At 48.8% G+C, this 142,417-nt stretch overlaps 3 protein-coding genes across 10 annotated transcripts in view; 2 read left to right on the forward strand and 1 right to left on the reverse strand.

Moving 5' to 3' along the window:
- The first annotated feature begins 2,107 nt into the window (after positions 1-2,107).
- LOC141784837 (BAR/IMD domain-containing adapter protein 2-like) lies at positions 2,108-70,825 on the forward strand. 4 transcript variants are annotated; one of them, XM_074662746.1, is made up of 15 exons: positions 2,108-2,395; positions 19,843-19,918; positions 25,356-25,442; positions 41,986-41,997; positions 42,505-42,566; positions 43,502-43,573; positions 44,606-44,743; positions 54,633-54,785; positions 58,944-59,180; positions 59,998-60,202; positions 61,098-61,299; positions 61,563-61,643; positions 61,791-61,959; positions 63,514-63,551; positions 69,025-70,825. In XM_074662746.1, exons 1-15 carry the CDS (start codon positions 2,318-2,320, stop codon positions 69,179-69,181), a joined length of 1,767 nt encoding a protein of 588 aa, XP_074518847.1. In that variant the 5' UTR covers positions 2,108-2,317; the 3' UTR covers positions 69,182-70,825. The 4 variants fall into 4 exon arrangements, with proteins under 4 accessions (XP_074518847.1, XP_074518848.1, XP_074518849.1 ...); XM_074662747.1 differs by lacking the exon at positions 41,986-41,997; XM_074662748.1 differs by lacking the exons at positions 25,356-25,442; positions 41,986-41,997.
- Positions 70,826-74,792: 3,967 nt separating this feature from the next.
- On the reverse strand, positions 74,793-120,926 carry aatkb (apoptosis-associated tyrosine kinase b). 5 transcript variants are annotated; one of them, XM_074662804.1, is made up of 15 exons: positions 120,142-120,926; positions 100,327-100,460; positions 91,457-91,598; positions 85,592-85,671; positions 84,263-84,381; positions 84,091-84,178; positions 82,937-83,070; positions 82,567-82,651; positions 82,015-82,136; positions 81,783-81,932; positions 78,477-81,501; positions 77,913-78,431; positions 77,362-77,491; positions 76,116-76,322; positions 74,793-75,421 (listed from the first exon to the last, which is right to left on the reverse strand). In XM_074662804.1, the coding sequence occupies exons 1-15, from the start codon at positions 120,221-120,223 to the stop codon at positions 75,393-75,395; spliced, it is 5,046 nt and encodes a 1,681-aa protein (XP_074518905.1). In that variant the 5' UTR covers positions 120,224-120,926; the 3' UTR covers positions 74,793-75,392. The 5 variants fall into 5 exon arrangements, with proteins under 5 accessions (XP_074518905.1, XP_074518904.1, XP_074518903.1 ...); XM_074662803.1 differs by having other exon boundaries at positions 78,462-81,501; XM_074662802.1 differs by having other exon boundaries at positions 77,913-81,501.
- Positions 120,927-133,888: 12,962 nt separating this feature from the next.
- The window catches only part of LOC141784875 (leucine zipper putative tumor suppressor 2 homolog), a 23,711-nt gene continuing 15,182 nt past the window's right edge, over positions 133,889-142,417 (forward strand). The window contains exon 1 of the mRNA XM_074662808.1: positions 133,889-134,148. The gene's annotated coding sequence lies outside the window, so the exon portion shown is untranslated. The remainder of the gene's footprint in view (positions 134,149-142,417) is intronic.

A 142,417-nucleotide genomic window follows, 5' to 3' on the forward strand; every position in this document is an offset into this window, starting at 1 on the left:
ATTGAATTCCCTCAGAGGAGCTAATCGATGGCTGCGCTGACAGGGGGAAAGCTGCTGTTTGTTCAGACCTGATTGATTTTCATTAACTGTCTGCAGGTCCCTCTCCTCAGGATCTGTTTAATCAGACGTGACACTGAGAGCTGGAGAGATGGTCCCAGCTCCAACCCTCATCCTCAGCTGGTCCCAGCTCCAAACCCTAATCCTTAGCTGGTCCCAGCTCCAACCCTCATCCTCAGCTGGTCCCAGCTCCAAACCTCATCCTCAGCTGGTCCCAGCTCCAAACCTCATCCTCAGCCTGGTTTCCCTGACATGAAGCGTCTCCAGGAGGCCTCGGATGGTCGTGACGTGCTGAGATGTGTGGGAGCGCCCTGCCCACTGCTGTCTTATTAAAATCCAATAAAGAGTAGCTCCATCCCACTCATGCTCACTGAGCCCACTCGGACAAACGAGTGGAGCCTCACAAATATAGAGCAGAGTAAACAAACACATGAACCGCTCTGTAACCCATCCACTGGCTTCATCATCTTCATCATCTTCATCATCTGGGATTAAAGAAGGCTCAGGGTCAGGATCCAACGTTTGTGTGAACAAAATGTTCCTCAGAAATAAAAACAGAAACCAGCTGAAACAGCCTCTGAACAGAGGTCTGTAGGAAGACAGATGAACTGATTATATGTCAGCCTAAAGATAACCTTGGTGAGTGAATGAATGAATGAATGAATGAATGAATGAATGAATGAATGAATGAGTGGATGAATGAATGAATGAATGAATGAGTGGATGAATGAATGAATGAATGAATGAGTGGATGAATGAATGAATGAATGAATGAATGAATGAATGAATGAGTGGATGAATGAATGAATGAATGAATGAATGAGTGGATGAATGAGTGGATGGAGGCTGATCCAGTCTGAGAGCTGCTTGCTCAGGTCTTCTGAATGGTTGTAGCAGAGGAAGCGGCGTGGGCAGCGTGTGACACACAGGAGGGGGCGTGGCTCCTTCAAATGCCGTGCTGCCTTCAGGGACTCTACAAAAACAGGAAAACTCGGCATCCTCCTGTTTTTCCACAACAATAATAATAATAATAACATAAATAAATAAATAAAAATAATAATAATAATACAAATAATGATAAAATTAATAATAATAATAATAATGATAATAATAAAATAATAATAATAATAATAATAATAATAATAATAATAATGATAATAATAATAATAATAATAATAATAATAATAATAATAATAATGATAATAATAATAATAATAATAATAATAATAATAATAATAATAATAATAATAACAATAATAATAATGATAATAATGGTAATAATATTTAACTAAGCTTTAGCTGCTAGATCCAATGTGCCAAAACACATCCAAAGGTATGAAAAACAGAAGTTCATGTTTTCTGCTGAAATAAATCTACCTCAAAATTGTAGACCTAACATTTGTAGTGTTTGTAGTCTACTTTTCTAGTTTTTTATGACCTCTTCAGTGAGTCTGAGGCTGATCTGACCCTCAGCAGTAAATCATTTTACATCATTCTTGCCTCTTGGTGTTTCTCACAATGTTTTTGAAAACTCAGAGCCACGATCCACTTCTGATAAAGATAAATTCTTGCATTGGAAACATTACATAATCAGGCCAATCTCTGTGTTAACGGGTTTATGGAGCTGGCTATTCCTAGATAGTGACAAACTCATTTGGGATTATTTTATGGAGATCCAGAAAACCAAACTCTGGTCAGTGTGGTCGGGTCAACCAGCATGTACAGAGTTTAAAAACTCTGAGGAGTATAAGCTGTGATATCTGAGGAAAAATAAACCTCATCATTTTAGCAGAAAAGCTGATGTATGGAAGCATGTCCTCTGAAGGCTTCCGTACTTTTTATCCCCACTTCCTTACTCATCTGTTAAAAGTATACCTTGTTATTGTACTTTAATCTAAATTATCAGTATGTTTATTTTCTTCACTGTATTGTGTAAAAAAAGGTATTTCGTGAGGACCCTAAAGGTAAATTCAGGCTCCATGTTTCCAGATTTCCCAGCCTCCCTGAACGCAGCACCGCCCCTCCTGAAGAGAGTCCGCCTCTGCGCTCCAACGAGACGCGCCGAGCCACTGAGAGGCTGCGTGGGGAGCCGGTGTGGGTGCAGCGGAGGACTTTCCTATAAAAGCAGGGATCCCACGGCCAGACGAGCTCGTCTCTCTCAGTCACCGACACCAGAGCCTCGAGTCCCGGCCAACAGCGGAGCTGCTCCCCCTCCACAGCCCGGAGAAGCCTTTCACCTGACCCAAGGAAGTCCCGGTCTATGGTACTTATGACTGAAGCTCCTACAAGGATGTCCCGGACCGACGAGGTGCACCGTATCACGGAGAATGTCTACAAGGTAAGAGACGGAGGGTGGGGGGTTCAGGACGAGGGGGGACACCTGCTGCTCCGGGGACGGCTGGTCTGAGGACGGGGTCTGAGGACGGCTGGTCTAAGGACGGCTGGTCTGAGGACGGGGTCTGAGGACGGGGTCTGAGGACGGCTGGTCTAAGGACGGCTGGTCTGAGGACGGCTGGTCTGAGGACGGCTGGTCTAAGGACGGGGTCTGAGGACGGCTGGTCTAAGGAGAGCTGGTCTGAGGACGGCTGGTCTAAGGAGAGCTGGTCTGAGGACGGCTGGTCTGAGGACGGCTGGTCTAAGGACGGGGTCTGAGGACGGCTGGTCTAAGGAGAGCTGGTCTGAGGAGAGCTGCTCTTAGGAGAGCTGGTCTGAGGACGGCTGGTCTAAAGAGAGCTGGTCTGAGGACGGGGTCTGAGGACGGCTGGTCTAAGGAGAGCTGGTCTGAGGACGGCTGGTCTGAGGACAGCTGGTCTGAGGAGAGCTGGTCTAAGGAGAGCTGGTCTAAGAAGAGCTGGTCTAAGGAGAGCTGGTCTAAGGACGGCTGGTCTAAAGAGAGCTGGTCCGAGGACCTGGACCACCGAGGACTCTGGGTTGACCTTAAAGGTTCTCCAGGAGAACCCTGTGTTTTTAAGACGGTTTCTAAAAGAATAAATCTGGGGTCAAACAGGAACAGATTTCTTCCTGTTTTCCTGTAAATGATGCGGATTGACTCAGATCATCTGAATTAGAAATCAATGATTAACTATTGATTTTCTTTTTAACTGATTGATGATTAAAGCGATAAATTATCAGCTGTGATTCCACAGTTTGTCAGAAGATCACCTCTCACATGTTTCCAGAAAAGTCAAACAGGAATAATAAATAACACACAGAGAGGTGACAGGGTCAGTCAGTCAGGGCTGTTTTTAGTGATTAATTAGTCTTTGACTAATGAACCTGATCAATCTGTGGAGCCAGGTGTTCCTGATCACTTCCTCAGAGCTCAGGCAGATCACTTCAGGTGTCCTCGCTCAGAGAGGAGTCTGTAAATGAGCAGATTGAAGCTGGTTATTGGTATTTAAAGGAGCATGTTCAGCTATACCTCAGTTATTCCTCCAGATGTGTGTAAATGTTAATATAAATGTTGATGTTGGTGGTGTGGCTCCTCTGACGGCTCTGCTGTGACGCTTTTCATCCAACGTTTGAAGAAAATAAACTGAGATTTGTTGCTCAGAAAGCTCGAAGCACCCTGCTCTGATGAAACCTGAGAGGTGAAGGTGACGAGCGCTCAGGTCTGTCTTTGTTGTTTCTACCACAAAGCTCCTCTTCAGCAGCTGGGTGGAGGAGGTGGTGGAGGAGGTGGTGGAGGAGGTGGTGACTCTTTAGTTTCTGTACTCTGAGCAGCTCTCGAGGCGAGGGCGAGGAGAGCAAAGGACGAAGGTTTTCTTTCCGAGAGGAAACTGCTGGGCGTCCTCTGCAGAGCCGTGCTGGGCTCACTCAGTGAGGGGTTTTAGAGGAGGGGTCAGGAGGAGGTGATGGCTCCTGTAGGAGCGGTACGCTGTGTGAGCTGTGTGAGCTGATGGGACTTCAGGCTGAGTGAGGAGGCTGTGGCAGACCGTGGAGACACTCAGGAACGCCGGCTCCTGGTGAGGGAGCAGTGAGGAGCAGGTGACCTGTGGAGGTTTTCTGTAGGCTGTTAAAAGCTGGAGCTGGAGAGAACAATAGGGAGAAGAGAGTGAGGAGGAGGAGGAGGAGGAGGAGGAGGAGGAGGAGGAGAATCTGCATTATTGTGAATGGGAGCTGGAGCTGTGTTGTGTAACAGGGCAAAGCTGTAATTGCAGATGCTAGCTCTGCTTTCAGAGGATTTTAGAGGAGCCTGCTCTCTATTTTCAGACGACTAATAAACTAAACGATCACCTTTAACGACAGAAACAGATCAGCCAATGAGACGAGGAGGAGGGTAATTACACCTGAGAGGAGCACAGAGCTCCCTGCTGGAGGGTCGAGGAGGAAAACGCCACCGCGCAGAGCTGCAGCAGCAGGTTTCTTCCTGTCATCAGCACGCAGCATCATCACAGAGTCAGCAGGAGGAGGAGAGGAGGAGAGCAGGAGCAGAGCAGGAGTAGAGCAGAGCAGGAGGAGGAGAGGAGCAGAGCAGGAGGAGAGGAAGAGGAGGAGGAGAGTGCCACTGCCAGTTTGACCCTCTGCTGGCTGCTGGCGTGGCCATCACTGCTGCAGTGGTTTTAGAGTCGAGGAGAGTGTGTGTGTGTGTGTGTGTGTGTGTGTGTGTGTGTGTGTGTGTGTGTGTGTGTGTGTGTGTGTGTGTGTGTGTGTGTGTGTGTGTGTGTGTGTGTGTGTGTGTGTGTGTGTGTGTGTGTGTGTGTTTAAAGGAAGTAACAGGTCTTTATTAATTCATTAAAGGATTGGAGGATGAAGAGACCCAGAGGTGCCAGCTGCCGTTATGTAACACTCAGATCTGTTCCTCCTGTGAGGAGCAGAGGAGGTGGAGGAGGTGGAGGAGGCGGAGGAGGTGGAGGAGGTGGAGGAGGTAAATGTCAGTGATCAGAGGATGAGAAGTGAGGATCAGGAGCAGGAGCATGAATCACTGCGTCACAGTGAAATGTCAAACACAGTCTGAGTGAACAGCTGGATCCTGATCCTCCATGAAGTCCACGTCTGATCAGGACCTGCTCCTCAGACCACACAGAGGTGGACTCAGTATTTGGATCTGGTCTGAAGTCTGGCCACAGTCTGCAGAGATCCAGGGTCTGAAGGAGTCCCAGGTCCAGGGCGCTCTGAGGGCAGCAGCTGTGAGGTGTTTACAGGCCGCAGAAGAAGGGTCCTCTGTAATGATCCCAGTTTTTGGTCTCCACATGAACCCTGAACGACCTCCCTGTGGTCCAGTTTCCCAGCAGCCCTCCTGCTGTGTCTGTCTTTGTTTCTGAGCTGCCACAGCACACTGAGTGCCGTCAGCAGCAGAGGACGGAGCTGCAACCCGCTGCTCTGCGCCTCACAGGAGCTGCATCATGTGGTTGGTGGATGACTCACAGCGGCTGATACGTGTGTGTGAGTGTGTGTGAGTGTGTGTGTGAGTGTGTGTGTGAGTGTGTGTGCGAGTGTACGTGAGTGTGGGCAGTGTCTCACGACCATGCTCTGTGCACGCCTCGCCTGTTTGTCAGCGCCGTGCTGTACAGCCCAGGCTCCCACTGTATCTGGGCGTGGAGTAAACCCCCTCTGGACTCGTTGAAGTTTCAGACGCCGGCTGTGATGTGTTCGCTGCCTGCTGACAGTGTGGGTAAACTGTGTTTCCTCAGGTTGTTGTGGTTGCTGAATAAGCACCATCTGTATGTTTGTTCAGGAGTGTTTTCAGCCGAGCGCCGTGATCCCAGCAGAGCCGCAGGCGGCGTCTGTTGAGTGAGCTGTTGGTCGGGGCGAGGCTGCTCCGTGTTTGATGAGATGAAGGAGTGGATTAAAGAAGAAACGGACGATCCAATGATTTCCTGCTTCTTTGAGCTTTAATGTGAAACTTTATCTTCAGAAACGTGCACTCAGGGAGGAGCGTGCTCATTAAACCCCCGGAGAAGATCAGGAAGTATTTGGTTAATTCAGAGGATAAATACAACCCTGTACTCTCCAAACAAAACAAGACGAATCAGAGTTTTATAAAAACACATCCTGTTTGTCCTCCTGACTCGTCCTGACTCGTCCTCGTTAGTCTGTGACACTAACAGCAAATCACACGTCAGACATTCATCAATCAGAGCTTTCTCTGTTCTAGGTTGAGGATCTGATGCCTCAGCTTAAAGACACAGTGAGGAGTTTTTAAGTGTTTCTATGGCAACACCACGCCAGCTGATGAAGTTTCGATTTCTTTATGATTTCTGTGATTAATTTTTTAGTGATGGTGGACACTGGAGCCTAACGGTCAGACAGAAAAAGGACAGAAGAGCAGAAGAAAGAGAAACAGGAGAGAGATAGAGCACAAGCTAAAGGCTAACACAGGAGCTAAAGGCTAACACAGGAGCTAAAGGCTAACACAGGTTAAAAAGAGTTAGCTTGGATCTGGGAAAAAGTTGACTTGAACAAAGAAAAGTTAAAAGAAAGATCTGATCTGCATTTGTTTCCAAAACAGTCACGTCTTCACCACAGTGTGTGTGAGACTCCAGGCCAACAGGTGGCGCTGCAGTCTGATTAAAACAGATCCTCCTCACTGTCTCTTTAACAAATGTTACATTTCGAACAGGTAACTGGGCCGGATCAGGGATATGAGGATGAAAAAGTGCAGTTAGTGAAATAAAGCGTCTTCAGCTGCAGCTCTGGACCATGAAATGAAAACACTGATGTGACCGTGTTAGAGGAACGCCGTCCTGGTCTCATGACGTGTCTTACCAAATGATTCAGCCTCTGGATGTGAGAAGCAGAAAACCTGCATCAGTTGTGCACAGGTTGCACGGTGATGAACATGACTCTGGCTACGTCTTCTGGACATTTCACCAGAGGCAGAAGTTAGGATATAAAACTCAGCTCACCCTGAGGATTATGGGTAATGTGTAGAGTAGTAAAGTGCAGCAGGAAATCTCCTTCATTTATAAGAGTCATCTTTTCAGGACATCATCAGCCAGGTGTGTGTTTGCTCCTCTGTGAGGAGGCTGGCTGTGAATCTCTGCACACCTGAATCCTTTTATCCTCATATTATCAAACTCATTTGCATGAAGTGGATTTAGCGCCTCAGCAGCATAATGAAAGGTGTTCAGTGTCAGTCTCAGCAAAACCACAGAGAGATGCTTTATTTATTTGTACTGCTGTCATCAGGGAGCGTCCTCCAGAGATTGGAGCCATGAAACGCCGTAAATATTGTGGTTTGTGGAGTCCAACCTGACACCAGGCTGAGGCAGCGCTCAGGGAGCCAAGCTACTCGTCCTCAAGAGAGGGGTTGTTGTTCACAGTGTGTGTGTGAGTGTGTGTGTGTGTGTGAGGGGTGTGAGTAATGCTGCTGAACACTTTATCCCCACAGTCCTGAGCACAATCTGTTCAGATATTTCCTCCATCTCCTCCATTTCTTCACCCTGCTGAAGAAAACACCAAACATCAGCCACAGAATCGAGCGGTTTCTGCTGATTTCATGACCGTGTCAGCTGATCACTGTGTCAGCTGATCGCCGTGTCAGCTGATCGCCACGTGCTGCGTCCTCGGAGATGTGCTGTTGGTTGTTCTCCTGAAAACACTCAGCTGTTGTTGGGGCAGAGCTCTGCAGGTGAGAGAGTCTGTGGGGAGGATCAGGCTCTGCTGCAGGGGACGGACTCAGGATGGAGGTGAACACGTTCCCCTTTCCTCCTTCCTCCTCCTTCCTCCCTTCCTCCTCCTTCCTCCTCCTTCCTCCTTCCTCCTCCTTCCTCCCTCCTCACCATGAAAGGACGGTGTCACGAGCAAACCCCGGCTCTGTCAGGGCAGATTGAGCCGCTCTGATCCTTTTGTCTTTGCTCGTCCTGGAGGTCATTTGAGGGGAAACCAAGCATCCAGCCTCTGAGCCGGAGCGGGGGAAGCGTGACAAATCCAAATGCTCTCGTCAGGCAGGATTGCTCCTCTGTGATTGTTTCAAACCAGTGATTTCTCCTCTCTGATTAGTCACACTGCTTTCACCTCCTTTGTCTCTGTCACAGCTACATCCCCAGCTTTGTGCTCCGGTCCCTGAGGAGCACTGCTCCTCCTCAGGCTGCTCCTGTTGGAGTTTCATGCCGTGTCACTGATGTTGGGGTAGCAGTGGGGTTGGTGCACGTCACTGTGACGCTGAGCGTTGGTGTCGTGGGGTGCATGAATGTGTTACGTAAGAAGAGGAGAGTGCAGCGTGTTTCTGCCCCGAGCGTCTGCTCAGTTCACAGAGATCACTGTTGTGGATCGCTGGTTGGAACATCACGTTACAACACGTCAGAGGCCGAGTTTCAGACCCCAGGTGGTCTCAGCTCTCTGTGCACCCTGTGTCTCTCGATGTGTGAGTCGAGCACACCTGGTTCCTAAAAAATTAAGATGCAAAAAGCATCGTCTGTGTGTAGCTGCAGGCGGACGCTGCTTTTCACCAACAGCTCTGTTACTCCTCGGCCTTCACGGCTGTCACGCTGCTGGCATCTTCGGCAGAGTGTTTGCAGAGCGTCAGCAGCCTCCAGCACATCTGTAAGTTATCTAACCGGAGCTGGGGGCAGCCTGGGAGGAGCTGTGGAGGAGCGATGGAGGAGCGGTGGAGGAGCAGGAGGCTGGCAGAGGATGAAAGGAAAGTTACTGGGACGGATCTCCACAGAGCAGCAGAGAGAACGATGCAGAATAAATAAAAGTGGAGCGAGGAGATCAGAGCGTGCATCCTCTGTGATTCCTCCTGACTGTAAATCCACTGCAGTGTGTGTGTGTGTGTGTGTGTGTGTGTGTGTGTGTGTGTGTGTGTGAGTGTGTGTGTGTGTGTGTGTGTGTGTGTGTGTGTGTGTGTCCTGGCTCTGCATGAAGTGACATTTAATCCTGAGTGTACGGTCAGGGAGGAGAGCAGAGGGATGGTGAGGTGTGTCTGGAGGATTTCACACCTCGTTGCTCGTTACCTGAGAGTTGAGCAACATGCTTTGAACACGCTATGCTAACACGCCTGCAAGCGTGTGCTCACCAACATATGTGTTTGTGAGAACATATGGTCTCTGACGTCGGTGCATGTAAACACAGCAGGGTTGTGTGTTGGGAATAAGATGCGTCACTCTGAGGTGATGATGATGATGATGATGGAGACTCCCCTCCTCCTCCTCCTCCTCTTCCTCCTCCTCCTCCTCCCCATCAGCTCCTGAGCTGGACGTGAGCTGAATGGAGATGGGGTGCCGTGTCACAGGGTGTGTGTGTGTGTGTGTGTGTGTGTGTGTGAGGTGGGGGTGATTCCAGCACGCCCATATATGGAGGCGGAAGTGCCCCCTCCCTCCTCTGAAGCTGACTCTGCCTCTGCTCGCTGATAAGAGCTCATCTGAAAGGGAAATTGGCTGAGTTCACACACACACACACACACACACACACACACACACACACACACACACGCACACAGATAGAGGGTGTTTTTCCTGCAGGCGTTGAGGCAGCGCGGCTGTAGCGTGGTGATGGTCACACTGACTGAGCAGGAGCAAATAACGTCCGTTCTCTGGTGAGCAGAGTAATGAGGGAGAGACGCTGAACGCTAACGGACGTGATGCAAACATCAGCTGATCACACACACATGCAGAGCGCCCTGCTCACCTTTCAAACCAGCGCTGATGTTTGGATGAAACGTCTCTGAGCGTCTGTTTGCTGCTGGCTGCAGAGTCTGTCAGAGTATTAATGAAGGAAAGATCCAGAAATCAGTGGGATCCACAGGTAGAGACGACCTGAGCTCTGAGGTCACAGAGTCCAGCTCGACCTGGTCGTAGAGCAGTCGATCAGCTGACAGCTCAGCTGATCACACCCCAACAGGAAACAGATGATAGGAGCTCATGGCCTCTTCTTCCTGTTTCCACTGGCGTCCAGGTCTGACGGACTGATAACTCAGATTTTTGTTTCTCTCCCATTTCTCTTTTTGCATTTTGAGACTCTTCGTCCAACTTTTTTAAGACCCATCAGAGCAAAACATAAAGTCAGACCATGTTTAGCTGGTCTTATTCTAATCAGGATGTATGGTCTTGGTTCTGCACCTCGGGGCTCTTTGCTGCTGCTCTCCCTGCCTGTCCCACTGAATGTAACTTCTTTCTTTGCAGTCCTGACTGTTCTGGTGTTTTTGCACAGCTTGCATTAAAGCAAATTATAAATTAACAAACTAATAGCCTAAATCTTTTTTATGAGAAACTGTACTTAACTGTGTTTTTTCAACATGCCAACTTAAAGAATGTATAAATTCCCATTTTACCACCTTAAAAATGCTGATTTATCCATTTTTTTCTCAAGGGAAGCTCGATAACTGATCAGTAACTGAGCCATCTACTGATCCGTGTCTCACAGGCTTAAACCATGTGTTTAATTTGTCGCTCAGATCAGTTTCAGTCCAGAGTCAGAGCAGCAGCTCAGACGCTGGCATCAAAGTGTGTAAACACGGTGAATCTGACGATCTTAAGACGTCGCTCTGGAGATAAAAGAACTAATCAGACCCTCAGGGTTTCATCCAGACGACTGTTCAAAGCGTCTGCGTTACGTGAAGAGAAACAGGAAGCTGAATGTGTTGAAGCTAAAACTACAGACGCTGAGTTTACAGGCAGAAAATGTTCAGAGCACACTGAGCATGTTAATGGAGGAGATGTGTGTGTGTGTGTGTGTGTGTGTGTGCTGAGCTGTGTGCAGGTCGCTGTGAATCAGATGTAAAAAATTACTGAACATTTAAACCTTTGATTTCTCAGGTTTCGTTGGTGCAGTCTCTCCTCCTGTCAGGGTTCATGTCAGAGAAACACAGACAGGACTAAACAGACGTGACTTACACACACACACACACACACACACACACACACACACACACACACACACACACACACACACACACATACACACACACACACATACACACACGCACACACACACACACACACACACAGGTGAGGCTCAGAATAAGGTGGACTGTTGGTTGAAGCTGAGCTGTGACTGAAAACATCTTGTGGTGACGATAAATTGCTCCTCGTGTGAGAGTGATGAGTGTTTACACACCAGCTGACACCGCTACACGCTGAGAAATGACACACACACACACACACACACACACACACACACACACACACACACACACACACACACACACACACACAGTTAAACTTGATGACGAGGAGTCACCTTGACTTGTGAGTTGTTGCCAAACACACCTGAGCGCTGCATGGGCCCTGCCTGTTTCCAAGGCTACCACCTCCAGCAGGTGACCTTTGGTGTGTGTGTGTGTGTGTGTGTGTGTGTGTTTAAGTGTGTATCCTTCACACACACTCATGTATAAACAGCAGAGGGCTGAGCTGAACTTATGGTCATAGACTCTGACTCTGATGTGTTTGAGGGAGGAGCTCATCCTTCCTCCTCCTCTTCTTCTTCTTCTTCTTCTTCTTCTTCTTCTTCTGTTTTTTAGTGGTAGCTTCCTGTGAGACTCTGTGTGACTGATCGTCACGCTGTGTCTCTTCACGTGTTGAATTCTTGCTGTGAAGCAGAGGAAGTGACCTGATTTATCGTCATGTGACTGAGCTTAGGCGTGTGGCAGCATAAATGCTCACTTTCGTTTTTTAAGGAGGTTTTAGTTTGCATTACTTTTGGCGCCCCCTGTGGACAGAGTGGTACCTCCTCTCTTTGCAGATCCTTGTTTTCTGTGCAGGGTTTGCCATGTTTGATTATAAATGTGAGGAAGAATCTGATTGGCCGCCCAAGCTGCTTCCTGAGACTCCTGGAGAGAGGTGTGAGTTTTCAGGGACCAGCTCTCAGAGGAATCTGTCTGCTCTGTTCCTCCAGGACGATCTCTCTCTGTTATTTTTATTTCTGGGTCTCTGTCCGTCCCTGCGCCTCCTGCTGTGTGCCGGGGCTGCCAGGCCCCTTCATGCCGGTTAATCTGCTTGGCAGCGAGCAGCGCAGCACGGCGCAGCGGGCTCTAATGGTGCCACATGGCTGGCTCGGCTTTACAGTAATTTACGCCCCAACATGATACGAAGCTGCTGCTGTTTGTGTAGGCGCTGACTCACCCCACACACACACACACACACACACACTCTCAGTCTCATAGGTCTGCTCAGACAGCCCTCTCCACAGCGTCTTGGCAGATCCAGCGAGGTCAGGTTGTTCTTCACGCTGCTGTTTTCTCCTCTTTGTTCGGCGCTCGCTCTGGGTGAACTCACCTGAGTAGGAGGCAGATCTGCTCCAGTGAGCCCACGTCAGCGCTGCTGCAGCTCTGGCTTAAACATTTCTGGACAGTTTCTGATGCTAATTCAACTTTTTAAGTGTCTGGAGATTTAACTCTACAAACATTTCTCTGTTTTTACTTCGTAGCTCTGAAATCTCCCAAACCAGAGATAAAAACAAGTCTGTAAACTCCAGTTTGAGGTGGTAACACCATCTTCACCTTTTTTACCAAACTCTTGGTAAGCCTTACTGAACTCTGTGCTGTCAGGTTGTTTTTCCCACCTGTGTTAGACTCTGTGGAGGATCTGGACTCAGTTTTTCAGTGTGTGTATTAGAGCTGCACGATTATCGCAATGGCAATGGCAATGTCAGCACATGCAATTCAGATTTTTCTCCATGGTAACCAAGCAAGTCTGTAGACTCATCATGACACAACTTTTTTTATTAAATCGCAAGCACAATCGCAATATTGTCCACCTAATCACAAATTGCACCTTTTCCCCAAATCGTGCAGCACTAGTGTTTATTTATCAGCATCAAACCTCAGCTCGTCATCCATGGCTTTAATAACCTCTGGCTCCGTCTCCCATCACTCATGGGTCACAGGAAGTGATGACGTCACTCTGATGGAGCTGTTAACCCAGTTGTTAACCCAGGTGTTGACCCAGGTGTTGACCCAGGTGTTAACCCAGTTGTTAACCCAGGTGTTAACCCAGGTGTTGACCCAGGTGCGTAGGGCAGCTGCTGCTTCGTTCAGTCTGTCCTCTAACAATCCTTGAGGTCACTGACAGTGAAATGCTTCGATCTTTTATGAAAAAGATCTTCCTCCGCTCTTCTTCTCCTCTTCCTCTGCTCTTCTTCTCCTCTTCCTCTGCTCTTCCTCTGCTCTTCCTCTGCTCTTCCTCTGCTCTTCCTCTGCTCTTCTTCTGCTCTTCCTCTGCTCTTCCTCTGCTCTTCCTCTGCTCTTCCTCTGCTCTTCTTCTCCTCTTCCTCTGCTCTTCCTCTGCTCTTCCTCTGCTCTTCTTCTCCTCTTCTTCTGCTCTTCCTCTGCTCTTCCTCTGCTCTTCCTCTGCTCTTCCTCTGCTCTTCTTCTGCTCGTCCTCTGCTCTTCCTCTGCTCTTCCTCTGCTCTTCCTCTGCTCTTCCTCTGCTCTTCTTCTCCTCTTCCTCTGCTCTTCCTCTGCTCTTCCTCTGCTCTTCTTCTCCTCTTCTTCTCCTCTTCCTCTGCTCTTCTTCTCCTCTTCTTCTCCTCTTCCTCTGCTCTTCCTCTGCTCTTCTTCTGCTCTTCCTCTGCTCTTCCTCTGCTCTTCTTCTGCTCTTCTTCTCCTCTTCTTCACGCCAAAGTTTCCCAGACACACACACACACAACTTCTCACACTCCTCAGAAACGATCTCAGGCTGAAACCTTCGTCCTGGAGCAGCTGACATGGCAGCCAGTCCTCGCCGAGTGTTCACTGACACAGACAGGGTTTTATTTCCCACGCTGAACACCTGCCTCACCAACCTGCTGGAAACTCCTCCAGCCACAAGACGAGTCTTTTCTGCTCCTGGAGATGAATATTTCAGGCGCCTGCCTGCTCGGGACATGTCGGTCTGAGCTGGAGCACGGTGCACTGTGTGTGGGTGTGTGTGTGTGTGTGTGTGTGACTTCTCGTGGTGCATCCTGCAGAGATATTTCTGAAACTTTGAGCTTGTCCCTGTGTCTCCTCTCCGTGGTTCCTCTGACACGTCACTGTCAGAAACATGTTTGTAAATCTGTGAAAACGAGTCGACCCGTGGCAGCTCCTCAGGCGTCCTGTCAGTACGTCATGCTACCAGTCTTTACTCCTAGCTGACTGAAGAGCTAGGCTATACAAAAAGAGGCTAACACACACAGGCTAACGAAACGATCAAACCAGGAAGCGTCTTTTTCAGCCAACAGGTTAAAATCCTGGACTGATTCAGACTAATAACTTCTTGTTGATCTGATCAACTTTAAAAGTCAAATCAGAGAAAACGCTCGTAAAAACATTTGAGTTTTTGTTTCTCTCCTCAGCGAACAGCCTGAAACGTGATGATGAAACCTGGAGAAACAGCCAATCCTCAGATTTCATCCGCCTGCAGATTATCTGTCCTGATTTCATCCTGATGAATGATTTATCTGTTATTTGTCTTCTGATAAATGAATCAATCCCCTCACTGAGTCACCGTGTCAGCGCTGTATAATCAGACACGTTATGTAAATATGAGAATATCCACCTGCTGGTTACAGCGGCGTGTTTCACACCTCCTGATTCGACGACATCAGATCCTTCATCGTGAACTTAAAGTCTCACCCTCAGGTCTCACTTCATCACATTATGTGTGTAATGTTCCTGCCCTCGCCGCGGCCTCAGACACGCCGCGGCCTCAGACACGCCGCGGCCTCAGACACGCCGCGGCCTCAGACACGCCGCACGCTTCATTAGAAAGTGTAAAGTAATTATGGTGGCATTTCAGCGGCTGCTGTCAGGGAGTCACGGCGCTCAGAAAACGCCGCCTCAGTGACACCAGAGCTGCAAAAGAGCGTGGAATAAACAGCCTATCATCATCATCATCATCAGTGTGAGGATCAGTAAACAGGAAGCTGCTTCATCTCTGTTTGGATCTGGATGACTGGTCAAACAGAGCTGAACACAAACTTCTTTATCTCTGCGTCTCTGTGTCTCGTTGTTTCCCTCCTCAGCTGTTTCCTCCAGAGATGAAGCTCAACGCGCAGATCATCCCCAAAAACCTGCAACGTGACGGCACAATCCGGCCATTGTGGTGAAGTTTGGAGCTTTTATTTTGGAGGTGATTAGTGAGTGATTTACAGCACATGACCAGGGCGCGCAGGCCGAGTGAGACAAAGCGGCGTTTGCTCGGTAATCCCGCTCATTTCCACAAACGCCCTGAAATACGGTCTTTCATTCAGAGGAATGCTAATCAGCCTCAGCCCCTGTTGCTCAAGGAGCCAGCTCAGCTGATTGAGCGTGGATTAAAGCAGAGTTTATAATCTCATTAAATCATCCCTAAACCGCAGGAGCGCGCTGCGGCGAGGGCCGGGCTCAGGGATTGGCTCAGCGTGTCCGTGTGCGGCGTGGCGCTGATGGTGATGGACGGGGGCAGTGGCATTTCAGGGTCGATTAGACGAGGCTTTTCATGGCTGTAACGTGATCTGTGAGTGTGAAGAACAGGGGCTGACACTTTAAGAGCAGACTCATGATGAGGAAGAGGAAGAGGAAGAGGAAGAGGAAGAGGAAGAGGAAGAGGAAGAGGAAGAGGAACTTCTGCTCCGTCTGTGTCAGAGGGAAACTAAACAGGCCAAAGTTTTATCAACAAAAACTCATGACTCTCCCTCCCTGATTGGAAAAAATAAATCTTATAATTTTATTTTAAACTCTGACGTTTTTTCTGATCCTTGACCAAAGTTTAACCAGCAGCTTCAAACTATTCACGTGTTTTAACCTGAGGAAATAAACGTTTCCTCCAACATCCATCAACCTGAGTCCGAGCTCATCAGGCTGACGGCACAGGGGGAGAAACTTCTGGTCCTGATGGACGCAGCCTCTGACCAATGAGGAGAGTCTCAAACAGACCATGTGAGGGGTGGGAGGAGTCAGTCAGTCTGACCTGCAGGGCTCAGGGTCCCTGAGGCGTCCAGGTCTCAGAGAGAGGGTGGGTCAAAGCGCTGCAGGGTACCACACTGACAGAGGAGGAGAGGATGGACTCTGTGAGGTGTAGAAGTCCACCATCATGATCTTTAGAAAGTACATCAATCAATCAATCAATCAATCAATCAATCAATCAATCAATCAATCAATCAGTATTTATTGATAAAGCACCAAATTATAAGAAACATTATCTCAGGAAACATGAAGGTTAAAAACATGTTATGAGCAGAAACCCTGAATCAAGACGAGGTAAGAAGTCTGATCTGATCTCAACCCGAGAGGAGAGGAACAGCTTCCCTTTAACAGGCAGAAACCTCGGACAGGACCAGACCCGGGTCAGACAGAGACCTGAGGAGGTGATGATCAGCTCCTTGTGGACCCCTACAGTCCACAGGAAGTGACGGACTCCACTGTGACCACAGATTCAGTGACGGTCCAGTCTGGTGGGACGCTGTGTTTTCCTAAAATCCACCTCCTCCACTGTCTTCAGAGCTCGAGGTTGTTTTCAGATCGTCAGGCTCCACCTGTGGACAGACTCACCCCCACCCTGTGAGGGTGGACTTTGGACTGGACCAGGGCCCCTGTTTCAGTCTTTACTGAGCCCAAACTGAGCTGATCTGCTCCATGTCAGTGCCCTGTGTTCTCCTCATTTCAACTCTCTAGAAGAAGTAAACTTATCAGTGAACAACATTTTGCTACATGTGTAAAGTGAGGAGAAACTCTGAGTTGACAGAGTCCGGATGTTTCCAAACGTGAAGTTCGTCTGATCCAGGTCAAAAGTTTACTGTGGAGCAGAAATCGAAGCAGAGCCTCTCGTCTCCTCTGAAGTGACACCGCTCTCTTGTTTCTGTCGTCTGAACTATTTCAACAACCACTTCTCAACAACCACTTCTGTGTGAGCCAGGGAATGAGAAGCATGTGGATGAGCCCGTATCGCAGCGGTTACGTAACGCCTCTCATGGCTGAATAAGTCATGAAACACATGAACGTGCACATTCCCAGCTCTCCATGCTCTCTGTTTGTTCCTCTCGTTGTCTTTCTCTCTTCGTGCCGAGCTCAGTCCCAGCCCCGATCACCGTGGAGCTCTTCTCCTGAGTTTGTTGAGCAGCCGACGCCTTATGTAACAGCAGACGTACCCAGAGACGCAGCGCCAGGCGAGGGGAGTAAAAATAGGTTTGTTTGTCCCCAGAACGGAGCAGAGAAACTCCACCAACCTCTCTGTTTCATCAGAGTTTGTGAGCAGAAAGTTTCCCAGCAGGGTGCTTTAGATCAGGAACACGTCTCCATCCTGAAACCAGAGGATCAGGATCCTTCTGATGTATTTAACATGAGCTCCTCCTCCTCCTCCTCCTCCTCCTCCTCCTCAAACCAAGCTGTGTTTCTCACCTGGTCTGAACACCCTGAAGCTGCCGTGTTTATTTCCTCTGCCGGGCTCTCGGCCTATTTGTCTTGCCCCCTGCGTTGTCCTGCCCTACTTCTCCTCCTTTTTCTGAAGTGATGATGAAGTTTGGGCGCCAAGGTGACTGTTGTGCGTCAGCCGGCGGACATTAGCAGGCGCCTGTGGTAGCGAGCGGCCTCAGAAAGATGTGTGTGTCAGCCTGAAGTGTACCCTGGACTCTGCCTTCTGCTCCGTCTGTTGTCCTCCCTCTGACGTTCCTCCTCGGGGAAATAATAAAGTGTTTCACCCAAACATCCCTCTTCCTCGGAGCGGCTCGTCAGAGGAGGGAGCAGAAAGTGAAAGCTCGGCTAATGAGCTCCAACAGCTGCCTCCATCTTGGCTCTGTGCTCCTCGCAGACGCACGCCGTCAGACATCTTCGTCTTTGGAAATCTGTCTGCAGCTCTGCCAGCTGATCACTGATGCTACAGGAGAATAAACCTTCCTTTGTCCTCCTCCATCTCTCTCCTCTGTCTCTGCTCCTCCTTCACCTTCCCCTGCTCCTCCGTCCTTGGCTGCGTGTCGGGGAGTCATGCCTTTTCAGAGTTGTTCGGGGAGTCAAAGGGAGAGCGTGTGTTTAAAGCCGAGGTGCAGGAGGAGGGAAAGGGCAGCCTGATGGAGGGGGAGGCTGACTCACTGCAGACACAGACAGTAAAAGTCATTACACGCTTTCTCTTGACTTTTCCTCCACTTCTTAACGAGGCCTGAGCTCGTTACCGCCAGCTGCTGTGGACACACGCTGCTCAGAGACTCCTCATCATCAGCTGCTAAAGACGAAGAATTAGACACAGATAAAGCTTCAGAAACATGTGGGTCTGTTCCTTAGCAACTCCTTCACCAGTCACTGAAACAGTGGATCTATCATCTGGATGGACTGTGGTCCAGACGGTTCAGATGATCAGATGAAGCTAAACACTGAAACAGTTCATCACCCACTTCAGGCAGAGACGTCCTGATGAAGTTATTTTATACTGATACTGATCCTTTTCTCTGATTAACCCGTACTCTGTGGGTGATTCCCGTGTGAATGATGAATCGTGTTTGTTGTAACAAAGTGAGTTTTGTTGGCGCCTCCTGGAGGACATGTTTGCAACGTGGTTTGATTTACAGCAGCCGTAAAGCGTGACGGTGCTGAAAACATGAGACAAATGGATCATACCCGATTGCGTAACGAAATCTGATGCTTTCCGATCCTTCAAGAACAGATATATCTGATTTCAGTCTGCAGGAGTTTGGGTAACTTGTCAGTAAACACAACACTCAAACTGGGCTCCTCCTCTTAGGCTCAGTGCCAGCGGCAGCCCACACCCACAGCCTCTGACCGTTACTACGTGAACACACTCACTATCCAAAAAAACACCTGTAGCATCACGCTTCATCGTGGTAGAGACTCAAGAGCTGTGCACCAGACTTAGCATGTTAGCACAAGCTAATCACAGGTATTTGACACATACCTGGTTAGCAGAAAGCTAACTCATGCTGCTCTTCGTCCCGTGTTGCTCTCCAAATTCCTGAAAGCGAGTGAAAGTCCAGCCAAGCTTCGATCTTCGTTAATAGGAAAAAGCTAATGTTTGTTTCCCTGTGGTTGTGTTTTTCCTCCTCTATGCTACGTTTGCTGTGATAGCGATTAGCTTCTTCCACTCATTAATCAACTGGGCACGCTATGATTGGCTGAGGTAACCACACCAAGAAACATTCAGAAACAACCAAAACTCCAACATCCAGGCAGAGGAGGGGGTTGAGGCAGACACAGACACTGACACACATGTAAAAAGGCCCAGTAACCCTAACCCTAACCCTAACCCTGACGATTGAGCAGAATTATTCCTCTAAAAGTTGATATTTTATTTTTTAGGAAAGTCCATTAAAGGTGTCTGTCATAGATTATTTTTTACATTCATCTTCCTGTCGTCACTAAACTTGTTACAGTAACAGTCACATTTCTCCTCCTGTATCAGAAGCTTGACTCCATAAATCCTTACTAACATGCAGACAGGAAGTCCCTGAGAGGTTATTAAAGTGCATCCTGTGGTTTTAGCTCTCACTGTTAGCTTCTTTCTTCTCTTTGTTCCTGAGGTTTGATGACACAGTGGCTCTAAAGGTGAATTTGCACAGACTGACCCTTTAAAAAAGCAATTAGCAGGAGCAGCGTGTCAGAGTTTGCTGAGTGTTTGGAGGGACAGGTCTGCTGCTGGGTTCATGGAGCGAGCCGCTGAGAGGAGGTTTGGTTTTAAAGGAGGGAGTGAGGGAGGTGAGAGGGAGCACACACACACCCCTGGGTGACTAGTCCTCCCTCTTTTTTCTGTCTCCTCTCCTCCTCTCCTCCTCTCCTCTGGTCTGAGCTGTGAGCTTGAGATGAATGCTCTGGTCCTCCTCCTGTCCTCCTCCTGTCCTCCTCCTGGTTGGCTCAGCTGACTCTGCCGTGATGCCCCAGTAAAAAGTGGCACTCGGTCAGCGCGGCTCTGGAGTGTTTGCATCGTTCCTGCCTCTCTGAACACTGATCTCTCTCTCTTTCAGTCCATCATGGAGCAGTTCAACCCGTGTCTGAGGAACTTCATCGCCATGGGGAAGAGCTACGAGAAGGCGCTGACCAGTGAGTACAGCCCCGTCCTCCTCCTCCTCCTCCTCCTCTCTCTGTCCTCGTCCCCTGTCATCCCTCTCGTCCCTCTCGTCCCTCTCGTCCCTCTCGTCCGTCCAGTCGTCCAGGCAGAGGGCACACTGACCCGACACTTGGCTCTGACTCGTCTCATCTCAGGACAGATTATCAGCTGTTGTTTGTGTCGGCATCGAGCCAAAGTCCTGTCCAGGATCTTTTTGTCTCCTGTAAACTCTGTGCTGTTTGGGATCAGACCCAGAGGAGCTGTTGTGAAAGTGACAGCAGGACAGGAAGTGAAAAGCTGGTCCCAGTCGTGTTCCCTGAAGGACTTTGCTCATCAGAGGCGACACTCGGGGTTAACTCCTCTGACTGTTCCTCTGAGATGCCGTCCATGTCCTCGTCTCTGTCCCTCCGCCTCCAGCTCATTGATCCTCAGTGTCTGCCTCAGCTCTTCTTCCTCATTGCTTTGTGTGGCTTTGTTCGGTCCTCAGTGTGTGTGTGTGTGTGTGTGTGTGTGTGAGAGTGAAAGACGTTTTGAGGAGTGTGTGCTGCTCCGGCTCAAGGTTAAAGACGAAAGCTCTGAAAGGTGTTTGGGGAGCTAAGTGGAGCATTAGCCAATGGGAAGTGGAGCAGGAGGCGTCGTGGGGATGATGGCGGCTCCCAGCGGGCGAGGAAACCAGAACAAATCAAGACGGTATCCAGGACAAGATGAGTGAAATATTAAGAAACGCTCAAAGACTCAGATGAGGTTTGACACAAACAGACGTGGAAAGAAACCTGCAGCTGATCAGCGCTGCAGGAAAATCAGAACAGGAACATGCTCCCAAACTTCAGAGCGTGTTGAGCTCGTGTTGATAAGAAAGCCTCTCCACGGCTCAGCTCTTACTGACGTTATCAGATCGTTCTCATGCTGCAGCCGTGCCTCGTTGGTATGCAGCGTGCACGCCGTGGAGCACGCCGTGCAGCACGCTGTGCAGCAGGGCTCTCCTTTCTGTGCTCGGAGGGGAAATGCAGGGAAGACTCAGCAGCTCACAAGACGAGCGAAGGAGGCCTCACCCCGCGCTGAGAGATACGCTAAAAATAGCTCTGCAGCTCCCTGAGAGGGGATTACACTTCATCAACGCCAGGCAGCACACACGCAGCAGCAGCACACACGCAGCAGCAGCACACACGCAGCAGCACAGAGAGAGCAGCACACACGCAGCACAGAGAGAGCAGCACACACGCGGCACAGAGAGAGCAGCACACACGCAGCACAGAGAGAGCAGCACACACGCAGCAGCAGCACACACGCAGCACAGAGAGAGCAGCACACAGGGAGCAGCACACACGCAGCAGCAGCACAGAGAGAGCAGCACACAGACAGCAGCACACAGACAGCAGCACACAGACAGCAGCACACAGACAGCAGCACACACGCAGCAGCAGCACAGAGAGAGCAGCACACACGCAGCAGCAGCACACACGCAGCACAGAGAGAGCAGCACACGCAGCAGCAGCACACACGCAGCAGTAGCAGCACACACGCAGCAGCGCAGAGAGAGCGGCACACACGCAGCAGCACACAGGCAGCAGCACACGCAGCAGCACACACACAGCACAGAGAGAGTAGCAGCACACACAGCTGCACACACAGCAGCACAGAGAGAGCAGAACACTGGCAGCAGCACACAGGCAGCAGCACACACGCAGCACAGAGAAAACAGCATACAGACAGCGGCATACACACAGCAGCACACACGCAGCAGCACACAGGCATCAGCACACGCAGCAGCACACATGCAGCAGCACACAGACAGCAGCACACAGACAGCAGCACACAGACAGCAGCACACACGCAGCAGCACACAGACAGCAGCACACAGACAGCAGCACACAGACAGCAGCACACAGACAGCAGCACACAGACAGCAGCACACAGACAGCAGCACACAGGCAGGGTCAGACCGAGGGCTTTAGAGTCTTATTGTGGTGTCAGGTTTTTTATTTATCTGTGTGAAAACCTGAAGAGGTGGAGGAGAGGAGGACCTTCAGGAGCTTTGGGTGTGAGTGGAGTGGATGTGGGTAACGTGGTTTGGGAGGTGCTGCTCAGGAGGAACTGGGACTTTATTAAAACCAGGCTGGTGCAGAGTGGAGCTGAGGAGGGAGGGAGAGGAGCAGCTGACCTGAGAGAGGAGGAGAGTCCAGAGAGAGATGGTTTATAGTTTGAAGGTCAGGAGGACAAACATGGAGGCGTTCAGCCTGGAGGGGTGAGACGATGAGGTGTGACAAACTGGAAATGAGGAGATCAAAATGAGGAGGTCAAAATGAGGAGGTCAAAATGAGGAGGTCAAAATGAGGAGGTCAAAATGAAGAGGTCAAAATGAGGACAAACTGAGGTGTAGTCCAGGTTAACCTGTTCATACAGGAAGGGAGGTGTTCAGGTGGTGGTCTGAGCTGGTCTGGACTCCTCTCCTGTTTGTTTCCTTCACACTGACTGACGCTCACACTCTCAGCTTTGTATCACTGTCCTCTGCAGGCAGACCCTTCCTCTTCTTCCTCTTCCTCTTCCTCCTCCTCCTCCTCTTCCTCCTCCTCTTCCTCTTCTTCTCCTCACTGTCAGGTTTTGCTAACAGACAGCAGAGCTGATCCAGCCTGTACCTCCTCCTCCTCCTCCTCCTCTTCCTCCTCTTCCTCTCTCTGTTTATATCCACCTGGCTCAGCTGGATCCTGTCTCAGGGAAACCTTGGAGAGCTGCGTCTGTAGAGGTTCACTCCCCGGTTTATGATGAAAATAAAAAAGCAGAGACAGAATTGAAATCAGTGTTTACAGGACATTGGGGCAGAGAGCTCCTCTCAGGGTCTCTGTGGACCCAGATCACCAACACAACAAGGACTGGAGCTGAACTCAGACCCAGAATAGATCCACACCCCTCTCAGTGTAGGGACGTAAAGGTTTTGTTAGTCTTTCAGTCTCTGGGGGTCTGTCCCAGCCCCCGTCATCCTGACAGACGTTATAAGCTCGTCCATGTGTCCCCGCTCTGGACGTGTGTCCTCTGTCAGTCCCCGTGTGGATAACCCCACGCTCTCTTTAAGTCTCTGTCCCAGTTTGTGAATCCTGAGTCATCGCTGCGTCAGCGAGCGTCCCCGGCTCCTGTGATAACACGCCGCAGAGAAACGTAGCTCTGACGCTGGGATGTGGAAGCTTCCTTTGTGTGTGTGAAACTTTAGAGTCAGGAGTTTTTAAGATGATCTGTTTGAAGCTGAAACCAGCTCTCTGTGCTCCGTCAACTGAAGCTCTGCAGGAAACCTGGCTTTGATCGGTGAGGGCTGGTCTGAGACGTCTGAGTTTACTGACGGTCTTTACTGATGGTGTGTGGTTCCAACTTTCATCAGGAGGAACAAAAAGACACTTTGTAATCTGCTCAAAGGTTCCTGACAGGGCCAGGTATCCGTTAAAGATAACAACACCGATACCTTCACCTCTCCAATGATACTTTCTATAATACCGGTAAAATAATATCAGCTCTAATAGAAATAAAATAAAAAAATCTTGAGTTTTATTTTTCAGCTTTAGTATTGAAAATGATAATGAACAAATAATTTCCAGTGTAAAAGAACAGCTGCAAACAAACGATAGGTCAGTGTTCACTCAGTACACCTTATGTTTGTCATAACTGAACGTGAACTTTCTTCTGTCAATTCTTAAAGTCAAAATAACGATCTTCCTCCTCTACCCGGGTGGGGACGGGCAATAACGACCAAGGAGACGAGCTCGATTCATTTACATGCAGTCGTCTTCAGCTGAGAGGGGCTGCTGTGAGCGAGGAGGGCCTGTCTGAGTGTTTTTGATTGGAGAGGAGAGGGAGCTGGAAACAATACGTGCTTTCATGTCAGTCTTAAAATGCCTGAAAAGATATTTGTCACTTTTTTGAAAAAAAGTTGTGAGAGGGGTTTGAAAGGTCACTTAATGTCAGGGCTGAGTGTTGGTGAGAATCTAACGACAGGAGACGCATCACGATACCTGGGTCAGGATATAATAATATCACATTGAAAACAACGTTTCTTTTTCATTGTGTTTGAAATAATAAAAGTCAGACACAGTTTTTCATAAATACACTTCGAATCATAAAGTTCATCAAGTTTGTCTCTGAAACTTCTCTGATGTTAAACTGATGCTGTAAAGAAATGATTGGGTGGAAGACGTGGTCAGTTGGTGAAACTGATAAAAGTCACCTGGTGATCTGATATTACACAAAAAATGACTGATTATCATTTTATCAGTCGACCACACTGTAAAAAATAAACTTGATTTAAACTGACTGACCCAGGAGCAGAGAGAAAACATTGATGTTTACAGCATCGAAAGTCACATCATCAAGTTAAGAAATAAAATATTTTGACCTTTGAGATTTGTTTATGATACAGTTTATGGACAACATACAGTGGAGCTGCTCTTTGGCGCCATCTACTGCAGTGGAGGTGCTGAAGACGTACTGTTCTTCCACCTCACCTGAAATATAAATATTCATCTGAACAAAAATATAGTTATTAAGAGTTTAATATCATTATTTTATCACAGTTCAAAGTGTTGTGATGTTTAGCTGTATCAATATTTTTCCACACCTCTACTTAATGAAACAACAGAGTCTCTAAGTTAGCAACGCTACTCTGCATCCTGCAACCACGTGTGACGTAACAGCCAATCACCGGTGACTTTATCAGGTCATGATCACGTGATTAACCTTTGAGCACCAAACACTGAGAGAGACGTGACATATTTTGGAAGCAGTTTTGGATAAACTGATGGATACGACTCTGAAACAGACGCAGAACAATCGGGAGATATCAGAGCAGAGCTATGAGCAGGAAAACTCAGCTGACCGTTTTTGTGTCTGGTGTCTGAACACGGCGCATCTTTCCCTGTCAGAAACCAGTCTCCACACCTCACAGTTTATGATCTAAACCTTGAACCAGATCCAGATCCAGATCCAGATCCAGATCCAGGAGCAGCTGAAGTGTCAGAGGCAGCTTGGAGCCTGCAGCTGTTAGCAAGGCGCCGTAAAGTTGAGCTTCAGTGAGATCAGTTTGTAAAGGTGTTTCTTTGAAGCGTGGTGAGGACAGGTGAGATAATCCCTTAAGGTGTGGTGAGGACAGGTGAGGACAGGTGAGGACAGGTGAGGACAGGTGAGGACAGGTGAGGACAGGTGAGATCAGGGCTTCCTTCTCCCCGCTCGCTGTGCTTGAGGCTGGTCTCCACAGCTTTATCTGTCTCCTGTAGCTGCCTCCATAGAGCTTTTCTTCTCCTGCCTGGTCTCCATTTCCGCCTGTCGCTCTTTATCTCCCACGCCCGACCCCACCTCTCCTGGGGGAGGGCCGTGGAGGCTGCAGAGCTGAAGAAGACTTGGTTTCCACTGGCAGCCCTGATCTGACGCCCACTGCTTCCATGTTTCCAGGTGTCACACACGCTGCAAAGGGCTACTTCGACGCTCTGGTGCGGATGGGCGAGATGGCCAGCGAGAGTCAAGGCTCTAAGGATCTTGGTGAGTCCTCGTAGTGGCTGTAGCGCCCCTGGTGGGGTGGAGGGGGGTGTAAACAGGAGATGGGCTCATGGTGTGAAGGACACACACGTCCCGTCAGGAAGCAGAGCATCAGCTTTGTCTGCAGCAGTTTTTAGCTCTTTGATTAATCTGAAACACTCTCATTTAGCAGGAAGTAATCCCAGGTTTGTCGCAGGAAGCCATTTGGCTAATCTCTTGTTGTCCTCACATTCAGGGAAGATGAAAGCTCTCCAGTTGTTTTCATTCTGCATCTCTCTGAGTAAATAAGTTCACTGATTCGTCTGGTATATCAAAGCAGGACACGTTCACGCTCGGGACTTAAAAAACACTCAGAGTTTTAACTGTAAGAAAATCTCTCAGCCGTCGGCCCGTAGGGCACGCTGCATCCAGCGCATCCACGCTGCATCCACCGCATCCACGCTGCATCCACCGCATCCACGCTGCTTCTCCTCATCTCAGACCCTGGAGCAGTTTTTGCACAGGTGAGACTTTAAATCTCACTCATCTCTGCAAAAAGATGTTTATGAGCATCCAAACCATCAGGACAGGCCTGAACGTCACGTGTGGCGGAGTGTGACGGGTCTGCTTTAGTCCTGATCACTGCGTCCTCCTCGCTCCTGTAACCTGACGTGATTTAAGCCAGCAGGCGTGGAAACGGCGAGAGGAGGGGAAGAGGAGCGGGGAGCAGGGGCAGGATAGGAATGCCACATTCATTATTCATAGGAGGAGCTTTCAGGGTGCTCCTCTTCACTCCTCCTGGAGCTCCATCACTTCATTTCTCCTCCTGCATCTCTCAGAGCAAACTCTCAGCTCAGCGTGTGAGGAGCTCGTTACCGTCCTGCGATCGTCTTCAGACCGCTCTAAGATGATTGGACGTTGTACAGCTCAGAGCTTCACTCACTGTTTGTTGTAATCCTGCAGCTTTTACTGAACATACAAGTCTGTGACGCAGTCTTCAATTATTAAAATCCACCTGAGAGGAGTGAAAACACACACACAGACAGACAGCTGTTTTTGTGAAGAAGTGAAAACCTCTTTGAGTCCTGCAGAAGTCCAAACATGAGTCATGAGTTTTCTGGGAAGAGTTGAAGCGTCTTTATTTTCTGGAGCTCATGAATCATTCAAAGAGAAAGAAATGATGTATCACAGCTCTTGGTTTGAAAAAGTTTGGTGAAGATGATGACGTTGAAACAGTATTTGTGACACTCGGTGTGAAACTTGTCCCATCATGCATCTCATCCTCATCCTCATCCCACGGGCTCAGTGGCTTTGCTTCTCTGCCTCTCGTGCTCTCTGTCCAGCGTGCTCTCTGCCTCTCGTGGTCTCTGCCTCTCGTGCTCTCTGCCTCTCGTGCTCTCTGCCTCTCGTGCTCTCTGCCTCTCGTGCTCTCTGCCTCTCGTGCTCTCTGCCTCTCGTGCTCTCTGCCTCTCGTGCTCTCTGCCTCTCGTGCTCTCTGCCTCTCGTGCTCTCTGCCTCTCGTGCTCTCTGCCTCTCGTGCTCTCTGCCTCTCGTGCTCTCTGTCCAGCGTGCTCTCTGTCCAGCGCGCTCTCTGTCCAGCGCGCTCTCTGTCCAGCGCGCTCTCTGTCCAGCGCGCTCTCTGTCCAGCGTGCTCTCTGTCCAGCGTGCTCTCTGCCTCTCGTGCTCTCTGTCCAGCGTGCTCTCTGTCCAGCGTGCTCTCTGTCCAGCGTGCTCTCTGTCCAGCGTGCTCTCTGTCCAGCGTGCTCTCTGTCCAGCGTGCTCTCTGTCCAGCGTGCTCTCTGTCCAGCGTGCTCTCTGTCCAGCGTGCTCTCTGTCCAGCGTGCTCTCTGTCCAGCGTGCTCTCTGTCCAGCGTGCTCGTGCCTCTGTGCTCTGTTGTCTCTGTGCATGTGGAAGTTGCCTGTTTGCTGTTGCTTTGACTCCTTTTCTCGGCAGCGTGGCTGTGACTCAGCAGGCCTGTAGCTGGGCAGAGCCTCGCTGCCTGCGGTGAAATGACAGAGTAGGCTGAGCAGAACGGCCTGATGGCGTCTCCACGTGTCAGCCGCTCAGAGCAGCTGTTTCCTGCGCGGGCTGCGCTGGGCTCACACCGCTGTTACTGCTCTGAGGATGCTTTAGCGTTTCCCATCACTGCCTCAAAGCCTCGCGGCCTCAGATCATCAGCTGAGGAAACTCAGAGAGGGAGGATCTGACTCTTAAAGTGTAACTGCAGGATTGATCAGTGATGTCACTTCCTGCTTCCCCCCAAATGATCAGTGTTTGATTTCTGCACGTCAGGGTTAGTTTTCCTCCCAGAGGTCAGAGGGCGTGATGAGCGTGTTTTAGTTTACAGCTTATTAATTAACAGATAACGAGGAGCATGCAACTGGTGGCGTGTGTGTGTGTGTGTGTGTGTGTGTGTGTGTGTGTGTGTGTGTGTGTGTGTGTGTGTGTGTGTGTGTGTGTGTGTGTGTGTGACTTCTGAGACCGCTCTGACTCTCGGCGGTGGTTGTGGCTGTTCATTCTGAATCGCTGTGACTCTTCTCCCTGAAACATCCTCATTAATCAGAGGATCAGGATGAGCTGACGGCGTCAGAGCGCAGGAAGTGGAGCTGCAGGAAGTGGAGCTGCAGGAAGTGGAGCTGCAGGAAGTGGCGCTGCAGGAAGTGGCGCTGCAGGAAGTGGAGCTGCAGGAAGTGGAGCTGCAGGAAGTGGAGCAGCAGGAAGTGGAGCTGCAGGAAGTGGAGCTGCAGGAAGTGAAGCTGCAGGAAGTGGAGCTGCAGGAAGTGGAGCTGCAGGAAGTGGAGCTGCAGGAAGTGGAGCTGCAGGTGGAGCTGCAGGTGATGGCGTGGGGTGAGGACTGAGTGAGGAACACCTGGGAGCAGGGGACTGATGATGAATGAACTTCATTAGCGTCAGAATAATCATCAGGCTGAATTAATAAATCTCCTGTTCTCATTCACAGACAGTCACTGCTAAACACTGAGAGCTTATCGAGTATTTTTCTCTGATTTTCAGTAGAAAACGTCTGTTTAGACTCAGTATGAGCCACACTCCCCTGAGCAGTCCAGACAAATGTCTGATTCCAAGTTATTTAGAGACAAAAAGTGCTCTGAATAGTTTGTAATGAGTGAAAAAACTTTTCTCTTCTTCCATTGGCAGATTTTTTAAAACTTGTTACAGCGGTTCAGACTCATTTAGTCTTTAAATAACTTGAAATCAGAAATTTTTCAGGACTGCTCAGGAGAATGTGGCTCATACTGAGTCTAAAAAGACATTTTCTACTGAAAATCAGACAAAAACACTTGATAAAATTTCAGTTTTTGCAGTGGGTGATTGAAAAGTGACTCTGCTGCTGTATTCCTCTCTGACGTTGTCACTTGACTTACGATATCTGATATTGAGGTGGAGTCAGCTGAGCCTGAAGGTCTGAGTGTTTGATGATCTGTGGCAGATCCTCTTTCACTCAGGACTTTGTCACTGTGAGAATTTCCTCCTGCAGCAAAGAAACGTAACTCTGCAGCTATGAAAGGCATCTGCTCCAGACTGAAACTAACAAACAGGAAAATCCACCTGCTGCAGCCTGCAGCTCCTCCTGCTGCAGCCTGCAGCTCCTCCTGCTGCAGCCTGCAGCTCCTCCTGCTGCAGCCTGCAGCTCCTCCTGCTGCAGCTCTCTGACAGAGGATCCATGATGCAGAGAGCTTCTTTACTCATTTTTCTTCTGGGATCCTGCTTTACGTCGCTCTCTCTGCATCCTGCTGCAGGATCAGAACCAGAGATGTCAGATTTTATCTCCCTGCTCAGTTTTCTGCACGTGACATGAAACTACAGGGAGAGAAGTTGGAGCCTTAACACCAAACCAACATTTCAGACTCAGAGCTGCAAGCTCAGAGTTATTTTATTTAATCTTCTTCAGTTTCAGTTTGTTTTATTCACTCTCACACTGTTATAATTCAGCGTTCCTCTCTGAGAAGCTGCTGCAGGGATGAGGAACAGATAGTATCTCATCAGTGCCCACAGTGGGTTCACGCCCTGAGACGCCGGAGCAGGCGTTGTTCACCCTGAGTGATTATCAGACAAAGAGAACATGAAATTATCACCCAGAATAAACCAGCTCCTCCTCCCTGGGACTCCTCTTTGTGGAGAGGAGTGTTGTTCATCACTGACAGCGCTGACAGCCCCACACAGGACAAAGGAAAAGCTTCCCCTCTCAGTGTTTCCTTCAGTGTTTCCTTCAGTGTTTCCTTCAGTGTTTCCTCAGCCATGCTGTCAGAGCTTCAGCCTCGTCTCGCTCCTCGGCTTCCCCGAGCAGAGACGAGCTGCTCGCTGGCTGCAGCACGGAGAGTCATCCTACTCATGCTCTCTTTCACTACGGCTCTGTGTGTGTCTGCAAACACCCACGCGTTGATGTGGGAGCTCAGGCAGCCCTGGGAGAGCTGGCCGACTCTGCACACGTTTTCTAAAAATAGATGAAAAGAAAGGCCTGGAGTGGAGCCGCTTTGAAGGAGGAGGAGGAGGAGGAGGAGGAGGAGGAGAGCCGGAGTACGCTGCTTGTTCCGCTGCCCAAACATGGCTGGTGGGTGATGTCAGTGCCGCTGCAAACGTCTCTCTTCCGTAGACTAAATATGGACAGCGTCGTAGGGAAAAACACGACGCTCCTGCAGTTCCGGTTTGCTCTCTGACCATATCAGAGCGTTCAGATGCTAATCAGGCAGAGGTGGTTTTCATTCAGCTCTGAGGTCTGACACACAGACCGAGGGAGGCAGAGCATCCATTTAGGCTTCACTTTATATAATCTGAGGATGTTAGCGAGTCTCTTCACGGAGCTTATACAACAACATGCAGCAAAGCTCCGACTGCTGCAGCCTCTGCTCTCTGAGAGGAGGGGAGAGCTGCAGGAAATCAGGCGTTATGTCCTCCAGCAGAGGAGCAGTCAGGGAAATGTGAAGGTTTAAGGTAGAGAAATGTAGATTCATGCATCAGACGATGAAGCTGAGGGAGAAACTCACCTGACGCCTGAGTCACACCCTGAGATCATCAAACAAACGACACTTCTGACTTTTTCATTTCACGTCTGAGTCATGATGGAAGGAAGAAAGTGTTTGCAGCTCTTCAGCAGATGTTTTCAGTTTTCACTCACACACACACACACACACACACACACACACACACACACCTGTCTGACTCAGTGTTGTTGCTGGATGCTGGGATCATCCATCAGTCTCTGCTCGTGTGTTGCTGCTCAGTGTGTCTCAGGTGTTTGCAGATCGTTGTCTGAGTTTTCGGCTCCTGAAAAACTCGCCTCTCAAAGGACAAAGCGTCAGAAATGAAAAGTGACGCTGGATCATTGAGGTGCTTTGACAGCGGTCTGACAGGAAGTAGAGACGGCGCCCAGATTACCATAGAAATGACCGTGTCACTCTGAATGTTTCTGCTGTCTGTCCTGTTTTAGAAAGAATAATCACCTTAAATCTGCAGTTTGGAGAGATTTACATTTTTAGATCAGTGAACGATCACCTGAATGTGAATATCCCACGCTGCCTTTCAGCATCATGTTCCTACGGGAAGACAGAGAGGACAAACTAGTCACATACACCGGAAGAAGAGAGATGTCGTCACGTGCAGGAGTTTTATAAATCACAGGAGCTTTTTGTCCTTAAAGGCCACCGTAACTTTACCATCAGGAGTAGAGCTGAAGGGTTTTAGAAAATAATCTGATCATGATTTTATTTTATTACCACTGCGAGGAGGGAGGGGGTTATCTTCTGCATTAACACAAGCATTAAATCATTGGACAGTACGACCAACGTTATGATTATCTTTAACTGTTACAATCACAGCAGAATATTAACTGACTGATTTAACTTCAAACCTTGTAGACGTGTCGTATTTTAAAACAGCTGATTGATTTTTGATGGTTTTAAGAAAGGAGGAGTACACGTAACCAGATTCCCTCAGGTCTGTGTCCGTGAAACGTTTTATTTATTTTGTACGGTGGCTGGTAGGGATGGGTACCTTTCACATTTGAAACGATATGGTACCAATGCCCGGTACCTGGAAATGGATATCGGTACACTCACTGTGTTTATTTGGTAAAAAATAACATTTTTTAAATAATATATAAATTTTTTCAATTTAACGTTTGTATTTCTCAATGTATAACCTCGTAATGCTGCGTTCATGTCCAGCATGGAAAATCTCCTACTCTTCCACCCCCTCACAGTCACAAGGAGGTACCCAAACATGGTACCTTTGATTTTATGTGAATCAGTACCTGGTACTTTGACAGAATTTGGTCGGTACCTATGAAAGTACCTAATTCAGTACCCACCCCTAGTGGTCGGTGGGGGTCAGACGATTCACAAAAGCTACAACACAACAGGAGTGAAAAGAGTTCAGTTATCTAAACAGACAGAGAGAAGTTGTAAAAGTAAATGATTAACCTCATCTGTGATGAAAAAAGCTTCATGTCTTTATTTACGTTGGCGTTAGAGCTGAAGTTATCAGAGCTGAAGTTATAAAACAATCATTGACTTACTTTCATAACTCTCTGAGCCGACAGGAAAACCTCTTTACTTCTGTTGTGGTGTTTGCTTTCTTGTTGTTGTGTTTGTAAATCAGCTGACACCTTTCAGCTGCTGTAATTTTTAAACTTTTATTTATTTATTTTAATTTCAGCCTTTGTGATTGAAAAAAACTGCAGTCTGTAACGTTGGGATGTTGGTTTGAATTCGATGAATTGTTCAGGCTGAACCATGAGGGGTAAGAAAGGAGGGTTTCTGCCGCCATCACTACACTGCACCTTTCTCCTCCAGTTTGGCTCTGATTAGACTCCCCTCCATCCTCTCATCCGACTCTCATCACTCTCTCATTTATTCTCATCGCTGAGGGCCGAACACGCCTCTCACAGCATCCATCTCATTAAACCAGGTGAACTCACCTGTCCAAATGTGCCGTCAGTGAAACGTTAGCCTGTGGGTAGTTAGCTAACAGGAACCTGTGTTAGAGGAGCGTTTGACTTCCTGTTTTAAAGGGGGCAGGCCCAGTGATGTCAGAGCGCCAGCTTTTAAAATGTCCTCTGCAGATTTATTAACTCTTTCCTCGTTTATCCGGATGAGACGATCGTCCTCCTCGGGGAGCGGCGCTGCTCCTGCTGAGCGAGGTGGGAGCAGCAGAAACTGGAGGATCCTGAAGCAGAGGCAGAGAAAACAAACTCTCATAAACGAGGACACAGAGACACAGAGCCAGCGTCCTCGGCACTCTGAGCGAAGCATGGCTTCATTGCTGAGTCATCCAGCACGTCTCTGGAAATTCTCCGACTACATTCCCTGTTTTCCCTGCGACTGAGCCTGGCCTCAAACCTCACGTTGCTCAGTTTGACAGAAAACCTCTGACTCCTCCGTGACCCTCGTTTTCTGCGCCGACACAGGCAGAGTTTCCCCAGAGCGCCAGCCCTGATCTGAATTCAGCCGGCGTGGGCTCTGTGTGGGGGAAACTGCAGGAGGAGCGCTCTTTCAAAGAGTTTCACCTCCTCCTGTCATCTCCTGCTATATTTAACAAAGCTTTGCTCTCCCACTCCTGAGCGTGTCGGGGGGGTTTCTGCCCGCGCTCAGCCTCAGAGAGATTGATGGTGGCATTTAAATCATCAGCTGATGACAAGTCTGTGAACAAAGTCCGACCTGAGGGATTGTTCTGGAGTTTAGATAAATGGCGTTACGTAACGGAGGGGCCGGTGATGTGCTGTCAGAGCGCAGAATGAAAACACGGCCTATTTTTACCTCCTGCCTCGTATGGAGACGGGAACCTGGGCGCTATGTGAGGTTTGACGGTTCTTGTTGAGGTGTATGCAAATCCAGAGATGAGTCCAGAGAGGTGGGACAGGATCGAGAAAGTTTGCTGCAGGAGCTTCAGAGAAATGTTTACAACACGATGGAAAACAACGCAGCAGAGACCATCGCTACGACGACAGGTTTAAGATTAACGATCATCCAGAAACCGTGGATGATAATCCTGATGAGTCACTTTTTAAACTTCAGATAAAGTCAGAGACATGAGTTCAGCTGTTTGCATTCACACACGCAGCATGCGCGCAGGATTTCAGGACATTATCTGAAGCTTTGTGCGTGAGTGAATTCAGACTACAGCTCCAGCTAGTGGCTGGAGGCTGCATTACAGCTCTGTTTCTTTTTGGAGCTCGAGTGTTGTCAGACAATTTAAGCAACGAGGAGAGTTTATAAATATGGAGTATGGTTTATGAAATGGAAAATAGAAAATACTATTGACATAAAAATTTACACAAAAGTGGCAGCAGTGAGTTAAATTACAGGGAAAAATAGATTTTAAATACCGGGGTGCTCTGTTTAAATAATAAATCGAATAAATAAAAAATTCTGTTTTTACGACAGAACTATCTCACAAAAAGTGTTTTTTTTTAATTGTTTTTTTTATAATTTTATTTTTTTTCCTGTTTTTATGAGATATCTTGAAAAACTAGAATCTGAAAAGTTAAGGAATTCCTGAAAATCTTTAATCATCATCTCAATTAAAAAAACTGTTAATGAAAACACTTTGAAAAGCCTACCTTACCTGTATCGACCTCCCACCTCTGATCCACAGCAAATACATGCAGTAACTAGTCACGCAGCGGAGCATCATGGGAAATAGGGTTTTTAGGAGACAGTGTCTGATAAAAACAGGAAAATCTAAAATAGATAAATTCAAGTGAAGGAAGTTCACCACCATAGGTTTGAAACACGTAAAGTGTTCAGTGTTGAACCCCGAGCTGCAGCTCAGCGAGCACAGGCAACTTCATGGACTCCAGGTTTAAGACAGCTGGGACTGGATCATGTTGGGACAGGATCATGTTGGGACAGGATCATGTTGGGACAGGATCATGTTGGGACAGGATCATGCTGGGACTGGATCATGTTGGGACAGGATCATGCTGGGACAGGATCATGTTGGGACAGGATCATGCTGGGACAGGATCATGTTGGGACAGGATCATGTTGGGACAGGATCATGTTGGGACAGGATCATGTTGGGACTGGATCATGCTGGGACAGAATCATGCTGGGACAGGATCATGTTGGGACAGGATCATGTTGGGACAGGATCATGTTGGGACAGGATCATGCTGGGACAGGATCATGCTGGGACAGGATCATGAGCACAGAGTGGCTGTAGCGGTTTTCGGACCAGGGGGGCTGGGTTTTGTCTCTCTAAGGGGCTCTTACGCCCTTAGAGCCAGTTAAATTAACTGTTGGCTGTTGGGCCATGAGTTGCTCGTGGGCACTCAGGCTGGGCTGAGAACCGTCATGTCTGCCTGAGGGGCTCTTTGGCCTGTGGAGGATGATGTGTGGTGTCTCTGACACATGGGGGCGCTCAGGAGGGTCAGTGGGCTGTTTCAGACTGCAGTGATCCAGCTGGATCAGAGTCAGACCAGGGAGCAGGCACATCCTGGATCAGCCCTGAGACCCACATCCTTAGACGGGGAATTTAGCCTTTACAAAGTCCTGGTCCTCACACCGCCACAGGAAGTGAGGTGACCACAGGAAGTGAGGTGACCACAGGAAGTGAGGTGACCACAGGAAGTGAGGTGACCACAGAGACCATGAAAGACACAGGATGAAGAGAGAAATGAGGGGGGTGTTCCCGCCTCATTAGTTGCCTTCAGGCTCCTTCAGGCTCCTTCAGGCGGTCTCTGGTCCAATCAAAACCGGGCTGCCAGCAGAGCGCACAGGCCTGAGTCCCAGCACTTTGATCCCCCTAACCTCCATCCATCACGGCGTCCCCACCACCTTCTTCCTTCTTCCTGCGTTTCATGTCCCCGTCTTCACTGGCACATTCATCAGCGCCTTCAAACGCCTTCGCCAACACAAAGCCTCGCGTCTGTTTGAGCCTCAGCTCATCGACACGGAAAGATCACGGGGAGGTTACACGCTGTTTGATCCAGGAAGTGGCGGCTAATGTGGCTTTTAATAACACGTTAGAGTCTCTAAAATGCCTTTGACGTGTGGCGTTGTCCGTGATGTGAGGTTCAGCCAAACGGCGACCTAATGATGCTGATGATGGTGAGAGGAGCCCTCCCTGATCTGAGGAGCTGCAGAATCAAACACGACGCCTCCATCCAGCTCCAGGTCCTCCTCCTCCTCCTCCTGTCTGTGGGAGAAACACAGAGAGGAGAAGATGTTTCCAACGCTCCTTCCTCCTCCTCCTCCTCTGGATGTCAAACAGTATCCTCTGACACGCCGTCCTTCCTGAAGCCTCTGTCAGACCAGCCTGGTGTTTTCTGTCTAACTTTAAGAAAAGAGTTCACAGAAATCTTTACTCAGACCCAGACACACGTCAGCTCAGGTCCTCGTGTGTTTGTCAGGTTTCCCGTCTGCTGCTTCCTGCCGTCCATCATGCACCTGCTGTCACTGGTTTCCTGCAGGAACAGGATTCATTTCCTTTAAGGATCTCTAATTCAGCCTGTTTCATCATGGCGTGATCCAGGGTTTTATCCCACTTTGCTCTTTAACTCGTCATCCTCAGTTTGTCAGGAAGTTGCAGGATTTCCTGTCATGCTGCTCTGCACACACACACACACACACACACACACACACACACACACACACACACACACACACACACACACACACACACACACAGAAAGTGATGAATTATTGTTCTCCAGAAATCATTTCCTAATGAAGTAGTGAGATTGTTGAAAATGTAAGTGTTGGTAATGAATCCTATTGGCTGTAGAGTGTGTGTGTGTGTGTGTGTGTGTGTGTGTGTGTGTGTGTGTGTGTGTGTGTGTGTGTGTGTGTGTGTGTGTGTGTGTGTGTGTGTGTGTGTGTGTGTGAAGCAGCTGATGTTTAGAGAAATTAAACACCCAGAGGAGCTCAACAATGAGGGCGGCAGGCACGCAGCACCTTGTTCTCCCTCTGCTGCAGCTCTCTGCAGATTACAGCTGCCTGTGTTTGCTCTCAGGCTGATATAACGCCGTACGCCCCCTGCAGAGATCTCCTTCCTCCTCCTCACGGCCGTCAGCTCCTCTTCCTCTCTGATCCCAGAGTCACGAGGAGGAGACCCGGATGTGCCCTCTGTTTTCACATCCACAGACTGAGTTTCTGAGTTTTTGCTGGTTTTCCCGGAGCGACCTTTCCTCCACTGCGCTTTCATCAGCGCTGATTCATAAGCTTAATTCTCTGATTTGATTGGCTGTTTCTAAAGCTGTTTTTGGGTGCTGACCTCCTTCCTCTCCATGTGTGCAGTAAACCTCTGAATCCTCGGTTTAACAATGGTCTTGTGAGTCTTAGAGAAACAATAACATGTTTTCTTTTTTGCTTAATTGGACTCAGAGTTTTGGAAGTGTGCCTGATGGTCATGAACTCATTTTAAACCCTGTGTTTGACTGTGTGCACGCTGTGAGGGGAAAAACAGACTGAGGGTCAGAGTCAGAGGAGAGAGACTTTGTGTCCGTTCTGCTGTTGGAAAGACGCTTCAGGATCGATCAGCGGGGATCGTTCAGCCTGTCCGTGCACTTCGATCCAGACTCACGCAGGCTGCACGGACAACAATGTGCTTTTCTCCTCCTTAAGCCTCAGAAGTTGTGATCTGTTCTGATTATCCCTAAGCAGCTTTTCCTCGCCGGGTTGAATTCCAGCGTTTCACAAGGAGAGGTGTTGAGGTTTGGGGATTAGACGGGTGCAGAGAAACAAACACATCCAGCAGTTTGGGGAGCGTACCAACACTTACCTCCACCTGACACCTGTTGGGTGTTTACAGCAGTTTGGGGAGTGTACCAACACTTACTTCCACCTGACACCTGTTGGGTGTTTACAGCAGTTTGGGGAGCGTACCAACACTTACCTCCACCTGACACCTGTTGGGTGTTTACAGCAGTTTGGGGAGCGTACCAACACTTACCTCCACCCGACACCTGTTGGGTGTTTACGGCAGTTTGGGGAGCGTACCAACACTTACTTCCACCTGACACCTGTTGGGTGTTTACAGCAGTTTGGGGAGCGTACCAACACTTACCTCCACCTGACACCTGTTGGGTGTTAACAGCAGTTTGGGGAGCGTACCAACACTTACCTCCACCCGACACCTGTTGGGTGTTTACAGCAGTTTGGGGAGCGTACCAACACTTACCTCCACCTGACACCTGTTGGGTGTTTACAGCAGTTTGGGGAGCGTACCAACACTTACCTCCACCTGACACCTGTTGGGTGTTTACAGCAGTTTGGGGAGCGTACCAACACTTACCTCCACCTGACACCTGTTGGGTGTTTACGACAGGTTGGCTCTGCTCTCTGAGTCCATCGTTCCTCTGACAGCGTGCTGCAGCGCGGCGCCTGAAGTCTGGGAACAGGTCGGACGGACAGAGAAACACAGACAGGTCGACTCTGGAGGAAAAGTCCGATCAAACTGTTTCTGCACGGCTTGTTTTCCTGGTTTATAAACCTGCAGATCAGACTGAAAGATGTTTGACCTGTTAATGCCAGAAAACTGTGATTGCAGCCTCCTCAGAGTCAAAATGAAGCTCCCAAATGTCTCATTTTCTCTAAAACATGGAGATATTTGATTCACCGATCAAAAACTGCCATCTGTGGGGTTTTAACTTCTCTAATTTGGATGTTGTTGAGACAAAATTGATGAAAAATCTGTCTCCAGTGGACGTGACCTGCTGTGATTTAGTGCACGCTGTCCCCACTTCCTCTACTCTTCAAACAAGTTGGTAAAATATCCAACGGTTGGTCTGAAAGCTGACGTCTCATCGATGGATCGACCTTACTTTATGTTTTCAGCTGTAGCACCATCACACTGATAGTGAAACCACCTGAAACAGACCCAAACACACTCCTCTGTCCTCGCTGGTCGTCTCTGCAGCAGCAGTTGGCTGCACGGCGACCTCGGGTCGACCATCTGCTCACCTCGCCGAGGCCGTCCTTTAACCGCCGCCTGATCCCTCCAGAGAGGAAGAGGAAGAGGACGGTGGGGGAAGAAGGGCTTTAATCATCCTGAGGATGAAGACGTCTGTTATGAAAGCCAGAGATAATGATGAAGGCTGTACTTTGTTCAGGAGAGGAGTCAGTACTTCTTTCAGAGAGGAGCAGGAGGAGCAGGAGGAGCAGGAGGAGCAGGGAGTGATCTGAGGAGGAGGACAGGAGTCAGACTGTGTTTTAGTGAAAAGCTGAAGCTTTGTTTCAGACGCTAACAGACGCAGTGAGGTCACGTTAAAGTGTCAGAGTGAGATTTCACCTCCTGTTGCTGAGCTCAGCTCCTCTCTGGATTAGGAGGAAGGAGGACTTTGGCCGGTTTATACTTCAGCAAAGAATCCACGCTTTGGTGTTACCCAGCATGCAACTTCTCAGAAAAGTGACTTTACATGGAAACCGTGCAGACTGGAAGCCCTCGGTGGCATTTACAACAGCTTTCAGTTTCATTCCCCTTTGATTCATCCGTCTCCTACAGGAGAGGATTGGGGCTGCTGGAAAAAAATAAACTTTTTTTTTCAGAGAAAGTCTGACTTCTGAGATTAAATTCACAACTCTGACTTTAATCTCAAAATCAAGACTTTAATCAAAGTTCTGAGACTTTTTTCTCATAATTCTAAAATAGTAGGAATTCTGATTTTAATATCAGAAAAAACTGTGATAAAAAATGTATATATATATATATATATATATATATATATATATATATATATATATATATATATATATATATATATATATATATATATATATATATATTTTCCCCGTGGCCCTGATCCTCTTCTGTAATCTCCTGTTAACCAACAAACAGAGATTATAAAGGAACCCAGAGGAACCCTCAGTCTGTGTCAGAAGTTTCAGGTGGTGTATTTTAAAATGTGACACACCATTCAACCTTAAACTTTGTGAAGCAGCTGGGTGTAGTAACCTCTCCACCCTGAGAATCCAGTGAATGAATAAACTACCATTGTGTGTAGAGGTGTCCCAGTCTGATATTGATATCAGATATCAGTCCAATATCAGAAAAAAAACAAGTATTGGTATCGTATCAGAATGCATCTAAAATCTGTGATATCAGCAGTTTCTGTTTCCCGTTGGTTCATAATAAATGGGTCAGTTTTTCCTCAGACCTACTGTTGCTGACGACTGTTCTTTGTTTGAATAATATCACTTAAACAAGCCTTTTCTAACATGACAGACAAACTACAGAATAAGTAATAAAGTATGTTTAATGCTGATATGGTATCAGATTAATATCAGTATCAATACTCGATGCTGCAGTATCAGTATCATATTGGAAGTGAAAATGTGATATTGGGACATCCCTAACTGTGTGTTTTCCTCCAACCTTTGAAGCTTCATGAAGCTCAGTTCGTGTAGCCCTCCATCTCTGATCACCAGCTCTGTACCGTGTGTGTGTGTGTGTGTGTGTGCGTGTGTGTGTGTGTGTGTGTGTGTGTGTGTGTGTGTGTGTGTGTGTGTGTGTGTGTGTTTCTGGTAAAAGCTTCTGAAGGAGTTTATTTCCGTCTATTTTTGCTCCTGAAACCTTGAGTGAAGCAGCAGCTCTCCAAAGTGAAACCCAGGACTTAGAGACTCCTCTCCTCCCCACCTCCTCCCCACCTCCTCCCCACCTCCTGCTCTGACCTTTCCAAATCCCTCTCCTCCACCTGAGTCTCTGCTGCATGACCACAGCACTTCCATTAAGCCCATTAATCCTGTTCAGCCAGCCCACTCCCACAGCGTCACACACACACACACACACACACACACACACACACACACACACACACACACACACACACACACACACACTCACACACACACACACACACACACACACACACGCACACACACACACACACACACACACACACACACACACACACACACACACACACACACACACACACACACACACACACACACCCTGCTCCACAGCGTGGTGTGTTACCTGCTGTCAGCAGACCTGATGCAGAGCCAGGTGAGCTGTTGATGAACATCAGGGCTGATCTGGCTCCAGGTGCTCGGTGCTGCCCCTGCAGGTGTGGAGGGTTTAACGTCTGGATGAAGCAGACTCTTTACCTGTTTAGCATTTCTACCTGAGCACCTGTGGAGTCTGACGCACCTGCAGCAGACGAATATCTGCAGATTCAGGTTAGAGGTGGAGGAAGGTGGAGGAAGGTGGAGGAAGGTGGAGGAAGGTGGAGGAAGGTGGATGCCTCCTTCTTGTAGAAAAGGTGTTTGATGAGCAGAGTTTACAAAGATGGAGCTCTTTGACTTTTTACTCTCAGCTGTCAGGGTTTCATCTGTGTACAGCTGTTAAATGTAGAAATCATCAAATATGTATTTTAAGTTTAATTGAAAACGTTGATGTTGTATCAGAGTTTAGAGTGTAGAGATATAGCTGCTGTATGGACATATTTACACACCTCTGCAGTAAAAACAAACGTGGCTGAACGAATCAAACAGTGACCGATCTCTGGAGTTAGTGAAGTCAAACTCCAGGTGAGCTCAGGGAGGAGTCCAGGTGAGCTAAGAGAGGAGTCCAGGTGAGGTCAGGGAGGAGTCCAGGTGAGCTAAGAGAGGAGTCCAGGTGAGGTCAGGGAGGAGTCTAGGTGAGCTAAGAGAGGAGTCCAGGTGAGGTCAGGGAGGAGTCCAGGTGAGCTAAGAGAGGAGTCCAGGTGAGGTCAGGGAGGAGTCCAGGTGAGGTCAGGGAGGAGTCCAGGTGAGCTAAGAGAGGAGTCCAGGTGAGGTCAGGGAGGAGTCCAGGTGAGGTCAGGGAGGAGTCCAGGTGAGGTCAGGGAGGAGTCCAGGTGAGGTCAGGGAGGAGTCCAGGTGAGCTCAGGGAGGAGTCCAGGTGAGGTCAGGGAGGAGTCCAGGTGAGGTCAGGGAGGAGTCCAGGTGAGCTCAGGGAGGAGTCCAGGTGAGGTCAGGGAGGAGTCCAGGTGAGCTCAGGGAGGAGTCCAGGTGAGGTCAGGGAGGAGTCCAGGTGAGCTAAGAGAGGAGTCCAGGTGAGGTCAGGGAGGAGTCCAGGTGAGGTCAGGGAGGAGTCCAGGTGAGCTAAGAGAGGAGTCCAGGTGAGGTCAGGGAGGAGTCCAGGTGAGGTCAGGGAGGAGTCCAGGTGAGGTCAGGGAGGAGTCCAGGTGAGGTCAGGGAGGAGTCCAGGTGAGCTCAGGGAGGAGTCCAGGTGAGGTCAGGGAGGAGTCCAGGTGAGGTCAGGGAGGAGTCCAGGTGAGCTCAGGGAGGAGTCCAGGTGAGGTCAGGGAGGAGTCCAGGTGAGCTCAGGGAGGAGTCCAGGTGAGCTCAGAGAGGAGTCCAGGTGAGCTCAGGGAGGAGTCCAGGTGAGGTCAGGGAGGAGTCCAGGTGAGGTCAGGGAGGAGTCCAGGTGTGGAGCGGCTGAGTGGAGGGTCTGACTAACTTCCTGTCTGAGTGGTGTGTGTCTGTGCCTGGTTTCCTCGGGGTGGTTGGTCTGTGTCTCAGGTCTGTGCCTGGTTTCTCGGGGTGGTTGGTCTGTGTCTCAGGTCTCTGCTCCTCTGTCTTTGCTCAAACAGTTTTTTTGTTCCTTTTTTTATTGCTCATTCAGAGGAGGCAGCATGTAGGTATCTGAACAACACGCTCCTGCGTGGCTGCATGCTCCATCCTTTTCTTTCTGCTCTTTTTGTCTCTCTTTCTTTAACTTTGACTTTTCTTTTTGGTGTTTTCTTTTTGTTGCTCAGGTAAAACATGACCCAGGTTTTGTTTTCATCCTGCTCCTCTGTGTTGATCCAGTTTTTCAAACCTTCAGTAGATTTCTTCTCAGAGCTTCAGTTTCATCTTTTCTGTCCCTGCTGCATCCTGTCCTTTGGTTTGACGCCGTTGGTTTGAGGCTGTTGTGAGTTTTGCTCTGTCAGCATCACGACGGCTGCTTCATCTTGTCCATCGTCTCCTCCTCCTCCTCCTCCTCCTCTCTCTGACTCCATGCACCTGTCTCTCATCGTTCTGTGTGGCTGCATGGTCTTTCTGCACGATGTCAGTCGCCGTCTCAGACTGTAAAATCAGATTCCCTGTGCTCTCTCCTCTTCCTCTGTTGGTTTATTGTCTCTGTTCTTTGTCGTCTCTGCAGGGGAGGTGCTCTTTCAGATGGCTGAAGTGCACAGACAGATCCAGATCCAGCTTGAAGAGATGGTGAGCATGTGGCGGTGGTGGTGGTGTTGCTAAAAGCGGCTCCTCTGAAGCCTGGAGCTGAGGACGGGAACAGATTGTGGGCCTGTTGGTCTGGAGTCCCTGACGTCAGCGTAAATTCACTCTTTACTGTACTCCAGCGTCTCTGAGGGTGTTTCCAATCCTCTGAAAGCAGCAGCTCCACTTAAAAGCAGTTTGTTTACTGGTGATCAGAAAATTAAAGCCATTACACGCCCAAAAACATCCAGAGAGTCACCTCCGAGGAGCTGCAGCGCTCTGATGAGGAAATTGGCCAATTTGTTCAGCGTTAGGAGAAGATGTGAGGAGCTGCACAGATTTTATCTCCATGCTAAGTATTTCAGAAAAAGGTTTTTAAAACGGTGAGTGGACTCCTGGTGCAGGTGAGGGACGACCAGGAACAGGACGAGGATAATCTGATTCATTCAGCAGCAGCTTCACAAAAACCTCTGAAATATCCACAGCAAGGTTTTACATTTACAGGACGTGTTATTCATTGAGTCATCCTGCCACACACACACACACACACACACACACACACACACATAGGCTAATGTCTTTCATTTACATACCAGACGTCCTCTGCTCTCCTTCAGGGTGTGACGTTTCCGGCGACGGCACAAACACATTAAATCATCGCTCAAAAACAACAACCTTTCATTGTTGTAACGACTCTCTGTGGGTAAATCTGTCTGTGGGTGAATCTGTCTGTGGGTGAATCTGTCTGTGGGTGAATCTGTCTGTGGGTAAATCTGTCTGTGGGTGAATCTGTCTGTGGGTGAATCTGTCTGTGGGTGAATCTGTCTGTGGGTAAATCTGTCTGTGGGTGAATCTGTCTGTGGGTGAATCTGTCTGTGGGTGACTTCTCTCTGTGTTTGCTGCATTGTTTCTGAAATCCTTGTTTCCTGTGCCTCTTACAGCTGAAGTCTTTCCACAACGAGCTGCTCACAGAGCTGGAGAAGAAGGTGGAGCTGGACGCTCGCTACCTGAACGTAAGACCTTTCTCCTTCACAGAGTCACAGATTATTTCACCCTGCTGCTCCTTTTCCAGAAACTTCTGAAGGAGGATGTCACATTAACACAGTTCAGTTTCCTCGCTTGGTTTCATAACAGCTCCAGCTTCAACTGTGCTGAAGTTTTTAACTCTTAACCCGAGAAAAATCCTCCAACTCCAACTTCTTTCATAAACTGATTGACCTCCATCCACAGCGCCGTCGTTTCCTCCTGGAGGGTCCGTTATGAAACAGCCTACTTGATCCAGCGCTCACTCGAGCGCAGCTCCAGTTTTAGCCGCGCTCCTCGCCTGTTTGGCCTCTTCAGGAGTGGCGTTACGAGCGGCGCAGCGACGACCCTGCTCTCATAAAACAAAACGCACACTCTCCATAATTTCCCAGCGGCTTTCATCCAAACCACTGCAGCTCGTTACATAAAAGGCTTCCCACTCCAGCCGGTGTGTCATGAGTCAGTCTGAGAAAAAATGCAGAAGACAGAAAAATTCAACACGTATTCGTTTATGTTGATCAGTTGTTTGGACGAGGTCCTGAAACATTTCATAATCCAGACGGAGGATGGAGCAGCATGTTTGGAGCTCAGTCAATGTTTTTCTCAACATTTCTGCCAAAATGTTGTTTTTCAGGTTTGAATCTAAGATGTTGAATTTTGAGTTTTTATGTTTTTCATGTTTCTTTTCATTGAGCCTCAAACCTGATTCTCTACATACACGGGAAAAGTTTAGACTCCACAAAATTCTGTTAAACTTCTTCATCCTGCAGAACTGAACGTCTAAGCAGTCTGTGATACTGTTTAACTTTTTATCAAACTCTGTTTGCATGAACTCTGGATGCTGATACATCCTCAGCTGAAGTTTAAAACTGAAAACAAATTCATGCATGGACCCAAACCCACCATCTGCCTCCACTTCCCCAGCCCCACGCCGCAGCAGGCAGGAATGAATGTGCATGAGTGTTTGTGTGGAGGCTGACCTATCAGAGCTGTCCCTGCTGACTGTGTGCTGCCCCCCTCAGGCCGCGCTGAAGAAGTACCAGATGGAGCACAAGAGCAAAGGGGAGAGTTTGGAGAAGTGCCAGGCGGAGCTGAAGAAGCTGCGCAGGAAGAGCCAGGGCAGCAAGCACCCGTCCAAGTATGGAGACAAAGAGATGCAGGTCAGTGTGTGTGTGTGTGTGTGTGTGTGTGTGTGTGTGTGTGTGTGTGTTTGCTACAGTCTGGTTGTCGTTCAGAGTAAAGCAGATGTCTCAGCTCTGCGGCTCGTCGATGATCTCTGAGTGAGAATCAGTGACGGCACAAACATGATCCTGCTCTCAGTTTTTCATCGTCAACACGTTTCCTAACCCGCAGAGTCAGACTTTAACGAGCTGGTGGTGACTCCTCGTTGAACCGCTCGTCTCAGAGTGGCTCTCAGATGTTTCCCCTCCTCCTGATGGGATTTGAGCGTCGGTGCGTCTGATAATCCCAGGCTGCTGCTGGGGCTGATGGGATAGGGAGCGCTGAGCTGAATGGACCTCCAGCAGGGCGCTCTCAGGATGGATGCTGGGCTACGATGCTGCTCACGCTGAGAGACGGAGAAAGAAAAGTTTACGGCTCCGGCTCTGACACTGGAGGGGGTCTTTCCTCCCAAACAGAAACAAATCATGATGGGTTCGACTTTGAATCCCAGTTAAAAAGAGAAACATAAGAAAAAAAAAGGTGGTTTATAATCTCAGAGCGGCTCACCGGTGGTCGTCAAAATAAAACAGTGTGCTGATGGAGGGATTATCATTTTAGACCAAAATCATGTTTTCACTCAGGCTGTAAAGGTGTGTTTGTGCTGTAAACATCGGCTCTTTGAATGGAGGTCAATGTGGTGCCTGGTCCCTTTGGAGCCTGCCTCCAGTGGTCGCTTGAGGAACTGCAGTTTGTATCACTCCAGCCTTAGCGCCAGTTTTTAATACCTGTGTTTGGTGCTTGGTTTTGAAGAGACTGTGAGGAGGATCTGACTAAAGTAGACTGCAGTGCCACCTGTTGGCCTAGAGTCTCACACACACTGTGGTGAAGACGTCACTCTGATCGAGGCGTGTGTTTGTTTGGAAATTTTCTTTTTAACTCAACTTTTCTTTGTTCAAGTCAACTTTTCCCCAGATCCAGCTCCACGAGGTAAGGTATTCATCAACAGTTAGAGCTACACTTTGAAACGTGACAACAAGCTAACTTTGTCAGTTTGTAGCGTAGTTTAGCAGCTGCTATATTTCTCTCTCCTCACAGCCCGGTGCTCTGAGACGTGTCTGTAACGTGTAACGTTAGTGAATCCTGGTTCTGTCCTACCAGAGCTCATCTACCAACTCCAACCTCACCAAGCAGAGCTAACGTAACCTGGCTCTTCATTTTATTGATAGACTCTCAAGTTTTAGCCTTTAGCTCCTGTGTTAGCCTTTAGCTTGTGCTCTATCTCTCTCCTGTTTCTCTTTCTTCTGCTCTTCTGTCCTTTTTCTGTCTGACAGTTAGGCTCCAGTGTCCACCATCACTACAAAATTAATCACAGAAATCATAAAGAAATCGAAACTTCATCAGCTGGCGTGGTGTTGTCATGGAAACTTAGACGTTAGGGCTGAGGAGGTTAGGAAGTAGCATTTAGGAATAACCTGTATTCACACTCATAATCTGAAGTGTTAATTAGGATCAGGATCAGATAATCTAGAAGAGAAACTTTTTTCAGGACCACTCAGAAACTCCTCACAGGAACTTTAAAGTGTTGTATCGTAATACTTTGTGGTTTTATCTGGGACAAGTAAACAAATCAGTGTTTGATGTAAACAAAGGAACAAAGTGTTTACTCCAACTTTAAAGATGTTTCCTCTGAAACTGGTCCAGCGTGCCCCATAACTGAGTCTATTTCTGTGGTGTGATCAGCGTCCTCTCTTTGTGTTATCTAATGTTTGTTTGTCAGATCTGGGACAGCTGAGCGGGTTGAGTGAAGCTCCTCTCATGTCGAGTTATCTGCTCGAGCGGAGGAGTGAGGAGACAGCGCGAGTCTCCATCTGACAGGGCCCCCGTCTGTAGGTGTTGTGGTGACACAGAGTGGGCGTGGCCTCTTACACAACCTGCAGAGATGCTGCGGTTACGTCCAATCAGAGAGAGGGAGGTCTTTGTGCAGAGTGTGAGTGTTTTAACGTGCAGAGAGGATGAACTTTTATCCACTTCCTCCAAACAAATAACTGAAACTTCTCATCACACTCAGCTGACGTTTCTATATGAGGCTGCAACAAACTGAGAGAGCTGATTCTGTGACTCATGAGTTTGTGTTTTCTCTGTTTGTGCTCTGTCAGCTGGACTCTGATGTAATGCTAATGATTAAACTCACAATAGAGCTGGAGAATGGGGCTTTATCCCCTCATGGCCGTCTGCACACAGACACAACGCATCGACCTGCAGCCGGTCAATCTACAGGATAGAAAAAGTAGCATCCATGAAAAATGCAGCTTTACAGAGTCTGGATCTGAGTCTGGATCTGAGTCTGGATCTGAGTCTGGATCTGAGTCTGGATCAGAGTCTGGATCTGAGTCTGGATCTGAGTCTGGATCAGAGTCTGGATCTGAGTTACTCTGAGCTGCAGGATGGTCAGACAGGCAGAGGCAGAAATGGAGCAGTGAAGTTGGACAGTGGTTTCTAACAGCAGCTCACAGGAAACACGGGGACAGAGGTCAGGGGGATGATTGTGCAGCTCCTCCAGGAGCAGCAGGGAGGTCATCACGGTGTAAGTGTTAGTGTCTCTGCAAAGACGGCTGGCTGAGCCTGAGAGGAGCACCTGGGCTGGTCGTTATAAAATTGATTTGGAGAAGCGATGAGGAAGAGTCGGAGAGACTCAGACTCAGAGTCCTGATCCTCTGAGCCTTCAGGGTCCTCTGTGAGCAGATCTTCAGCTCTGAAACTTTACACCTTACTGATTTTAATCTGAAACACAAGGAGCTGAGTGTGTGTGTGCAATGAGTGTGTTAATGTATGCCTGAGTGGGTGTTTATTACCTCCAGCTGAAAGGTTATTATTTTATATCTGTCTGTCTGACGGATGCTGCAGTGAGTCACAGTTTTCCTCCGAGTTTCTCTGTGAAACTTTGGTTGATCTAAAGCCAGAAAATTCCAGTTCAGACTGCAGATGAAGTTTCTCTCTTTGACCTTTTCGTCTTCTTCAGCCTCATTTGGTTTCTGCAGTTGATCCCTCAGCCTTTACTGCCTCAGAAGGATTAGAAATGAGAGGTTTTTTTCTGCACATCAGGCAAAAGACGAGGATGGAGGAACAGCTTCTGTGTTCCTGCACGGGAAATAAAACTAAACTCAACAAATTCACAGAGAGAAATGAGCGTTTGCACTTCTGTAGCTTCCCCAAAGATCTGTCCTCTATTTTTTTACTGCGTCCTCATAAACTCCCTGTTCAGATCAGTTTGTTGTTCATGCTCTGAGGGCGACCGCCTGTGTCTGCAGGGAGCCAGACTCCTGCTGTGCATCGTATGGAAACTCCTGAAGCCAGGTCTTGGTAGGAGGAGGAGGAGGAGGAGGAGGAGGAGGAGGCACCAGCAGCCTGTGACAGGTTTTCCTCCACAAACAGTATGGTGCATGTGAAGGTTTCAGGGAACATTCAGGGACACCGTACTTTCTCCATCGGACCAGCTTTGAATGAAACGATGCAGCAGCAGAAATAAAAACCACACCGTAGATTTCAAACGCTCAGCATTCGCTCCTCTGGCTCATTGATGCTCATTGATTGATGTTAATATTAAAACCACGGGCGAGGGGAAAGTCACATTTTTACTACGGTGTCCCTCAGGGGCCATAAAGTCCGGACTGCTGTGTGAGCACAATCCACAGTCGCTGCGTTCGTCCTCTCATGATCCTTGGAGAAGTTAACGCTGTGAGAGGAGGCTAACGTTGGAGCCTCCTCCGACCTGCAGGATGTGTTATTTCCTGTTTGAGACAGAAAAAGATGGAGCATGTGAGCAGGTGGTGTTACATCATCACACAGGTCAGTGAGAGGACGTGTGTTGGTAGCTCAGGTGTTTATCAGATGTTTTATTTCTGCAGCTTCTCGTACAAACGAGGATCTGCTGCTTTTAACGACTTCCTGCGCTGAATATATTTTTGTCCTTTGTTTGAGGAAATCTGCAGCTTGAGCAGCTCAGACAAAACTTGCATCGTCTGACTTTTTGCTGGCACAATAATTGTTTAATAATCTTGTGCATTGTGCAGATTTATCATCTCTGAATCCAGCAGTGGCTGCAGCGACTGTGATTCATGTCTGCTGCTCTCCAGCTGAAAGTCAGGTGAAGTGGTTTTCTGAGACGTTACACCATGAGTCAGGGTTGGAGTGGGAGAGAAAGTCTTTCTGCTCAGGTTAAAGAAAGTGAGCTTCCTCTCCAGCGTACTGCTCATAACCTGATGTTTCAGGAGGAGTTTCTCCGCTCGCAGCCCGCTCCTCGTCAGCCTCACTCGATGCATTTATCCTAAACGCAGTAAAGCTCTGGTGAAAGTGTGTCTGCAGAATCAGGTTTGATGTAACGTCCTGTCCTCAGAGATGACTCAGAGAGGTGTTGACTGTACGGAGGAGCTGAAGTAGCTTCAGGCCACAAACACAGAAATCAATCCCACCCTGAGATCATTTCCTCCGAGCTGTCAGAGCCTCAGAGCCCGTTAACACATCGTCTCTTATTACTCTCAGCAGTCGGCGTGTGTCCTCTCCTCAGCCGGTCAGACTGAAGGTGTCCGTCAGTCTCTGATGTTTCGCTGCAGAAAATCAGGAAAGTCTGAATTCATTTCAGCGCTCTTTGTTTGTGCTGCAGACTCATGATGACTTTACAAACCATCACAGTGTTTCTCACGTTAGCTTAATCTGTTGATTCATCTGTTTCAGCCTGAAGCCCTGCAGCTGCAGCGTTTGTGGATCTGAGCATCTTTAATGTGATACTAGCTCCATAAACACTTCACACACACACACACACACACACACACACACACACACAGTGAGCTGGTAGTGCTCCTCGTCAGCAGAAAGCAGCTTTAAACTCAGGGTAAAGAGGAAAGCTTTGGGCTCGGAGCTGATGATTGGCAGCGACAGGAAAAGCTAATTAATGCTCGTATCAGAGAGCGATCACAACATGCAGCGGCTGACGTCTTCTCTCAGAGCAGATAATGAAAGCAGCTCAGCCGTCCTGTTTGAACACAGCTTAGCGTCAGTCAGAGGAGACCTGTTTACTTTGGAGCGGCGCTACCAACACTGACGACGCTTGTTTTTCAGGAGAAGGAACAAAAACTAACCAGAGAGTCAGGGTTTGAAACTTCCTGGGACACTAGTGGATGAGATGGTTGAAATACACCAGTTTTCATACAGACACTTTAAACCAGGGGTGGCCAACCAGTCAGAGACCAAGAGCCACAAAAATGACCGTGGTACTACGGAGAGCCACATCAATCAATCAACCAATCAATCACATTTATTTATACAGCACATTTAAAAACAACCAAGGTTGACCAAAGTGCTGCACAGTCTTAGAACACAGTCAAATAAAAGCAAGTTTTAAAAAATAAAATAAAATAAAATAAAAAATAGAAATAGAAATAAAAAATGTGTTCAAAGAGAATAAAAAACAGTAAAAACAACAAAAGACAATAAATAGCAAAAGAGGACCCTATAATAAATAGAAAAAAGGTAAAATCATAGATGTCTTGCTCAACTCGTATTAAAACACATCAACAAAATAACATAAAATGAAATTCAATGCATTTCCACTTTTCAAAGCCAGATTTACTGTGTCTGTGTGTTTCAATTCGTACTAGAGAAGAGAAACTGAAACTTAAGTATCAATCCCTCGCGAGCCACAGGTTGGTTTAAACCCCTGCTTTAAACCCAGCAGCAGTCACGCACCAAGAGGTTTTTATCCAAACACGCTCACAGCTTCCAAAATGTAGAGGAAAGAAGAACTTAAGGTTGTTTAACAATGATGCTATGAAACGAGCTAGCTAGTGATAGCTCAGAGGTGTTAGCTGTGGCTAATCGTGACTAAAAATAGAGTCCAGCTCTGGGATTTCTCTTATTTCTCCAGGAGTTTGAGGCCAAAGTTTTTGCGGACAAGACCTCAAAAACAACTTAACTCCAAATATTCAGCAGCATCAAACTTCAGTCACATCAGCAGCAGAAACCAGGAGTTCCAAAACAACTGCACAGGAGGATTATTACATCATTCCCAAGCTTACTTCCTCTGAAAACTTCTCCTTTACATTTTCCTCTGCAAACGCTCAAACAGACCCAGAATCAGGTTGTTCAGACACTCATTGATCGCACACCAAACCTCAGATATTTGATCTGTTAAACTTTTACTGTGAGGCTGATCCAGGCTGCAGCTGTCAGATCTGATGAGGTAAAATCATTTACTCATTTAACTCAAATCTGTCCTGATTTCTGTCTTTTTTCAGTCTGTTTATGTCGACACGTGAACTTTGGACCAAAAGCTGTGATATATGAAGCAGCTGACGTGGATCCAGGAAACTGTTGAATTCATCATCAGAGATTAGTCGATTTAATGCTGAGGAAATTCATGAGTTGCAGGAATAGAAGTGAACTTAATCTGACTTTATCACTGCTGTTAAAAAGGAAAATATAACTGTGTTTTATTTCTTTGGATTCCTGTGGGAGGAGGAAATTATTTTTCTGCAGAGATTTTTCGTTTCCTTTCTTGATCTTTCTCAAAGTATAATTATCTTTTTTTATTAAACCACGTGTTCCAGTCAGGAGCTGCTTCATCACACTGAAAATAACAATCAGGATTAATTTTTTACATTATTCAGATCAGAATTATTCAACAGGTTAATCCATAATCCCAGTTTAAGCTGTGATGAACGTGTGGCGTGCACATGGGTCAGGCTGAGGTGTGTTGACGCAGACAGACGGTGGTCTTTGCTGCGCTGCCTGCTGTAATCTTGCTGAGGTGAGGGTGTAAGTGCTGCACTCGTCCTCTGCTCCAGGTGTATCTGCTCCAGGAGATGGAGACCTCACGCTCAGGGTGAACGCTCAGGGTGAACGCCGTCTCCTCAGCGTCTGTTGTCACCTGTTTGGCCTGATCGTCTCAGAGCTTCCTTAAAGGTCACGCTCTGCGCTGTAATCATGAGCGATGCAGCCACAGGTGAGGAAAGCAGAGCGGAGCACCTGAACTCTGGGGTAAAGCACCTGATAATTTCCTCTGATGGCGGCTGAGTGATTTTGGGCTCAGCTTACAGAAATAATGCACTCCTAACCACACATAATGTGCTGCGTCCCCCGCCTCCGCCCCTCAGCCTGATGCTAACGCTGCTCTGACTGACGGCTCGCCTGCAGCCCACCTGACCTCAGCCAGCGGCCCTGTTGACCGCCCTCAGACCTGCGTGCTGTGTGTTTATGGTGGGCGACCTGAAAGCCTCTGCAGCCCTGTGTGAATCATCGTGGCCTTCGTCTTCCTCTGCCGCCGCCGCCGTGGCCCGTCGTTACTTAACGTCCTCTGTGGGTGATCGCTGATGTTCAGCCATTGTTCGCCCACATTCACAGCCTCGTTTGGCTCTTTGAAGCTGGGCTCTCTGGGAAATTATCAATGAACTGGAGCAGACGATTTCCTTGACCTCTTCTTCTGGGTCAGTTTGTATTTAATCCATCCGACCAATCAGAGCGCTCAGCACGGTCTCTGGGTATCAGCTGTGTTTCCTCCGAGTGAAACACCTTCAGCATCAACCACAAGAGGACTGCAGTCTGACCATCACCAGGGATGGGTTTAATTTGATCCTAGGAGAGAATAGAATAGAATAGAATAGAATAGAATAGAATAGAATAGAATACACTTTGTTAATCAGTTGTTCAGAAATTCAGGAGTCACAGCAGGAAACAAAGTGTAAAGTTAAAAAATGACGACAGCTTGGCCATTGTTCTCTCGTCAGCCTGGACACAACAAAAACTGAAATCTGATCAGGTGTTTTTGTCTTAAATTTTAGTAAAAACTGTCTTTTTATAGTTGATATGAGCCACATTCACTTAAACAGTTCAGAAAAATGTCTTATTTCAAGACTTAAGAGACAAAAATGAGGTCTGAATGTCTTGTAGCAGGTGAAAATGTCTGTTAGTGGGGTTAGAAAAATACGCTCGACGAGTGTCTGGAAATCAGAATAACGTTTTAATAAAAGAAACTTTCCTCGTTCCCCACTGGCAGATTGTTTTACTTGATAAAGAAATGTATTTGTTTTATAATTTGTCTCAAAATAACTTGAAATCAGACGTTTTTCAGGACTGGTCGGGTGCGTGTGGCTCAGATTACGTCTGAAAAGATATTTTTTACCAAACAAAAGAAAAACACTTGATCAGATTTCAGTTTTTTGCAGTGTATTCTGTCTGTTTACAGAAGATTAAATCTTTCCAACGTGGAGTTCATGTCCGGTGTTAGCCCTATCAGACTGTGACTAGCATGATGCTACTCTGCCCTCTGGTTTTCCCTCTGGCGCTGGGTTAGCACAGCTAGCTCCTCCATCTCATTGCATTCCCCACAACGATGGACGGAGGACAGATACCAACACGTCATCTTCACCTCCTCCTCCTCAGCTCATGGGGAACATGGGGTCTAGCACCATTTAGCATCATCATGCTACAGGCTGCTAACAGCTGATCTTAAACAGGGCGTGGTTTCATGTGGATCTCTGGAAACACACAGGAACAAAAAAGTGAAAAGAGCCTGAAAATTGAACCAGTTTGGTTGAATAAGAAGTGATGACAGGCCACAGATAGTTACAGCAGATAGATAAAAAAATGAAGAGAGAGCAACCAGCTGCCACCGCAGCGTCTGATCTACCAAATTAAAACATCAATAAGGATCAACCTTTTCATGTTGGAGCTCTCTCTTACCTTATTAAACGCTCATTATCGACGCCTCAGAGAGGTATTTTCTTACAGCGAGAGCAACCAGCTCAACAACCATTACACCGAGTGAATAACAGAGGAAGGCCACTTCAGAAAGCTCGGTGTGAGCAGAGAGGAGAGCTGTAACACAGCTCGGTTTGCACGGGAAGCTCCCTCTGAATCATGAAACCAGTCGCCTGAGACGGCTTGTGTTAAAGTTTAGCTTTAAAAATGAACAATTAATGATTTCTGAGCTCAAACTCTGCTACCTACACACACCAGAGGCCTCTGGCTCCTGTTTGACACTTTTTATGATCTCTGTGATTTTCTCTGTTTGTGAATTTGTGCTTAACTCTGTAGGTTTGGTTAAAACTGTGTGTGAGGCAGAAAAGGCTCTGATAGATGCTTGAGATAAACTTTAATCTCTCCATTTTCACACCTGTGTCTGCTGAACGCCTGCTGCTGCTTAAACCTCCTGATTAGAAACTGTTTCCTCCTCGTTTAGAGTCATTAAGTCACCATCAGCGGTTTGTTTATCTGCAGATTGAGCAGAGATAGTGTTTGCTCAGCCAGCCATGCATGACGCCGCGTGGGCCGATGACGAGCTCAGAAACAACCCAGGCGAGGTCGTTCACACCTCGCTCTGGATCCCAGCGCGTCTGACACCTCAGAGCGCCGTCCTACATCACCCAGACCGCGAGGATCTGTAAATACTCTGAGTTACATAAAGGAACCTGAGGACAGAGCCGGGCTCACCTGGACGATCGCTTCCTCCTGTTTCTGAGGAGAGATGAGTCACTGGAGGAGGAGACGGTCAGGGGGTTTGAAGGAGCGAGGAGCAGCAGAGGAGGGAGGAGGGGATTAGAAGGAGGTGTTTGAGGAAACAGAGATCAGACTTTTGTTTTAATCTGCCGTCTGCAGGTCTGAGCTGAGACGTTTTTCAAGCTTTTTATGAAAGCACAGTTTGTCTTTAAACGTGTCAGGACTGCGACGTGTGAGGCCTTGTTTAGAGAAGTCCTGAATCCATCAGACGCTGCAGACGTCAGTCAGAGCGTTGATTCACCTGTTTTCACAGAGATATTATTAGGGAGGGGCTCATTCAGAGAGGGGTCAAGTTTGGTCTTAACCAATGAGATTGTCTCCTGTGTCTGCCCTCTGCAGTACGTGGAGGCCATCAGCAACAAGCAGAGCGAGCTGGACAACTACATCGCTGAGGGCTACAAGAACGCCCTGTCCGAGGAGAGGAGGAGGTACTGCTTCCTGGTGGACCGTCAGTGCGCCGTGGCCAAGAACAGCAGCACCTACCACGGCAAGGTGAGACACACACACACCTTCACCTGAGCAGAATGAACAAACCACAGGTATCAAACCTCCTCACCAGCAGGTTCATCTCTTCTTTCTCCTTCTCTGTCTGAAAACTTCTCTGATGGTGTCAGGACTTCTGAGGCTGAGACCTCCTTTCAGGAGTTTCATAACACCAAGAAATGAATAAAGAGGTCTGATCCCGCCCACTCCCCCTCCCTCCCTCACTCCCTCCCTCCCTCCCTCGCTCACGCTGGGGAAATGTGAAAGTGGTGAAGAGGAGTGGGAGAGGAGGAGGAGGAGGAGGAGGAGAGAATGACCTACTTCTGTGAGAAACACTCTGTGTTCAGACTCAGAGCGTGGGAGTGAAAGTGTCTGAATGAGTGATTGATAGACGGAGGGAGGAAGCACAGAGCACAAACTGATAGATGATGGAGAAACAGCCGGAAAGGATTGAATCAGACAGAAGAAGTGATGGCGGTGTATGGTTAGGGATGGATGCTTTCTGTTATTTATGATATTTATGAGCTGCAACGACCAAACTCTGCCTCACACACGTCAAGTCTTCACGTTCGTCCCCATAGACTCCAGAGATTCAGACTTTAAATATTTATTTATTTTATTTAAAGATTACGCCCAGACTCTGTTTCTTTATTCATGCACTCCTGTTTGCTTTAACGTGTGTCGATACAAAACTGGACATTTTGAGTGAAGAGATATTTTATTTCAGTAACAATCTCCAGTGTGCAGTCAGTTTATAAAAGAAATGTAAAAACATGTCTGAACAAACATTTCCTCATAAAGAAAGTTGAACAAACTGTCAGTGAAACGGGAGCAGGCTGAAGCAGTGGCTCGTTTCTGTCTTTCTGGTACAATCCATGAAATAACCCAGAATAAAATAGACAGGTTTTATTTTAAATGATCTCATTAATCATTTCAGTCATCCCATAGTTTAACTCTTAAAACTAAAACACACCTGTTTTTAATATCAGTTCTCACACTATCTGTTTCAAAGACACCGAACCTTTAGTTTAATACTTTCTCTAAACTTTAAAAAACTTTTAACTCAGGTGGGAGCCTGTTCTTCTTTGCTCCAAATATTATTTTTAATTTTTTTAATTTTATAATATCTAAGAGTTTAAGGTGTGAGACTTTATAATAATTAATCAGAGGTTTTGTTTTCAGAAGCTGTATTTATTTATTATTTTGAAAACTCTTTTCTGGAGTTTAATTAAAGGGTCTACATGTGTTAGTGTGTATTTCCCCAAACGTCAACACAATATGACATTATTATTATTATTATTATTATTATTATTATTATTATTATTATTATTATTATTATTATTATTATTATTATTATTATTATTATTTTATTTTTTTGTTTTTTTTTATTACTATTTGCTCTCAGGGATCAATGAAGTATTCTGGATATAAGGGAGAAATAAACAGACATTTCTCATTCAAAAGTCACAACAGACTTAGATAGTGTCTATTTTATGTATTCTATATGTAGCTTTAACTTAATTCATGATCTAAAATTAATCCAGAGAATTTATTTTCTTAACCCCTTAAACTTTAGTTCAGTTAGACCTAACACCACCAAACACCATCAATTTTATTTTATTGTTATTTCATGATAACTTATTGACACTGATTGACCACACTTTAACGACGGCTGCAGAAACACGTTTATGTGTAACTTTAGGATCATATCTCAGCTTTAAACCCAGCTTCACTTAAACCAAAAATAACAAATGAGTATTTTTTAATCTCAGTTCATTTAAGATAAAACACTTTTTCCTTCCACTTCAGTAAAACTTCATTAAAGTATCTGAACTTTAACTGGAGATGAATATTTTAGTCCAACCCTCTGTGAAGCTGTTTTCAGGTTAAACTAAGACGTTAGGATCCTCAGAGACTTAAAGTCAAACCTGTTTGAATGACTCATCCTCTCCTCAAACAGAGGAATCAGTTTCTGCTCTGGATTTAATCTGATTTTAGAGACGATAGTTTTAATTTCTCTGCCAAACAAACTCAGAGTGAAACTGGAGGAGATGATGATGTGTTACATTTCAGCGCTTTGTTTACAAAGTGCAGAGAAATCAACAATCAGTAAAGTTGATTCCTGTTGGGTTGAGTCGTCCGGCGCCGTGTTTGGCAGTAGAAGAAGAAGAACGCCGCCGTCTGTTTGTTGATTATATCATCAGCGCGGTAAACACACTGACCCACCTACGCTGTACCCGGCCGTTTGGATGGTTAACCGAGGTCGCAGTGACTCATCACTTCTCCCAGCAGCAGGCCTCACACTCAAAGACTCTACTGCCCGCGCTCAGAAACACGCGCTGGATAAATCATTCATCCCTCGCCATTGATCCAGCCTCCTGTGAAAGATGAACGACCACGAGCGAAGCCGTTATTCTGAAGTCAGCGTGATAAAAACTCTCAGTCCCAGCATAAATCCCCGGAAACAAGATGCTCTCCCACTTAGGCTGAGTTTGCTCTACTTTCATTTTGTGCATGTGTTAATTTATTTCCCCGCCCACGCCGCGCTGCCCACCAACGCTCAGCGAGGCCAGACCACCTCAGAGCCGCTGCGTTTCTCCTGCTCACAGTTAAAGTGTTGGAGCAGCAGATTCTCCTCCAGTTTTCACAGCTCTGATTTATCCTCTGAGGGTGAATGAGAGGAGAGTCTCCTCTGTTTGTCCCTTCTTTCTTTCTCTGAGACGTCCTGCTCCCGTCTCTGAATGTGGCGCAGAGTGACGCCGTCTCCATCACCTGAGGGAAAGCCTGACCAGCTTCAAGTAACGCTGTAAAAACACTTTGATCGCCAACAACTGGATTTCTACAGATCAGGATAAGAGCCACAAAAATCTGACATTTCAAGGGCTGACATCTTCTCTACAGCTCACTCTGAGCTCAGGAAATCATAAACTTCTTAGTCAAATACAGAATTTGGATATTAAAGTAGAAAAACGAAGAATTTTAATCAGAATTGTGATGTTTTTGTTTGTAAGAATAATAAACGAACGGTCTCTTTATTTCCAGAGAATTCAACGTCTGAACTCTTTGAAGAGGAAAACAGATCAAATGTCGTAAACTTTGTTTTTAATCAAAACTTTCTTTTCAGAAATCTGATTAGTCTCAGAAATGTTTTGAAAGAGTCAGAAATCAGAGAAAACAAAGTCAGAGTTTTGACTTTTTTCCTAAGATGATGATTTGTCGAAGCCTGGTCAGACTTCTTGCTCATATCTCGGTTTCCGTTTAAAAAAATGAAATCTTAGAGAATTAATCCATTTCAGATGTTTTTAATGTTTAGGAAAGAAATCAAACTCAAACAGAGTGCAGACGGCCCAGTGCTCCAGGTCGAGCTCGATGAGGTTCGCCCTCGTGTGGTCGACCCGGGTTTGGGATCAGCCTCTTTCCAACCCGTCACTCCCACAGACTGTAAAAAAACTGGACGTCAAAGTGAGGTCTCCGCAAAAACTGCTCCCCCTGGTGGCTGGCTGCAGAATAGGTTAAAAAATCCATCTCCCCAGTCATTCCAGATGGGCTGTGGTCAAACTTTAAAACATAAAATCACCTGGTAGAAAAGTTTCTCACGTCTGATTGTTGAGGTGATTTGAAGATATCATTTGGCTGCTATATATCCAAGTCCTCTTTTTTCTGAAAACGTTCTTTTCCGTTAGTTATTCTAGGTCAAAAACAGTTTTTAGGACAAGTTTAACGGTGATTTACAGCTGACGTTCATGTGTATTTTTTTATGAATCATAAAAACGTCTGAAGGGAGAGCCAAGAGGAGATGAGAATTCAAAAAGTAAACTTTAATTTGTCACTCAGCTCCGCTCAGATTCTCCTCTGCTCAGACTCTGGTTGCCATGGCGACGCCTGTGACGGTGTGTGTTGGCTTCACAGCTGTACGATGGTAAAGGTGGAGCCACGCTGTCCACTCTGTGTACAGTCTACAGTCACTCCCTCTTTCTCCCTGTTTCCTGCTCTGTCCTCTTTGATCCCATTAAAGGAATAAAAGCCCAGAATGATCTTTGATTCCTCTCAGATCAATAATAAACAGAAGAAAATGTAAAAAGAGACTCTGCGTCAGGTTTATGTGTTTTCAGGAGGTAAACACAGCTAAAGCTAACATTTATCTTCCTCTTTCTCTCCGTCCTCCAGGGGAAGGAGCTCTTATCCCAGAAGATCCCCGTGTGGCAGCAGGCCAGCGCCGAGCCCAACAAACTGCCGGATCGGGCCATGTTCCTGGCCCAGCAGATGAGCGGCACAGGGGGCGCCATTCCTCCAGGGGCCCACCACCCAGGCATGCCCATCTCTGAGCCCATCCCCGGGGCCAAGCCTCTGCCTGTGCCCCCAGAGCTGGCAGCCCTCAGGGCCAGCGGGGGTCTGGGCCAGCAGGTTGGTTCCTCCACAGTCCTTAGACCCCATACTTAGTCCACCTGGGACCAGGACCCCCCCCACACACACACACTTAGTCCACCTGGGACCAGGACCCCCCCCTGTGCTCCTCCCAGAGAGCCTAGCTGTTATCAAATAAACCAGAGCTTTATATGACAACAGCTTTACCCAGGCCACGTGTGTGTGTGTGTGTGTGTGTGTGTGTGTGTGTGTGTGTGTGTGTGTGTGTGTGTGTGTGTGTGTGTGTGTGTGTGTGTGTGTGTGTGTGTGTGTGTGTGTGTGTGTGTGTGTGTGTGTGTGTGTGTGTGAGATCGCTCAGTGTTATCGATGACGCTCGTCGAGGTGACTCCAGCTCAGAAACATCCTTTGAATGCAAATGACGTGGTTAGCTAACTATGCTAATTAGCTTGTTGCCCCCCCCCCCCCCCCCCCCCCCCCCCCCCCCCCCCCCTCAGGCCCAGTTAGTGGGAGATAAACCTTCAGTATTTGATGAAGCTTCAGTTTGGCTCTAATTACGCGCTGCGATGAAACTCAGCGGCGCTCTGCTCCAGATTAAACACACTTTGAACGTCTCCACCGTCTCCACCGTCTCCACCGTCTCCACCGTCTCCAGCGTCTCCAGCGTCTCCACCGTCCCTCCGTGTGTTTATCTCCAAACCAACATATAGCCCAGCGCAGGCTTTCATCAATCAGCACTTCCTGTCCCAGATCTCTCTCCTCCTCATCACTGATGTGGATGTTATGTAACAGCTTCTGCTGTGTGTGTGTGTTAATGCCTGTGTGTTAATGCCTGTGTGTAAACGTCCTCGTCCTGCAGAGGCTCATGGGAGGTCTGGAGGGAGGGATGCCCCTGATGAACGGCACAGCCGGGATGCACGGCGGAGAGGACTACCAGCAGTGGGTGGAGGCGAAGGTGGCGCAGGGGAAGGCTTCAGCCCAGACGCAGAGGCACGGGGCGGAGGTCTTCTCCAACACCCTGCCGGTGCGCAAGGTGGCGCCTGCCAAGAGCAAGACGGCTCTGAGTAAGAACACACACCGTCACCACGATTTAACGTTTCACACAACCCGAGGAAATGCACGGTTTGATACATCACAACCAAAAACACAGAGACCCAGTGAAAGCTGAGTGAAGAGCTCACTCTGCTTTTTATCTCACGTCCTCAGTGAGAGATTTCTCCGCTTTTCTAAAAGTAATACTGCCAGATAAAACACACAAAGGAAATTGAAATTTGTCTGAAAGCCACAGGAAACCTGAGCAGGTTTAATAAGAAACAGGCCGGAGCACGTGGGAATACAGAGAGACTGATATTAAAAAGGAGGGCGAGAAATGACGAGTAAAAATAGACCCAGGACAGCTCCAGAGGAAAGGAGTCACAGTTTCAGAGAGAGACGCTTCACACCACTCGCTGATAACAGCTGAAACACACCAGGTGTGTCTGCAGTCCGTCTCCGCTCCGTCACAGCGATCAGATCAGTTTCTATTCACGTTAGTCTGTAAACTCACACTGGATCTGTCAGGTTTCAGTCCGTCATGTCGCAGGAACACGCAGCCAACCTGTTTTCTCTGGACGCGGAGCAGGACACTAAATAACTTGACTTTGAAAAGATTTCAGTTTTTTACAGACTAAATGAGGTCTGAATTGTTTGTAATGAGTAAAAAAATTCTGCTAATGGAAGAAGAAACTCTTCCCTTGTTTCAGTGGCAGATTTTTATTTGTTAGAAGAAATTCAGACCTCACTCAGTCTTTAAATAACTTGAGGTGTTTCTGGCCTGATCAGGTGAATGAGGCTCAGGTTGAGTCTAAAAAGACGTTTTCTGCTGAAGATAAGAGGAAAACTCTTGATGAGGTTCCAGTTTTTGCAGTAAATGATGGACACGCTGACTGACAGATGTCTGTCTCCTGGTTTCTCCCTCAGTGGAGACCCGCACGCTGCCCCGATCCAGCTCCATGGCTGCAGGACTGGAGAGGAACGGGAGGACTCGGGTCCAGGCCATCTTCTCACACGCAGCCGGAGACAACAGCACCCTGCTGAGCTTCGCCGAGGGCGACGTGATCACCCTGCTGGTCCCCGAGGCCAGGGACGGCTGGCACTACGGGGAGAACGAGAAGAACAGGATGTGAGTCTGCAGCTCGTGCAGCTCGAGCAGCTCGTGCAGCTCGAGCAGCTCGTGCAGCTCGTGCAGCTCGCGCAGCTCGTGCAGCTCGAGCAGCTCGTGCAGCTCGTGCAGCTCGTGCAGCTCGTGCAGCTCGCGCAGCTCGTGCAGCTCGTGCAGCTCGTGCAGCTCGCACAGCTCGCGCAGCTCGCGCAGCTGAAGCTGGTTCTGAAGGGTTTGTTTTCATCTCTAACATCTGGTGTCCCCTCCTCTCCTCATCCCTGCAGGCGCGGCTGGTTTCCCTTTTCCTACACCAGAGTGATCCCTGAGAACGATGCCAGCTCCATGAGGCAGCTCCGAGTAAACAAGTATGTTTAGGAGTGTTTGTGCACACAGCTGTCTGTGTCTGTGTGGTTTGTGGGTTAGAAACCTCCTGAGCTGATCCTCCGCGTAAACATCTACGAGCTAACATTTGGAGGAGCACGCTCAGCATCTTCTCCGTTCTCTGTTCGCAGCCTCCAGCACGGGAAGAGCAGCAGCACGGGGAACCTTCTAGAGAGAGAAGACATGGCCATGTCTGTGGCTGACTACGGCCTCCACTCCCGCATGGCGGCACAGAGCGCCGCCGCGCTGCACGGCAGACAGCAACGCCCCTACAGCGTGGCGGTGCCAGGCTTCTCACAGGTGGGGGGGCTTTAAAAACAAGCACACAAACACACACATGCAGACCCACACACGCCACACGTGAGCCGAGCGTGGCACCAATCCTGGCAGAGCGCTGAGCTTGGAGGTGGCGTCTGGCGGCGTGCTGCTGACCTGAGATAGGAGCAGGAGCAGCTTCGCTCTGACAGGCTGTCTCTGCCCGCGGCGGCACATGAGCTTACATAAACGCAGGAACAAGTCGTCCTCGCTGCACTCGACTTGTTTACGGAGAGTCAGACGGGCGCAGCTGGACAGCAGCAGTCTCCCTCTGCTGGCGGCGGTCTGAGACCAGCCCGTGGCAGAGCGCGCCCGGCTGGCTGAGTAAAAACAGGCAGGGGGGTTAATATTTCAGAGGCAGAAGTAGACTTATGCAACAGTAGCCCCTCCCCCCGCAGCGCTCCCTCCTACGCCTCACCTGGAACATGTGGGCGATGCCTAATTGCTCAGCAGTCATGTAACGACTTAAACTGCTCTTTCCGCCTCACAGCGGCAGGGACGGAAACGTTTCCTGCTGACATTTACGGAGGACTGGGTTATGTCACCAGGATTGTGAAAATATTCAAACGCTTCGGTCACCAAATGTAGGTCAGAGGAAATCTAACTGAGACGAATGAGACGCTGAGAGACGATGAGCTGTCTGATGTCATATCCACACACAGCTTCCTGTGTCTCTATGAGAGCAGCACACACCTTTGATTGGACCTTCACATTAAAAACCTACTGTTCGTTTGTCAGATCAGATAATTAAAGGAAGACTTTTGTTATAAAACAACATGCAGAGCATAAAACCCTCTAACTCAGAGTCAAACACAGGTCTGAGTCATCCCGCTCCTGGTGTTTGGTTATTCCTCAGAGTGATGCAGTTTGACGATTGCAGTGTTTCTCTGCTGCCACCTGCTGGCTGCTGCAGTCATAGCAGCTTTTCAGACTTTTCAGATTTTTCTTTTTCCTCTCATTTGTTGGAAAAAGACGTCAGAGAAGATGATCCTGTTCCACGAGCAGACTCTGGAGTTCATATATCAGTTATTTATAACCCACACCTTTAATGTTATCACTGACTCTTATTTTTTGATCATTTTGCTCTGTTTTTTTTTTTATTGTATTTTTTTTCAGCACAGTTACGTGAAAAAACGTGAAATAAAAACTAACGTTATACATGCCACTAACGCCTCCTTACTTTACGTGTCTTATCTCTTTTCTACAACTTCTTCAGTTTTTCAGATTTTAGTTTTAAAGCAGAATTCAGTCGTTCCATAACATCGATTTCATGAAATTTGCACTAATTTATCTTTTTCCCATAACATTGCTGCATACATAAGCAACAAAACCTCAGATTAGATTTTTTGTTTATTCCTGCACATTTATGTAGATTTCTTGTACGATTTTTTGTTGTTGTAGTCACATTTACTGGATGTCTTGAATCTCAGGCTGAATAAATTATCTCTCCATCATCAGTTAATCTAACTTTTATAATCATGTGTGCAGAAAAGTATCTTGAATGAGGCTCTGATGTACCAATTGTTCTTGTCTCCACAGCAAAGTGTTGAAGAATATGAGCCACGCTTTCCCACAAGGTAAGACCACTAAGAGTTTTTATTTCTTATCATGTATTGAAGTAAAATCAGGCTGGAGTTCAGAGAGATGAAGCAGGTTATTGTCTGAGGGAAGCTGGTGTACGGTTGGATCTGTGTGGGGGGGAAACCAGAGTGAGGGTTTGAAGAGTGGAGCTGTGCTTTCCTCAAGTCCAGACCCACAAACACACGACCCGCAGGAAACGTCTGTTATTCTGGTTTATATTGTTTTTAAAAACCTTTATGTTTCTTTCTTTTCTGTTTTCCCTTTTTAAGTCACACTACGTGATAATTCCCCCATGAAGAAAAACAAAAACTGACTTTATCTCCAGGCTTATGTTATCCTTTGATTTAGTTTCTGCTTTAAGTTGCTTTGAGTTCGCTTTCTGTTAGTGCCAGCTTTAAACTCCCAGCTCCTCCCCATGCACCCTGCAGCTCCTCCCCATGCACCCTGCAGCTCCTCCCCATGCACCCTGCAGCTCCTCCTCAGGCACCATGCAGCTCCTCCCCTTGCACCATGCAGCTCCTCCCCATGCACCCTGCAGCTCCTCCCCATGCACCGTGCAGCTCCTCCCCACGCACCATGCAGCTCCTGCAGCTCCTGCAGCTCCTGCAGCTTCCTCCTGCTAACTGCACTCATCCACACACCCTGATCAGCTCCTCCTCATGCACCATGCAGCTCCTGCAGCTCCCTCTAGCTAACTTCACTCGTCCTTACACCCTGATCAGCTCCTCCTGCTCCAAACCCTCTCATTCAGCTCCCTCCAGAGGAGAACTGTAACAACGGGCGTGTTCTGCTGATGTTCAAAGACTCAGAGACTCAGAGGTTTCTCTGCCTTCAGTCTTAGTGGGCTGTTGTTCCTGTTTGACTTCAGTGGTGGAAACACTTGATCCAGATCCAGACCAGGTTTATGTAACACTCAGTAACAGACCCAGAGGATCAGAGATAGAGTTTAAAACACGGACGTAGTGACGCCCACTGCTCTGTGAGGAGGTGTTGGGCGCTGACCATATCTGAAACGCTGAGTCAGAGAAACGCCTCGTTTCCACTGCTGTGTGTGTGGAGGCAGGTCAACAGGAAGTACATTTACTCCTCTGTGATCTGTGATCTGAGCTCCCAAACTCCTCCTCTGTCTAATATTCAGCCCAGGAGGTGTTTTTCATTCAGAGCGACACTAAAACTGTCGGTTTCTGAAAACAAGCAGAAAGAGTTCAGGTTTCTGTGTGAAGGTCCGACCGTGGAGGTGTAGAGCTCAGGGTTTGTGTCCGGGGTTGGAGGGAGGTGCTCTCCTTCTCTCTGGTTGTGTGTGCTCCTCCTGGAAGCCTCTCCTTCTCTCTGGTTGTGTGTGCTCCTCCTGGAAGCCTCTCCTTCTCTCTGGTTGTGTGTGCTCCTCCTGGAAGCGTCTCCTTCTCTCTGGTTGTGTGTGCTCCTCCTGGACGCCTCTCCTTCTCTCTGTCCACAGCTCCACAGAGGGGAAACTGATTTCCACAGTGTGAGGACAGACACACAGACTCAGCCAGACGATGCTGTAGGACAGGCACGCCGCTGACTTTCCTTCGTCCTTGCCCCCTTCTCCTCCTGCTCCTCCTCCTCCTCCTGCTCCTCCTGCTAACCTCCTGCTTACGGCAATAAACTCTCCCTGAGCCGATCAGTGAGACAGAGACTTGATCTGAACCTGTTCCTCTCTGCGACCTCCTCCTCCTCCTCCTTCCTCCTCCTCCTCCTCCTCCTCCTTAAATCCCGTCTCTCTGGTTTCCACGTTGGACCCCTGCTGAGGAGTCGGTGGAGTCCCTCTGATCCGGACCCAGCAGGACGGACTGTGCCCTCAGCGAGCTTATAACGGATGTGATGGACCTTCTCCCTGAGGACATTTGCTCGTCTTTCATGCATGTACTTTTCTTTTCTATAACTCTGGGGATTGTAGTTCTCCACCAAACGGAGCAGATTTTCACAGACGTGCTCTCCATCCGAACGACACGTGAAGGAAACGTAAACCAGGGTGTGAAATTAAAGGTTTGATCCTAAAGAGGATTTTCATAATGTAAAAATGACATGAATCAATATTTTACTGGCTCTTTCAGTATTTAACACTCAGTTTACCTTTTCATGCTGTGAGGTTTTGTATCCTCTGAGAGAAGAGGCCATGTATCACGAGTAGTGAACAGTTAATGTAAATGTTTGAGCCTGTCGAGTGAAGACAGCGTCAGGAAAGTTTACTGTACATAACCGCACTGAGGTGTTCGTCCTGCAGTATCTACCACGGTTTATCAACACGCACCTTATCAATACACTTTATATATCTGACTCTCTGTGAACAAACTGACTGTAACACTGACTGTACTGTACTATAACACAAGCTCCACACTCTCCTCTGGAGTCCAGCTGGGCTCAGACCCAAACCCGGGGCTCGGGTTCCTCTGGTTCCTCTGGTTGTTGTGGTTTCTGGGGGTCACACTGAGGCTGAATGAGGTGGACTGTGGCTCCGCCCTGACTGACGTTAAAGGCTCAGAGCTGGCTCCAAAGCTGTTACTCAGCATTCGCTAAAAAACTCATTTCTGCTGCTTCCAGTTTCTCATGATGTGAGAATTTAAAGTTTTTCCCATCCTGCAAAATAATCAACAAATCTGAAGCTGGGAACAACTTCAGGACAGTTTCAGAGTTTCCATTAAGAACTTAACAGCAGTTTTATCGCTCAGTTTCACATTTTGTGCAGCGTTTTGTGATGCGTTCAGTCTGAGCTGCACCTGCATGCTTAGCTCATGCTTAGCTCATGCTTAGCTCATGCTTAGCTCATGCTTAGCTCATGCTTAGCTCACAGGCAGCAGCTCAAACAGGAAGTGAAATGTGCCACTGAAACATGCAGTGGTGTCATTATTTTCTATCATAGCTGCAGCAGGAGGGAGGCTGATGCTGCGGCACCTCCTCTATGGTGTGCCAAGAGAGACTAATAGAAATAATTTTAAACTTTGATCCCATCAGGATTAACTCTTACATTCTGCAGACTGGATTCTCATCACTAAAATCATCTGATGATTTAATGTTTAGGTTCATTTCTAAATGCGTCAGCAGGCTAAGCTGCTGCTGATGCAAGGAGAAGACGAGTGCTGCGTCGCTCGCTGCAAGAGAAAGCATCTTTCTTTTGCAGATGCTCCAGTCTTTCCTCCATCCAGACGTGAACCAGCGCCTCCTGGTGTCAGTTAATGTTTTAACTGCTGATGACTCTGGCTCAGTGAGGGTCAGATGAGGCATCGTTCATGAAACAGGGTCAGTGTGTGTGTGTGTGTGTGTGTGTGTGTGTGTGTGTGTGTGTGTGTGTGTGTGTGTGTGTGTGTGTGTGTGTGTGTGTGTGTGTCAGGATTATCAGGGTTCAGGTCAGAGCCACAGCACAGAGCCTCTGCAGCCTCCACGAGTGGGGGGGTTGGTTTCATATTGACGCCTCATTCAGCCTCATTCAGCCTCATTCAGCCTCATTCAGTCTAATTCAGCCTCATTCAGCCTCATTCAGTCTAATTCAGCCTCATTTAGCCTCATTCAGCCTCATTTAGCCTCATTCAGCCTCATTCAGTCTCATTCAGCCTCATTCGACCTCATTCAGTCTCATTCAGCCTCATTCAGTCTAATTCAGCCTCATTCGGCCTCATTTAGCCTCATTCAGCCTCATTCGACCTCGTTTAGCCTCATTCAGTCTAATTCAGCCTCATTCAGCCTCATTTAGCCTCATTCAGCCTCATTTAGCCTCATTTAGCCTCATTCAGCCTCATTCAGCCTCATTCAGCCTCATTTAGCCTCATTTAGCCTCATTCAGCCTCATTCAGCCTCATTCGACCTCATTCAGCCTCATTTAGCCTCATTCAGCCTCTTGTATGTCGTCTTTCCAATTAAAGGCTTGATTTTAATCCAACCATCCTCCATCCACTGACTCTGATAGAAATGTTGTTTCTCAGATTTTTAGCGTCTTGATCTCACGTCACTGAAGAAAATCTGATGATTCAGTTTAATCAACGTTAAAGTGTCTTTATGGAAAAGTCCTGTCTCAGTGTCCTCCCTGCTGTCTCTGTCTCCTCCCTGCTGTCTCAGTGTCCTCCCTGCTGTCTCAGTGTCCTCCCTGCTGTCTCAGTGTCCTCCCTGCTGTCTCAGTGTCCTCCCTGCTGTCTCAGTGTCCTCCCTGCTGTCTCAGTGTCCTCCCTGCTGTCTCTGTCTCCTCCCTGCTGTCTCTGTCTCCTCCCTCCTCTCCTCCTCCTTCCTGTCTCTTCCATCCTTACTTCAGAGACATGAATCCATCCACTGAAGCTCTCTGTGTTTCCTCTTTACATCTGTCATCTCTGCACTCAGCACACCAACCACCTGTGGTCAAATCTCCTCCTGCATCAGCTGATGGGCTTTTATTTTGAAGGGTTTATTTTACTTTGAAGGGTTTGTTGTTAAAGAATTGAAGCGTCTTCATGTTGTACAGAGGATTTATGAACCTGCATGCTCTGAGGACACCGACAGGTGTAACTCTGACGGCCTCAGGTGTGTGGTGAGTTTCTACTTTGACGAGTACGAAATAAATTTATTCAGAAGGAAACTTTGATTTGTTTCTGTTGTTTCTTTATCAGAGGGATTTTAATCTGGCTTCATCTGAGTTAATCTGTTTCTACATCAGTGTTTTTTTATTTTGCCACTGGAGGAAATGTTTGCACCTCCTCCAGCTCCTGAGAGAAGATCAATCTGTCACTGAACGTCCTCCTCTGATTCAGCTCCTCCTGCAAATCTGACGCCACAAACCAGAGCTGAGTCTGTTTCCTCCATCAGCCCCTCGCTGCGTCGCATGAGCAGCGTGTTTGTTCTAGTAGTTACCCTGCATCCCACCCTGACCCTGACCCAGATCCTGACCCTGACCCTGACCCTGACCCTGACCCTAACCCTGACCCTGACCCTGACCCTAACCCTGACCCGCCAATGCCCAGCTCCTCCTGCTCCTGCTGCTGCTGCTCCTGCTGCTCCTGCTGCTCCTCCTGCTGCTAGCACAGGTACCTGTAACCTCTCTGAGTGTGGTGGTGGTGGTGGTGGTGGTGGTGGAGCTGTGATTTGTGTCAGTCTGATGTGGATTTTTGAGGAGCTGCTGAGCTGACACACGGGGATGTCTCTGCTTTTCAGCGCGGGGCCTGATTACGCCCGTTTCTGAGCGACCGCCGCACATCGTAAGTGACCCGGTGCTGGTCTTCCTGCAGGTTTTACGTCTTCTCTGTGGTTAAACGCTGCTTGGTCTGGGTGTGGTGGTGTTTCTCTTGGTGGCTTCATCCTGAGTTTTATTTGTTGCATGCATCACGCTCCTCTTTGTCGTCTCTCTTTGCATGACTCATCAGACTTTATCCCATCATCCTTTTCGTCTCCTAACAGACGATGTTTCATCCTGTGCCGTCTGTGACATGTTGGACAGTTTCATACATGAATGATTCGACCTGTAAAACAAACTCTGTGTTTTCCTCGCAGCAACAACCCGCCCAACATGCCTGCTGTGGAGGCCCCGCCCAAACCGCCCCTTTCTGATGATGACGAGGAGGTGCAGGAGGTGAAGGACGCCCTGCTGGATGAGGCTCAGTACGACTCCCTGGAGAAGGCTCTGAGCTGCCCTGGGAGAGTCTACTGAGCTCTCAGGTCTGGAGGTGGACCCGGGTCCCCTCAGTCCGGCTCTGAAGCTGGTCCAACCTGAACCTTTCAGTACCTGCAGCTCTGAGCTTCACATCTACACCAATCTGAGTTAGTGGAGAGGATCTGATGTAAATAAAGGTAGAAATGATTTTAACCTGATTTTCAAACACGGTGACCACATTCAGAGCCCGGGGTGCTCGGGGTGCTCGGGGTGCTCGGGGTGCTCGGGGTGCTCGGGGTGCTCGGGGTGCTCGGGGTGCTTGGGGTCACGGCGACGGCGGCGCTGACGTTTTCCCTCCTCATGTGAAAACCTCACAGAAACATGTGCAGTAAACACATCTTTACTCACCATGACTCAGCGTTTCAGCCTCAGATGAGCACTAACGACACATTTAAAACATAAAAATGTTAAAAAAAAAAAAAAGATCAGTGTGATCAGACTGAGCTGACGTCTGGTCTAACACACATCCAGAGATCAGTCTGCTCTCTAACCATGTTTTAGGTCTGAGGGTCGATCAGAGGAGGGAGAGATAAATCAGCCGTAAGTCATAAAATCAATGCTCGTACGTCTCAAACTGCGTCAGCTACGTTAACGCGTAATCAGCGAATGTTGAGTCAGCAGCTCTGCAGGTAAAACCTGCTGTAACAGACTTCAGTGATTTCATGTCTGATTAAAGTTTTTAGGGTTTTACGTTTTCACAGAATAACTGAATCAATGAGAAGTTTGTGACAGGAGCTGTCGTCTGTCGTCTGTCGTCTGTCGTCTGTGGTGGTCACAGACGGAGACTGAGGATGAGACTGAAAGAGGTTTGACGAGTTAAATCAGCTGATGCTGGACTTAAGTTAAAAACATGTTCAAGTTAGAAAAAAGTTACTCTTTTGTTTTTGTTTGCTTCTTTTTTTACACTCACATGTTCCCTCAATTTCTGCCTCCACCCTGAGACAAACTGCGACCAGGGATGAGTGCCACGGTAAAGAAAACACAAAAAGTAAAGTTACAGGAATAAATCAGTACAATAAGGAGCAAAGTGTGTAAAGTGGTTTTCATCATTTCCTCCTGGATGAAGTCTTTAAAACTTCTGTATCAGAGTTTTCAGTGTTGTTGATTAAAGACGTTTCATTTAAAGAGGACAGAGGATGAAGTAAACGTTAAAGTCTAACTCCACAGGACGCTCCTCCTTCCTCATTTCTCACAGGATGAAAGCTTTAGACTAAAATAACTTTATTCTCGTCATTAATGAGATTTATCTGTAAATTTACTTTTCTTTGTCTTTAACGTGGCTCTGATCCTCTGCCGAACAAAGAGGATAGGTGAAGTCAGGTTTTAAATCTTTAAAAATCACAACAAACAGGAATCATTCAGTCCTCTGTTGTCGTCCTCTAATCTCAAACTTTAATCTGTCTCCTGATGATTTTTTAACCTTTCCTCTCAGACTGGAGTTTCCAGCTCTGGTGTTTGTGTTGAATAAGTACAGACGGCTTTGAGCAAATGTTGGAGAATGAAGCTGGAGTTAAAAGCTGGATCTGTTTCTGAGTGATGGAGGCGATGAAATGTGATGACTGAGAGTCAAAGCTGTAACGTTGTGTGATTTGATGAAGAAAAGTGTTTTTCAATTTTAATTTTGAGAATAAAGAATCAAGTATTAACCCATGTTTGGCTCTGTCTGTTCCTGTTTTTAATCCTGTCTCACAGGAGACACTGAAGTGTGTGTTTCCTCTTTGCTCTGAAGCGTCTCTGCACTTCCTGTGATCGGTGACTGGTCCCTCCGTGTCCCCTTTTTAAAAATACTGCTACAAAATAAAAGGAAACCAGAGGAGATAGTTTGCTTTTTGCAGAGCTGAGCAGATGATATTACAAAACCTGTGCTGTGCAGGGGATTGTGGGTAAGGAAGGCCACAGAAGCACGCAGGTTAGCACAGGTTAGCGCGGGTTAGCACAGGTTAGCACAGGGTGACATCCTGCTAAATTTGACGTGCACACAGCGAGGCATGCCAAATCTTTTTCTTGCACATTGAACAGACATAAAGTTGTGATGTTTGAGCGTGGGTTGTTTTCAGTCTCAGGCTGAGCTCTGAGGTCAGAGAGGAGCAGGTAAACATGTTTGTTGTGATGTAATCTGCAGCTAAAAACAGAGGAGCTACTTTTCCTCCCAGAGCGAACTCCTGTGTTTGAACAGAGTCACACGTCAAAGCGTGATAAGATGTGTAAAACCAACTTTATTCATATTTGATAGAAGATACAGAAAGTAATGAAGTGACCAGGTCAGTGTGGGGCACGCGGCACCGACAGGATCCAAACCAGCCTCAGCAGCAGGTGGCGCTGCTCCTCCATCCTCCTCCTCACGCTGGGGTGAAAACATCCACCTGTCGCCCCGGCTGGACCACAACACAACATCTCTTTGGCAACAATAAACACCAGAGACACGTTTAAGCTTCCCCTCCTCACAGGAACATCAACACTCTGGTTTCTGTCTAGATACAAAAATATGACGGACAGCTGCTCGGGTGCTTCTACGCTAAACTGTTACAGAATATTAAAGCCGCAGACGGCAACAAACACTGAGAAGACACTACACGTCCAGGTGTGTCCACAGGTGTGACCCTCAACCCATCCACACACACCTTCAGTTTGTCACGCACAGAAAGCAAATCATCAGAAGGTCACATGACCATGACTGCAGCCCTCTACCAGCGTTCAGACAGCTGATCAGACAGAAAACAGGAATGTCACATGTACCACCAAAAAAAGTAACGTCTCATCAAATATCGTCCAAGAATCTGCTTCACAGCCCAGAGTCTCTGAACCACTGAAACCAAGATGATCAAAAACCAGAGAGGGTCAAAGACCGGGCTCCAAACGCAAGGATGGGCGAAGAAAGGGCGCCACGGGGAAGCTAATGTACAGCACGTGACAGGAACAGGTCTGTGACAGGAACAGGTCTGTGACAGGAACAGGTCTGTGACAGGAACAGGTCTGTGACAGGAACAGGTCTGTGAGAGGAACAGGTCTGTGACAGGAACAGGTCTGTGAGAGGAACAGGTCAGTGACAGGAACAGGTCTGTGACAGGAACAGGTCTGTGACAGGAACAGGTCTGTGACAGGAACAGGTCTGTGAGAGGAACAGGTCTGTGACAGGAACAGGTCTGTGACAGGAACAGGTCTGTGACAGGAACAGGTCTGTGAGAGGAACAGGTCTGTGACAGGAACAGGTCTTTAGGTCTTCAGGTCAGTGACAGGAACAGGTCTGTGACAGGAACAGGTCTGTGAGAGGAACAGGTCTGTGACAGGAACAGGTCTGTGAGAGGAACAGGTCTGTGACAGGAACAGGTCTGTGACAGGAACAGGTCTTTAGGTCTTCAGGTCAGTGACAGGAACAGGTCTGTGACAGGAACAGGTCTGTGAGAGGAACAGGTCTGTGACAGGAACAGGTCTGTGAGAGGAACAGGTCTGTGACAGGAACAGGTCTGTGACAGGAACAGGTCTGTGAGAGGAACAGGTCTGGGACAGGAACAGGTCTTTAGGTCTTCAGGTCAGTGACAGGAACAGGTCTGTGACAGGAACAGGTCTGTGCAGGTCTTCAGGTCTGTGAGAGGAACAGGTCTGTGATAGGACCAGGTCAGTCAGGTCTTCAGGTCTGTGACAGGACCAGGTCTGTCAGGTCTGTGACAGGAACAGGTCTTTAGGTCTTTAGGTCTTCAGGTTTGTGAGAGGAACAGGTCTGTGACAGGACCAGGTCAGTCAGGTCTTCAGGTCTGTGAGAGGACCAGGTCTTTAGGTTTTCAGGTCTGTGACAGGAACAGGTCTGTGAGAGGACCAGGTCTTTAGGTTTTCAGGTCTGTGACAGGAACAGGTCTGTGACAGGAACAGGTCTGTGACAGGAACAGGTCTGTGACAGGAACAGGTCTGTCAGGTCTTCAGGTCTGTGACAGGAACAGGTCTGTCAGGTCTTCAGGTCTGTGACAGGAACAGGTCTGTCAGGTCTTCAGGTCTGTGACAGGAACAGATCTGTGAGAGGAACAGGTCTGTGAGAGGAACAGGTCTGTGACAGGAACAGATCTGTGACAGGAACAGGTCTGTGACAGGAACAGGTCAGTCAGGTCTTCAGGTCTGTGACAGGTACAGGTCTTTAGGTCTTCAGGTCTGTGAGAGGAACAGGTCTGTGAGAGGACCAGGTCTTTAGGTCTACAGGTCTGTGAGAGGACCAGGTCTTTAGGTCTACAGGTCTGTGCAGGTCTTCAGGTCTGTGAGAGGAACAGGTCTGTGACAGGAACAGGTCTGTGAGAGGAACAGGTCTGTGACAGGAACAGGTCTGTGAGAGGAACAGGTCTGTGAGAGGACCAGGTCTTGAGGTCTTCAGGTTCAGTTTGGAGCAGTTTTATAGTCTGGCCCGTGGAGTTGCTCTGTCTGTCGTTGTCTTTGATTGTACTCGGCCTTGTTCCTCCCACAGGCAGCAGGGGGAGTGATAAATGTTGATTCAGATCAGGTTTGATGGTTTAAAAATCTAAATTTTTGCTGCGTTTGCTCCAGTTTAGCTTAAATATGGAGTTTGAATGATTTTCAAACCATCAAACTCTTTCTGTAATCACATTTCACACAGACAGAACTTGCTAAATGCTGCAAAGTCCTGTACTCATGGTGGATTAAGATAAGATCAGACTCCTTATCTTGTCTTGATGTTGGGTTTCTGATAATAAAATTTTATTAACATTTACGGGTCTAGACCTGTAAATGTTTTTGTAAAGTGTCTTGAAATAACATTTGTTATGATTTGGCGCTATATAAATAAAGATTGATTGATTGATTGATTGACAGATTTGTATCTTCTGTTTTGGACCTGGGGCTGTAATAACAGTGCTCTCATTATCGTGTTGTATTAAACTGGATTTATCAGAGTCATATCAAACCTCAGGTGTTAAACTCAAAGCTTCTCTGAGGAGTCTGGAGCTGGTTCAATGAGTGAAAAGACCTTCAATAAAAACAGAGACTGTTCCTAACACATAAAAATTGGTGAGATTTTGTGTCAAAAAAACACCAGTTGTGAATGAATAAAACAAAACCAGCTTTGGCCACAAGGGGGCACCAAAGGAAACAGAAACCCAAAGTTCCCTACAGGAGCTTTAAAGCGGAAACTTCACTTCTCCGACTGTGTCGTCTCCATGAGAGAAAAAACTCAGTGCTGTTCCTTTAAGAGATAATCCCTCAGGTGTTGTCCAGGTTTGAACCCTGCATTGCTTTATTTAAAAACAGTCACACGCTGTGAGCGAACATACTCTTCCTCAGATTTACCAAAACGTTTATGGGTTGTGTTTAATGACGAACAGACGTTTGTGGATATTAAAGATGGAAACTTTGATGGTTAGTTTAAAACGTCTGGATGAATGTGTCTACAGGAGCGTCTCTGGGGCAGATCTCCTGGTGTTGGATCAGGACCCGATTAGGACCCGCTGTGGGACGTCTGCTGAGTCAGTGTGTGTTTGTGTTCAGTTTAACTGGAAATGAGCCACATATGAATGTAAACCAGCAGAGGAGTGGTCCTGACAGAAAACAAGAGAAAGAAAAGTCTGAATATTCGATCAGCTGATTCCGTTAAAAAATCTCCTTCTGTCTGCGTCTCCTTTCGTCTCCTTTCGTCTCCTTTTGTCTCCTTTCGTCTCCTTTCGTCTCTGAATGAATCAAATATAAACATCGTATTACTTGTGATACCTCAAAGTTCTCCTTGATTTTCTTAAAGACAGGTAAAGCAGTTTCCTAAAAAGTTTGTGGAGCTGAAGTCTTTTCCAAAGAGCTGATCCTTTGTTCGGTCTTTTTCCTCAGCGTCAGTTTTCTCGTCCTGACGGCTCCACGCTCTCACCAAAGCTCCGTAACGAGTAAAGAAGTGAAAGAGGTGAAAAAATGTGACGCTGTCCAAACATCTGTCCTTTCCTTTTGTCTTTTTGATCCCAAAAATATGCAGAATTCAAGGTTTCCCTGCTTTCATATGTTCTTTATATCATACAGACAGTCTCTATGAATACTCTGTAAATTTCATATATTAACGTTTTCTTTTCTAAACAGCTGAGGCCCAACGTTAAAGAAGGAGGGACCTTAAAAAGTGTCCACAGGCGAGAAGAGGCACTGTCTTGTGTTTCTAAAACCTGATGTTAAAAATAAATCAGAAGTCATGCGAGCAGGCCAAGTTTCTCCACAGAGGCCGAAAGTGTCCACAGCTCTACTCTTTGTCTCCGTCCTCGCTGCTTCCTGCAAACACAGAGGACACAGAGGATACACAGGGTGAGCAGGTCAGATGGTTTCAGGGACACACAGGGTGAGCAGGTCAGATGGTTTCAGGGACACAGGGTGAGCAGGTCAGATGGTTTCAGGGACACAGAGGGTGAGCAGGTCAGATGGTTTCAGGGACACACAGGGTGAGCAGGTCAGACCGAGGGTTTCAGGGACACAGAGGGTGAGCAGGTCAGATGGTTTCAGGGACACAGGGTGAGCAGGTCAGATGGTTTCAGGGACACACAGGGTGAGCAGGTCAGATGGTTTCAGGGACACACAGGGTGAGCAGGTCAGATGGTTTCAGGGACACAGGGTGAGCAGGTCAGATGGTTTCAGGGACACACAGGGTGAGCAGGTCAGATGGTTTCAGGGACACAGGGTGAGCAGGTCAGACCGAGGGTTTCAGGGACACACAGGGTGAGCAGGTCAGATGGTTTCAGGGACACAGAGGGTGAGCAGGTCAGAGGGTTTCAGGGACACAGAGGGTGAGCAGGTCAGACCGATGGTTTCAGGGACACAGAGGGTGAGCAGGTCAGAGGGTTTCAGGGACACAGAGGGTGAGCAGGTCAGACCGATGGTTTCAGGGACACAGAGGGTGAGCAGGTCAGAGGGTTTCAGGAGACCAAGATGAAAGAGAGGAAACTCCTCCTCCATCAGACTTTATACCCACCTCCCACAGAGTCCATGTCCGAGTCCGAGATGTGAGTGATGGAGAAGCGGGACACGCTGGACGGGGACACGGTGAAGCGGGAGAACTGTACAGCTGGTTTGGGAGGTGGAGCTTTAGGGGCGGAGCGAGGAGGAGGAGAGTCAGACGTCGCTGAGGAAGTCGGGAGGGGCAGCAGAGGGAAGTCATCCTCCCACTCGTACCCCGCACCTGAAACAGATCAGAGGTTTAAAAGCTGCAGCTAAACCAGCACTCTTCATCTTCATCACTTCATCTTCATCACTTCATCACTTCATCATCACTTCATCATCACTTCATCATCTCTACATCATCACTTCATCCTCACTTCATCATCACTTCATCATCACTTCATCTTTACTTCATCATCACTTCATCCTCACTTCATCATCACTTCATCATCACTTCATCATCACTTCATCATCATCACTTCATCCTCACTTCATCCTCACTTCATCATCACTTCATCCTCACTTCATCATCACTTCATCATCTCTACATCATCCTCACTTCATCATCACTTCATCCTCACTTCATCATCACATCATCCTCACTTCATCATCACTTCATCATCTCTACATCATCACTACATCATCACTTCATCCTCACTTCATCATCACTTCTTCACTTCATCATCACTTCTTCACTTCATCCTCACTTCATCATCACTTCATCCTCACTTCATCATCACTTCATCCTCACTTCATCATCACTTCATCATCTCTACATCATCCTCACTTCATCATCACTTCATCATCACTTCATCATCACTTCATCATCTCTACATCATCCTCACTTCATCATCACTTCATCCTCACTTCATCATCACATCATCCTCACTTCATCATCACTTCATCATCTCTACATCATCCTCACTTCATCATCACTTCATCCTCACTTCATCATCACTTCATCCTCACTTCATCATCACTTCATCCTCACTTCATCATCACTTCTTCACTTCATCATCACTTCTTCACTTCATCCTCACATCATCATCACTTCATCCTCACCTCATCATCACTTCATCCTCACTTCATCATCACTTCTTCACTTCATCCTCACTTCATCATCACTTCTTCACATCATCCTCACTTCATCATCACTTCATCATCACTTCATCATCACTTCTTCACTTCATCATCACTTCATCATCTCTTCATCATCACTTCTTCACTTCATCATCACTTCATCATCACTTCATCTTCACAGGAAGTGTCGCTGCACGTACTCTCCTCTGAGATGTTCCCGTCTGAGGAGTCGTCAGACGCAGGGACCCGGTCCTGGGTTTTGCTCCTGGAGCTCTGGCTCTCTGTTCCTAACGGGAAGCCGTGTTCGGTCAGCTCCTTCGTCGGACTCTCCTGGAGGAGAAAAGGAGGAAAGAGGAGGAGAGAGGAGGAGAAAAAGGAGGAGAGAGGAGGAGAGAGGAGGAAAGAGGAGGAGAGAGGAGGAGAAAAAGGAGGAAAGAGGAGGAGAGAGGAGGAGAAAAAGGAGGAAAGAGGAGGAGAGAGGAGGAGAAAAAGGAGGAAAGAGGAGGAAAGAGGGGGAAAAAAAGGAGGAAAGAGGAGGAAAGAGGAGGAGAAAAAGGAGGAAAGAGGAGGAGAAAAAGGTGGAAAGAGGAGGAAAGAGGAGGAGAAAAAGGAGGAAAGAGGAGGAGAGAGGAGGAGGATCAGTCAGAGCTGTACATGAAGGAGTGAGTCTGACCCCTCTCCAGGAGGGGGCAGCAGAGGAGTGTTGCAGTCATTAAAGTGTGTGTGATAAAACACCCTCAGCTCCTCTCACCTGGTCGAACAGGTAGACGGTGACGTCATCAAAAAAAGACACCGTCTTCTTCTTGCGGTCCAGCTCCTCCTCGATGTTCTCCGCCGTGAGGAGGACGGGCATCTTGAGGAGGCTGCGCAGTTTGTGAGCGTCGCTGGTGTCGCTCACCACGATGGGCACCGGGTGGCTCTCCTCGTCGCTGTCCTCGCCTGCGCTCTGCTCCTGCACGCTGTAGCTCCTCAGCTCCTCGTCCGACTCGTCGCTGTCGTCAGTGTCGGCGTCCTCCTCGTCGGCTTCTTCCCCGTCTGCCGGAGATGCTCGACCGTCTGTAGGGAGAGGAGGGGAGGTGGGTGGAGGAGGAGGAGACGAGGAGGAGAACCGTCGGGTGTTTGCTGTTTGCTGCAGGGCCACTTCATCTTTGGGTAAGGTGTGCAGGGTCTCAGCGGACGCTCCTGACGACCTGATCAGGGTCTTTTCTGATCCCTCCTCAGGTTTTCCTGAGTCTTTCACACAGTTTTTAAGGTTTTCTTTCTCCACCTCCTCCTCCTCCTCCACCTCCTCCTCCTCCACCTCCTCCTCCTCCACCTCCTCCTCCTCCTCCTCTTCCTCCTCCTCCACCTTCACACTGGATTTCTCTCCGTTCAGGGCGCCGAGAGCTTCCTCCATGGCCCCCACCACCTCAGCAGCCCAGTCCCCCAGGGAGGAGCTCTCCTCCTGTGACGGCCATTCATCCAGCCCGGACATGGAGGCGGAGTCAGAGGGTAAACCCAGCTCCTCCTCCTCCTCCTCAGCGCAGTCCTCCTCAGAGAACGCCACCAGCTCTGTGGGAGAGGAGGAGTCTCCTCCGTCCGTCACCATCTGCTCCAGTCTGATGTCTTTGTTAGCTCCTGTGTCCTCCTCCTCCTCCTCCTCCTCCTCCTCCTCCTCTTCACTCTTCCTCTTCTCTCCCTTCCTGTCCTCCATGTTTGGTTCGTCTCCTTCGTCTCTGGACAGTCGTTCGTTCTCGTAGTCTGAAAAGTAGGCGGAGTCTCTGTAAGGAGTTTTGTCGCTGAGCGGTAAGAGGATGTGGTCAGCGGACTGTGAGGGGACTAGAGCTGGATCTTCATCTGGTAACTCTCTGTGCTCTGTGGGATCTAACCCCGCCTCCTCCTGCTCCTCCTCCTCCTCCTCCTCCTCCTCCTCCTCCTCCTCCTCCAGGCTCTTGTCGAGGACTGGCGTTACCAGCGTTTGAGGGTCATGAGGCTCTTTAGGCACGAACTCGGGGCTCTCGTTGTTCTCGGTGTCGTAGCCGCTGTCCATGGCTTTGGGGGAGCTGGACGGGTGGGAGGACGCGGGACTCAGACCCTCACAGGACCCGGCAGCGGACGGCAGGTCCATGGAGTCCATGGAGTCAGGAGTCCCTACCTGCTTCTGCAGGGACTTGAACGCAGGAGAAGCGTTCAGCTCGCTAGACTCGTCAGCGAAGATTCCCGAGGTCACGTCGGTGATGTCGTCCGTGATGTCGTCCTCGTCATCGTCATCATCATCGTCACTGCAGTCCAGGATGTCAGCCAGGCTCACGCTGGAGCCTCCTCGGTCCACGCCGCTGTCTCCGGCCTGACTCCTCTCTGACTGTGGGTCTGTGAGCGCCACCATCACGTGCATGTTGTCACCAGGAGGGGGCGCACTCTTCGTCATGGTCAGCGTCACCTCTTCCACTTTAGGCTCTGCTGGTTTCTGCGTGGTCGGCTTTTCTTTGACCACGTCCTCCCTCTTCTCCTTGAACAGCGAATCACCGAGGATGAGGTCCACGTACGGCTCTCTTCTCTCCTCGGTCTTCGTCAGGGGCGGTTTGGGCACGATGGGACCCCCCGGCGCCGGGGACAGGTTGATCATTTCCTCGTTGCTCTGGATGTCGACGACCTTCTCACTGATGTAGTTTCCGGGAGCGTAGCTGTGGCCGTAGCTGTTGTTTCTGACCAGCAGACCCGTCAGCGGGTCGATGAAGTGTGAGTGGCAGCACTCTCCGGGCGCTGGCACTTGGGTCTCGGCGTCGTGGCACAGGTAGATGTAGGCGTTGCAGTTGTCTGAGGGCACCATGGCGTGATGCTTGCTCAGACTCAGGCAGGCACTGTTGTCTTTGGCCTGGTGGGGCTCCAGGTAGTCGATGGGTTTGGGCAGGGAGTGGAAAGCCAGGCTGTGCTCCTCGGGCCAGGAGTCTTCGATGTCCGTGCTCGGCATGGTGTAGTGGAAGTCCACGTAAGCGTCCTGTCTGCAGCTGTGGCTCGCCCGCCGGTGGTGGCCCCCGCTGCCGTGGCGGTGCTTTGAGGGCCAAGTGTTGCAGGTGTGTCTCTCCACGAAAATGTCCTCCTCTTCCTCCTCTGAGTCGCTGCCTCGGTGCCCGATGAAGAGCGCCCCCTCTGTCTCCACGTTGATGCTGACGGAGTGGCTGTTGTGCCTGGTGTGGCTGGGCATGGTCTTCCTCAGGGACCCCATCATGTCGTAGTACCCTCCCGTCACGTTCTTCCCTATGATGGAGGTCTGAGTTGTCTCCAGGTAGGTGTCTCTGAAGGCCTGCTGGGGCGGACTGCTCACGGAGGGGGAAATACCGAGGGGGTTCTCCAGTTCACCCAAAGCCTGGCGCAGGCTCCTGGACCCCCAGCTCTCCCGGTGAAGATCTCTGGAGGGCTCGCTGCCGATCATAAAGTTATCTAAGCCCAAAGAGGGCGAGTGCTCGTAGTAGTAACCCCCATCCCGGTCTTTGTAGGACACGTAGTGGCTGGACTCCCAGGGCCGTAGTGGGCTGCTGTCAGAGACTTGCCCTAGAAGAGGCTCCATGGTCAGGGAGATCGCCGGACTGGACTCGTTTGAATCGTACACGTCCGTCTTGTGTAAGTCTGCTGACCAGTAGGGCGCCATGGCTTTGGCCTGTGACGGACACGCCATGCATTCACCAGAGTCGGCACTCCCGGTCAGAAAGCTCCCGTTGCTGCCCTGGTAGTCCGGACTGTATGAGCACATGGGGTAATCCAGATCGATGTTGCAGTCCACTGGCTCCTCGATGCGGATGTAGTATTCGCTGCCGACTGACGGGCTGTGGGCGCTGAGGACGGGAAGCACGCCGGGAGCGTGGAGATGCTTGGGTTGGTAGTAGGACGGAGAGACTCCGTGGCTGAGGCTCTCCATGGGGCAGCCTCCCACGATGCCCCCTGGTGGGTAAAATGCTTCTTGACAGTGGTGGTTCACCTGACCCAGGGTACTGGAGGAGTCCGGGGCCCTGTAGGACGGGTCGGCTCTGGCTTGCTCCCACTTGTACTCAAAGTTCAGGCCGTGGCTGGTCTCAGTGACGGTCAGGACATCATCCCCGGACTCGGACTGGTACCCGTCACCCGCTGAGATCTGCTCCAGCAGCGGGAAGGAGGAGGAGTTGGCTGATGAGGGGTGGTCTCGTATCAGGGCCGAGGCGCCGTGCTGGAATCCAGTGTTGGGGCGCATCAAGTTCCACCGTCTTTCAAAGTCCTCTTCGGCCTCGCTGGCTCCTTTGGCACACAGGTAGCTGAGCAGCAGGTGGACTTCCTCTGCGGTGGGTCTCTGGTCCGGCTGGAGCCAGCAGAACTGCATCACCTCATACCTGAGGAGCACAAACACAGACAGCGATGGGTTAACCCTCTGCCGCTCCTGGAGTCCCGTCACTCGCCAACACGTGTTTGATTCGTGGAAAATGTTGAACCAAGTTGTAACAACAGGACGAGAACAAAGACAAAACCTAAAAACTGTCCCTGTTACACGGAAGCTAATCCCCAGGGATTAGCATAATAATCAGCCGGGAAAGTCAAACACTCATCCTGGAGGAAATTAGCAGCTTAGCTCTGAACATTCAGTTTGTTTTCCTGCTGAAGCGGTTCGTCTCACCAGCGCTCGGCCAGGGGGACTTTGAGCAGAGGTTTGGGCAGTCTGAGCTGCTGCTCCCTCACGGCGTAGGTCAGCACCTGTCTGTCAGAGTAGTGTCTGTACGGCTGGTTGCCCAGCTCCAGCAGCTCCCAGATCGTCACCCCCAGAGACCTGCAGCACGGAAAGACAGGTCATAAAAACTCTCGATTCAGCGCTGGATCAGAGCCCACCGCGGTTTGATAACGGCTCGTACCACATGTTGCTCTGCTGGGTCTGCTCAGCCACCAGCAGGTTCCCGTGCACCTCGTCCACCAGCTCAGGCGCGATCCAACGCAGCGGCACGAACATCTGATCCGTGGTGACGTAGTAATCATCCTGACGGAGAGAGAGGAAGGTCAACAACTACACAACAAAAAAACACACCTGGGGTTTTACTTCATCTTCCACAGAGCTCCTGAAGTCAAGTGCAAGACCTTTAACTCGTCCAGCAGAGGGCGCTCATGTTACACATAAAACAGCTGTCTCAGTGCATCTCTCTTAAAAAAAGTCAGCACACAGACCATCCACACAAGCAAATCATGGGGAAATACTGGCACCAACTCAGCTGCATAGTGAGAGTTTAAACATTTAACCTCTTCTGAAGATGCAACTTCTCATTTTTTAACCTGTAAACTCAACAAAAGCCCGAGGTGAGATCTGCTGAGTGATATCAGATCTGCAGATCTCCCTTGGATGCAGCTCAGGAGGTCACTGTGTGTGTTTACATGTGTTTGAGTCTGTCGGTGGTTTAACCTGGGAAACAAACCTTGTACTTGGTGTGGGACAGACCGTAGTCTCCGATCTTCACGGAGACGTTTGCAGTCAGCAGGCAGTTTCTCAAAGCCAGGTCACTGTAGGAGAGAGGAGGAGGAGAGAGGAGGAGGAGAGGTTACAGACCCGGAGAGCACGGCCTCAGGGTGGCGCTGAAGCAGGATTAAACGTGTAGCTTAAAGTGTCTCTGATGTGATGACGGTTCACCGCCTGCAACAAAATCACTGATGCTGGAGTCGATAACGAACACTCAGGCAGCACCAGGATATTGTTCCAGGAAGCAACCAAAAGCACAAGGCAGATTTAGCTAGTGATGTGTGTCTGACGTGTGTGTACAGGTGTGTGACTGCAGGGAAACCTCGTACCTGTGTGTGAAGTTGTGTTTGTGGAGGTGCAGGAGTCCCGAGGCGATGTCACAGGCCATGCGCTGGAGGATCAGCGGCTCTGGGGTCATGGTGTCTGCAGACCTGCAGCTCCTGAGGTAACCCTTCACGTCCCCCTGGAGGAGAGACAGAGATCTGTGTGTTACATCCTCTGACCACTGGGGGGCAGCGTTACCATTAAGCATGCATGCTCGGTGTTTGGGATCTGAAATCTGTCATATAAGGGTAAAAAATTAAAAATAAAATCATTTTATGTTTATGATGAATAAAAATACATGAGCCACTCTACAATAAGACTAAACTAAAGTATTTCTGATATATCTATTGTGCTTGAATTTTGCAACAAAACTGAACATGCATTAAGTGATATTTTGTTCTTTTTGTGATGAAGAATCATTTTTATTTCTCTTCTCATATAAATTTATGATTTTTATTTTTATTTTTTTGCACAAGGAAACTGTTTGTTTAGCGACATGTGCCCAGAAACTACAGTAAAGATCAGTTCATTAAAACCAAAAGCACTAAAGACTTTTTTTTTTCTGAGGTAACCCTGACGGCATCCAGTGAAAACTCTCAGTGGGAAAATAAACGACGTTTTAATTAAAGTGGATGGATGTGAAATGGGAGGAAGCCACTCCTTAAATCTCTGATTACTTTAACATCGTCACAAATATCAGCGATAAATCTGCAGAACCAATCCGTCCTCTGGGGTCCATGTTGGATTTAATGCCCCGCTCTGAGTGGTACAAGTGTCGGGTGATGTATCGGTGACTTTGAGGCCTCCTGCCAGATATTTGCAGCTGCTGCCAAGAAAATCTCCATGGCCAAAAGTTATACGCTATAAAATCCACAGTCTGAATATTACAGGAAGTTCTCAATCCACTTAATGCTCTGAATTAGTTTAAGGATGTTGTGCAGACTCCTGAGGTAGAGGTCAAAGACTTTAGGACCCACAGCTCAAACTGTACGTCTGAATAATTCAGAGGAGCCGACGACCAGCTGTGGTCCAGGCTGCAGAGACACTCAGGGATTCATCCACAGCGTTTCATTAACCGTCTGGATGAGGTGACGGGTTTCCAGCCTCTGTCTCACGGCCTGACGGCGCTGAAACACGCCTGCTCTGTGGCGTCACTCACCAGCGGGCAGAACTCCATCACCAGCAGGTAGGGGGCGACCTCGGTGCACTGGGCCAAACACTGCACCAGCGCAGGGTGCTGCAGGGAGCTGAGGAGGAGAGGAGACATGAGGTCAGACCACAGCACCTCCCTTCAGCCCAGCACCCCTCACAGAGACGGGCGGAGCGCCTACCGGTACGGCTGGGCCTCCTCCAGGAAGTGCATCTGGTCCTGAACGCCGGCGCTGGATCTGAGCTCCTTCACCACCACCTGGGTGGAGTTCAGTCCAGTGTTGACCTCCCCGAGCAAAACCTGGAAGAGGACAGATAGAGGCATGTACACACACGGGGATACATGGGTACACACACACGGGGATACACACACACACGGGGATACACACACACACAGGGACACACACACAAGGGGATACACAGGGACACACACACACAGGGATACACACACACACACACACACACACACACGGGGACACACACACACACGGGGACACACAGGGACACACACACACAAGGGGATACACAGGGACACACACACACAGGGATACACACACACACACACACAGGGATACACAGGGACACACACACAAGGGGATACACAGGGACACACACACAAGGGGATACACAGGGACACACACACACAGGGATACACACACACACACACACACACGGGGACACACACACACACGGGGACACACAGGGACACACACACACAAGGGGATACACAGAGACACACACACACAGGGATACACACACACACACACACACACACACACAGGGATACACACACACAGGGATACACACACACGAAGCCAGGAGAGGGAGTGACCGTCACACAAAGGGAGAGAGCAGCCGTGCAAAGACAAAGACAGAGCAGGGACACACACACACACACACACACACACACACACACACACACACACACACACACACACACACACACACACACACACACACACACACACACACACACACACACACACACACAGATGGACATACCCAGTCAAGGTACACACGGATGGAGGGATGGATGTGAAGTCATGAGAGACGGTGTGAGTTGAAAAAGAGGAGACAGAGACAGACGGGTGGATGTAGGGAAGGAGGGAAGGAGGGATGGATGGAGGGATGGATGGAGGGAGGGATGGAGGTGGAGAAAAGGAGAACACGTTATCTGGGTGTGTAACCTCCACATCCCTCCACCTGCAGCTGAGCACCAGGACTAAAGTTCACCAGCTGAAACTGACCCTGAAGAGCCGAGGCCAACAGGTGTGAGCAGAGCTGACACCACAGAGTCAGGATGAGGACGGCAGCACGCGCTCAGTCACAGAGGAGTCAGCGTGTCGTCCATTTGTCACTGACTTAGCCCTGAACACGCCACACGCCTGACGGCGGCGCTGCCAGAGCCTCTGATGCTGCGTCCCGTCCACCTCCAGGCCGCTGCATCAGGAGCCACAGCCTCAAACCCCAGAGGGAAGCTATGAAGACTGAAACGTGAGAAATGAGCTTACCTTCCCGAACCAGCCATTCCCGATCTCCTTCAGGTAGAGGAGGCTGTGGCGGCTCAGGTCAGAGGGCTTCAGGAGCTGGCCTGGGGGGGCGGAGCAGAGAGGATCAACAGACTCCTCCACGCTTTCTTTCATGAAACATCAGAGGGTTTGTTAGAAACAGCTTTCACATGAGCAGAGGGATGCTAAAGGTGTCCAAAGGGGGCGCCAAAAACACAGCAGATTTAAAGTTCCTCTGAAGAGCTTTAACATGTTTCAACCCACTGCTTAAAATCTCTCCACGGGCAGTTTACAGACCTCAAACATTATTTTTTTAGATGATTCAAAGAGGAAATATTTCAGAGCTGGTTTTGCATGAAATAAACAAACTGAGCTGTGTTTTCATCATAATGTCCAGTGAACAGGAAGCTTATGGATGTTTGACTCTTTCATACCATAAATGTCTGGATCAACAAATTGTTTCCAAGGATGAAAAAGATGACACAGGAAAGCTCTGACCTGAAGAAGGATGAACAGATCACATTAATATCAGATTATGACTGGACGCACCGTGTGCAGGTCGTTAAGAGGCTCCTGAAGAGTCCATCCTCATCCAGTCGATGGTTTCTCAGCCTCTCTCAGAGGAAATACGCCGACATGTCAGAGAGTAAACAAACTCATCTCTCCCTCTGCATCCAGCTCCGTCTGTCCCCCCGTCCTCCTGACCCATCATGCATCTCTGTCAGCATCCCCTGACGACCTGAGTCCTCGCCGCCTGCTGCACACGCCCCACAGACCGTCCTGTCCCTGCTCAGCCAAACGTAACGCCACTGACGGCAGCACCCCCCCTCCCCCTCCCCCCTCTCTGTCCCTTTGTGTCCCCCACGATGACACTCAGATCCACACAGACCGGTCTTTGTGGAGCTCCGTCCCCCTCCAGACCGACACACAGGCCCGTCACTGTGCGGAGCCCATATTGGACTCCCCTGTCTCCCTCCCCGGGCCGCTCATTCCTTCCTCCCCCTCACGCCGTCTCTGCCGCCGTGGGCAGAATAAGCATCATTGTCTGTCTGCGCGGGGCAGCATGGCACCAGTTAGGACCAGTTAGAGCTCAACACTGGGACCATTCTCCACCTGCTCCACCAATAAGAGTCTGGAGGTAACGGTGGGAGCTCCACCAGCTCCACCACCAGCTCCACCAACAGCTCCACCACCAGCTCCACCAACAGCTCCACCACCAGCTCCACCACCAGCTCCAGCTCAGGTATTCACAGAGGAAGGAGGAGCTGAGCGTACGCTGTGTCAGTGGGATAAAAATCTGTGTTAATCAGGAGAAAAGAAACAAGAGGGAGAAATATTTTCTCTAAGCTGCTTGGTGAAGTAAAGCAGACCCTTTTAAAACATCTCACTCCTGATGTGGGGCTGGAAACACCCTGACATCCACCCAAACACTGAGCAGCAGCACGTCTGGTCTCTCCTCACCTCGGTGCACGCTGAGCGTCCTCCTCTGAAGACGGCGTGGAGCTTCATCACTGCAGCGTCCAGGAAGTTATCAGTGAGAAACAGCAGCTACAGCACTTAGAGTCTAATGGACTTCACGTTAAACTCCTCCACCTCCTCCACCTCCTCCAGCTCCTCCACCCTGGAGCATCCGGGTCCAGTCCTGTCTGAGAGCTGCTCACATGTTTCCTGGTTTCCTTCCATAACCCGCGGTCTGGGGTGTCGGTGTACAGGTGATGGTTCAGCACAGGAAATGACATCACGCTTGTTTTCCTCAGATCACTGTGTGTGTGTGTGTGTGTGTGTGTGTGTGTGTGTGTGTGTGTGTGTGTATGTGTGTATGTGTGTGTGTGTGTGTGTACAGCTCAGAGCAGCTGCATCAGGGCGGCTCCTGCACAGGGACCAGGCTCTGGACCGGGCCCAGCTCTTACAGTACTGATGGCTCACATAAGGAGCAGCTCCACCCACTCACATCATCGCTCAGCGCTGGAGACGCAGCAGGAGGACAGGAGGAGGACAGGAGGAGGACAGGAGGAGGACAGCAGGAGGACAGGAGGAGGACAGCAGGAGGACAGGAGGAGGACAGGAGGAGGACAGCAGGAGGACAACAGGAGGACAGCAGGAGGACAGGAGGAGGACAGGAGGAGGGAGGGAGCAGACTTTATCACGGGGTCTCTGCGCTGCATGTTTACCTCAGCGCTCAGGAATCAGGAGAGCTTCCAGTTCTGGATCTGGATCCACATGGGATCACTCTGAGAGGCTACGGGGAAACTTAAAACCCGACTTTAACAAACAAAGCTCACAATAAGTAACAACGTTTGGAAAACAAGACGCTGAAACCGTATGAAGTCTTCATGAAGTCACAGAGTTTTTGACCCTGTCCCTGAGCTTCCCGCCCTCCACCCTCAGCTGCTCCATCCATCCAGCTTCTAATGTGGAGACGCTCCATCAGCTGAACCTCTGTGCCTCCAATCAAAGCAGCACTAATCTCTGTCACTGACATTTCTCATGTTATCATCAAACCGTCTAAAGATGTAAGATCTGAGCTCTGTGCAGAGGGAAGAGAATCTGAACTTTAAGGTTTAAAAAAACAAGCTATGATCAGACCAGAGATTAAATCTAGTTTTTCTGCTGCCAGAGGAAGAAATACACCAGAGAAACTCCTCCTTCAGTCATCATCATCATCTGAGAGGGAGCAGGGCTCAGGGTAAAAACCTCAGCATCAAGTGTCCTCACTTCCACCTCCAACTCTTTCCAAACTTCCTGCGTCACGTCGCTCTGTTCTCTGAGTGCCTCTGCTCCTCTCTGGGTTTAATATTTTATCATCCTGTAAAGCTCTTTTTACTGCATGTGCATGACGCAGCGGGGTATAAATAACTTCACTTCAACTTGAGCGAGCAGAGTCAGAGTAAAGATAGAAATCAGAGCAGAGACAGAGATAAACAGAGCTCAGAGACGGTAAAGGGAACGAAGCAGAGTGGAGTACAGCGGCTCCACAACAGACGATTTATTCCTCCTGAAAACAAAAGCCCATTTCCTGTCATGATGTCAGAGGGCGAGGCCGTCCTGGAGGTGCAGTTATGAGTCTCTGACCTCTGCTCCGCTCCCTCAACATGTGGTTTCCATCACGCTCAGAGGACAGATCGTGGTTTCAGGCTCTCTGTATCCAAACTCAGAGAGTCTCACTTTCTCCAAGACGTGAAAACACATTTTTAGTTTTCATGTGTCGAAATTCATCAAGAAAATATCCCAAGAGACGCTCAGCTGATTGGTTTCTCTGTGCATCGAAAGACACCAATAAAAAGCCATTTAGATCACTTTATAGAATAGAATAGAATAGAATAGAATAGAATAGAATAGAATAGAATAGAATAGAATAGAATAGAAAAGAATAGAATAGCTTAATTGATCTCAAACTGGGAAATTGTTGTGTAACAGCAGCATTTTTCAGAGCCAGCGGAAAAATAAAACAAGTCAGATTGTAAGAGATAAATACACCCAGATTTAAATGATCTGGTTTTAAAATGATAAATTAAAAACCACACTAACGTAACCCAGACATGTTGGGTCAGTGTATGAAACGTGCAAACAGCAGCTCAGGTGAAAAGGTGACGTTTGACTCTTGGGTTTGTCTCTGGTTTGATGCTCCTCCTCTCTGTCGTCACAGCAACGAGCCATCGAGCTGAATCTGAGGCCTGCTGGCAGGAAGTGATGTCAGCTGGTTTGCAGTTGCCTGTAAGAAGCTCTGTTTGGATGATGATGCTGGTTGGTCTCAGCCTCAGGCTGCATGTTAAAGTCTGTGTGGTCAGGTTTTTGGACTGGATGCACCCACAGGTGGTCCCTGTGTCGTCACCTGTCTGTTTCTGAAACTGAGTTTGAAAAGCAAATCATGTGGCTCTGCCATACAGGAAGTTAGGGCTGGGCCATACAGGAAGTCAGAGCTGGGCCATACAGGAAGTTAGAGCTGGGCCATACAGGAAGTTAGGGCTGGGCCATACAGGAAGTCAGTGCTGGGCCATACAGGAAGTTAGAGCTGGGCCATACAGGAAGTTAGAGCTGGGCCATACAGGAAGTTAGAGCTGGGCCATACAGGAAGTCAGAGCTGGGCCATACAGGAAGTTAGGGCTGGGCCATACAGGAAGTTAGAGCTGGGCCATACAGGAAGTCAGAGCTGGGTACTGCTAAGAACTTCATCGATTGGATTTGATATCAATTCAAATGCTTCAATTTCCAATTTTTATGCCCATGTGGAAACACGTGGTGTGTCACCTCAACGAGAATAACACACACAGAGCCTCCACTTAACTGGAGATGAATCGATTCAGAGGATTCGCTGAATCCATATCCAATACCTTCCAAACTGCTGAGTCAGAGGAAACTCCTGGTGCTCTCAGCCTCAAGAGGAAACTGGAGCTTCAACAGATTTCAACACTTCAGCGTTGTCTCATGTTTTCAGACCAGAGGTTGCAGCTTGGATACCTGGAGGGACTTCTGTGGGCCTGTGGTGTTAGCGCAGGATCAGCACCAGCAGAGTCTCGTCTGCCCCAGAGGCTGGACCAGACGAGGCCAAACTTTGTGTCATTTGTTCATTGTTTCCTTTTGAGCGTGAAGCACAGAAACATTTTCCTTCTTTGGCTGACTCTGTCCGTGTGCTGGATGCTGGCCTGTTGGAAACCCCTGACTGGATTTCTCTGCTCTGCGTTGAGTACAGACGGTACAGATTGAGCTGAGGGGTTGTGGCTGACGCAGACACAGACATGTTCAGTTTCTTTATCAAACACACTTCAGGGCTTTTCTGCAGACTGAATCCTGAAGTTCCTGCGTGGGCGAGATCCATTCAGTCTAACTGCTCGGTGTCATAAGTTTATCAGGCAGCATCAGCCCATTAGCCAGAACAAGGCGCCGTGTCAGAGCTCAGCAGGGGCAGACAGAGAGCCACAGAGAGCCACAGAGAGCCACAGAGGGAAGAGCGCAGCTCTCACTGGGGTTTTGTGCTCGGCGTGCCTGACATTCCTCCAGCAGCAGCGTAGGCTGGCCGCCTGGACCTGATTATGCAACAGGCAGATGTTTGAGCGCTGAGGAGCACAGAGTTCGTTCAGCGGGGACCTGCCGTGTGGGATTGTGGGATAGGTGGAGGCCGGCTGACCGAGGCCAGCATCGGGGCGGCGCTCGCCCTGGGGACACACTTTGACAAACGCCAGCTCTCCTCGCTCTGACTTTACCCTCACACCCTGAAATGTTCTCGCATGCGTAAGGCTCTGGCTCTTTTTCACAGTCGGTGTAAGGTTTGCATCAGTTTGCAGTAAACGGCTGAAGGCGTGAGCTGCAAAGCACTGACGAAGCGTCACAAATGATCTCATGATTGGATGTTCTTCGACCAGCCATTCATCTTCAGCTTAATCCCCTTCAACAGCAGCGAGAGCGTGCAAATCTTTTTAAACGCAGCGAAGGGATTTCAAAGACTCACTGATTGGAAACACTGGAAATAAAGGGCGAGGACGAGTCCAGGCTCTGGGGCAGTCCACATCCACTCCAGGTTTCCACAAACGGGCTTTAGACCTGGAGTCAGAGTGAGACTGCAGACACAGACGGGCTTTAGACCTGGAGTCAGTGTGAGACCGCAGACACAGACGGGCTCATCATGTTTCTCTAAAACTTCAGCGCCATGTTCTCCCTGTGGGGGTTAAACCTGATGCTTCTGTAGTTTTCTTACTCATGCATGACTACGTTTTTTAAACTCAAAGCTGTGGTGCTTTTGGCGCCCCCTGTGGACAAATCACGTACTCTCATTTCCTTGCTGTTCTCCTCTTACATGAGTCATCCACAGACTGAGACACTCCTCTGAAGCTGCTGCATCAGTCAGTCTCAGCTCCTCAAACATCCACTCACCTGACCGAGGAGGCTGCTTGGCCACCGGGAGGGACACCTCCGTCAGCGGCAGGATGTAGACGTCCGGGCTGCCCTGGGAGGCCGGCGAGGCCAGGGTTGACATGTCTGCGTGGTACTCCTCCCCGTCCACATTCTTGAATTTCTGGAGAGAGATCACACGTGCAAACAGAAAAAGAGTCAAACCTGATATCTTGAGGGGAAGTCTGGTTTCCTGTGGATTCAGTTTGACTGAGATCTGAACTCTGAAGTTTCTGTTTCTGTTTCTCTGATAAATCACAGACTTTTTATAGCAGCTGCATGTAAACAAAACCTTCAGAGCCCAGGGATTTCTAAAAGAGCAGCTGAGGATGTTCGATGAAGAAACTTTTCACAGAGTTTCATTAAAACTTGGACATGCACGAAAAGCTCGTAACCAGTGGTGACCAACAGTCCAACAGTCCAACAGACCAACAGTCCAACAGTCCAACAGACCAACAGACCAACAGACCAACAGTCCATCAGTCCATCAGTCCATCAGTCCATCAGTCCATCAGTCCATCAGTCCATCAGTCCATCAGTCCGGTTGTTAGGATGGTGGTGATCTACTGTGTTGATCTTGTGCTGCTCAATCTGCTGAATCTGTGACTGTCTTTCTCTGTGTTTTGTGCGTTGTGGTTGAAACGTTGTGGTTGAAACGTTGTGGTTGAAACGTTGTGGTTGAAACGTTGTGGTTGAAACGTTGTGTAAACAGGAACCAAACTGGCTGCTAAAGTGTGCTTTTAGCAATGAGCTCGTGCTCTTTGTGCCTTTTTTTTTTTTTACTTCACCCTGGTTTAAAAAGTCTGTGACTTCACTGCTTTCAACCTCAACTCATGAAGTTTCAAACCAACCGTCACGTCTGAATCTATAAACTGGAATGAATGAGCGCAGGTTTGAGTCCCTGGCTGCTCGGGGGTTTGTTGATATTCTGGCTCCAGCGCTGCAGCAGAGCTGAGATGATCTGATGCAAGCTGTCCTGGCCCCGCTGGGTGTTTCTCTGAGCTGTTAGTGAGACTGTTTGGAACATCAGAGCGTAAACAGAGCCGCTCTGATTCATCCACAGATTATTTGTACTATGAATCCATGTAACCAGCTCCTCTCTGCGACGCAGCGCTGAGATGTTTGAGGTGAAGCCAGATTCAGAGGCTGACGCTCGCTGAGACGGTTTATTCAGAAGTTTGAAGAAGAGCTTTGGATCTTTTTATATCACTAATGAAACCGTGTTTGTCCGCTGAATAATGAGCCAGAGGAGAGACTGCACAGGCCCAACAACTCCAAACAGGCTGATCAATACATCATTACGTCTCTGAGCAGAGAGCTGGTGTTTGCTCCAGACCCTTTGATCAAACTCTCTGTGTTTGCTGAAGAGATCTGCAAATATGTTCAAACTGTAATTTAGTTCTTTGGGCAAACGGCAAACAGACGATCTTCATCTTAATCCTGTGATTGTTAAAATCCAGTCACCAAAGAGTCAAAGAGTCAACAAGAGAGACACTGAAGCTTTAACAACCTCTAAGTTAGTGTGTGTGAGGTTTGAAGCTGCTCATGAAGGTCAGTTATCGTTCAGAGTTCAGTTTGAGGTTATGATCTGTGAGATCAGGAGGGAGGGTCTCGTCAGGTGTTTGTAGCAGTGGTGTGCACAGAGGGGGAAAGAGGTGGGCTAGGGGGCCTCCTCAGGAGCCAAAGTGCAGATTGAAGTGGTACAAAATACACGGTACAGAGCCGCCTCTGGGGCCAAAACCACAGACGTGGTCTCTAACGTCACTCGTCTCTTCCTGAATCAGTGAAGTGAAGCCAATCTACGGAGGCAGCCATATTGAATATGACGCCGGCTTTGAGCTTCCTTTCTAACAGCTATAGTCTGTTAGTCATGTGAGCTGAGCTGCGTCTCTGATTGGACAATGAGGCGATCCTAATATCTTCAGGCTGGAAAAGTCTGAGGTTGTTGTGATTCTGGTCTTTCTGCAGCTGGACTCAAGCAGGTCCTCCATGAACAACAGCTTTCTGCATAGGCTTCATTTTTCTAAACCAGACGTCGCCCTGGCCTGAATGCACACCAAGGGCCATCTGGGGGCCAAAACAGAAAAAGTGTCTCCTATGGGGCCAAACGTGCACTAAAAGGCCTCTTGCTCAGTAAAACACAGTGAACTGTCTTAAACCGTTAAAACATGAGAAACACGTCGGTGTGAGGACAGACACTCAACACCAGATATCACGGTTATATTTCATGCATCAAACTTCTCCTGTTCAATCAAACTGATAAAGTCAAAGTCTGATGTAACGTCACTTTCATGAAGAAGAAATTGTCAGCGTCTGGAAATCAGTGAACTGAGATCTCTTCTTATTAACGTGAAACACTGGAGAAGGAAAAGTCAGGGTGTGGTTTGTTTTCTGCTCTTATGTACAGTAAAAATCCTCTGACAGACTCCTCCTGTCAGCTGAACACAGCGACACGTCGAAGGATGTAGACGAGGATGAAGAGGATGAAGAGGATGAAGAGGATGAAGAGGATGAAGAGGATGAAGAGGAGGGAGTTGGCCTCATCCTCGACCGGATGTCAGAATAAAAGTCTCTTAGATCGAGCAGCAGATCCCAACGCTGGAAAAATGTGACCTGCTGCAGGCCTCTGTAACACCCACACACATAAACACACACACACACACACACACACACACACACACACACACACACACACACACACACACACACACACACACACACGTAAACACACTCACACAAACGCCTCCATCTCTCACTTCATCCTGTCCCCCAAGAATCTGAGCACACACACACACACACACACACACACACACACACACACATACACACACACACACACACACACACACACACACACGCTGGCTGCACGCCCCCTCCCTCGGCCTCAAATCCAGATCTTCACACGGCCCCGCTCGCCCTCTCATTCAACATGTGGTTTCACTCACTCATATCAACACACACACACACACACACACACACACACACACACACACACACACACACACACACACACACACACACACACACACAGAGCAGCCCTGTTATCTCTGATTTTTCACACATCCTGCTGTTTAAGCATCAAAACTTTGACCAGAAGTCGGTGAAATTCGATGTTTTCGTCCTGAGTTAATCTGTCAGGGATCAAATAAACATCAGCAAATTACAAATATCTTTAAAAACTTCTCAGAGAAAAGTTTTGGATGGTTTCATTAAGACAATAGTAGACGCTGAAATCCAAACAGTACAGATGTTTTCTGCATCTTTCATCCAAAAACCAACAAACGTCCCTTTGGTTCAGGATTTCACGTTTACAAACCCTGAAGCACAAACACGCTCGCTGACCACTTTTAGAAAGTTAGGACAGAAAACCTCAAGAATATCCAACATTTGTCATTTCCTGCAGGAAGTCAAACTATTCCCTGAACCCGTCCAGCACGCTCCATCCTTCACACCCTGATTCATTCCCCATTAAACCATTCCTCCCAGTTAGCCCTCTCACTGGTAAAACAAGCAGCTCAGGTGTCTCTGGGACTCCTCAGCGCCTCCAGGTGTCCTACCTGTCCTCAGCGTCCACCGGAGAGGAGAGCTCCTCACACGTCTGCAGCTTTGTTAGCATCTCAGCCTCTTTCTGTCTTCCTCACACACACACACACACACACCTTCACACACACACCTTCACACCCAGACTCAGTGGGCCCTCCAGGGTCTCCTTTATACGGAGGATGCCGGGCTGCAGGAGGTCGGCGGTGCCAGGAGGAGCAGCTCCTGCACAGAGAGGCATCGCCACTGTGCAGAGAGAGGCTCATTGTTGCCTTTAGGGAGGAGGAAGAGGAGGAAGAGGAGGAAGAGGCTTTGTGGCTGAACACTGACTGTCCTCAGGATGGAGGGATGCAGGGGGAGAAAAGGAGGAGAAGGGGGAGAGGAAGAGGGAGGAGCAGCTTCTCCCAGTTCACAGAAAAGAGAAACTGAGCTCCCACAAAAATGTGAGAGAGAAAAACACAGGAGGGAGGAGGAGGAGGAGGAGGAGGAGGAGGGGAGGGAGGAGGAGGAGGAGGAGGAGGGAGGAGGAGGGGAGGGGGTCTCACATACTATACATGTGACATCACCCCCCACCCCCCCCACTCCTCCCCCCTCCTCCAAAGAGCGGGTGAACATCTGCAGAGTTTCCCCCTCCCTCTGCAGCACACACACACACACACACACACACACACACACACACACACACACACACACTCCTTCATACAGACAGACTGAAGGGGACTTTCCACACACACCTCTTCATCCCTGACCTTCATCCCTCACCCTCAGCTTCATCACTCCAGGCTGGAACCAGAACCAGAACCAGAACCTGAACCTGGAGGTTTTGCCCTCCAATCCAGCTCTTAATCTGACCTGGTCCTCCTGCTGCTCCCTGAGGGATCCAGATTAGAGGAGAGCAGAGAGTGGTCTGTATCCTCCTCTGCCTGTTGACACTGTGGGAAAACGGTTGGTGTCAGACTCTGAGGGAGAGCTACGCCTGTTTGGTTGGTGTTAACCTGGTGTACAGAGATAATCTGGAGAGATTATGTGTCCGTAGCTCAGCAGGAGTATGAGCACTTTGAAAACAGCTGATGGTTTAAACTGAGTGTCTGATGAATCCTGTGACAGGAGCATTAAACTCACCAAAGTTTATTCAGTGTCTCTCAAACAGACCTGACTTTATCTCAGACTTTATTTCAGACTTTATCTCAGACTTTATCTCAGACTTTATCTCTGACTTTATCTCGGACTTTATCTCTGACTTTATCTCAGACTCTATCTCAGACTTTATCCAGACTTTATCCAGACTTAATCTCAGACTTTATCCAGACTTTATCCAGACTTAATCTCAGACTTTATCTCAGACTGTCAGGGTGGAATCTCAGACTTTATCTCAGACTTTATTTCAGACTTTATCTCTGACTTTATCTCAGACTATATCTCAGACTTTATCTCAGACTTTATCTCAGACTTTATCTCTGACTTTATCTCAGACTTTATCTCAGACTTAATCTCAGACTTTATCTCAGACTTTATCTCTGACTTTATCTCAGACTTTATCTCTGACTTTATCTCTGACTTTATCTCAGACTTTATCTCAGACTTTATCTCAGACTTTATCTCTGACTTTATCTCTGACTTTATTTCAGACTTTATCCCTGACTCTATCTCAGACTTTATCTCAGACTCTATCTCAGACTTTATCTCAGACTTTATCTCAGACTTTATCTCTGACTTTATCTCAGACTTTATCTCAGACTTAATCTCAGACTTTATCTCAGACTTTATCTCTGACTTTATCTCAGACTTTATCTCAGACTTTATCTCAGACTTTATCTCTGACTTTATCTCTGACTTTATTTCAGACTTTATCCCTGACTCTATCTCAGACTTTATCCAGACTTTATCTCAGACTTTATCTCAGACTTTATCTCAGACTTTATCCAGACTGTCAGGCTGGAATCTCTGACTTAATCTCTGACTTTATCTCAGACTTTATTTCAGACTTTATCTCAGACTTTATCTCAGACTTTATCTCAGACTTTATTTCAGACTTTATCTCAGACTTTATCTCTGACTTTATCTCAGACTTTATCTCTGACTTTATCTCAGACTTTATCTCAGACTTTATCTCAGACTTTATCTCTGACTTTATCTCAGACTTTATCTCAGACTCTATCTCAGACTTTATCTCAGACTGTCAGGGTGGACTCGGGCCGTTGAGCAGGATCTCCAGAGGAAGCTCCACATCTCTCCGTCCCGTCTGAAAACACAGGGCGCTTTCTCTCCTCTGCCCCTGAAATCCCCTCTTCCTGCTCTGGGAGAGGCCGTGTCTAAATCCAGATGGGGCCCTGAGGCCGGATGCACCGTGGGCTCATGGGTATGCCCTTCCTCACGCCCTCTCCGCCCCCCTCCCCCCGCCCGCCTTGGCCCTGACACACCCTGACACGTCCCAGCTGGGTGGTCCGGCACGCCGGTGATGCTGTATGTTTCCAGTAGATGCTGGTTCCTCTCTCAGCCCACGAGAAGCATCTCAAACACAGAGTCTCCAGAAAGAACAGGAAGTTATGTAAGACCATCACAAAGCCTCTGTGCACGGAGCAGCGCCGCGCTGCACAGAGAGGAGAGGAAACAGAAAGACGGGCTGTGGGTGCACGGAGAACAAAGAGAGATGATGGAAATGACCCCGCAGGCCGTCACTCTTCATTATTAAACCATCTTTCACGTCTGTGACTCGCTGAGGAAACTCATCTGACCGCCTCCATCATGTGGTTCACGTCAGTGTCACAGCAGCACAAACCTTTCTGCACGTTCCTCCTGAAGTGAGATAATTACCTCGTAATGATTCAACATAAATTAACAGGAAGAAGAGGACGACGTGCGGATTGGACAGCGTGGAGTCCTGAGCAGGAATGTGACTCAGAGGCTTTTCTTGGAAGATGGAGGGAGGATGGAGTTCAAGTATGCATGATGTTCGGATGGTCGGTTTTTCTGACTGACCCAGGGAGCACTCAGTCCCCCCTCTGGTGGAGAAACATCACTGCACTGTCTGCCGTTTGACAGCTGACAGGAAGTCATGGATTCATACGACTTCACTTGTGTTAGTGGGAACAAAAAGTGCACCCAAAGGCCCATTTATGCCCAGCGCTGAACACAGAGCAGATATGGACGCAGCCTTGTGTCTGTACTCTTTCATTTCATGCATGTTTCTGCACGTTTCCATGACGATGAAGGCCCGTTCCTCCTCCTTTTACATGTTTAAATGCTGCATGCTTACATGCATCCTTACATGCATCCTTCACATTGCTGTTAACCAACACATCCACCAGGGAGAGCAGCTGAGAGTCAGAGTTATAACAACAACAAACTCATAAACAAACATGGCGTCTGTGGAGGAGGTGTTGCTGATGAAGCTCTGACATGAAAAGAAAAACAGAGGCAGCATTACAAGGGCTACATTAGCTTAGCAACACCTCCTCCACGGTCGCCATCTTTGTTTATAAGTTTGTTGTTGTCATAAACTTTAAACCCTGGTGGATGTTTTGGTAAACAGTGAAGCCAACGCTGAGGCCGGGTGGAGGAATGAGAGCAGTGACATCGTGTGAACATGACATAAACGGATGAATCAGCCTCAATCTGTGAGTTTTTGACTTTTTATATCTTAAAATGAGATTTTTCTGGACTCGTCAGGTAAATGTGGCTCAAATTAACTTAAAATCAGACACAAACTGATCCTGTGTGACTTTCTACCTGCCTCAGTTTGACCTGGATCCTGGTCCGGATCCAGATTGATCTCTGCAGGTGGAGTTTCTGGGGTTAGACACATGCACATTTCTTCTTTCTTACACCAGCTGTGTTTGTTTCTCCCTGAGTTAAAAATCCATCAAAGTCTTAATCTGTAATGATGGTTTTGGGTCCTCCCCCTCCCTTCTTATTCAATGGGCTATTCCATGTTACAACACATCTGAACATTTGATTCAGGAAGAAAGTGGTAAAAACACTTTTTCACATTTTTTTCTTATTTTCAACCAAGTGTGAAATAAAACCAATGTTGCTCTGAGATCTGAGATAAACATATCAGACTTTTAGGATTTAAGGACTTTATCTAGCCCAGGAAACAGGATCATTTTCTCTAAATCAAACTTTTGGAGTTGGTGATAAACATTATTGTATAAATCTCTTTTTTGGAAACATAACTCACTGGACAGGGGGTCAAATAAAAATACATTCACTTTAAAATAATAGTACCAAAAAGTATGCTAACTGTAAATATCACCTCTTTCAGTAGATTTTTTTCCAGTTTGATGTTGTGCTTGATATTTACATATTTTTTCTTCACTAAATTATTGTTTTCAATATTTACCTATTGTAATGTTTTTCACTCCATCCTTTCTTGTTTGTTCCTGTTACTCTGTAAATTCCCCACTGTGGGACAAATAAGCTTCAATGGACCATAAAAGATTTCAAATCCAGGACAAAGTGGACTAAATGATGGATTCACTTTTTTCTAAATCAAACTAAAGTACAGAACTTGAGGAAATGCATTTAGTTGTGTTAAGTTAGCATGAACAAGATTAGCACTGTCTCATGCCTTGATTCTGGGAAAGAGACAGTGGACCCAGGGAAGGCCAGTCTAGCTCTGAGGAAGAGGAGTTACAAGGACATGGAGGGCCCCATGGACTGGGTTTGCCTTGGGCCCCCAAACCACTACATACGGCCCTGGAGTAGAAGTGTCAGCTGATGTGGATGTAAACACCGTGTTTGAAGAATCTGCTTTGCGTACGTGCTGTGAAGACGACCACGCTTTGTTTGGCCTCTCAGGATGATTTTCAGTAAAGTAATCTATGTTTGTTTACCAGAGAGCTCACCAAGGCAGTAAGTCTGCTCTGTGTGGGTGAATCAGCTGATCCGCTCTCATTTATGCCCCAGAAATACACACGCTCACACACAGGAGTCCAGGCTTCTTCACAGCTCCACACACACTTCCTTTCTTACTCCATGTCCCATTTTCTGTGGCGCTCTGACCCATTTCAGCGCCGGCTGCTCAGAGAGGAACCAGGAGGTCGTGGAGAGGAGGCCTCGCTCTGCACGGCGTCTGTTTCCTCCCCTCAGGACGGAGAAGACAACACGGATACTCCATGATCTCTGTCTGCAGTGACCAGCCAAAGAGCCACAGAGCCAAAGAGCTCGTCTCTGTCAGAGCTTCATAGGATGTCACGTGTCTGTGTGTGTGTGAGAGTGTGTCACGTGCGGCGGTTTGGTCCCGCCTCATGTTTTTTTGATGCTTCGGGAAGAGCCTAACGAGAAGCTCCTCATTAAAAGACGGAGCTCACCTTGAAGCCGAGTTTTCCTCTCTTGCAGCAGAGGCACGCCAGCATGAGGAAGACGAAGGTGAAGAGGCCAGAGAAGGAGATTGCCACCACGGCCAGGGACGATGACCAGGACAGCTCGCTCAGCGGGGCGCCATCTGCAGGATGAAACAGAGAGAACAGGGAGGTTAGAGGAGGAACCAGGAGCTGAGGAGTCAGGTGTGACTTCCCACCCTCACAGCTGAGGAGGGAGCGGCTCAGAGAGGTCAGGACGGACTCTGTGAAACCTGAAGGACGTTTCAGAGCCACGTGTGAGCGCGGCTGAACCGTTTCCCTGTAAACGTGATGTTTGTGGTGAAACCAAAGAGACGATGTAAAGATGATTCAAACAGAATATTAATGTGTTTTATTCAAACATCTACTCTGTGTCTCTGCCTCCAAAGCCCCAGCATGCTCAGCTCCTCCCTCAGGCTGCTCTCCTTCATCTCTCAGCCTCGCTCTCAATCACTGAATGATTTTCAGACCTGGATGTTTGAATTATCCGTGGCTCGTGCTGCATGCACGCCGTCCAATCTGACAAATAATATCCTGCTCCCAGCTCTGCACGGACGCACGGAGCTGCTGATGATTTATTTCTCTTATTCTGCCACGAGGATGCTACGGTTACCACGGAAACAGATTGGACGAAGGGCCATGCAGGATTGCCTTCAGCTCTAAATCTTTTACACTGATTCCTGCCAACCACAGCGCCACCCATACACACACACACTCACACACACTCTCACACTGAGCCCATAACAAACACGGCACAGAGCTGCGCTCCTGCTGCCAGTTTGTGCTGATCCTCTGAAAGCTGCTGCGGCTGGCGCGCAGAGAGAAGCAGGCTCTCAGTGTAATTGGACAGAGTGAGAACAGAGCTGCTCAGAGGCCGGCTGGCAGGATGTGAGCATAAAACACAACATGCAAATATAACTGTTAAATACTGGATTATCTGGACGCTCTCAGGCTGCTGGAACAGGAAGTCCTGCTCTGAACGAAGCTGAAATTTTAACTCAGGCGTCGTCTGTGGATGCAGCAGCAGAGTGCATAAAGAGAGCAACACCACCCTGGATCTGACGGAGCAACACCACCCTGGATCTGACGGAGCAACACCACCCTGGATCTGACAGAGACTCATTCTGCTTTATTTAAAAACCCCTCCTCCTCCTCCTCCTCCTCCTCCTCCTCCTCCTCCTCCTCCTCCTCCTCCTCCTCCTCAGCCTCCATCAGCACGAGGGGGAGCGTGTGACTGGGATTAATATTTCAGGAACAGGTTCACATGCAGTCAGCATGAAAACAAAGCATCATAATCCAGCACACACTCTTTAAACACACATTAAACACACACTCTTTAAACACACATTAAACACACACTCTGAGCGTGGATCAGCTGATCCAACAGGAAGTCTGTCTCTGGGTTCAAACCTCCGACACTCAGTGTCAGCGCTGCATGCTCTGCTTTAAACCTGGACGATCATCTGATGGGTTTGGGAGTAAAAGATGACCAAACTGTGTCACATCCTGTGATATTAGTTGTAGTAACTCCTGTCCTCGTCCTCACATGTTTCCACGCCTCTGTGCGCTGAGCGGGAGCTAGCAGAGTCCACAGAGTGTTTCCAGCTCTGCAGGAGGGCTGACTCAGAGCGAGAAGGTTGCTGGTTTGATTCCCGGCCAGGCAGCAGCCTGTTGCATGTTCTCCCCCGTGCGTGTGTGTGTTTCTCTCCAGCTTCCTTTAAAAACGCTCATAGGATTCTGGTGAGCGTGCAGCCTGGTGTGTGCGGTTGTTTGTGGCCGTGTGTGAAGCCTGGTGTGTGCGGTTGTTTGTGGCCGTGTGTGAAGCCTGGTGAGCCCACAGAGGGTAAACTGCTCAGCTGCAGGGATGGAGAGATGGAAACAGATGGAATAAGTTTGTCTTTTTGTTTCATGTATTTCTGGTTTTATTTCTCCTGCAGCCGATACCGGAGGAATCGATGGAGATTATCCAACAGAGCTCAGCTCCTCTTGAATCACTCTGTGTGAGGCTAAAAGAGACCGAGAGAGAATAAATGTCTATTCTTATGTTTTCTGGTGGAGGACCCGGAGAGGAGGAGGAGAGGAGGAGAGGAGGAGGAGAGGAGGAGGAGGAAGCACTAAAACACGGTGTGCTCCTGTTTTCTCCCCTCTCTGAGTAAATCGATAGCATTGACTGCTAATCTAAAGCAAACAGAGAGGACTCTCCTCCTGTCGGCCGTAATGAGCCGCGGCCAAAGAGACAAATGTGTCCTGTTAAAGGTTGTTTGGTTAAGGGGGGCGCGTCCCTCCTCAGAGCCTCATTAAACCACAGAGTACAGCGACTCGTCTACGCCAGGCTGGATCTCTGCGCCTCCTCCTCCTCCTCTCTGCTTTCATCACGGATGCTAGCAGCTCGGGTAGCGTGTAGCTCTCAGCTGCTCAGAGGAGGTTACCATTTTTAGCCTCCTGAGGCAGAGATGAAGCAGATCCTGATGACTAAATGATGAAAAGGGAGCGAGCACGAGGAGACGAGAGCAGAGAAGAAAGGATGTAGAGAAGGAGAGGAGGAGGAGGAGCTGGGCGCTCTGAAGCGTCTCCCCCAGGAGAACCTCCTCGGCAGAGAAACTCAGTCTGACAGAAACTGCAGCGATGTGCAGAGCGAAGCTGTCTCTGACAGGCTCACGTGTTTGTTCTGCAGACGGAGACGGATCAGGAGGCTCAGAGTGTTCACAGTTTAATGAGCGAGACGCAGAAAATCCTGTGAGGAGGGTTCATCTCTGGTCCTGAACCTGATCCACAAACCCCCAGCAGACCAACCCCAACCTGAGAGCCCACATCCAAACAGAGACCGTCTCTAACTGCTCCATGATGCAGAACATAAACACAGAACGACCTCCACTGCACGGGGTCAGCATCAGAGGTCAACCCTGAGAGGACTGGACGCCATGATGGCGTGAGGGGATGAGCCAAACCAGAGACAGACACAGAGCGTCCCCGCTCGCAGCCAGCTGAGCCGCCGTCATCGCTCCTCTCCTGTCCTCCACCACACAAACGCTGACGCCGTGTTTTTTCTCTGGGCCACAGGAAGGAGGCCATGACAGCAGGAGGAGTCATTTATTAAAGGAGGAGGAGGAGGCCATGACAGCAGGAGGAGTCAGTTATTAAAGGAGGAGGAAGAGGAGGCCATGACAGCAGGAGGAGTCGTTAATTAAAGGACGAGGAGGAGGCCATGACAGCAGGAGGAGTCATTTATTAAAGGAGGAGGAGGAGGCCATGACAGCAGGAGGAGTCATTTATTAAAGGAGGAGGAGGAGGCCATGACAGCAGGAGGAGTCATTTATTAAAGGAGGAGGAGGAGGCCATGACAGCAGGAGGAGTCATTTATTAAAGGAGGAGGAGGAGGAGGCCATGACAGCAGGAGGAGTCATTTATTAAAGGAGGAGGAGGAGGCCATGACAGCAGGAGGAGTCATTTATTAAAGGAGGAGGAGGAGGCCATGACAGCAGGAGGAGTCATTTATTAAAGGAGGAGGAGGAGGCCATGACAGCAGGAGGAGTCATTTATTAAAGGAGGAGGAGGAGGAGGCCATGACAGCAGGAGGAGTCATTTATTAAAGGAGGAGGAGGCCATGACAGCAGGAGGAGTCATTTATTAAAGGAGGAGGAGGAGGAGGCCATGACAGCAGGAGGAGTCATTTATTAAAGGAGGAGGAAGAGGAGGCCATGACAGCAGGAGGAGTCGTTAATTAAAGGACGAGGAGGAGGCCATGACAGCAGGAGGAGTCATTTATTAAAGGAGGAGGAGGAGGCCATGACAGCAGGAGGAGTCATTTATTAAAGGAGGAGGAGGAGGAGGCCATGACAGCAGGAGGAGTCATTTATTAAAGGAGGAGGAAGAGGAGGCCATGACAGCAGGAGGAGTCGTTAATTAAAGGACGAGGAGGAGGCCATGACAGCAGGAGGAGTCATTTATTAAAGGAGGAGGAGGAGGCCATGACAGCAGGAGGAGTCATTTATTAAAGGAGGAGGAGGAGGCCATGACAGCAGGAGGAGTCATTTATTAAAGGAGGAGGAGGAGGCCATGACAGCAGGAGGAGTCATTTATTAAAGGAGGAGGAGGAGGAGGCCATGACAGCAGGAGGAGTCATTTATTAAAGGAGGAGGAGGAGGCCATGACAGCAGGAGGAGTCATTTATTAAAGGAGGAGGAGGAGGCCATGACAGCAGGAGGAGTCATTTATTAAAGGAGGAGGAGGAGGCCATGACAGCAGGAGGAGTCATTTATTAAAGGAGGAGGAGGAGGCCATGACAGCAGGAGGAGTCATTTATTAAAGGAGGAGGAGGAGGCCATGACAGCAGGAGGAGTCATTCATTAAAGGAGGAGGAGGCCATGACAGCAGGAGGAGTCATTTATTAAAGGAGGAGGAGGAGGCCATGACAGCAGGAGGAGTCATTCATTAAAGGAGGAGGAGGCCATGACAGCAGGAGGAGTCATTTATTAAAGGAGGAGGAGGAGGTCATGACAGCAGGAGGAGTCATTCATTAAAGGAGGAGGAGGAGGCTGAGGGTGATGGAGAGAGGAGGTCACAGATGGATGAGGGAGGGTTGAACAGTCCCATATGGAGCAAACACATGTGAACAACATGAAGCTGATGATCCGGTCCAGGACAATCTGCCTGTCATCAGACAGGAAGTGTGCGCCCTGCTCCACGCCGCCAGGACGGACGGACGACAATAGACAGATGACACCTGCGCAGGCTGAGCTGCATGTTTGGTTTGTCATCGCCGAGCTGAACGCAAACACAACCAAATGTTGTCCTCCAGCTGCCCGAGCGTCTGACTGAAAAAAAGGCTCGTTTCCATGGCGACTGCTTCCCCAAAATCCTGAGCAGACTCATTCACATGCCCTCCTGATGCTTGCAGAGACGCAGCCAAGACAGAGAACAAGTGGCCCTGACATCAGAGCAGCCTGCATCAGAGCAGCCTGCATCCAGAGCAGCCTGCATCAGAGCAGCCTGCATCCAGAGCGGCCTGCATCCAGAGCGGCCTGCATCCAGAGCGGCCTGCATCCAGAGCGGCCTGCATCCAGAGCGGCCTGCATCAGAGCGGCATGCATCCAGAGTGGCCTGCATCAGAGCGGCTTGCATCAGAGCGGCCTGCATCAGAGTGGCCTGCATTAGAGCAGCCTGCATCCAGAGCGGCCTGCATCCAGAGTGGCCTGCATCCAGAGCGGCCTGCATCCAGAGCGGCCTGCATCAGAGCGGCCTGCATCAGAGTGGCCTGCATCAGAGCAGCCTGCATCAGAGCAGCCTGCATCAAAGAAGCCTGCATCCAGAGCGGCCTGCATCAGAGAGGCCTGCATCAGAGCGGCCTGCATCAGAGCAGCCTGCATCCAGAGCTGCCTGCATCCAGAGCAGCCTGCATCCAGAGCAGCCTGCATCCAGAGCGGCCTGCATCAGAGCTGCCTGCATCCAGAGTGGCCTGCATCAGAGCGGCCTGCATCAGAGCGGCCTGCATCCAGAGCAGCCTGCATCCAGAGCAGCCTGCATCAGAGCAGCCTGCATCCAGAGCGGCCTGCATCCAGAGCGGCCTGCATCCAGAGCGGCCTGCATCCAGAGCGGCCTGCATCCAGAGCGGCCTGCATCAGAGCGGCATGCATCCAGAGTGGCCTGCATCAGAGCGGCCTGCATCAGAGCGGCCTGCATCAGAGTGGCCTGCATTAGAGCAGCCTGCATCCAGAGCAGCCTGCATCCAGAGTGGCCTGCATCCAGAGCGGCCTGCATCCAGAGCGGCCTGCATCAGAGCAGCCTGCATCAGAGCGGCCTGCAGCAGAGCCTCCTCCTGTTTTTGCACAATGAGCAGACAATCACTGAGAGGGCAGAAATAAAAACGTTCAGAGGAAACGATGCCCTGCACAGAGCTCATCGCTGCAGTGTTCAGCTTTAAAACACGGCAAACGCAGATATAAGACCTGCTCTGTGATTACCTCTTCCTCTTTTCAATAAAAACTTTTTCTTCTGAAACTGATGGAAACACTTAGTCAGTCTCTTTGTCCTGAACGATCGCTGTGTCTCTCCATCATTGGTCCCTCTGCTGCTGAGTTCAGGATCTGCTGTGGGTTAACGTTAGTGTCCTGAGTGGAGGATGATCCTGCCTCAGAGAAACGTCTCTGACTGAGGTCGGAGCATGCAGCAGGAATCTGTTGTGTCTTTCCTCATCTCTGGTGTTGGTGCGTTCACATAAACCAAACAAAGCCAAACAGAGCTCTGATGTTTCCATGAACTCTTCCTCTGGCTCTGAAAGTCTCAGCTGGACCCATGAGTCTGAAACCTGCTGTGGTCTCTGAGTGAGTCTCCACGGCCGGCCTGTCAGCCCACGCTCGCTCAGAGTGTGTGTCCAGCTCAGAGTGTGTGTCCAGCTCAGAGTATGTGTCCAGCTCAGTGTGTGTCCAGCTCAGTGTGTGCCCAGCTCAGAGTGTGTGTACAGCCCAGAGTGTGTGTCCACACAGCGGGACACAGGAGTGCATGTGATCAGTTAAAGGTCACCACACGGGGAGACGCAGCGTTGAGTGAGTGACTGTCTCTCCTCTGTTTGCCTTGGTCTCCTGCGCTCCTCTCTTCCTCTCCGTGTTCAGGCCACGGCGGCGTGGTCCCTGTGGGGCGGTGGGATTCACGGCGTGTGTCTGCGTGGGTTCCTGGCTCTGAAAGGGATAAATCTGCTTCCAGCGTTGGTGGGAGGAGCAGCGTTTGTGTTGTTCTCTCCGGGGTAGCTTTGTCATGGAGGGAGGAATCAGGCAGCGACATTTCTAAGCTGCTGCGAGGCACGCTGCAGTGAGGCACGCTGCTGCTGCGAGGCACGCTGCTGCAGCGAGGCACGCTGCTGCAGCGAGGCACGCTGCAGCTTCCTCTTTTCACATCACAGTCTGTGTTATCTCTGCCCTCCTCTGTTCAAGCATCTGGAGACAGAATCTGAACATTTTCTCCTGAAAAACAGCGTTTTATGGTGCTGGTCTACGTGTGCAGGACTCAGGCTGCTGTTCCTGTCTCAGTCTGTCTCAGTCTGTCTCAGTCTGTCTCAGTCTGTCTCAGTCTGTCTCAGTCTGTGTTATCAGCCTGTGAGGGTTTGTTTGTGCAGCAGCCTCCAAACACAGAGAGCATGAATGGGTCTGAGATACTGTTTCTGCTTCGAGACGCGTTAAAGAAAACACTGTGCTCAGAAACTCTAATCCTCATCATTTGGTACAGAAGTGAGAAAGGATGTTATTTTGTTATTTTTTACGCTCAGGTCTGCACCTCTCTTCCTTCCTGCTGTCATCACTTCTTTATGATGATTCTCTCATCGGGGGGCGGCTGTAAGCCCAGCTGTTATCTCACATTAACATTCACACTCTGATGTTTCACAGGTAAACTGCTCTTTATTCCAACAACCAGGAAACAGAAACCAGAGTGTTAAAGGAGTCAGTGATGAGGAGCTCCTCGTTCGCACTGATCTCCTCCTTCCTGATCCAGTGTTTCCAGGAGTCTGTGTGAACGCTGCTCCAGGAGGTGAAGACGTCTTCATGGAGGATCAGTCCCACACAGACCAGGGCCCTCAGTCATGAAGGAGGCCCCCTGACCCACCTGAAGCTCCATTGGTCCATTAAAGGATCCTGATGGCGCCCCCTCCACTGAGCCGCCGTGGAAACATCTCCAGGCTCAGCTCTAGGAGATGGTTTTGGGTCTACCTCTGGACTCTCTGATCCCTGACCCTCAGGATCTTTGGAGAAATCCAACATGGCCGTCTGACGGCGTCAAGCCTCAGCAGAGATGGCGTGGTCAGGAGGTCATGGAGAGAGAAACCCTGACAGGAAGTCACTGAATCCATGTTTTACAGCAGATTCAGTCTCTGAGGGGCCGAGCTCGGACACTTTCATCAGAGGAGGAACACAACGCTTAGCTTTAGCTGTTGTTAGAAATAAATGTTTACATTTTGACTCTGAGCCTTTTTAGGATCCAACCGTGCAGATTTAGATTTGTTAAATGTCTGAACTGGTCTTAAAAACTTAGATCAGGAGTGTTTTTCTGACAGCTGTTCAAACTCTTTCAGTCGATGTATTAACTAAATTATTTGTTGTTGGAGATCTGAGCCATAAACAAACTTCTGACTCCTTCAGATCCTGGATCCATCACTCAGATCAAACCCTCTGTAGCTGTTCAGGTTTTATGTGGATGATGTTTTTCTGGGTCAGATGCAGTGAGCGCTGACATTAAACAGTCTGTGTGTTGCAGAGAGCAGATCCGTGTTTTGTCTGTGGAGCAGATCACGTGTCGTCAGCTCCAGCACAGAGACAACACGGCGTCATGTGGAGCACAGATATGGGTGACGACAAACGTGGGAAACACGGGAACATTACACGCTGCACATGAGCAGAACACGCTCCCGTGTCGGCGTCTCCTCCCTGGATGATTCATCTCAGCCGGAGGCTCGACGGAGCGGAGAACAGATGATCCATCACACATCGCAGGGAGGAGCATCTCTGTTACTCCTCCATGTTTATTAGCTCCTCCTCTCTGTCCTCCTCTCTGTCCTCCTCTCTGCCCTCCTCTCTGTCCTCCTCTCTGTCCTCCTCTCTGTCCTCCTCTCTGTCCTCCTCTCTGTCCTCTCTGTCCTCCTCTCTGTCCTCCTCTCTGTCCTCCTCTCTGTCCTTCTCTCTGTCCTCTCTGCCCTCCTCTCTGTCCTCCTCTCTTTCCTCCTCTCTCTCCTCCTCTCTGTCCTCCTCTCCTCACAAAGTGAGACCTGGTTTCCTCTCTGCTCCCTGACGCTCAGGCTCTGTGTGTCTGCTCCTCTCACGCCTCCCTGCCTCCTCCTGCACTGGAGGAGGAGAGGAGGAGAGGAGCCACTGAGGCAGAATGAACCTCCTCTTCCTGCCCTCAGTCCCCACCGGCGCGGTCTGCACACGCTCAGATGTGACATCACTTCACAGATGCCATGCAGGGCAATTACATAACACACACACACACACACTTAGACACACACACCTCAAAGGAGCAGCTGAGGGCAGCTCAGAGGTTGGACACACACGTTCTCCGGCGTCAAGCGGCGTCAAGCGGCGTGAAGCGGCGTGAAGCGGCGTGAAGCGGCGGTGACCATGTGACTGCAGAGGAAGCTGATGCTCAGGATGTTTTTAAGAAGCAGCGTCTGATGGAGAGTGGCTCAAAGATCAAACTGCTGATCAGACTTTCAAAGCGTCTGTGTTTGGTATTTTTACATCAAGAAGAGAAAAAGACTGAACACAGCTTTGAGCTGTCACTGCTGCTGGTGTTGATCAGTCTCAGGTTTTCTCCATGGAGGTGATTCAGCACAGAGCAGAGTCCTGACCCAGAGGACAGACCCAGAGTCCTGACCCAGAGGACAGACCCAGAGTCCTGACCCAGAGGACAGACCCAGAGGACAGACCCAGAGTCCTGACCCAGAGGACAGACCCAGAGGACAGACCCAGAGGACAGACCCAGAGGACAGACCCAGAGGACAGACCCAGGCTTCATGTTAGCAAACATTAGCATTAGAAAAACTTCTCTTCAGCTGCAACAAGCAAAGCCTGACTTCAGGAAAGATGCTTTCCCTCACCAGCGTTTTTCATGCAGGATTATACAAAAAGAAGAAGAAGAAGAAGAAAGAGACGCGTGAATAAAGAACATTTAGTCCATATTTAACCGAACCATCCACAGCACAACTTCTCTCAGCAGCTCATTCTGCTTCCTGTCAGTCAGAGCGACACCAACATGTTTGCTTCCTGTTTTTCTTTCCTGGAGTTATCTTGGACAGAAACGGGGCCTGCCTCTCTCTGATCAGAGTCCGCTCGCAGCAGGAAATTTACCCGCTCCATAAAATATGAAGCGACGAGCGTCGACTGTGTAACACTTATGTAACGACATCAACTATGTATGATGACACAATAAGCAGGACGCAAGTTAAAGCAGCGCCGCAGAGCGCGGCTCCAAAGATCTGTGAGAATAAAGTGGTGTTAGAGGAGCAGGAGGAGCAGGAGGAGCTGGAGGAGCAGGTCTGAACAGGTCTGAACAGGTCTGAACAGGTCTGAACAGGTCTGAGCAGGTCTGAGCAGGAGGAGCAGGTCTGAACAGGTCTGAACAGGTCTGAGCAGGTCTGAACAGGTCTGAACAGGTCTGAACAGGTCTGAGCAGGTCTGAGCAGGTCTGAGCAGGAGGAGCAGGTCTGAACAGGTCTGAACAGGTCTGAGCAGGTCTGAACAGGTCTGAACAGGTCTGAACAGGTCTGAACAGGTCTGAGCAGGTCTGAGCAGGAGGAGCAGGTCTGAACAGGTCTGAACAGGTCTGAGCAGGTCTGAACAGGAGGAGCAGGTCTGAACAGGTCTGAACAGGTCTGAGCAGGTCTGAGCAGGTCTGAACAGGAGGAGCAGGTCTGAACAGGTCTGAACAGGTCTGAGCAGGTCTGAGCAGGTCTGAACAGGAGGAGCAGGTCTGAACAGGTCTGAGCAGGTCTGAACAGGTCTGAGCAGGTCTGAGCAGGTCTGAACAGGTCTGAACAGGAGGAGCAGGTCTGAACAGGTCTGAACAGGTCTGAACAGGTCTGAGCAGGTCTGAGCAGGTCTGAACAGGTCTGAACAGGAGGAGCAGGTCTGAACAGGTCTAAGCAGGTCTGAACAGGTCTGAGCAGGTCTGAACAGGTCTGAACAGGTCTGAACAGGTCTGAACAGGTCCGAGCAGGTCTGAACAGGTCTGAACAGGTCTGAACAGGTCTGAGCAGGTCTGAACAGGAGGAGCAGGTCTGAACAGGTCTGAACGGGTCCGAACAGGTCTGAACAGGTCTGAGCAGGTCTGTGCAGGTCTCAGAGAGTTTAAAGAGAAACTGTTCAGCCTCTCTGTTGTTAAAAACCAGCAGGTCCCTGGATGTTCAGACTGAGCGCGTGCAGGTTTTCAAACTCTGCATCATCACATGTTGGAGAAATGCCTGAATCTGAGATCAAAACACTCCACCACACATGATGACATCATCACATTAACTCCCATAGCTCCACCCACTGCACCGGCCAATCAGAGGAGAGGGGGTCTGTGAAGCTGGGAGCCTTAAAGAGACAGAGGCTGAAAAAGGGGCTTTTCTAAAACCTCAGTCGGAGGAAAACAGGGATTTTTTTTGAGCTGTAAACCACGTAGAGGTTCTACGGGAGCACCAGAGGGACAGAATAGAGACTGAGAGAAGCTCCTACCCCCTCTTTAAGGAACAGATTTGACTTATATTTCAGCTAAGGAAAGATTCCTGGTCGACCATACAGATGAGTTAATCCGTCTGAACATCAGAGTCTGATCTCTGAGTGTGTCCTGATGCAGATAACTAAAGTCCACGTTGGCTCATCCAGACACTCCAAGCCCAGATCCAGTGCGGTGGTATTTCCCTCGTTGTGCCCTGAACGTTTGCATAAAAGCAGCTTTGAACTAATGGAGAGTGTTCCTGAAAGGCCGGTGTGTGGAGCTCACAGAGCGTCTCTCCTCAGACCTCTCCGTCTGCTCAGCTGTTAATGAGAGATGCTGGCCGCTCGGAGATGTGTTGTCCGCTGTGATTATGCATGATCACAGGAAGCGGACCGGCTCCAAAGTGCCCCCCTGCTGTGTGTGCTGGTTTTTAGAAGCACAGTTGCCATGGAGACACTTTGGGTTGCCTCGCCGTGATGTGTGGCGACATGTGAGTCGGCTTTGTGGCCGGGGACACGGAGTGATGGAGGGTGGTACCTGGGCCTGTGGAGGGACATGGATGAGCCTGGTGAATATGGATCAGCTGCTTTATGTAACCGTGGTGACGGGGTCTCGCTCAGAGGAGGAAGTTCAGTCACAGATGCAGATCTACAAAGAGACTACATGTATGTAAACATCAGACGTTTCTCTGTGATGAGGCCTGATGGGTTTGTTACGTAATCTGCCTTTAAACGGGTCAGAGAGCTTCAGAGGGTTACCTTCACGTGTGTGTGTGTGTGTGTGTGTGTGTGTGTGTGTGTGTGTCCAGCTTCAGATCAGGGTGACTGATGCTCTAAATATTGGATGAGCTCATCTGTGACCGAGAAGAGGAGGGAAACTGCCAAAACTGGAAACTGGAGCAAACGCTGTCACACACACACACACACACACACACACACACACACACACACACACACACACACACACACACACACACACACACACACACACACACACACACACACGGCGTCTCCAGGTTGATCCTGCGTGGAGAAAGAAGCGACACACACACACCCTCGCTGTGTTCCTGACACACTCCACGCTGTGACGGGAACAATCAGACGCTCCGGCTGCTGCAGCTTCACGTGTGGAGACTTTCTGCTCACGTGCAAATTATCATGATGTGTGTTTGAGCTAAAGAGCGACTTGTTTTCTTCACTTGATCAGTCCTTGAACCGTCAAATATCCAAACACACCGATAAAAATGAAGCAGCTGCTGAACGGACGTCCAGGTGATGTGGAGCATCCTGGGTTCATGTTTAAAGAGAGTCTCTGATGAAGATGGTCTGAGTGTGTTTAGTTAATCACAGGACAGAGGCCTGTACAGACAGTCAGTCACCATCAGTCTATGAGGTCATGAATAACCAGCTGTGTTAACAGGAAGTAGATGTAGCCTTCAGTCCGGCCTCGCTGCGGTCACCATCTTGGTTTTTAGACCCTTGTTCACAGTTTCCCAGGTGGATACTTGTCCTTTACCTGTAGTCCTCCTTAAAGGAATACAACGAGGCGTCTATCTAACTTCAACAAGAGGAGTCGCCCCCTGCTGGCCAATCACAGAAGTCGATTTGAGGCCCGTCTGGATTGATGCTACGTACGGCTTTAATCCAGATCTTTAAATCAGGCGACAGACGATTCATGTGTGGGGTGAAACCAGAGGATCAGACCAACAGAGAGGGAGTGAGTGGAGTCAGTTTCAGGCAGCAGCAGGTGGAGGTTTGCTGTGAATGAGTGAGTGAGTGAGTGAATGAGTGAATGAGCGAATGAGTGAATGAGCGAATGAGTGTGTGTTTGCTGCTGATCTCTGCTGACATTACTCTCCTCCCTCCTCCTCCTCCCTCCTCCTCCCTCCTCCTCTGTGCATGAGGACAAACTTGCAATCTGAGCCCATAGTCCCATTTCTCATCGCGGCCAGCGCTGCCAGCGATGAATCCCTGTAAATCACAGGCTCAGCAGCCGTGCTGTGATGCTGCGGAGGCTGGGAGCGCCTCCAGACTGCTCCTGGAAGGATGGAGTGATGTAGAGATAGTGGTAGTGAGGGGAAAGGTCAGGGAGGAGAGGAGCAGGAACGCTTACTAAACTACGGGTGGAAAGAAAACAAAGCAGGAACTGGACAGGTTATGAAATAAAAACCGGATGTGGACGAGGAAGAGAAAAAGCAACGAGAACAAAATGTACGCTCTGTGCAGCCCGTCAGCCTGTCCAACGATCAGCCTCTCCTGAGCCAACTGACAGGCCAAAACAGGAAACAGGAAATACAATTATCCCCTCAGTACGCTGGTGATCACACACACAGGTGGAAACAGAAAAGCAGCTTTGGTGAAAACGTCCTCAGAGCAGGTGGTTTCATCCTGACATTTCATCTCATTCAGACGACCCTGACGTCTGCTGCAGGAGCTGAGGATGCTCCTGTGAGGATGCTCCTGTGAGGATGCTCCTGGGAGGATGCTCCTGTGAGGATGCTCCTGTGAGGATGCTCCTGTGAGGATGCTCCTGGGAGGATGCTCCTGTGAGGATGCTCCTGTGAGGATGCTCCTGTGAGGATGCTCCTGGGAGGATGCTCCTGGGAGGCGCAGCCTGTCGCTCAGAGTCTGACGCTTCAGAAATATTTTGACAGGAGGGAAGAGAGGCAGCTGGATTTCATTTAGAAACACCTGAATCTGAATCCAATCGGAAATTTCACAACGTCTCAGTTTTATCTCACCTGAAGCTCGCTCAGAGGCAAAGGATGGAGTTTTTTAAACATTTAATTTCCAATAACTAAAGCTCAATAAACCGGTTTAAAATGATCAAATGAGTTAAGTTATGAGCATAAATTAAACACAAACACTGTTTTTCCCTCATCTCTGTCTGAGCTCCTGTGGGAGCTCTCCATGGTGCTGAAACACAGACGCAGCCGTGAAGACGCTTTTACCTCACCTTTATCACCTTCCTCAGCTTCCTGAAAGTAAACAGCTCCTACTAAACCTCCTGAAGCTCCTGCCAACAACTCAACAACCTCACATCCCTCATCAGAGCTGCAGACAGAGCTGCAGAGACAGAGCTGCAGACAGAGCTGCAGAGACAGAGCTCAGAGACAGAGCTCATAGACAGAGCTCAGAGACAGAGCTGCAGAGACAGAGCTGCAGACAGAGCTGCAGAGACAGAGCTGCAGAGACAGAGCTGCAGAGACAGAGCTGCAGAGACAGAGCTCAGAGACAGAGCTGCAGAGACAGAGCTCAGAGACAGAGCTGCAGAGACAGAGCTGCAGAGACAGAGCTGCAGAGACAGAGTTCAGAGACAGAGCTCAGAGACAGAGTTCAGAGACAGAGCTCAGAGACAGAGCTCAGAGACAGAGCTGCAGAGACAGAGCTGCAGAGACAGAGCTGCAGAGACAGAGCTCAGAGACAGAGCTCAGAGACAGAGCTCAGAGACAGAGCTGCAGAGACAGAGCTGCAGAGACAGAGCTGCAGGATGGAGGAGATCCAAACACGTCAGTCTCTATCAGCGACCCATGAGTCAGACCCACATCAGGACAGGAGGGTGGAGGTGACAGGCTGGAGTAAACCTTGCTCAAGGGCACCACTGCAGGAAAAATCTCCTTAAACTCAGAGAAGGAGCAGATCTAAAGTGTCTGTCTGTGCAGGACTCTGTGTGGGGACGAACAGTGAGAGGATCAGGAGGTAAAACACTCCAGTCCTCCTCCTGCTCCTGTTAAAGCTGTGATGGGTCTCAGAGTGCAGCAGTCCATCGTCATGATCAGGGCAGACTAACGGACCCCTCCTCAACCGTATAAAAACACAAACACACATGAAGACAACAAATCTTCAAACACAACACAGACACACAAGAAACGCCTCACTTTAAAAAGCCTGGGATCAATGAGAGAACAGAGACTGAACGGTGGACGTGAAGTGAGCTGCTGTCAATTAACAGAGAAACTGTGTGTTTATCTTTGTGTGTGTGTGTGTGTGTGTGTGTGTGTGTGTGTGTGTGTGTGTGTGTGTGTGTGTGTGTGTGTGTGTGTGTGTGTGTGTGTGTGTGTGTGTGTGTGTGTGTGTGTGTGTGTGTTTGTCTGTGTGTGTGTGTGTGTGTTCCTCTGCTGTAACCTGAGTGTGTTTACATCCTTTTCATTCATCTGACGCTAACGAGGAGTCTCAACAATCACAACAAAGTCAATTTGATTTCGACAAAGGCGGAGACGATGAGTGGGAGTTTGTTTGTTTCCATCAACCACGACAAAAAAAACAGATTTTAGGGTTTCAATCAGAGGCTATTATTCTTCAGATTCCTAAGACACTGAAGCAGAAACACACACACACACACACACACACATCAAGGCCTCTCAGGGCACAGAGGCTGTTAGCAATCAGAGGCCTGTCTGCAGCAGCTTCACTAAAATCACTCTGGGTCTTTCCACGGTGAAGTGATTACGCTGTGAACACGCCGCTCAGACACAGAAAACACAGAACAACAAACCTGCTGCTGGAAACCCTCAGACCTGGGCTCTGTTCCCACCTGCGTGGGTCAGCGTGGGTCAGCGTGGGTCAGCGTGGGTCAGCGTGGGTCAGCGTGGGTCTGCTGGGAGCTGCTGGGAGCTGCTGGGAGCTGCTGGGAGCTGCTGGGAGCTGCTGGGAGCTGCTGGGAGCTGCTGGGAGCTGCTGGGAGCTGCTGGGAGCTGCTGGGAGCTGCTGGGAGCTGCTGGGAGCTGCTGGGAGCTGCTGGGAGCTGCTGGGAGCTGCTGGGAGCTGCTGGGAGCTGCTGGTCACAGGAAGCTTTCAGGAGCAGATCAGAGGAGGAAGTTTAACAGACATGATCCAGTTACAGTCGTCGCGCTCGGCCCTCTCCTTCCCTTCAGCTTAGCAGCAGTAAATTATTCATTCTGTGAGCTTCGTCTGTCAAACATCAGCATCCAGACTCATCTTTTACAGCATCCTTTAAAGTTAGTTTCTCTCTGTCTCCATCAAGCCTCATGTCAGAGCGCTGACTCCAGTTTGTCTCAGAGTAAAGACACAGACATCCGGCCTCCAGCTCCCAGCATCCATCCCAGCTCCCCCCTCTCCCCTGAGGTTACCAGCTCCTCCTGCTCCTCCAGCTCCTCCTGCTCCACCAGCTCCTCCTGCTCCACCAGCTCCTCCTGCTCCACCAGCTCCTCCTGCTCCACCAGCTCCTCCTGCTCCTCCAGCTCCCTCCTCACGTCCTGCAGCTCTCACAGCCAGTCATTTAGCGACAGCCTGCAGAGGGAGGTCCACTGGGCTTTTAAACACACTCTTTCTGTTTGTATCCGTATGATGAGGGTGTGCCGCTGTGGATGCAGCCGTGAGCCCTGGAGAAATGTGAAACAGATAACCTGAGGCTCAGGAAACCTGCCAGCACTGCCAGGAAAGACTCCCCTCCTCCTCCTCCTCCTCTCCTCCTCCTCTCCTCCTCCCCTCCTCCTCTGTGGATGATATCAGGCCCTGCCTTCCCGGGCTGTGATGTCATCCTCCCAGCGCCTGCTCAGCGGTCATCGCCGTTTGGGTCGAGCTGAGGATCCAGAGAGCAGGAAGAGCCTCTTCCCTCCGCTCCCTGCTCCATCCTTCAGCCTCAGCTGCTGCTCTCTTCCTCCCATCCTCACGTCTGTTAGAAACACATCCTAAACTGACCACACATCCTCACATCAGACAGGTACATCTGCCAGCTTCAAACCCAGAGAGTATCATCTCACAGCACTTCTCTGAGCTGTGACTTTTTCCCCAAGACGTCTGACTGATTCTTCAAGTTCTGACTTTAATCTGTTTGTTTTATTTTTTTCCTTGAGTTTTTTGAAGGCGAACACCCACCCACTGTCCAATGGGGAAAAATGAGTATTTATTTACAACATTTGAGTATTAGACCTGCAGCCATCTTCTCATCATGACGTCAAAGCTCAGTTGATCTATGACTCAGCCCCGTCACCTCCACTGCACGGCACTTTAACATCCTTGAGCAATAACTTCTGGCCATGACCTCTTGCTTATGTGACTGTTGTTTGTTGTCCAGTATTTTGTTATTTAAAATGCTGCGTCCTTGGCCAGTAGCTGTCTGAGACAAATTTCCTGCAAAGGACAATCAAGTTGATCTAATCTAATCTAACTCACTCAGACAGTGAGCATTCAGTGACAGGTGTGATGGCAGGTGTCCCAGTAGGAGACATTTCTCTGGATGCTGTTGATGATTGATGGAGACAGAAAGATCACAGATCATCTTTCAGTCCCAGAGTCTCTAAAGTCCTCGTTGGAGGGATGTTTCAATCATTTTATTGATGAAGTTTGATCAAAAGCTTCAGAGCAAACCTGATAAACAGCATTTAGTTAGCATCAGCATCTGGTTAGCATCAGCGTCTGGTTAGCATCAGCGTCTGGTTAGCATCAGCGTCTGGTTAGCATCAGCGTCTGGTTAGCATCAGCGTCTCAGACAGAGACAGAGGATTAGCTTTGGTCAGGACAGAAATAAAACCTCCTTTTACCATCTTTACTGAGAGTGTGTCTCTGTTAGTTTGGAGCAGGATTTACACTGAATCATTCAGCACAACGTTTGACAACCTTTGTTATCTCAGCTGTTACAGATAAGCTAATGAAGCTAAGCTACAGAAGCTAAGGTTAGCTTAACTAGAGCCATTTGGACAACAGCTAACAATGATGAACGATCACCAAAAAACAAAAACTGGAACAAAACAAACTCCCAACAAACAAAGAGACATGATGAACAATGCAGCTGGGAGCTAACGCTAGGCTAACTTTATCTGATGTTAGATAAAATCCCAAAGAGCCTGTCAGACTGCAGTGGTGGCTCTAGGGTTAGAGATAACTTTATATTTCTTTACGATGTCAGCTGAGCTCAGAGCAGATGGAGACGTCCTTCAATCGTTGGTCTGCTGCTGGACTTCATCCAAAGAAAACACTTTGCTCTGTTCAGATGTGTCTGAGGAAAGGGTTAAAAACACACCTCCTCACCTCCTCACCTCCTCACCCATCTCAGGATAACTTGTTCTGGAGTTGCATGTTTCTTATAAACACAGTTTGACCTTATTTAAACTAAAAATCTTTGAAAACTTCATAAAACGGGCAAAAACTGATTTTCCTCAAAGCGTTTTAATGGACGTCAGCCAGAGAATGACTCAGTGTGGGGTCATTACAATATAGATATACGAGCTGTGATTGGCTCATCCAGTTTGAGGGCGGGACTTGGCATTTTTTCCAAATCAGTTGCTGTTTGCACAGAGGTTGAAGCTGTTTGACCCTCTGCAGCTCTGACCCTTGGATGTAGGTGTGTTTAGCGCCTGGGGGTCTCAGATCAGAGCCACTGCTGACAAACGTGTTTTTACAGAGGTCAACTCTCCTGATGAAGACAGGCCTGACTTCAGTGACTCTTAGCAAGCTCGACACATGATGTGGTTTTGTTTACTTGGCCGTCTGAAGTCCAGTTATTAAACTTTAGTTTCCTTTCAGAGCTGACATAAAGACGTGAAGCAGGTTCAGAGTCCTTCCTGAGGTTTACAGGAATCAGGAGCAGACCAGGTGGAAACACACGGTGTTCGTGGAGAGTTTAGGAATTAGCTGATTGCACACATGAGCAGAAGTTGTTGTCCTGTAGCTGCTGATGGATTCTTCCAGTCGTGATTTCAGTTCCATTGTTTGCTCCTCAGAAGACGGAGAGAGGAGTGTATTTATAGACCCAACATGTAGGCGTGAGTCTGTTGGAGCTCTCACACCAACCATGGACGCCTACACACTCAGCACTAACTTACAAACTGATCATTCTTACACAACCACATCTTTGCCTGACTCAACCAGAGCCAGCAGGATGGAGGACACGCCACAGAGACAGCTGGGACCAGAAAGCGTCAGGTCAGATATGATGGAGGGCGTGGAGCGGTTCACAGAGAGCGCCGTGCGTTGGTTTATCACGCTGCTGCGTCGCTGCAAAGCCTGCTCCTCAAACTGCCGAGCTACTGTGGGAGGAAATCCATCTTTGATCCTCAGCTGGAAACGTAGAGACTGCTGCTGCACCTTTCTGTTTCCATGGAAACCACCTGAGTGACAGGCCTGAGGTAGCTGCTGCTGCTGCTGCGTAACAAACAGGCATCTGCTGAGAGGGAAGGAGATCTGCCTCCATTCATCCCCTCCTCCTTAATCCTCCTTCTTCTCCTGCTCCACTAATTGGATCAGCTGCTCCAGCCTCCCACTCCTCTTCCTCTTCCTCTTCCTCTTCCTCACCTTTCACCTTCACCTGAGCACTCTCACCTTTATATACGGACTGCTCCTTTAAACTGATCAGCTGACCTGCTGCAGAGGCTCAAACTCACTCACACACACGCACACACACACACACACACACACACACACACACACACACACACACACACACACACACACACACAGATTACATCACTCCTGTGTGCTGTGGCTGTAAAGTGGGGGTGTGCAGGTGTGTGTAGGTGTGTGTAGGTGTTTTCACGGTGACCTGGATGAATGGAGTAATTAGCGCTGATCAGCAGCGTCACTCGGAGCTCGGAGCTCGGAGCTCGGAGCTCGGAGCTCGGAGCTCGGAGCAGCGGATGTCTCTTACCTGGGCTGAAGTGGGAGCTGAAGGCAGAGCCGGGGCTGAGGAGCACCGAGGACACGGTCACCAGGAGCAGCAGCATCTTCATCACCGGGGAGCAGACCTCTCAGAGCTCAGGGGGTTTTCAGAGAGCAGACTTTATTTCCTGGACGCAGCTTCATGTCTCCTTTCCGAACCGGACCCTGGAGATCCCCCGACGCGTCCCTCCATCGCTCCTGAACCGCTGATTGAGACCGATGCTGACAGGAGCGCGCTTTCCTCGGCGTACAGGAGTCACAGCAGGCCGAGGCTGCCCCTTTCCCTCCCCCTCTTTAACTCCAAGATCCAGATCCTGGACCCGGGTCCCTCCGACAGCAGCAGTCCAGGAATAATCCCCGTTTTCAGTGCGGAGAAAAGCGCTCAGCTCACCGCGACACCTGGACACGGTCACATCCCCTGAGAGCCCTGACAGACCGGAATCAGACACCTGACATGTCTGTGGACGACCTGGAACCGGACCGAACCTTCAGTTTGGAGCCTGGTCCTCTCGGAGCTGTCCGCGGTGCTGACAGCACAGCGCCATCTTGCTCGGTAATGCTGCTGAGGAGAATTCACAGGCGCGTTTTGCGCGCTGTCTGCAGGGGGAGGGGGCTGCTACAGGCTGAGCATGGAGCTGCTCCGACATGTTCACATGACCTGAGAGAGCAGCGCAGCAGCAGATGGAGGGAAACGGCTCTGCAAGCGTGCAGCTCAGTTTCTGTGGTCACATCCACAGCCCCAGACTCCCCGGGCCCTGCAGAGCAAACCTGTCTCTCCTGACTGCACAGTGTGTGTGTGTGAGCCAGATCCTGCAGCTGCCCCTTCCTCTGCCTCCTCCTCTGCCTCCTCCTCCTCTGCCTCCTCTCCCTCAGTGAAATCAGTCTCCCATGAACAGTGATGTAACAGGGGGGAAAGGCACACAGCAGGACTTGGCTTTAGGACTATCCCCTTCAAATCCTACTGTTCATACATGTTGGATGAGGCCCCCTCCCCCACACGGCAACATGCATCCTCTCCTCCTCTCCTCCTCTCCTCCTCTCCTCCTCTCCTCCTCTCCTCCTCTCCTCCATCAGATTGGATTCCCAGCAGCAGAGGGAGTCAACTTTTCCTTCTGCATCGAACACATCAGCGTGGTTGTAGCTGCTCGCCCACACACAGACAGACAGAAACCCCACGTATCCAGGCTTTGTCAGATTCGCCCTCACAGAGGCGTGGATGAATACTAATGTGAGAGCTCGGCTACAACCGATCACAAAACGCTCTAAAAACTGTGTTTGCTCCACTCAGAGAAAGATTTCTTCAGTTTCTGCTGATGCTGTTGGTGTTCACTGTCTTTTTCTGCCTCTTCATCTCTCCTTCCTCTAAAGCTCAACATCAGTCTGCTTCCAAACAAACATGAAGGCCTTCAGCTCATCTCATCTCTGACCCTTTGGAGCTAGAAAAGTTCCTGGTACCAAGGATCATCAGTTCCTGGTTTGAAGGAAGCGGACACAGAAGTGACAGACATCAGTCACTCAGAGGTTTCTCTTTGAGTATCTGATTTTCCTGATAGAAATATTCCTCTTCACTCCTCCTCCTCCTCCTCCTCCTCCTCCTCCTCTCCTGGTTTCACTGCCTCGTCACGTCACTTTCCTCTCTGATACATTGCATTGCATGTCTGCTGTTTCCCTGGAAACAGGAAGGAGAGGATGAGATGGAGCCGTGCTTTCCAGTCACTTCACATCTTACATCAGATGTGCTGAGGTCAAATCACAGCGGATCGCTGCTCCTTCATATCTCTGTCAGCTAATTCAGCTCCAGCCCAGAGCTCATTACTGCTGCACACACACACACACACACACACACACACACACACACACACACACACACACGGAGGAGCGTCACACACCTCAGATCACACCCAGGGTTTTCCTTGACTTTATGTTGAGGACAGAAATCACACGTCCATCCTGACACACCATCCATCCCCATCCTCAGCCTCACACAGAGCTGTCCCTGAGGGAGAGGAGGAGGAAAGGAGGAGGAGAGGAGGAGGAGAGCAGGGGCAGACCTCCTCTCTCCTCCATCTTCCTGTGAGGCTTTAAAAAAGGAGCCAGCTGCTCAGCCTGGATCCACTGCGCTCTTAACTGCGACGCTCTGGACCCAAAGAGGAAATGTGTTCAGCTGAGTGAGAGACTTTCATGAATCTGTAGCTCAGTGGAGACGTGTCAGGATGATGTTGGATGTGTTTAAAACTGCTGAGTGCTCAATCTGTGGCAGAAACAGCTGATCTTAGAGGATGAAGCTCATACACAAGTGTTCAGACCTGCAGTTCCTGGAGTGTCCACTAGAGGCTCACTGCACTAGCAGCAGAAACAACATATAAACTACATTTAGACCACACAGCGCCACATGCCTGTCGCTAAAGATGCTGCAGAGGTTCAGCACATAGAGAGTCTGTCACTGTAAAGATGTCAGATGTAAATGTTTTCCTGCTCCTCATCCAGCTGACCTGTGACCCCCTCAGATGGAGCATGACCCACACCATGACTCACCGCGGTCTGAGTCACTGCAGGATGAGGCTCTGCTCCTGAATCATACCAAACCATCCAGAGAGGATGACTCCATGAGGTGACTTCATTACTTCATTAAGGAAGACAAAGCTCTGCGTACCTGGATCTGACCCACATGGAGCGATGTGGACACACCTGAGGAGGAGCTGGAGACGGATGTGACACCTCCCTGCACCCTGAGCACACACAGGGAGGACGGTGGGAGCAACCAGAGGAGTGAGTGACAAACTTTGATCCCACTCAATTCACCTGAGGGTTATTTACTTTTTCTTCTTCTTTTTGTTCAGTGAGGAGTTGAAACTTGCTGTTAAGGTGCAACGCTGCCACCTGGTGGTGTGGAAGAGAAGCAGGATCCTTTAATCCTAACTGCACCAGTATTTTCTCTTCCTCCTTTTTCCTTTTCAACTTCACAATTTTACAGAAATGCAATCACATGTTAACACTTTTACCTGCACAGAAACACACATTCAGCTTAAAGATTTTATTCTATTTTGCAAAATGTTAACTGATGATTTGCTTAAAGCACCTGTGAGGTGGTTTTTGAATCCTCCAACTTCAGAATCAGAATCAGAAAAACTTTACACACTTACTAACTTCTCTCCCTGTGTGTCAGTGTTTGCAGTGTAGCTCGTCGCAGCTCTTATAGATTTTATTCATTTCCACTCAGAGCCGTGTAACACAAAGCGAACTGCCACAGGAAACAGCTTCACATGTTCACACGTAGTCAGAAAGTTGTCTGCGTGTTAATCCACGGAGCTAATGTGTGTCTGTTAACTGCGGCGCCTCGGCTGAACGCCTCTTTAAAGAGTCGATTTCAATTAGAGCCAGGCTGCCTGACACTTCGACAGCAGATTCAGGGATCTTAACGGGATTAATAACTCCTCTCTTCACGCCACAGATTAAAAATAAAAAGAGGGCAGGGAGAGTGAGAGGGATTAATAGATGTGGGGTTTTTAATTCTCTGTTCTCCGTGAAGCGCAGCAGTCACACAGACTCAGCGGCTCAGAGCCGTTTAACACAGAGGCTTCAGCCGAGTCACCAAACAACCCACAAACTGCTCTCCACGTCTGCACATGAGGAGCAGGGAGCGCTGAGAGCAGACCTAACCCTAACCCAGCCGTCCCTACTCTGAGAACAGCCTTTATTTCCAAGCAGCGAGAGTCACAGCCTCAGGACAGCTGATTTATTTCTGCTCTCACTCATCGACTCTCTGTTTTCTCCTGCTCCTTTAAATATCGATACCCAGCATCACACAAATCTGATTTCTTTCTGGATCGAAACCCAGCAGGAGTCAAACTCAGAGCGTCGGGCCCAGCAGGCCTGTGGACAGTCATTCCTCTAAAAATAACCTTTCTGAGGAACATTTACACACCAACACTAACAAATACCAACCCCCTCTGTGGAGCCATCACTGAGCCGTAAACAGCCAGGCCGAATCTGTTCCTCTGCTCCTCTGCTCCTCTGCTCCTCTGCTCACGGGTTATATAACTGCAGGAGAGGACTTCCTGTTTCTGTCTGCAGACTCTCTGCCCTGCAGACTCTCTGTCCCACACACTCTCTGCCCCACACACTCTCTGCCCCACACACTCTCTGCCCTGCAGACTTGATGGAAGGACAGGTCCATGTCGTCATTTCTTAGCTCACACCTGAGAACCAGCACGTCGTCCTCACCTCCTTCTCCTCACCTCCTTCTCCTCACCTTGTGGGAAACATCTGGCCTAGCACCAGTTAGCATTGACACGCTACAGGCTGCTAACGGCTGAACTGTTGTGTGTAAATAGTGATGTAGGATCTCAGGATGCACACAGAAACAAAAACAGTAAAAACACCACTTCAGCACAACCAGTTTGGTGTCAATGACCAAGAAAGGATTTGTATAGATTTGCAACCTTTTTATCTGTCAGGGTCATTGTGGATTATTTCTAAGTGCATAAAACATCCAGAATGATTGATTAAGAGCACTGAAAGACCTAATGCGGGGTCTTGTTCCAGTGGCTAAGATGTTAACGGAGGATCACTCCAGCTGGAGGAGCAGCACAGGTGAGAGGCCACAGCTGGAGACGGGCGTCCAGTAAGAGCTGAGGGGACGTGGTGAGCTCGACCAGGAAACCAGAGTGTCTCATTCAGATGTTAGTCACTTTCCCTTTTCTTTGTCACAGTGATAAACAAGCTGTCAGAGTCACTTTCTGCCTCCTCTCCTCTCCTCTCCTCTCCTCTCCTCTCCTCTCCTCTCCTCTCCTCTCCTCTCCTCTCCTCTCCTCTCCTCTCCTCTCCTCTCCTCTCCTCTCCTCTCCTCTCCTCTCCTCTCCTCTCCTCTCCTCTCCTCTCCTCTCCTCTCCTCTCCTCTCCTCTCCTCCCCTCTCCTCTCCTCTCCTCTCCTCTCCTGCAGAATGGGAGCAGTCTGGTTTTGTTTGATCTGTGGCGTGTCTCTGTAACCTCTGGCTAATCAGAAAAAGCGCACATCTATCTTCATGAGCGAGTTCTTGAAGTGCAAATGATGGTGTGAAACTGGAGGGCTGATGTAACAGCTGGTGGAAAGGCAGAAATACTTCATGTTGAGGAGCTCCTCTTAACCCTCTGCAGCTTTCTCTCCACGTTTCATATCACAGCTCACCCCTTAGCGTCTCAGCGCTGAGAGACGAGATCACACAGTGACCAAAAATATCTGTGACCTACTCCAGCATGAGTAACTCAGCTATGACTAACCTCTCCATGGAGCCAGGGAGGTTTGGAGCGTGGCAGCGTTTGGTGTCAGAGATGATTAACCAGCACCTGAGAGAGCACACCAGAAAAAGAGAGAAACAACATCAGCAGATACTCATGAGGAGGTGGAAAATGTTTCTGCTTCAGATGAGGAGTGAGGAGCAAGTTGAGGGTTTTGGATGGTTAAAAAAACACAAATCTAAAAGTGTTTTGTCTTATTTTGAGTAAAAACTGTCCTAATGTGAGCCACATTCACGTCACAAGTCCAAACATTTCTTATTTCAAGATATCTACAGACAAAAATCCTCTGAGATTATTGGGAAGAGTAAAGAATCTACCAGTGGAGTCAGACTTTCTACTGCACTGACCTGTTGTCACCACTAGGGGGCAGCAGCTACCAACAGTTTTTGGTTCAGGAGTCAAGCTTTGAAGATTCAAGGTTCAGAAAGTGGTTCAGTATCCTGTCAGTCTGGTGGGAAAAGCTGTTTAACAGCAGGATGGAGCAGCCAGGAGGATCTGCTCCTATTCCCTGAAGACCGAAGACTGAAACTGAAGACTGAAACCTGAAGACTAAAACCTGAAGATGAAGACTGAAACTGAAGACTGAAACTGAAGACTGAAACCTGGAGACGGTGGGTAATGTCTCTGCAGGTGAAGCAGGTGTGGAAACCGTCTGTGAGTGAGGTCAGGGGAGCACCGATCATGGTCCTGGATGTGTTCAGTACCTGCTGCAGGGTCTCTCAGCTGGAGGCAGAGCATCCTCCATCACAGCCATGCAGCCAACCAGGACTCTCAGTGGTTCCCAGTTGAAGGAGCACGTGATGGGGGTAAGACTCCTACGCTCCTTGTCTCCTTGTTTCCTTGTCTCCTCGTCTCCTTGTCTTCTCGTCTCCTCGTCTCCTCGTCTCTTCATCTTGGGGCCTTTCTTGGCCAGAAAATCAGAGTCATTGGTCCAGGAGAGGTCATCCCAGATGCATCATGGATGGTCAGTGGGGGGCGCTGAAGTCCACAACAACCTCTGTGGTTTTCCCACGTTGAGGAGGAGGTTGTCGTCCTTGCTCCACTGGACCAGTTGGCTCACCCCGTCCTGGAGTTGGTCTCCTCCTCCGTGTTGAGGCCCATCACCGTTGTGTTGTCTGCAAACCTGAGGGCGTGGCTGGAGCTGTGGGTGGAGCTGCTCTGGGTGGAGCAGTGGGTGGAGCAGTGGGTGGAGCAGTGGGTGGGGATGCAGAGGTGGGTGGAGAAGTGTGTGGAGCACTGGGTGGAGCTGTGGGTGGAGCTATGGATGGAGCAGTGGCTGGAGCTATGGGTGGAGCTGCTGTGGGTGGAGCTGTGGGTGGAGCAGTGGGTGGGGATGCAGAGGTGGGTCAGCAGGGTGGAGGGCGGCGGGCTGAGCACCCAGCTGATCCTCTGAGCTCAGTGTGATGGTGGCTGGGAGCTGGACCCTCCCTGTGTTAAAGTCCATGTGCAGATGTTTCTTTGGACAGACAGTCATCATCAAACGGAGCCCAGCGTGAGGTACAAACACAGGGATCAGCTTCCCTCTGAAATAATCCAGTAAACAAAGATTCAGGTTTCACAGCCACAGAGTCTGTGTGTGTCTGACTGAACAGTTTTACTCTCTGAGGCCGGGGAAAGACCAGTAGCTGGATTTGGTGCTGCTCTCCATTGTTCCTCCTCGGTGCAGGGTTCACAGAGTCTGAAGCCGCTCTGTCTGCCTCCGAGATCCCCCTGGCTCGGTCTGACAGGCCGGTCCAGGAAGCTGCTGGCACCAGAATCACTTTAGGCTTGGTATGTTGGGCCCTGAGCTCCTGTGAATGTTGTTGTAAGCTGTGTGAATTATTGCTGTGTTTGTTTGATGAGCCAGCAGGGGGAGACACTTCCTGGACATGTGCTGGTTTTAGTTTCATCCTTTTGCTCACTTCTGCTCCTCCTAGCTGGGCTGTTTTCCTCTGTGTATCTGTGTCTCCATAATGACTCCAGGCTGTGAGCTGGATGGTCTGAGTGTCTGTGGGATCCTGCTGCTGCTGCTGAGGCCTCTGAATGGGGCTCTTTGTGTTCACTCACTGCTGCACCCAGATGATGACCGCTCCGTCGCCTCCAGGATCCTGCAGAGGGAAAAGCACAAACATTGGAACAAATTACTTTGACATGAATTCATGCAGATGCAAAGCTGCAGAGCCTTTCCTGTCCTCTGAGAGAGGCTGCAAAGAAAGTAGCTTTAGACATGCAACAGGTGCAGGAGATACAGAGAGCTGAACACAGAGAGCACGGCTAATGCAGCTGATTGCTCCGTTTGTTTTTCAGAGCCTGTCCTGGTCAGAGCTCTGCGCGCCTTTCAAAGAGCTGCCATCTGGAGGGGGAGGGAGATGAAACGGCTCGTAATCACGAAGGAAACAAATTGTGCAAAGACCAAAGCATTCCTCTTCAACGTAAAAGCAAACATTTGTGAGGACGGGAATCAAAACGTTTCAGCTGCAGATGGACTCTGTGAAGTTTCTGACCCTGGATCCATGAAAAACATCATGATCAGATAAACAGCTGGTCTTTATTTGTTAAATATCTTCCCAAGCGCTGATTACACCAACGAGAAAAACAAAAACAGACGACCAATGAAGAGGAGGCCCCGGCTTCTGATGGTGGGGGTGTGTGTATGCACAGCTCTGCGCTCCGTTAGCTCTTCATCAGGCCATGTGACCCGTCTGAGGGAGTTTTTGGAGCTTTAATGAAAGTTTTCAGTCAGAGAGAGGGATTCAGCTGATCTTCTGTAAGGAAGAAGATTTTATCCTGGTGAACTAAGAGCCCGGTCTGAAGAACAGACCCAGGACTTCTCTGACTTCATGGACAACATGAGCCCACCCAGACCCCTTCAAAAACAGGTCAGTGTTGGTACGGTTCAGAGCTTTGGAGGACACACATCAGACAAAACGTTAGGTTGTTTTGTTTAAGGTCCAGAACGAACAGTCAGGCTTGAAAAGCTTCAGAAGCGTTCAGTCGAACAGTCACATCCTTTGTTTGTCCACGGTCAGTGAGCTGGTTCAGCAGGATAAACACCGATTCAAACAGTCACAGGTCATCCTGCTGAGTTTATCCATTTCTTCATTGATTCATCACTCTGGCTTTAATCCAGTTTGATTAACCTGATCTGAAGCAGCTCAACGAGGGAGAGCATCATGTGACCCTGACATGGAAACAGAAAGTGTGACAGAACGAGCTGAGAACAGCGAGTATGTGGAGCCAGTTTCATCAGCACACGGTGTGAAGCTACAGTCTCTGTCCCTGTGAGCAGAACAGGAAGTTTTCACCTCTTAGAGTCAGAGACACACACACACACACACACACACACACACACACACACACACACACACACACGCACACACACACACACACACACACACACACACACACACACACACACACACACACACACGCACACGCACACACACACACACACACACACCACTCTGACCACAGGCTGACTCAGATGCCCCTCCATCCCTGTAACGTCAGGGAGGAGGGCTGTGCTCTGCTTCACGTGCACTCTGCACGTTTGACCCACATTACCCAACGCTGTGCCTGCCTCTGAGTATTAATAACCACGTTCACATCCTTCCCTCTGTGCTGCTGGGCCAGGAGGAGCAGGAGGAGGAGCAGGAGGAGGAGGAGGAGGCTGTGTTTCAGCTCATTGTGTGGAGCTGGAGGCTGGCGCTGGCAGCAGGTTTTATTACTGTCAACATTTACCCCAAACAAACAAGCCAAAGCCTGATTTATCTTAATCCTCTGTGCCACTGAGCCCCGTCGCCGCCCAATAAAGATTAAAGCATATGACCCAGGAGTCACTGCGGACAGCTTCGCTCTGTCCCCCTGCAGGAAACACTTCAAAGTCTGCTCTAATCCAAGAGTTGCTCCCAACAAATGCAAAGGTTTAAAAGAAAGAGGTGGCTCTGAAATGTTTCATCAGAGATGAACTCAGTGCTGAGTGTGAGCTGGACCCCCCTCTGAGAAATACCTGCAGAGCTTTACTCCTCAGCAGGTGGTAAGGTACGAGCACATAAAGGTCACCATGCACGGACCCTGATCCTCCTGATCCTCGTCCATCAGTCTCTCAGGTCTCCTGAACTGTCACGTAGCGTTAGCATCCTTCTTTAGCAGAACATCCAGACCTGAAACACCTGCGCCTCGATGTGCTGGACCGTCTCAGAGACGCTTCAGAGAGACACCAGCTCACCAGCAGCTTATGCAAACAAGCCAGACCTGGTCACAGAGAAGACTGAGGGGCTTAATCTGCACCAACACCACCTTTCAAGAGCCCTGAGGGGACCGGAGAGGGCGCATCAACTTACTCTGAAACTCCAGCTTCAAGAAAAACCTGTAGGCGTTAACTGAGGGGGCAGGTGAGGTCAACAACAAGCCAATAACTGTGGTGGTGGAAGTTTGTGGTGAGCAAAGTGAAGGGAAGAGGAGCTCTGTCCTGTCTAAAGTGAGTGGAGGGCCTCGTTCCTCTCAGTAAGTGGGTCAGATTGAGCGTCCTAAACCCGAGATAAGTGAGGCTCCTGGCAGGACTCCAGCTCCTCACACCAGACTCTCTGTTAATTCACTCTGAGAGCCAGAGGGACAGAGAAAAGTGGAGATGGAGACAGCTTTCACCACAGCCAGGCCAAAGAGAATCTCCCATTCACTCTCAAATGAGCCGTCAGCATGGCCACCTTCAGCTGGCCCCTCTGCGCCTAATCTCCTCCGAGTGTGCACACACTGACCGTCTGCTGCCGGGCCACCGAGACCCCAGCCCACGGTCCTCAGAGCCAGCGCTTAATAATGCATTATTAGCATTAGCATGGTCCAGTTAAGCTGATTATCAAACACATTCCTCCAACAGATGCTAACACATCAGAATAAGTAGCACAACATTTCTGTACGTTAACGCAGCTCATAAATAATCCTCTTCTGCTCTGCATGAAGTCATCAACATTTAACCCAATCCCCTCAAAGACAAGAGGAGGATATATGATAACAGGAAGAAAACAACATGGCACAGAAGAATAAGGGATTAGACGGTTGGAGGAGTCTTTGGCATCCTGTAGCTCCAGCCAATCAGAAACAGAAGAAGCTGAATTCTGCGCAGAGCCAAAATGGAGCAACGCCAACTGGGTGACAAGTTCTGACAACGAAGTTACAACTGCACAGACTGGATGAGAGGAAAAACTCACAGTGGGAGACAAAAAAAGAGAGACAGTGCACAGTTTTTTCCCCAAGAGGGAGCATACCATAATGTAAATAACCACAGGGGCAGTTTCAAGTGTTTTATTCACCCAAGGATACAGTTTAGAGGACTCTTCAGTGCCCATTCTGGCTCCGACGAGGGCATTTCAGCGTGCATTTTGGCTACAAAGAGGGCGCTAGAGCACCTTAAGGCCGCGTTTCCACCAAGCAGTCGGGTCAGATCCCTAAAAACCGAGACGAGCCGTCCCACTTTTTTGGGACCCTTTCGTATGGGTGCCAGACTGAACCGATCAGCTCTCGGAAGGTGGAGCGACACACTGCAGACGGTTGATTGGTCAAAAGAATCGTCACTCACCCCGACAGCGGCTGCATTTCTCCTGGTGGCTCACAGACTTCTCTGAAACAAAGCTTGATTGCACTTTGTAACAGAGAGTTACATGAAAATCACAGAGAGGACGAAATGCTGCATGTCTTCCATCCGTGCTCTTTGTTACTGTGTCGCGTTTTCTTCTTTGTTGGATTTAATCGCGGGGGTAAGCTGCTACGGCGTCCGCGCTATTGTTTACCAGCTGTGGCTTCCAGCATGCGGCTTACACGCCGCCCACCACGAGAGGGCACAGTTTGCTGTGGAAACGCAAACGGGATCAGACTTAACTGTCCCAAACCGTCCCAAACCGTACTGAACCGACCCGTACCGCTTGGTGGAAACGCAGCTTTAGTGTGGGTTAGCCCTAAAGAGGACTCTGTACCTGGGGAGAGCGCCCCCTCTGACCCCCCTCTGTGCCACCACTGCTCACACGTCACATAATGACAGACTGTTAAAGATGAACCTCATCAACAGCTTTGCAGATTACTTTCTATGATCAAACATCTGGAAACCTGATTCATCCTCCTTTCCTCCCTGATGATGAGGAGGAGGATGAAGGTCAGAGAGCAGAGGAACATGATGCCTGCTGCGTCTGTTTCTCTGCGGCAGGCGTCTGTTTCTCTGCGGCAGGCGTGTGTTTGGGATCAGGTGTCAGCAGGTCATCATCGCTCCTCGTAACTCATCATCCACGCTGCACGCTGTAGTTAAACCTCTTCCTCTTTGCTGATTGTTTCTGCAGAAAGCCTCCATTCGACTCTCTGCGGGGGTTCAGAGGTCATAGTTAGGTTTCTGTGTTTTTCTGCTCCTCTTGATAAGATAGTTGATCAGTTTGAGCATAAAAATTCATTCTGAGCTGGATGAAAGTGGAGGAATAAAGAGGGCTTGGTGTGCGCTCTGCAGAAAATACTGTACATCATGTTAATCAAATGCAAAGTGCAGCGATGGGAATATCAAGTACATGCAGCATAAAACAGCACCTGGGAAACCCTGGAAATACATTTCCCTGGCTCTCTCTGCACTCAGCTAATGCAGCGGGATGGGAAGTTGCTGTTTCTCATGCAGGAAATGGACTCTGGGAGAGCAGAGATCTCTGGGTTATTTCTGTGTGAAACGAGTTGCAGCCGTCACTGACCAATTACTCTCCTCCAGTTATCTCACACCCGGCAGTTTATGAATAACACGAGCTCACGGTGGACGCAGAGGGGAGGTCATTATCAGCAGACGAGCTTAATTGCACGTCGGCTGGATGCTTCGGGCAGCGATAGGCATCTTGGGCATGCACAGGCCCAAAGCACGCAGGAACACAATGTCCCCAGCGTTGGTGTGCTGAGAGCAGACTGAGAGGTTGGTCTTCACAGTCATTATCCACAGACATGCTGCTCTCAACCCACACACAATTATCATTACTGTAACAACTCCTCTCACATTCTCTCTGGACGGAAAAGTGTGGGACAATTTTCTCCCTCCATTCCCCTGAGGCCGAGCGCTGGAGTCCCACAGGCTTCACGAACCGCCCAGCTGAGTATTTTCATGACTGCACAGATCTTTGAAAATGAAGGAAAGCTCAGGAGATGAGCAACAAACACAAAGTGTAAACATACAAGAGTCTATGGGTGTGTTTCATGTAAGAATCTCAGTTTTTGATAGCTTCAAGTGCTGAAAACTTCAAAACCTGCCAGGCAAGGTTGAAATGAGGAAGTTATGAGCACATCTCATTGGTGCAGGGCGATCAGAGAGGACATGCAAGAAAAAGAAGGCCACAGGACGATCAAAAACCACGACAAAGCAGACTTATTCCCTTTTTAACTCAGTATTTCTTAAAGTATGATGGCTTGATGTTGGACTGGGAGGTGAATCAGAGTTTACCCCTCCAAACAAAGAGCCAATGAGGAATTTTAATATTCTCCTTATCTCATTTTCCTGCCTGAGAAACACGGTTTATGTAGGCCTGTGAACAGCCTTGTTTCAGTCCTGTGGAGCAGAAAGACTGGTCTCAGAGGGCCGAGGTGAGTCAGGTATGACCTGGTTCATATTTAGCATACAGAGCCAGGAACCGGTTGTGCAGGGACAGGCTGGATCTGGGCCACTTCATATTCAAAACAAACTCCTGTGCTGCAGATCAGTGACTGAACACTCAGCCTGAAAGAGTGGAGTAAAGACGACAACATGTGGTGTGTTACAGTTCAGCTGTGTGTGTTTTTACTTTGTTACCTGTTAAAAACTGCAGATTCTCCAGTCCTCACAGTGTCTGCAGCTCAGGGCAGATCCAGGGCTCAGAGGAAAGGGTGGGAGTCCAGGTGCAAGAAGTGCTTCACTGACAGGAAGCTCACAGCTCAGCATACAAAATAAAAGCCTGCAGTTTTTGAATAAACAATAATGCAATGCAGATAAAAGAATGTAGTTTGACACAATTTATGCAACTGTTTTGTTTCAAACCCACTCACCTGTTTTTCAGCCAGCTGTTTCAGGGGTGTGTCTGTGACTTAACAGGTATTCAGAGTCGGGTTTTGGCTTCTCTAATCTCCTTACACATCTTCACCCCCGTGTGTGTATAAAAAGGAGTTTTACTCTTAAACATGCCATGCCAGTTTTTTTCAATGCACCATGTGTTGTTATCTCTTCCAACTTGCCTGGACTGCCACAAAGCAGACTGCAGTGACAAAAACTGTGTTTTCCTGGTTGGTAAAACAAGCATACCTGCTCTCTTCACGGTGAAAGGAAATAAGTAGATATTTTTAAGCACCTCAAACAGATTTGTTGTTATTAGAAATGTGTTTTAACTGAGTCTAAATTGAAGAATCCTGATGGGAAAATGCCAAAACGAACCGTGTTATGTGAAATCTAAAGTGTCTTATTTTGAAAACCCTAACCGGATGTAGCCGTGCTGTGCAGCCAGCTTACCGTCAGTTCCCTAAACACGAGCAGCTCCTGTTCCGTTCCTCCACAACAACAAACAGTCTGTGAACGACCGATCAGGAGGACAGGAAGACTCAGAGAGACGATCAGGTGATAATTTATCATCATCCCTCTTTTTAAAGTTTCATTTCTGAGGATTAAACGACTCGAAACGGACCAATAATCCGGCTGGTCGAGGTTTCTCAGCGGACCCAGGACCTCACGGCTGTCCCGGGCTGTCCGCTCCAGCGTTTCCCGGTGAGTTCAGCCTTTTGTGCTCTAACACTGTACTTTAATGGGCTGTTAACACTGTGAAACATGTTCTCATTGTTTCATCAGAGCTTCATGATGAGGTGTTAATCAAAGTTAACTGTTAGTCTAACTTTATCTCTCTCTACCTACATCTGCCCAGGTGTGTGACGCTTTAATATTTAGAGCATTAAAAACACACCTACAGGGAGTGTGAAGGGACATTTTTCTTTAAAAATCTTAAAAATGTGAAGTTACTATCCAAATATAGTAATAATGTAAAGTGTGTAACAGACCTGGTGTAAATGTTTCAGGACAAAGAGTCTCCTAAAGAAACTAGAGCCTCACTCATTTCCTGTTCAGACCTTTAGTCTCATCATAAATAAGCTGTTATCATCTGATCACTGCCCCACCATCTCCTCCTCTCACACATCCCTCTGTGTTAGCTTACCTCTGCTCAGGCTGGATGTTGCTCTAAGAATATGGGTCAATGAAGCTTTCTGAGAAGTTTATTTATCATGTAAAGACCCTCACACACCTTAAAGAGACAGTACCTCTGGTTCAGGACTGTTATCCTGACCTCATTATGTATCCACGGCTGTAACCTCTGCTCGTTGCTGCAGCTGAAAACCACAAAGTTCAACTTTGAGCTTGAAAGCTTTGAAATGAGGCTGTAAATGCTCCATATACCAAACATTTCCTCAGTGTAATAACTCACAGAAACGCTCTGCGTCCCCTCTGTTTATGGGACAGTGTGAGAAATTACATCAAGGTGACGACACAAAGCAGTCCATGATCTCTTTCCCAGCTCGTGTGTTACAGGAAGTAGTCCACGTTCAGTGTGATGGATGGCGTGCCTGGGGCTGCAGCAGTAACACATGTGAATTCTTAAAATGAGCAGCATTCCCTTTCTAATGCCGTCTGAAGCCACTTCTGGCCAGACACAGAGGCTCTATCAGGGTGTCATTACACTGCCAGGTCCACTGTGAGACCAGGGCAAGAGGAGAACACACCAGAGCTGTTAAATCCTCCACGTTAGGTTTCTGTCCAGGGGATTTATGCCACATACGTGCACAGCAGCACAAAAGTGTCTTCATACAAGAAGAAAGTCTAAATATGCAGGTTAAAAAATCACCTTCTGTGTTTTCTGAGTGCAGCAGCTTCATCAGCAACAATAAAAAGCAGCAAACTGAACGTCAGAGTTAAATTCCTCACCCTGCTAACGAGCAGGCGTCTGATTCAGACACGCAGAGGTCAAACTTTCCTCAGCAGCCGCAGAGGACGAGCTCAGAGCCACAGCGGGAGGCCAAGCTTTATTTGCATTGATAATTTCTGGAGTGATTTTCTGAGCACATGGTGAGATTTCCTCTGAACTGCTTGGTCAGCACATCAGGGTGTTGGAGACTTCAGTGTCCATGCTTTATCTTTTACATGACAGGAATATTTATCACCTGCATGTTTATGGGCGGGATTTACTGCTTTTATCTCGTCTGAACTTAGAAATAAATCAGCTGTTTGGCTCTGTGCCTCTTTGGATCCAGGGTTACATCTGTCAGTAAAGTTTAGAGTCAGGAAGGATCTTTGACATTTTAAAAAATAAGGTTTCAAACGTGCAAATCTTTGACTCCTGTTCTCTCTTCCTGGTTTCTAACTCTATGGATCACTTAGAGCAGGGGTCTGCAACCTTTTTTATTTATAATTCTGTTAGAAGTTATTTGTCTCATTATTTATTTATTTTTTAAAACTTTTTGCATACTTTTTTGAAATTATTCTTTCGTAAACTTTTTGCGAATTTAGGAATAAAAATTCAATTTTTTTTAAGATTTTGCAAATTTTTAGATTTCTTTTTTTTTTTTTTTAATTTCTGCATTTTTTCTTAAAATTTTTGAAAAAATTGAAAATGGAGCAAGTTTGAAAAAGACATTTTTTTAAATATTTTTTTGCAAATTTATGAAATTTTAAAACAGTTTTAAGATTTAAAATATTTTTCATTTTCAGACATTTTTATGTATTTATTTTTAAAAAAATCACAAACTTACTGAAATATCTTATTATCTATTTATGAACTTTATATTACATAGTTTTCTAAATTTTTAATATTTGCAAATTTATTGAAAATAAAAAACTGAGACATAACATGTACAATTTAATAAACACAAAATCTTCTTGTTCAGCTAATTATTCACTAGATTTTTAATATGTTTCAATTTTATACACTTTTTGTCTTTATAGTGAAGATAAAGTAGATTTTGTGGCTCCTGAATGACTTTAATCCAGGTGAGCGGAGGAAAAATGGCTCCTATGAAAGTAAAGGTTGCAGACCCCTGGGTTAGAGGATTAAAGGACAAAAGTTACTTTGATCATTTGATCATTTGAATGATCCTTGAACAAAGACATCAACCTGCTCCTTCTTACCTGCTGTGTGTAACCTGGCCTGTAGGCCTGAGATGGTCTCACCTGATCCTCAGAGGACGGTCAGGTGAAGCTGGCTGGTAGCACAGCCGTCTGTGAGGGACGTGCAGCTTTGGGCGTCAGGTCATGGCGGCGGTTTGAGCAGCTATGAGCGCGGGGAGATAGATGGACGTACTCTGTTAACCTGGTGGTTTTTCCAGCTGAAGCAAACATGCTCAGGTGAGGGCTGCAGCCAGAGACTCATAACGAGCTCATCAGGGTGGAGACGAGCAGTTTGAAGCTTCTCCTCTGCTCAAAGAGAAACCTGTGCTGATAGTGACGTGAGCCCAAAGGTATGCTGATTGTTTATTTGTATTTGACCTGCACATGCCTGTTTAATGATCTCACACCTCACTGCTTTGACTGTGAGCGATGAAGTGGTGAGTAATGATTCATTAAAGAGGCCGGGTTATGTAATGGTTGATGTTTTGTGTAAGTGAGGCCTCTCTGACCCGCTGCTTTGAATATTGTCCTGGAGCTGTTTACACTGAAGGTCAAGTCTCTCCACTCTCTGTTTGGTGACACAAACCGTCTCCTGGAGAGCAAACATAGAGAGCAGCTTAACATGACGGAGCAACAACGGGGAGCAGGAGGAGGAGGCGTGAGCTGACAGGCAGCATGAGGAGCTGGTGTTTCCTCCTGAGGGTCCATCCTCCTGAGGGTCCATCCTCCTGAGGGTCTATCCTCCTGAGGGTCCATCCTCCTGAGGGTCCATCCTCCTGAGGGTCCATCCTCCTGAGAGTCCATCCTCCTGAGGGTCCATCCTCCTGAGGGTCCATCCTCCTGAGGGTCCATCCTCTCAGCCGTCCTCTGTGTGGGCTTGCTCTCCTCTCATTGGCTGCTTCCTGTAATTAGTCGTGTCGTTCTCTTTCCCACACCACAGGATCTAAAGCAGCTTGAAATAATGACTCTGTGACTCTGTAAGTGGCTTTTCAAACAATCCAGCGTGACGCGGTGAGCTGCAGGCTCTGTGTCTGACCCGGACAGGAAGGAGCACTTCATTTATGAACGAGTTTCTCTCAAAGGACTCTCCTGGACTCTCCTGGACCCTCCTGGACCCTCCTGGACCCTCCTTGGATCTGCTGCTGACGGAGACGCTCTGTGAGTGGATCTGTGTCTGCTCAGGGATTACACACTATCTGCTGTAGTTTAACAACACAGCGTTTAAAACTGTCTGAGCTGAAACCAACACATGTATCTGTTGACTAAACAGAGTGAGCAGGTTGGCCTTCACCCTCAGGCCTCCTCCTCCTCCTCCTCCTCCTCCTCCTCCTCCTCCTCCTCCTCCTCCTCCTCCTCCTCCTCCTCCTACTCCTCCTCCTCCTCCTCCTCTTCCTCCTCCTCTTCCTCCTCCTCCTCCTCCTCCTCCTCCTCCTCCTCCTCCTCCTCCTACTCCTCCTCTCTTCCTCCTCCTCCTCTCCCTCCTCCTCCTCCTCCTCCTCCTCCTCCTCGTCCTCCTCCTCCTCCTCCTCCTCCTCCTCCTCACTCAGGGATTTATCCCCTTTCACTCTGTGTTAGCACCTCATAGATTTTTGGTGTAAACGGCTGATTCAGATCAGAGCAGCTTAACTTCTGAGTCACAGTTTCTCTGAACTGGTTGACCCTGCTCCAAACATCAAATCTGTGACTGAATCTTTCTTTTTACTTCTTCATTTACCCAACGACTCCAGTCAAAGCATATGTTTCTGATTTCATTTATTTATTCATTTTATTTATTTAGTTTTCATGGTCAGCCGCTCATTATTGGTTTTATAAAAAAACAAAGTCATGGTGTTTTTCAGGCGATGGAGTCTCATATTTCTGACTTCATGATGGTTTAAAGCGTGTTTGTCTGAGTCGTAGCTCAGCCCGTACGACCACGAGACAAACACCCAGAGCTCCCCTCAGGATGTTTCCCAGAAACAAACACACATGTGTTTACATTCCCACCAGACACTGTGTGTGTGTGTGTGTGTGTGTGTGTGTGTGTGTGTGTGTGTGTGTGTGTGTGTGTGTGTGTGTGTGTGTGTGTGTGTGTGTGTGTGTGTGTGTGTGTGTGTGTGTGTGTGTGTGTGTGTGTATTATTTTGAGACCCTGTAAATGTGTTTCATTTATATTTTTGGTGTCTAACTCCATCAGAGCTCCATCAGAGCTCCATCAGAGCTCCATCAGAGCTCCATCAGAGCTCCATCAGTGCTCCATCAGAGCTCCATCAGTGCTCCATCAGTGCTCCATCAGAGCTCCATCAGAGCTCCATCAGTGCTCCCACCTTCCCCCTGTGTTTGTGGTCGTTTTGTTTCTTTCCTCCCAGCAGTTTGATCAGAGCTGAGGTGTGTAGTTAATCAGAGGGTGATTTCATGAGTTAATGAGTCAGATCTGAGTGTGGTGATCAGCTGGACTGATCAGCTGGACTGATCAGCTGGACCGATCAGCTGGACTGATCAGCTGGACCGATCAGCTGGACTGATCAGCTGTGAGGGCGAAGGAAGCGGGGGTTTGTGGCGTCAGATTCCTGATTCCTAAACGTGGGAACTGATCCGTTACCCTCTGTGTTTGGGTCCAGTCTGCAGCCGGTCTGTCTGTGTGTCCTGACCTGAGCAGGTGACGTCTGTGATGATGGCTGTTTGGAGAATACTGAGGACTGACTGCAGTAAGAGGATTTGTCAGTAGGTGTGTGACACACACAGACACACAGGCCTCCTCTTTTGTTACTCAGGATAAAACCTCGTGTGATTTTTGCTTCGTCTCATTTCACAGATGAAGAACTCTCTGATCCTACGTGCAGGCTTTACTTACTGTATTTTGTTGCTGCCTGTCTTTGTGCTTTGACCCAGAGCTAAATTTTAACGTAACTAAACGTTAGTCCTGCTAAGGCCAGCCTGCAGCGGCGTGATCCTCCAGAACTTTCTCCACAGTTTTTCTTCTAGAGAGCTCACTGTCTGAGTCTGAGTTGAAGTCCATCAGAATATTTTCTGCTTATTTTCCTGTGAAATAATTTATGCCAAAGTCTAAAGAGACTGGGACCAGATGAAACAGACTCAGAGAGACCTGTCTGTGTGAGGAGGATGACACAGAGCAGTGTCATCACTTCGCCCTTCAGCCCACCCGCCTGATATTTGCTTCAGAAATTAGACACGGAGGAATCCTCACGTGTAGATCCTGAAGAGTCTGTGCACAAAGCTGTGAAAGAATCAAACATTTGTAAAACATTTGGCTCCACGATCTGAATATTCACGTCCATGAACCATGTGACAGGCTGTGTGCTAGTTCAGTCGTCCTGGGACAAACGCTGGGACGTTTTGTTCACGTTGGTGTGCAGATGTTGATCAAACTGTCTGCACATGTCTGAACGTTTTTCCTGTTGAATGAAAGAAGAAGCAGAGTGTGACGGGGTGGGTCCTGTTGGCTCAGACGTCACTCGTGGGCACGTCCCGTCATGTGTGGGCTGGGTGCCATGTCAGAGCTGTAGGTCATTCTTCATGGAGACGATGTGAGTTGCATCATGGGAGTGATAACGAGCAGACAAACAACGAGCCCTTTCCCACCAGCAGCTGTGACGTGGGCGTGGCTAAAGTGTGACGCTCACGGCTCAGAGGCGGTGTGACACTCAGAGGCGGGCTCCAGACGCTCTGACTGGTCTCCTTTAAAAACACCTCTCAGTCCCTCTCAGCTGGCCCATCATACACACACACACACACACACACACACACACACACACACACACACACACACACACACACACACACACACACACACACACACACACACACACACACACACACACACACAGAGCTGGATCTGTATGTCGGACTAAAACACGCATTCAGCACCAAGTTTTCCACCTGTTCTTCTCACTTTGACCCTAACCCTCTTATTTTGACCCTGGTGAAGTGAAAGCAGGTCACAGTCCTCTCTCCTGGGTTGTAGTGGTTTGGATCCTGTTGTAAACTCTGGTCTCTGACGTCCTGACAGCTTGTTCCTGGTCTGGAGTTTGTTGGGTGGGGGCGGTGGTCCCAGCGCTCAGCAGGCTTTAGTTTGTGCAGCTCCTGATTAAAGGACTGGCAGAGTAAATGAAAACACTGAGATTAAACTTTAACAGCACGTCTCCTCTGTTAAACTCTGTGAAACTCTGTTAAACTCTGTTAAACTCTGTTTCAACTCTGTTAAACTCTGTGAAACTCTGTTTCAGCTCTGTTAAACTCTGTTAAACTCTGTTAAACTCTGTTAAACTCTGTTAAACTCTGTTAAACTCTGTTTCAGCTCTCGCTGTGTGTTTCCTGCTTCTCAAACAGGGTGGAGTCACTCCCTTGTTTTCCACTTTCTCAGACTGTTGGAGTGGTGGAGCATCAGATACGGCTCTTCCTGCTCTCTTCCTCTCCTCCTGTGTTTTTTCTGTGGTTTAGAGCTGGGGGCAGGCCGAACGCTGTGTATGATGGAGGATCTCCAGTCAGTCCTCGTCTCTGTAGCTGCTGAGCCTCCTCCTAACCCTCACCCTGTCTCCTGGTCCCTCACAGTCGGAGGTTCGGCTGAAAGTGGGCCGAGCCTCCCTGAGGCTGCTTGTTTGGGTATTTTTAAATACTTTTCTCCTGGTTCTCGCTGTGGTTTGTGGCCTGATTATCTCCTGCTGGGGACAAGGGGAGATGGATGGCTCTCTCAGCCCTGACTCTTCAAACAGCTCGTCCTGACGGTGTATGAAGAGGCTGTGTGGGAGGGAGGCAGGATGGGAGGTGGAGGTGAAGAGGTGGGGAGGTGTGGATCAGGAGCTCTGTGGGTGGTGGGATGCAGGGCCGGGCTGCGTCACAGAGTTGTGTAAGGACGTGTGCAGGCGGAGGGAAATGGAGGTGAAGTAATTAGCGTGGTGCTGCTCTCAGAGAGGGGGTGATGGTGAGTTTCAAACAATCTGCAGCGCGTCTGTTAGAGCCGCTCAGCACAGCCTGGTCGACTGCTGCCAGTGTTTCTGTTGGTGGAGAAACTCACGCTGAGCATCTTTACTACGTCTGAAACAGCTCATGGTTTAATCTGCGTCTTTACTACGTCTGAAACAGCTCATGGTTTAATCTGCGTCTTTACTACGTCTGAAACAGCTCATGGTTTAATCTGCGTCTTTACTACGTCTGAAACAGCTCATGGTTTAATCTGCGTCTTTACTACGTCTGAAACAGCTCATGGTTTAATCTGCGTCTTCACTACGTCTGAAACAGCTCATGGTTTAATCTGCGTCTTTACTACGTCTGAAACAGCTCATGGTTTAATCTGCGTCCTCTCTGCGCTGAGGTTCAGGTCTACAGACACAAAACACCAGCTCTGCCCAGACAGCTGCAGACAGTCCCTCCTCATCCCCAGTCCCTCATCATCCTCATCCTCATCCTCAGTCCCTCCTCATCCTCATCATCCTCATCTGGAATTGGAATCAGGCTTTGAATGTCAGATTGTTAAACTTGGTTCTGAGGTCTCTGAGTCTTTGTTGTTGGTACAGAGTTAAACCCTCGTTCCTCCCACAGAGACGTGTTTGCTGTGAAACTGATGTTAGAATAGTAATAATCACAGTGGTCAGTCTGTAGTCTTTTATTCTCTGAAGCTTTATGATAATGGAGGAACATCCTCAGTGATCCATCACGGTAAAGACCCTTTGTGTGAACTCTGCTTTTTAAAGTCCTCTTTAAATCTGAGGATGAGGAGGGTAAAGAAACCTTCGTTTATGGGATTACCTTCTCAAAATAAGATGCAGATTAAACTAATCCAAACCAATGAAACTGATATTCTCACATACTTCACATCAAGTCATCGTGCAGGAAGAAGAAGTGTGTCGGTTCACATAACAAACTTTTAGTTTTGACAGTCTTCCAAA

The sequence above is a fragment of the Halichoeres trimaculatus genome, unplaced genomic scaffold (genome assembly GCF_033239565.1).
Source record: "Halichoeres trimaculatus isolate MK-OKI-2021-1 unplaced genomic scaffold, fHalTri1.1 fHalTri1_scaffold_23, whole genome shotgun sequence".
In the NCBI taxonomy this organism is placed as follows: domain Eukaryota; kingdom Metazoa; phylum Chordata; class Actinopteri; order Labriformes; family Labridae; genus Halichoeres; species Halichoeres trimaculatus.

Excerpts from the sequence above, each read along its gene's own strand:
- aatkb (XM_074662802.1), bottom strand. The coding sequence starts at position 120,223 with ATGAAGATGCTGCTGCTCCTGGTGACCGTGTCCTCGGTGCTCCTCAGC. Across the intron at positions 85,672-91,456 it reads CAAGCAGCCTCCTCGGTCAG|GCCAGCTCCTGAAGCCCTCT; the intron begins GTGAGTGGATGT and ends CCGCCCCCCCAG. Across the intron at positions 84,382-85,591 it reads GGAATGGCTGGTTCGGGAAG|GTTTTGCTCGGGGAGGTCAA; the intron begins GTAAGCTCATTT and ends GTCCTCTTCCAG.
- LOC141784837 (XM_074662746.1), top strand. The coding sequence starts at position 2,318 with ATGGTACTTATGACTGAAGCTCCTACAAGGATGTCCCGGACCGACGAG. Across the intron at positions 19,919-25,355 it reads CTACGAGAAGGCGCTGACCA|GTGTCACACACGCTGCAAAG; the intron begins GTGAGTACAGCC and ends CCATGTTTCCAG. Across the intron at positions 61,644-61,790 it reads AGGCAGCTCCGAGTAAACAA|CCTCCAGCACGGGAAGAGCA; the intron begins GTATGTTTAGGA and ends CTCTGTTCGCAG.